This window comes from Lonchura striata, chromosome 1 (assembly GCF_050655825.1).
Source record: "Lonchura striata isolate lonStrDom1 chromosome 1, ASM5065582v1, whole genome shotgun sequence".
Classification (NCBI taxonomy): domain Eukaryota; kingdom Metazoa; phylum Chordata; class Aves; order Passeriformes; family Estrildidae; genus Lonchura; species Lonchura striata.
The window spans coordinates 49,041,441-49,185,619 of record NC_140703.1 but is presented as its reverse complement, the minus strand read 5'-3'; the positions used below and the strand labels follow the sequence as shown (position 1 = coordinate 49,185,619).

The 144,179-nt window shown below is 38.3% G+C and overlaps 2 protein-coding genes and 1 long non-coding RNA gene across 7 annotated transcripts; all 3 read right to left on the bottom strand.

Moving 5' to 3' along the window:
* Positions 1-73,109: 73,109 nt before the first annotated feature.
* SPRY2 (sprouty RTK signaling antagonist 2) lies at positions 73,110-80,626 on the bottom strand. Of its 5 annotated transcripts, none has more exons than XM_021529411.3 (2): positions 79,890-80,626; positions 73,110-75,907 (listed from the first exon to the last, which is right to left on the bottom strand). In XM_021529411.3, the coding sequence occupies exon 2, from the start codon at positions 75,854-75,856 to the stop codon at positions 74,921-74,923; it is 936 nt and encodes a 311-aa protein (XP_021385086.3). In that variant the 5' UTR covers positions 75,857-75,907; positions 79,890-80,626; the 3' UTR covers positions 73,110-74,920. The 5 variants fall into 5 exon arrangements, with proteins under 5 accessions (XP_021385086.3, XP_085432496.1, XP_085432503.1 ...); XM_085576370.1 differs by lacking the exon at positions 79,890-80,626 and adding an exon at positions 79,699-79,836; XM_085576377.1 differs by lacking the exon at positions 79,890-80,626 and adding an exon at positions 79,276-79,643.
* Positions 79,939-81,352, bottom strand: LOC110470063 (uncharacterized). Its single transcript, XM_085576388.1, has 2 exons — positions 81,020-81,352; positions 79,939-80,714 (listed from the first exon to the last, which is right to left on the bottom strand). Exons 1-2 carry the CDS (start codon positions 81,335-81,337, stop codon positions 80,325-80,327), a joined length of 708 nt encoding a protein of 235 aa, XP_085432514.1. The 5' UTR covers positions 81,338-81,352; the 3' UTR covers positions 79,939-80,324.
* A 13,492-nt stretch (positions 81,353-94,844) lies between these two features.
* On the bottom strand, positions 94,845-117,004 carry LOC146768661 (uncharacterized). Its single transcript, XR_014954201.1, has 3 exons — positions 110,654-117,004; positions 96,413-96,527; positions 94,845-95,382 (listed from the first exon to the last, which is right to left on the bottom strand). It is a non-coding gene; the product is annotated as an uncharacterized LOC146768661 (long non-coding RNA).
* Between the last annotated feature and the right edge of the window lie 27,175 nt (positions 117,005-144,179).

Below are 144,179 nucleotides of genomic sequence, written 5' to 3'. Positions count from 1 at the left end.
TATGCAAAAACATCATCTGGGGTTCAACCACAGCACACTGACTCTGTGTACCCCCTACTCTTTTAGATTAACATTTACACCAAGAACACACTTTTTTTTTTTCCTTAAGGTCTACAAGAACTGACTGTTACTGTGGTCTGAGGCTGTTTTCAACTTTTTGTCTAGTACAAATTTTTTTTTCCACATCGATGTTGCTCTTGAGTTCAAGTTAAATCATACTTTCCTTTTTGTAAATAACAAGAACTATATGTTAATGAAGTGGAAAATGGGAAAAAAACATTGCTCATCGTGTCATTTTCCATGCTGAAGAAGCACATTTTACTCAATACATTAAATGGAAGTGTTCTACATCCTGGCCCCCATGGTGCTCCAGCACTTTAGTCAGAGAGTTTAAAAGTCCAGCATTCTCAAGGTGTCGCAGAGGACACCCTCACCTACTCAAAACCATGATTATGGCATTCCTGTAGCACATACATCATGACAGAGGGTAAGAGCAGGCAACCTGAATTTCTCAGTATAAATCTCTGACTTCCAGCAGGTTGGTGATATGAAAACCTAGAGCTACAACTTCAACCCTTAAGCTTTTGCTGGTTTCCTGAATCATCATCTTGATGCATGAATATACAACTTTTTCTCCCTCTGTATGAGAAAATATCAGCTGTGTGTCAGGGGTTCACCAAATACACTCTTCTTCCTGGGCTTTTTCTCAGGAAGAGGTGCACGTGGAACCATGGCTCTGCAAGAGGGTATAGCAGCTTCTGACAGGGAGATTCATGTGTGGAGGAGTGAAGCGTGGGAGGGAAGGCTTGAGAACTTCAATCACTATGGTATCATTGGATTGTCCATAACCTGCAGGGGCATGCCATAATTAGGCTGGAAAGAGTTTAAATTTCCTCATCCAGACTTCCTTTAATATCTATTTTCTTTGCCTCCTTCTGCCTTTTTCTGGGATTTGTTTTTCTTGTTTCTTATGGTTAAATTTCCCACTCTGTGTTGGACTTCAGCCAAAACATGCTTTTACAAGCTAGGAAGAACTTTTCCCACATTACAGACTGGCATCTAGTGGGTGCATATTAACTGTCTTCCTAGGAGCACATAGGAAGCCTGTCTAAAGGGTGCATCTTACTTTATTGAACTGCAATCATAGAGTTGATGATCCTAAGAAGCTAACTGGGGTAATTATAATTAATGATGCTTCCCATTCCTCATAAATATTTTGCCTCTCTTTATGCATAATGTCTGTGGTTTTAATTTTTTTTAATTGCTTTCTGACAGTTCCTGGCTATCAACTTTTATTTTATTTAAGTGTTTCAACATTACAGCTGTCCATTTCTTTCATTGCCTTATGGCTTTTATTGCTGAAGCCAGAATTATACTGTTCCAGAAATGTCCTGTTATAGTTTATATCACCATCTCTATAAAGTGCTCTTAAAATCTTGGCTTTTGGATGGCTTTTGCACAGCCTTTTCTAAGGCCTCTCTTATTTCCACCAAAACGGAGTTTGTCACCTTGGCTTGTTGGGTTCCTCTTTACTTTTATTAAGCTCAAGATTTTGTGCTATTTGTAAAACACCAAAGTGAAATGAAAGTGGACTTCGCATTCAGACACCATCTTTTCACCCTTTTGGCTTAAGCAATCCTACATGAAGTTAAAATTTCGTAGCAGCAAAACTCCTGAGAACAGTAGCACACAAAAAACCTGTGTATGACATCCAAGTGTCTTTCTCATACAGGAGTATCAGTAAAAGCTCTTGTGCTGTTCCTCTACTGTGGAAGGCTACCCACTGAGAGTATATTTCAGAGATTTTTAGAAATAATTAGAGATCTTTAGATATTCATTGATGTCTTTTGCTGTTGCCACTGTTTTTATGTCCCAGGTTGAAAGGAAATATGAAGAAAAGCAGCAAAATCAGATGCATGTGTTGGACACAAGAAAGCAATTGGATTAACTTTATTTTACCAAAGTTGATGGCAGGAAAATTATTAAAAATTCTGTTGTCTACACAGTAGATTTTTTTATATTGGTGACTTAACTGGAAATATTTTTAATGCTGCAATAAAAGATATGGGCATATATTTCTTCCACTGACAGCTTTTTAGTGAGGAACTATGTTGTGTGAGCAATAACCTACAATATTTACAACTCCAGCTTGCACAACTTGATGCATATTCATAACTTGAAGGTTCTTTAAGAATTTTGCTTTTGTTTTCTATAACCCTTAGTTTTATGTCACCAAGATCATTAAATTTATAACATTAATTCCATATGTTGAAAATGTTGGCAGAAAAAACACAACTTTAAATCTCACAGAAAAAATGGATACAGTTAATCCATAAAATTCTTTAACTTTCATCTTCTAAACCAAGGAAAAGTCCAATAGTACTCAAGTGATTTTAACAGACCCTCTTTTTATTGCTATTCACACTGCAGTTCCAGGGAAATAGTACATATTTCTAGGAAGTACTTATTACCAGTTTCAAAGAATTTTTCTTTTTTAAACCTTGAAGAATTTGAATATTGATTCTATAAAGACAAAAAAAAACCCACACCAGGATACCAAATGCAATCAATGAACTGTTTCTGACAGCTGATAATTTGTTTGCTAGTGAAAATGTCTAACTCACTACAGCATCTTTCCATAGGTAAATGACTTTGTGCTCTTAAGTACCACTTTCTTTAAAGAACATTTTTTAACAGTTTCCCAGGTACACAACTTAATGATGGAAACTGTTGGCACTTCTTGGATCTAACATTTATGTGGAAGAGCTGGTAAAAATTTGGCCTTGTCTGTATCTTGGATATTGCTTATAACTTGGTCTGCATGTGTGTTGATTCACACACTGCTAGTACTATTGGCATGTCGCATCACAGGAAAGGGATGCAGCTGAAGTGAGCATCTAGAAGGTTTTACTGAAGAAAATATGGGCTGCAATGTCCAGAAAATGTAGTCTGACTCACTGGTGAATGGGTTGTTTTGTTTTTCAGATCCTTGGGGTGGGAATTGGAGGACAAACTTCCACAGAACTTTTGCCGGAGAAAGGCTTCCGAACCCTGTCCAGAGATAATGTCTGGTCTGAGCTAGGAAGATGTTCCCACATTCACTAGAGCTCCTTATCTTCTTTTCTCCTTTGCCTACATATAAAATAGAGCTTTCCCCAAACATAAGGGAAAGACCTGTACATAAGACTGTATATTATTTTTGTTTTTATTCTGGGCTAAGAGGTCTGATATCTAAATCTTTCCTTGGCCTTTTAAAACACACATTTTTTATCTGTATTGCTTCTAGATAGGTCAAATTTGTACAACAATAACAATTCAAACAGCACAGGTTTCTAAAAAATATAAAGGTTTTGCATTATATTAGGTCCATGTGTAAGTGGAAAATACATTGGTTTGTACTTTTTCAATGAATCAATTTTCTGAAGTAAAAAAATAAAGTGCAGATTTAGAGGTTTTTGAAACTTGTTGTAAAAATTCTGAACAGCCCTGTGTAACAGTAACTTCAACTTGACACAGGCCAGTTGTTCTGGTTCTTTATTTCAGACTTCTTTATTACATGCACCTGTTTCAACTAACTTGTAGCTGTTTCTGAAACTCCTGACTGGCCTGCAGCCAGGATGCTCTGCATGTTTCCCACAGTTAATATGATCTAGGTGTTTAGAGGGTTCTTGGGGATGTGGGTAATATGAAAGTCCAGATAGATAAAAGCTTTCCCCTTACCTCTGTTCAAGAGTAGGTTTGCCTGTTTACTTCTGGTCTCTCTACCAAAAATTTTGGGAGGTTATTGTTTGAAACTGTCTTCTGCACAGGTTGCACTTAAAGTTCACGAGTCCAGGGGAGTTTTGATCAGTTTTGGATTTCATTACAACCAGTTCATGCAATTTTGGACTAATCCTGTCTGTCCAGTTCCACAGTAAAAACTGTGGGTATCTAATGACATCAACAAATAAAAATAACCAACTTATTTAACAAGTGCCTTATGCAATTGAATATTAATGTAAAGATACATTTTCCATTTGCAGTTTCTATTTGGTTCTGGGTGTGGTTAGGTCAAGTGAAGCTTTAATAAGAAAATATTATATGGTCACCTTATTTCTGGGAAGAATTAGGCTTTTGTGAGAGTGCTTTGTGGCTGTGAAGTGATGAATAGCATAACAAGCTCTCTGTAGAAGGGTTTGCCCACTGAGTTGCATTCTCCACAACTGGTTACCATACTCTTGTTTGCAATAGCCTCCAGCAAAAGCATGCTGCCCTCTCTAGTACCAACCTATATTTTCATCATCTCCTCAAAAATTAAAATTGGGACAAACCTAAATTAAATTAATTATTAAGCTTTCTTCACAGAAATTAATTTTAACAGAAAAACATTATTAATTGGTTAAACCATTTCCTGGAACTTTTATTTTTTTCCAAAAGGCACAAAGGACATACATTTTCATGTGTCTCAGAAATTTTTTTCAGAAAACTCAGCACATTAGAAAGTAGCTGCAAACATTTTATATGATTTTTTAATAGGATTTGCTCTTTGATAGCAATGGAGATATAAATCAAAAGGAACAGACAGACTTTAACTGCAGGCATGAAGGGAAGCACTTAGCAGGGTATTTTTCCATTCTGTGGCTCTGTGGTTGCATGAAAGCAAAATGTGATACTTGGTGAGATCAGAAAATCAGAAACTGAATCAATAATACTGCAGTTGTTTCAGGGAGGGTCAGTAAAGAAACAGCACTAAATTGAGATTTAATGGAGTTAAAGGAGAAAAATTGCATTGTAGTTATAAGAAAAGGTTAATTTATTGTTAGTAAGCATCCTTTACTAATCATTTGGGAGAAAACAGATAGATTATATCTAAGTGTAAATGCAGCAACATTTTTAAATGCTATAAAATAGTTACTTAAGAAAAAATAGATTTCTCTAAAACCTTTCTAAAACAGATTTCTCTAAAGATTACTCTAAAGTAAAGTAAATTTCCTTATTGAACTCTACAAGTAATAAGGAATGAACATAGCTGAAAAACAGAGGAAGAGAGTAAAAAATTCTAGAATTGAAATTAAAAAAGCCTTTTTATCTAATCCTTTGACTACCTCTGTGCAGAATCAATCAGGCTGGGGGGGAAAAGAGCTGTATTTTAACTTCACAAGCAGCCAACCTGAGATATGTCTGCCTTGGCTAGTGGGAATACCTCATTCACTCAAGGTTCAAATTGTCCTTGACAGAAAAAGACCCACTCCTTACTGTTGGTTACCCTCTGTCAGACAAGCTGGTGGAACAGGTTTTGCTTTGCTTCCTGTTCTGATCACCAGTTAAAAGGTTTTATATGGGAAGATATTATCTTTGATATTAAGATGATGAGAAGTGGAACAAGAGTGGTGTCCCCTGTTACCAGCTCTGGCTGTGGGAGACCAATAACCAAGAGCTTCAGGCCAGAGCAGCTTCTCAGTGAGTCACTGCTGGAGAGCGTCGGTAAGACCAGACAAACCAGCAGAGAGTTGTTCCTTGTGGTCAGTGGTTTCTGCCAAAGATTCACTGACATCCTGGGACATTAACCTCTGTTTCAGTCTGCAGACAACGGTGTGTGCAGAGGGTGGAACTGTCTGCCCCATCTCTCCCAGCTATCTTCCTAGCCGTGTGATCTTTTTGCGTTTTGTTACCTTCTCCTTCTCCTTCACCTAAACAACTGATCCCTCCTCCCACAGTCTCCACATCCACTTTGTTGCAATATTTCTCCACTGGTCCCCGCCCCTGCCCCTCCCTCTTCAGTTTTTCTTTTTTTTTCCTCCCCAAGCAATTTCCATTTTTTTCTAATGAGACCTTCTTTTCTCAACCTATCATGATTCTCATGATAATGGAAGGTAAAGCATTAAAGGTCTATTTATCACTTACAGACCTTTAGCATTTCACTTGCAGACCTTTAGCGTTTGTCATCCCATATTCAAAATCATCCTTAAATTTTTTTTGTGCTTTTTTCTCTATATTTTAGGAGCAGGTACTCAGTGTGGGATGCTGAAGAAATGCAAGAGCTGTAGGCTCTTTACTTCTTTGTTTGTGGACTACTTCTATTTATCTACAAAGGATAACATTAGCTGACTAGATTGAAATCTATACAAAATAGTATTTATGTAAAAGGAAAAATGTTTCTGTCTATAATAGGATATCATAATTAGAGAAATACATTTGAATGATAATATTATCTTTTTCCTGCACTTTCTGGTGAGTGTTTTGTTTTGTTACGTTTTGATAATTATGAGACACTATTAGGTTTTAAAGTGTGAAGAAAAGGAGTAATCTGAACACAGTGATCAATAATAAAGCACTAAACAGTATTCCAAATAAGCTAAAATATTAAATAACCGGTGGACTATCATAAGTAGCAATTTGCATTTAGAAAGTGCTGTTTCAGAAAATGAGGCAAAAGTTTAGATACCAAATCTCTAGTGAACTATCTCCATAGGCTTTCGTTCAACCATTAGGGTTTCAGCTTTCCCATATACTCTTAGCATCTTTGTCCTCTCCAGTTTTTTATGGCCATTTCTCTTGCTCCCCCTCACATTTTCAGTGAAACCAAGAAAACAGCAAAATTTGCTAGTAACTCAGTGTTATTTAAGTTACCCAGGACAGGTAGAATTCTGTGCAGAAATATGGGGAGTTTTAATCACGCCAGGAGAAGCAACACAGCTGCAAATTATGTTTCATGGTTAAAAAAAAAAAATCTATCAATGAACTTTCTGGAGAAGTAATTCATTGCTAAGACCTTCAAGCCTTCAAGTTTGCACATTTCCAGAAGAGTTGGTGGTGTCCTAGTAGGCAGCACATGAGCACAGTGCACAATGTCTGTTTGATTCTTTTAAACAAAGACAGGGATAAAATTCCATTTAGGGTCTGAAAAATTTAAATGGAAAGACCAAAGCAAATATAATATGACATACTGCTGAATGGAGTACTAGTCTATAAATTCAAATAATTCTAGGTAACCAAAAGGAGTTCTGTCTATAGAAAACTATTTCTGTGGTCCAGTCACTGCTTCACAATGTGGGGCAGTGAGACGATCATTGAGGGTAGTGTTTTTGAATGGGTTTTCTTATATATAGGTGGTTTTATGTTTTATATCCAGTAGAAAATTAAGGTAAAATAAAACAGAAACATTTTTATTAAGAGGAACTTGACAACACAGGTCTTCCTTAAAATTTTGTTTCCCCAAAAAAAGGGATATTCCAGAGCCAAGCTCTTCCTTACCTGCTGCTCTTCTGGCCCCATGATTACATTCCTGGGAGTATACATTATACATTCCTAGGAGTACAGACCAGATTTAGGAGAGAATGATGCTCTCACACAAAATCTTCCTAGTTCAGTTTCTCAGGGTACCTGAGAAACAGCTCTGTGCAACCATGCCTCACTGCAGATCTTTCCTCTTAAACAGCTATTTGAACAACTAGGATATTATATATATTCATATATACATACATACATACATATATATATATACACATACACATTCTTTCCTTCACCTTGAGAATACCTTTTCCACCCATGGGTGGTAGTTAGGAGATGTTAGGGTGTCTAATTCACTGGTTTGATTCCACATAAGATTTTTGATTTTTTCATCTATAATCTGCTAGTTTTGTTAAAAACAGCAAGGTGCATTGACCTTCTGTTTGTGCAAACTGAGGATGTTATTTAGTAGAGAAAATCAGAAACAATACACCTCCTTCTGTCTCCAGCCCTCTGATATGCTCAGATCTCAGTGACATGAAGTATGCATAATTAATCAACTCTCAGATTGCACTTTCAGCGTGTTTGCCAATGTGAGTCTGCAACCTACTACTACACAATTCCTTATGACAAGGTCAAGGATCAAATAACAGGTGGATAAATGGTACAGCAATCAGATCAGAAGACTTGCTCCAAAAGGACATTACCTTTTCTCCCTGTATCTCTATCTGTGTCGATAAAACAGCTTCTTTGATGAAGAAAAGCTCATAAAGGCGGTCTGATGAAAACTTTGTTGAGACAATCATCTTTAGGGCAAGAGTTTTATCTGAAAATATTATCCTATTTTATTTATAGATAATAAATTTGATATATATCTCTATATATATCTGTTTATATAGATATCAATATAGATATAGATGACATAGATATGATGATTTGGTGATGTTTTTCTTTCTTTTCAAACATATATATAATCTGTTTTTTAACAAAACATAGTCTTAGAAAATGAGAGTTTGGTAACTAAATCATATGCATATTAGTAAGGTTATTTACTGAGATTTAAAGTATATTTAGTCTAACATCATGTCTTTAACAGTAGCTGGTAGAAGGGACTGTCTAGTGACCTCCCAAAAGTTCCTTCATGAGACAACCCAGTTATGCCTTTCTCTGAGCTCCAAGATGACAGAAGGATATGCCTCATTCACCCTAGCCCATGGAGAGCCCACACTGGTGCAGGAAAATATGTGAGTGACCAGGAGCAGAAGAAAGAAACTGCTGTGTGCTGACCATACCCACCTCTACCCTGGGACAGTGGGACTTGGAGAGGATAGAGGAGAATTAAGTGGAAGATTGATGCTGAGTCTGGGAGCAGGATAAAGAAGAGAGTTTTAATCTTTGTCTTTGTTTCTCACTACCCAAATTCATCTTTGTTATATCTTGCCGCTGAGTGGCTGAGCCTGTGGACAGCTGGAATAGCACTCTTAGTAAAGGAAAATAAAGAAGGCCCTCAACTCCCTGCCAGAGCTGGTGTCCAGGATCAGCTTGGAAGAAGAGTATTAGAAAGGCAGTCTTGTGATAATGGAGTATGTGTTGGAGACAGTCTATGCAATCCTAAGCCAAATATTTCAACAATTTCTATAAGGTCGACATTTCCCTCACTTGGCTCAAATATACAGTCAGGCACTGGCTTGGAGCAGTGAAACTCTTACACACAGATTGGGAATCAATGGGAACAGTGCCTGGTAAAGGTTGCTTGAGTGAGGAAGTATAAGGAAAGAGAAATTATACAGATATAGAGTAGCAATATTCCCTTTCTGCAGTTAAGGGATTTCTTGAGTCAGAGGACAAGCATCTGTCCTCCACAACTTTTAACAGTTGCATCCAACTGCACATTTGCCTCCTTTTTCTTCCTGGAAAAAGGGAAGGGAAGGGAAGGGAAGGGAAGGGAAGGGAAGGGAAGGGAAGGGAAGGGAAGGGAAGGGAAGGGAAGGGAAGGGAAGGGAAGGGAAGGGAAGGGAAGGGAAGGGAAGGGAAGGGAAGGGAAGGGAAGGGAAGGGAAGGGAAGGGAAGGGAAGGGAAGGGAAGGGAAGGGAAGGGAAGGGAAGGGAAGGGAAGGGAAGGGAAGGGAAGGGAAGGGAAGGGAAGGGATCAAAAATAGTTTTATTCTTTGATTTTATTGATTTTAATTTTCTGACTGCTGTTTTTTGCCGTGGTGTTTATGAGGCAGATGACCAGATTCAGAAAAAAAAAGTCCCAATGGAACGATGATGTTGATTCATTACATAGCATAAGGATATAATAAAAAAAAATCTTGTATTTTATAACATTAAAATTACATTTCTATAGCTGCTAATACTTAATGATTTGTTAAATTTATCTGCAATGATTCCAGTGTTTTCCTGAGTGAAAATATGTCGTTGAAAGCGTATATTTAGTTAGGTTTATTTTTCTCCTTCTGTGTTTCTTTCTGCTTACTCAGATTGAATTTCACCTGATGTTTTGTTCCTCAGAAACCCTATTACCCTGTAATCTTGCTACATTTCTACTCAGTCAGCTTTGACTGTCCTCAATAATTTTGTGTCATTGGCAGCAGACTCTGTTATCTGACTGTTCATCCACTCTTTCTGTCAGTCCTGAATACACAGAACACAATACACCACTGCGTTGGTCATGTATTTACACCAAGTGTTTCTAAGTTCCTGAGTGGTTAGGGGTCTATCTGGTAGAGGTCTGAGTCGTATGAAAGGTCTTTCAACTTTGCCATTGTCAGACTCCTAAAAACTTTAGAGGATTCTCATCTTTTGTCTGGAATTAAAGACAATCTTGGAAGCATTTTCTATGCCCTTGATCATGTGAATACTAATTTTATAGCAAACACTGCCTTCACTTACAGATCTTGAGAAGGTATTCTGGTTGACATGAGAAGCTGTTCTCTTGTGTAGTTTGCCAAAAGTTTAAAGAAGAGAAGAAATCTAAGAAGTTTAATGCACATTTATGCACATGCACCTTTATTTTTAGCTATTTGGCTTTTTCTTTCAAAGCATATGATTTATCTTTTTAAGGCACTAAGTGATGGTGTCCCAATATCCCAGAAGGATAGAACTTGCATTCTTTTCTCTTTAGATGTCTGAAAACAATGGAAAAGCAATGTACCTTAAGATCTTTACTGGGAGCAGCTTTATTCTCTAGTACAGGCAGTATAATAGAAACAGGAGAAAAGGGCTTTAGTGGTGGCTGAACAACATCTAAGAAAATTATAGTCACTTTTTTTCCAAGATACTGACTGCAGCTTAGTGTATTGCTAAAGTAAGAGTCTTTAATTTGTGGAAGCTGGCATATGTAAGAATCTATCCCAGGAATTGTGGCATTCACCCACACATAATTGGTCCTGTAAGCATTAGTGAAATATTTATTTTTGAACATTTAAAATTAAAGGTCCTGTCTTCCCAGAATATTATCAGAGTAAACTATATTCTTCCCAGAACATGCACATTGTAGATACAGACCTTCCTGAAAGGAAATGTTTTATAATAATTATTACCAAAATTGTAATTTTACTCTTTCATGGAACAAGAGAGTGCTGGAAAGGAGCCATTTTATGTATTTAGATATTTTACACACTCAGCAAGGCTGAATATTTTATTTTAAATGCTTATATTTTTATTAATTGTGAGCATTAAGTTGTGAGAAGGTAACTACCTTCACTGACTTTTATAAATTAAGCAAATTTGGAGCTGCTCAACAATTTGCAGATTTGGATTCCAGTTATGTGGAGTATTACATAGCCAGATACTGAGCTGAAAAGGCTTGTTTAGATGAAGGATCAAGCTGAAAGAAAAGACTAGTTTAGAGGATACCAAAGAGGTAAAATGAGGAGAGGTTTTGAAGAAGAGATTATGGATGGGTATAATTAGGTGAAGTATTGGGAAAACACTTTCTAATAGTGAGGATTATTAACCTACAGAACAGTGTCTCAAGGGAACCAATTCAGAGGCAAAGGAATATATTAGCTGAAATATAAGCCTTAGTCATTACTTTCCCTATGATTTTTGTTCCTTACCCTTTAAAAATGTGGGATTTGCATAAACTGTTTCTATTTATAATAGATAGATTAGATAGATAGATAGATAGATAGATAGATAGATAGATAGATAGACAGATAGATAGATAGATAGATGTAGAGATATTTGTATACATACCTTTACTTTTGTACTCCCTGGGTCCCCCCTGCTCTTTCCACAGAAATAGAAGGTACAGCATTTAATTTCTGCTTACTGTGCCTGGGACAAGCTCAGTGCTGCATGGTCTTCACCGTGCAAACATATTCACAAATTTAGCTTACTCTTACACTCACAAATTTAGCTTACTCTTACACCCAGCCCAGTCACTCTTTGTAGAAACCATTGGGGTGTGTGGAAGTAACAACTTGTGTCGTAGTGATGGTTAAGAGCACCGAGCTCTAATACTGCATTTTGTACTGATTAATTAAAGTACCTGTGAGCTTGGAAGTGCTGTTAGCCATGATGTGGCATTGCTAGACTATGCTCCTGTCATATTTTTTCCCGTGACAGAATCCTCCAACAGCTTCTGGGCCTGGTTGCAGAATTAGCAACTCCCAACAGGTGAGGGACTGAGTCTTAAAGAATAAGAGAGTTAGATAATATAGCTGTGGGCTCTTACATTAAGGTGGCCTCAGAGTATAAGAATGATCCTGATGCTTCCAATTTACAGTCAGTCTTTAGTTTTGAAATGCATATAATCAGTTAGATTATAGAGCTTCTTAGTTTACAGAAATGTTTATTTGCTATCAATTATCTCAAAGATATTTTGTGTTCTTTGCTGCTGAATGTAATACTTCAAAAAATATTATTCACTAATATTCAGTCCTCTATTTAGAACTAAGTAAATTTTCAGGGTGAATGTTTTCATAGTGCTCATCTGTTTTCTCAGAATTCACTTGATGAGTTTCTAAACTAAACTAAGTTTTTGTGTAAGCCCAGTCAATGAGATTTCTAATAAACCTCAAATAAAGTGTATGACAAATGGAATGAATCTGAAAGTTTCAAGAGAAAAGCATCAATTTTCTGTTTACCTCTCCCTCCTCATTTTGCCAATTACATGGTTTTATTTTCAGCACCATTTTTTAACATTTTTGCCTAGTTTACCTTCTTCATGTAATTCAGGGCTCAATGGCAATTATTTTCCTCTGTAAGTATCCAGACATATTATACACTGCATTCCAGAATTGCACTCTTCACATTCCCCTTGAATGGATATTATATTTCTGTAACTATTCTGAGACAAATTTATATTTTTCAAAATTTTTTTATTCAATTCCCAGTTTGATCTAGATATCTTTTATGAATCATCAGAAAAATGGAATGACATCCACTAAAAATAGAATTCTCCAAGAATGCAAACAAAACAACACAGAAAACAAGTCCCATAAACAGAACATTAAAAAATATTCCTTCTTTCTGGAAACTCAAATGAATGATTCACTTGGATTCTTAGGGATTTTCATAGTATAAATGGCATGGGTTTAGTCTAAACCTTTTTAAAGTAAGAAATCCCATTGATGCCAAATGTGACAACAAAAGCTCTATTCTTTATTGAGAAATAATTATTCACATTTACTATCTCCCTTCTCAAAAGAGGAAGAAAATAAAGAAAAAAATACCACAAAAAAAGCCTTGTGAGAAGTCCAAGGCAGAATGCCAAAGACAGCATTCAAAATTAGAGTTAGTTAAAATGAGAGGGACTGAAGTTGCATAAGTAGACACTTAGCAGCATGACAGGTCACCCTACAGGCACATGTGTCACTATTTTTTTTTCCCTCCTAAATATAGAAAAGAAATAAGGAGAGTAATTATGGTTTTGTGGCTTGAGTATTGACCTGGGTTTGGTTCCTGTTCTGCTTCCAGTCTTACTTTGAAGAAATCACAGAGGGTCAAACCACATTTGATGTTAATGCAGCACAGTCAATAAAGTCATGCTGCTTTAATCCTTCTGAAAATTCTGTTGGTAATTTTTCTGTGCCTCAGCTCCTTACTTGTGGCATTATAGCCAATACTATTTCCTTTCTCCATCCATTTGTGAATCTTGCTTATTTACACACACAAAAAAAAAAAAAAAAAAAAAAAAGGAAAAAAAAACCCTATACAGGAATACACCACACTTTCATTAGCAGCTGAGCAGCCTAAACCCTGAAAAGCATGGAAGCTTTGCAGGTATTTTCTTTCTTTCATGTATCCCATGGTGCAGGCTGAGCATCCAGCTGATCACAGCAGTCATGATTTGCAGTCTTTAGGAGGTTTGTGGTACCTTGCACTCTCCTTGACCTCTACAGAGCCAGATTCAGGTTTATAGACAACCACTGTGCAGTTCTGAACATCTGTTTCTCAAGTTCCATTGTGATTCAGAATCCAGTTTCTTGAATTCTGAGTGAATACACCAAGGAAAGTGGTTTGGTTGGTGACTTTGTTTTATGGGGATGTTGTTAGATTTTTGGTTTTAATTTGGTCTTGGGTTGGTTTGAATTCTGGGTTGGGGGGTTGCTTGTTTATTTATTTGAGTTTTTTTAGGGTGTTTTTTATTGTCCAGTGTCTAGGAAGTAGATATACAAAGGCAATGGAAATGAGATGGAGTTTTGTTCAGTTTCATTGATGTATCTCACTTCTAAGAGAAGGAATACCACTCTCACTAGGCAGAACGGATGACAACAAAAGGTATAGATATGTACTCAGAGCACTTATATAGAACCTGCATATTCTTCCCCAGCTAAAATTCTTTGAATTGTTTGCAGTTTTAGTAAAATGCAAAGAAACTGATAGACTGCTTTCTTTAGAGCTAATTGTATTGGCTAACAGAAGATTATCTCTTATGAAAGTAAAGAAATCACAGTAACTGATCTGTTTTTAAAGTTTTATTTATTTTGTTTGCTTGTTTGTTTTAATATAATGACAGAAATTCATTGTCTAGAGAATGCAAAATTAATTTTCTAATAAGTGACAGTTAAATACATGGAGAAAAGCAGATCTCCATTCATTAGAAAGACTATAGACTGTACTGCACCACAGTAGTCAGCTGTGCCAGTAATTTTGACATTCCTTTGCAAATTAGCCAGGCTTTGTGAGTACAGGTCTACTTTACTGCACAGGGGGGCTTTCAGCTCTTGGAATCTGGCAGGGGTTCAAGATCAAAGTGTTGCTTTGAACCCAATTGTTAGCCATGCAAAATAAACACAATTTACCTTGCAATAAAAAGCATCACTGAGCGAAAAAAGAAAAAAAAAGAAAATAATATTTTTAAAAAACTTTCAAATGCAAATTCAATACTTACACTATTACTAATAAATTAGATTAAGGAGGAAAATTACTAAAATATTGGGAAAAAAAAAAAGATCTATAGCTAAAAGTCTTCTACAAGGAAGAAGCGAGTTTGTTTTTTTTCCTGATCACAACTGCAGACAATGCTTTAAAGCACAGAGAGCATCCTGATGTTGCCATAAAAAGTTCCATGGCTAATTATTCACGAGTACAACTGTTCACTTCCTGTGGTGGATTTATGCTAAATCCTGTTATTAGTCTTGCTCTGCAATTGCCATTGTCTGTGACTGGAAGCAAGGCTCAAAGGCTACAGTCAGCCTTTTATTGCAAAACATGTGAATGGAGATTTGACCCAATGTTCAACTACTTCCCCTTTTGGTTTTATGTAAGCTGCTGAGCTTTTCCCTATAAATCAAAATGTTGAAATGAACTTTTACTCTTGTTCTTCTCTTGCAACCCTGTTGAGTTTGGGGTTTTGGTTTGGGTGTGGGTTTTTTGGTTTTTGGATTCTTTTGTTTGGTTGTTTATTTTTTCACAAGTCATCTTCTTTCTTTAATTTTTATATTTTTTTGTTTTCTTTTATCTTTTAAAAATTAAGTTAGAATTGTTTAATTGTTATCAATCACCAAGGTTTCCTATATCACGGGAAACAAAATAAATGCTTCAAATCTTAAGAACAATGCAATTCTTGAATCCTTTTGCATTTAAAAAATAAGCAAAGGCCTTCCCTTAAAAGTATACATTCCTAAAAGCATAATTTAAAAAATAGTTTACTGTACAAATGAAAAACTACCTATCATAATACTGGCTATATATCTCTCTGCCGTATTTTATGCTTTCTGTGTTCAGGCAAAATTTGGCATACTTTTTCTATTGGGCAATAAAAGCTTGCTAATGTGAATATATAGGGATGCAGGGATGAAAACTAGCTGTAAGACTGAAACATATCTGAGACATTCAGTCATTAGAAATGGAGGACCTAGTCCTGCCGTCATCACTCAGAATAAAATTCACATTAAACTGATAGAACCAAGCACTCAGTAAAGGCAAAAGTAGATTTACTTGAGTAATTATGTCCAAGGTACCTGTTTTTGTTGGCACTAGAGTCACATACCTGTTGTTCTTTTTCATTTAAATTAAAATTAAATTATTTAAATTAAATAATCCCTTGAAAATAAAACTTTTATAGAAGGATTATTTGCAATCTTTTTTCTCCTCATAGTGATATAATTTGGAAAACCTGCACTTTAATTAGTGTGTTTGGAATCCTTTTTTCTCTAGATATATTCATGGAGATTTTCCACTTACTTAGAGAAAAGTAAACCCAAACTTGCAAACAACTGAAATAGAGGTGGATTCAGAGAATTGTCAGACTAATTCACATTTCTAAAGAAGTAAAGGACATATTTCAGTGATATCAAAAACACTTTTTACTGATTTGATAGCCAGTTGTTAACAAATAATAGGGTAATCATTTGTGAGGCTTTAAAAACAATCTAGGAAAAGAGGAAAAAAATTAATAGCTAGTGGCTATTATGCCAACATGGATAAAGTGGCAGGCTGTGAGCACTTCCCTCCAGCTCATTTCCTTTACCAAAATAGCTTCTTTCTTTCTGATCCAAATTCTAAAGTGCCTTGTCCATCTTGTCCATGTTCTTACAGAATGCAGCACCTTTATGAAGGCTGTGTGATGGATTTATCTCTGTTTGTTCACCCAGATGACCACTATGTGTGCCTCTGACAGGAGACTAGTTCGCATTCACCCCCCAAACTCAAAACACCCCAGGAGCTGAGAGTTCAAATCACTAAGGTAGTGTTCATGAGGAGTTTATTAATAGTTGGCTACTACTCGGATTAACAGTTAATTTGTCATGTTAATCCACTCATGCATCCTGTTGAGCCAAATCCTGTCTTCCCTGACCCAAGCCTAAGGAGCTGTGTTTTGCTCAGGAGCATGCCTCGGGCAGCAGGAGGGTTTGATTGCTTTCCCCCCCACACTTCTTTGCCACAAAGAAGTATTGAAAATGCTGTGTCTATTGCCACCACTATAATATCCTCACTAACTTTTCTCCCAGCAGAAAGAGGAGCAAGGCTTTGCCATTTCTTTTTTTATGATTTTAAGTTGTTTCAGTTCTTATTATTTTCTTTTTTTTTTCCATTGCTTTGACTTCTGTTTTCTTACTAAAGCATCTTTTATAGATTTTTTCAGTTATTTGTTAAGATGCAATGCCTAAAATAAATTATATTGTGTAAACTGCTGATCTAATTTGAGGAGAATGTATTTAAGGAGAATGTTTTACATATGACCTTTCTGAGAAAGTCACAATTTCTTCGTGTAATCTGAAACGCCCATCATAATTTCTATAGACTTTGTTGACATCTCCTGCTGAGTGTAGAGCTGATCAGCTCCTGACTTCCTGGGAAAGAGCCCCGCTAACAAGGCTGCCCCTACTCCTTCACATTAGCCAATGTTTCTGCCTTCTGGGCTGAAACCTCCTCGCGCTGAAGACAGCAGCAACTGGCTCTGATGCTGTCAGTGAGTTGAGGATCAGTGTGCTTTTGTCTGTGGGAAGCTCACAGAGTCTGCACCTCCTCAGTCCAAAAGCAATCTGGCCATTTGGTAAATCTGGCAAATTTGACAAATTTGTTTTGCTACTGTGTCCACAAAACTCCACATTTATTTACACAAAATATTAGTTTGCGTATTTTATGTAAAAGGAGGACGTCAATCCTTTGTGTAAAGTGACGCTTAGTCCCTAATTAACAATCTATGTCCTGTAATTGCAATCAACTTATTAAATGCACAGCGAGCTGAATTTTAGTGTGTGCAGAGAGTGAGGAAAAGAAACCATTCCTAAGTCAATTAATTCTACATGGTTTATTCCTTCCTGGATTTAGAGTTTTGTTTTGAAAGTTTAATGTAACTATTTACAATGCTGTTAAAAATAAAATGAGTTCTGATTTAGCATGAAATTATTCTTAAAGTTCATCATGTTTTCACCAGTAACAAGACCACATATAATAAAAGCTATTAAGAATCAACATTTGCCCATAGTTAGTGCACAGTAGGTATCTCCAAATATTTTTAAAGAAGTGCTATGTTGCACCAAGTGGTAATTGTTGACAAATGTTTGTTTTTATAGAAAACTTGGAAGATGGAATTTACAATAGATGTATAGAAAATATACATTTAAATTAACATTGATTATGGTTTCTATGAAATGAAACATTATTATTTAGATTTCTTTTCCCCCTCTACTTACTTTTAAATTTTGTGGAGCAAAAAAGCCTATATATTGCAGCTTGTTTTGTATGGGGCTGTTTCAGGAAAAATTCACCTGTTTTTGTAAAACAAAACAAAACAAAAAAACCTCTATAAAATCCACAAAACTAACAAAATATGTAACATGCCTAATTTTATTCTGGAAATTGCAAATGGTAAAAATTATACAGATCTTCCTGTTGCATCTTGTTGGGCAGAAAAGAATCTATCAATAACACCTAAGCAGGAAAAGATGATGGAATCAGTTCTCATTTAGTGGAGGGCAATATTCAGAATGAGATTTTCACTTCTAAAGATCAATATTTGTCATGCTGCTATGTAGCCTGATGTGAAACAGAAAGCTAAAAATAAATGGGCTGCCCCACACTGTGCAGCTCTACATTTTGCAAGGGACTATTTGTTTCTGCCAGAGGAGAAAGCTATCAAGTCTCAGCTACCAATATGGAAAGGTGGCCGTATTAAGAAAACAAGAGTCAATCAGAGCAGATAGCTGCTCTGGGCACTGTTGAGACAAGATTTCATACACTTCTCCAAACAGAGACTGGTCTGTGGGGAACATGCTTGAAAAAGAAGCAAAAATTGCTCAAATTAGTACTGAAGGTGGGACAGATTCGCTGCTGAAGTGAATCATCCTTACAGCGTTTTCTACCTCAAAAAAAAAAAAAAAAATCAAGTGCTAGAGATGGCAAAACAAACTATTCCCTAAATATTATATTTTTCCTTTCTGAAAGAGTAAGGAGCATAAGAAAACATTTTGCAACAAAATTGAAGTTGAATCAGTATCCAGCTGACATTAGAGACTTCATAATGGTCAGAGTGATTTCATGTACTTGATGAAATTAGTACTGCAGTAAGAGATCACAGTAGAGTTTTACTACAGAAAGACCAACAACAGCAGTTGAAATACTTACATTTTGTGGGGATCTTGTCAAAGCAAAAGCAACTGTAAAAGAAACAGAAAATATTAACAGAAATTATCATTTGGAAGGACCATATTTTCCACAAATTTAGTCATTATTGTATGAGACTATTTCCATCTATAGAACAGTTTGCACTACATTTGCAAGGTAACTCCTGTATTACTTTGGTAGACTATGTCCCAAAACCCTTAAAATCTAGTCCTTGATATAGCTTCACAACTTCTATGCTGCAGGTGTAAAAAATTGAAGGCGTGCATCTCTTCAATGTTCCCTTTGAGCTTTCAAGTTCATGTTGCCTGTATTGTCTTATACACTAGGCTGATGGATCTTAGGCTGAAATTTAAATCACTGAAGTGCAGACATCCTTATCCTGACACCTAAAACTCTTGGTCTCCCTTTTGGAAAAAGAATAGGTACTTCTAAGGTATGATTCATCTTATCCCAAAGCAGGTATCTAAAATAAGTCAGATGCTTGTTTCTGCTTGCTTACTATAAGGGGAGCCTGGTGCAGATGAATTAAGATGTACACAAGTCAATATTTGCTTCAGTGAATGCCACTCTTGAGAAAACAAGTTAAACATAGATACCATGTTTTCAAAAACATAAAGGTTTCAATAGCTGCCATTGTTTTCCATATTTCATTGGGAAGTATTAAAAACTCCTTTACATCATAAGACATGTTTACAGTTTATAGTATAAACACATATGAGTAGTTCTGCTTATGTTCCAAGCTGTAAAGAGCCACATGACAAAGGCAGCATATTGCCAAACCCCAACTAATACACCCTGGAAACGTTTCCTAATTTAATTCCCAAGCTGTATGAATTCTGGTAAAATGTAAAAGAATACACTGTATGTACTTGAAAATCAGGATGGCATTTGGTAGTATCTTTCCATTTCTATTTTGCAACAATTTTCTCATTCTTAGTAGCTCAATTAGTATACTTACATTGTTTCATAATTGATTTAATGAGGAGGATAATTTAAATGCAATATGTTGAGACAAATAATTAACTACTGTGGGTTTTTTTTTTTTGGAACAATGATTAATGATGCTGTCCTAGATCCAAACGCATGTTCACAATGATGCATTCATAGGGATGTGACAGGTGATAATAAATGTGTTAACATTCAACTATTGTACTCCAGAATGATCCAAACAGGATTTCCTCTTATTATGTCATTTACAGTATACTTCAGTACAAAGCTGAAATAAGAAAGACTGCTCCAGTGACTTGTAGACTGTTGTAATTTTTGCTGTCTTGAAACCCATAATTTTATAAATTCCATCTCCCACCAAAATAAGCTTTGAGCTAATGTAGTTTAAGGGAACTAAAGGGAGATTTGCCCTGAAGGTCTTTAGCCTCACTAATGGCACAATATGCATTTTTTTTTGGCTAACTTTAGGTGCATTTAGTGCACCTTGTCACACAACATGCATAATAACCAATACTGTACTCAGTGGAGCCTCTTCCTGACTTCTGCATAAAGCCTAAAGTGTTTTGCATGGGAGATTTGGAATTACAAGAGAGCTATCTTGGTTGGATCAGGGGCTCTCACTTGTCTTAAGTATAAACTGAAATTAATTTGAGAATGACACAGTGATCCAACAGTAATTAAATCCTCCTAGAAGCCATTGGGAGTTTTCTTGTTTCAGAGATGAAGCAGCAGATCCTGGACAAAGCTTCCAGGCTAAGTGTTGATTTGCATAGAAGGACATGGGACATGAGGGTGGTTGTGTTGGCTAGAGAAAACAAAAAGTATGAAGAATAAAATACAGATATGGAAGCATCTATTTAATATCCAGTTGCCATAAACAGGTGGATAAGTTTGTTGTTTGGTAAGTAATTACACTGATTAATAAAATGGGAGGTTTGTGAACCTGCAAACTGTTGATAAATTTCCTTAGAATACAAAAGAAGTCATCTTAAAAATGTTTTGGTTAAATTAGTGTGTGATGATTTTTCTGTCTCTGTGGAGTCTTGGTTGTCACAATGAAATTAATTTACCCTTTCCATTTATTAACATATCTACACACTATTTAATTATACATACTCACAAAAATTTGGTGCACACCTCTGAGCAAGCTCAAGGCCCAGCTTTTGAAAGAATGCTTGATACCAATATGAATGCAGTTGAATTGTATAATAATGCCTATATACTTTAAAGACATGCACTGTAGCCAAAACATGTCTGCTTGCATTCCTCATTTCACTTAAGTGGCTTTTCTCATGAAAAGGTTTTGTTTGTATTCCTGCAGTGGGTTAGAAAGGAACTGCATGCCAAAAAATGCCCCTAAAACACAGTGGAAAAGGTCCTGAAAAGACCTCTGACACCTGTTTTAGTTCAGATATTAAACTAATGTTTACAATACTTAACAAGCCTCTAGAATTTAACATCACCAGTTTACAGCTCAGGATCTTGTGATTCTGAGGTGTGAAGCCTCTTTGCACAAGCAAAGGAGGTAATGCACAGAGTGACCATTTAAAAAGAACAAATGTACAAAAGTGACATTTTATCTCTTCGGGAATTCTGTAGAGTCAAACTGAAGCAATATGGTCCACCACAATTTACTTGGTTTATTTACTCACTACTGTAAAATTCCTGGTGCAGTTCTCATTGGATTTCCTCAGGAATGTAGAGTTCAAATATACTAGAGAAGAGCAAGAGTAGTCTTAAGGAACTTCAGTCAGTTGCTCAAGATTTTTTTAAAGCAACTTTAGTCAGTTAATTTTTTTTTTTTCTGCAACTCTAAAACCTGTTGATTTCAGCTTAATTCTGTTAAATTTTTGCATTCTTCTACAATCTCACAAACATATCACAATCACTGTAAATGTTTTCACATTGAAATTAAAGATGTAAATGAAGTGCGTCGGTTTCTGTCTGGTTTTAGTTACAATGTCTGTTTGTTGACATCTCACATGAAGGCCTGCTGTGTCTCTGGCTCTGTCTACTTCATTTCCCCTCTAATTAGGCTTTGCCCTCAATTAAGTTAATGATGCAACTTTTCCTATAGATCATTTGCCCCTTCAATCAATTAGTGGAATATGAAGGGTGCATCCCTCTTTGGCTTTGGATTTGCTTGCCTCAGGGCAGAGTGCTCAGTTCACAGAAGTACTTAGGCAAAGCAAGCTGTTTGCTCTGAAATATATAACCTGACTAAATTAGGGCCCACAGAAGTATGATCTTGATTAAAACAGAGGAACCAACTAACTGAAAAAACCCCAAAACTAGACAAACCTCAATTATTTATGGCAGTATTTACATAGTTACAGAAATTTGGACCACCAGAGAAATTATAGAAATTCTTCAGATACTAAATGGCAAACATTTTTGAGTGCATGCTTTCATGGCTAAAAGAAGAGCAAGACTAAGCAGTGGCTCCCCACGTGCTCTTTCTTCTAAATTCCTGCCTTCCTTAGGTTCCATTGCTGAGTCTTTTGATGAGATCCTCCCTTTCTTGAGTATTTTTTGGCCTCCTTTTCAGTGAAACAACTCAGTTGGCAAAACTTACCAGGAGAAAGTAGTTCTCAATATCCTGTGCTACCATCTGCTGCTCCCCTCTGAGCTTGGTTCATGATCACATTCCACTGGATTTCCCATGGTCAAAATCAGTCCACCCCTGCTGTGGTGTAGTCCCATCTTGCTATCCTGACACAGTCATGGGCTCGTTGCTCATTCTTGCTCTTTTAGTTTCACCATCCAGGGCACTTCCAAATACAGCCCATCTTATGTTTTTCCTTATAGATTATTATTTTTTAAGTCCCACCAAAGAATATTTGTCTCTGCATTGGTTAGCTCCACATCATTACGCTTCTTTTCCTTGTTTTCCTACCTAATTTCTCCTCTTTGCTCTTGTGTTTTTTGGGGTTTTTTTTTTGGGGGGGGGTTTGCTTTGCTTTGTTTTTTTGTCTAAAACACTACTATGAAGTAGTTGAACATATTATTCAATCATACTTACCATTTCTGCAATATGTTCTGTCTGTTATGGTATTTCCAAATTTCCTTTTTCCTCCTGAGGAAACAAAATAAGCTCTGCATCCCCTCCTTTGATGTCTATATGCCATATATCAGCTCTCATTTCTTCTTATTTCCAGTCTGTTTGCTTCACAGACTTAGCTTTGGTGATAAAAGAAGGTGTGATTTTTACCTTCAGGTAACTAACAAGCAGGAGCTGTCCTGAGGTGAAAACAAAGTAAAGATCAAAGCCTGTTAGTTTTACCACAAGGTAAACTTGCTGAGGTCAGCCATACACTTTGGCCAGGAGCTGACCTCAGCAAGTTTACCCGATAGTAAAATGACTGAGATTGCTTTTCATTGTGTTTTCATAAAAAATCTACTCCGCTTTTTAATTATTAAATTTGGGGTAAAAAAATATTCCCTCTTTTAATTAAGCAAAGGAAACCCTTCTTCTCTTTTTCACTTTTTCTTAGTCATATCTCTTAAACTGCATATGACATAGTTCTCTTTGCTCATAAAGAATGTTCATTTATAAATAACCCTCTTTCTAAAACCAGATAATTCCTAACTAGCCTTGGCTTTTTTTTTTTTTTTTTTCCTCAGTTGCTGACCTCCAGTTTATTTAGATTCATTGTCAGGTTTAGAAGACAATCTTTGGAGGAAGTTATCTGCCTTGGTCTGTGCCTGTTCACAACAATGCACATGATCCCCCTTATACGCAAATGATCCTTAGGACAACAGAGAAAAGAAGTCCTTGCTTAATGGCCTCTCTTTTAGCACTAGCTACAAATAGGATGTTAACGTTGTCTAATACCTGTTATAAATTATTTTTCTTTAAAAAAAGAACCCAGTAACTCATAGTTACAGTGGGAACATGCACTGAAGAATCTTGACATGAAAATTGTAGAGGCCACAAAGGCAGGTCTAGCAAGGCAAAGCCAGCAGCAAAGAGGGAAAATTCTTACCTTGCAAATGCTGGGATGAATTCTAACCAGAACTTTATAACCCTGAGGAAAAACTTCCTGAGTCTTAATTTAGCTATAGTGAATTCAACCTAGGTATCAGAATATGCTAGCATCAAGCCTAGCAGTGCAGCACACCAGAGTAGGAAGTTTTCTTCACCTACCCAATAGCCCTTGGCAAGATGCTTCATCAGCTAGAAAGCATCAGGATTTCCACTGGACAAAAATACTTTATGCTGACAGATGGCAGAGTCATGTTTTATGTCTGATTGTATAGCCTGAAGAAGAAAAGAAGGAAAAAAAAAAAAAAGAAAAAGCCTTGGTCTGTATTTCAGAATAGAAAATCTAAAGAAGCAGTTTTACAGTATCCTTATTGCCCAGCCTCCCTCACACCTTTATACCTGCCCTAGACATAAACATGTCCATCTTCAAAACAGAGCATTGTGTAAGTGGCTCACTTTGCCTTTCAGTGCTCAAACAACATTCTGACCCCGCAGAATTACCCTATGAAAATAGGCAAATCTAAATTATAACCATTTTACTAAGCGGGGAGAATAAAAATAGGTCACAGAAGATAGCTTGTCTGAGACCACAGAGCATGTTGTTTTCACCACTGGCATGAGCTGAGAACTACTTGCTGCCTGTCTGTATCCAATCCCCTGCACAACATATACCTTAGGATCCTTTATGTTTTCAGTCAAAAGGGACCTTAAAGACCATCTAGTTCCAAGCCTTCCACCAGGATACCATGGGAAGGACACCATGTGAGTGCTTCAACTGACTTCAATTTAGAAATGCAATGGAACTGAGGTTTGGGTTTTTTGGTTTTTGGGGTTTTTTTTGGGTGTTTTGTTTGTTGGTTTTTTTTTGGGGGGGGGGGTTGTGGATTCTTTGTTTTGTTTTGTTGTTGTTTTTGTTATTTTTTGTTTTGTTTTGGGTTTGTTTTCTTTTTTGTGAAATATATTGTAAGCATTCTTGAGTGTTTGTATTTACCATTTCAAGCTGTACATAGCATGATGTCTGACTCCTCTAAATTGCTTGGTTGTATTCATTGCCACCTTTGCAGCACACATTTCAGTACACTCCTAAGCATACAATGTATATGCAAAGTTCACTTTGATATAGCACATCATTCTTCCAGTGGTAAGAGTGTTATCTCTCTGTTGGTTTAAATCTAATTTGCATGTCAAGAGACAAGTAAAAGAGGACAATGTTTTACCATATTTTGAATAAGCAGATAGCCAAAGGCTCTTTTTGTCAGATAAATAGGCAAAAAGTCATGTATTTATTTATTATACATAGTTAAATAAGGTCATTTTTATAAATCAAGTATGTCTTTAAATTATACTAAACATACAGTATTTGTTCATGATATAGCCTTACAAAGAATGACAAGGGCATTTTCTTAACACTTATATACTGCCCACAAATTTCTTAAGAGAAATTGAATAAAATGTAGGGCAGCATATAACACTGGATGCCTTGAATCAGCAATTCAAGAGGAACCAGTACCATGCAACAAGTATTTGAACATGTATTTGACATACTATGGCCATGGAAACACAGCATTTTGATGAACAGGTGTTTACCATCTCAGCCATCAGCTGTCTTAATGAGCTGGGTAAGCAATAAAGATAATACAATCACAGTAAATGTTAAGCATTTAAAACAACAGGGTCAGAATGGCAAAGGATAGGATTCATGTCTACCAAAATAAGGAGTCATATCTTAGTTGGATTTTTTTATGCTCTTTATGTCTGCAAATGGAAGGGATAGACATCTCCAAAGGGCAGATCATGCCTTTGTAAGACCAACGACAAAGAGTAGTGGAAAGAATTGCACAGTGAAGATGGCTTTTTTGACTTTATTTATTACTGAGGACCCCTGAGTGACTAGACCAAGATCCTTCTTTCCACATGCCTTTCAGCAGCTGAAATTCATCTCTGATCCTACAAGTACTAAACACATACACAAATTTAAGCACTTGGCTAATCCTAGCAAAGTGGAGGATCCTCTTGGAGCATTTACTATCAAACATGTATGTGTGATTGTATATTTGGAGACTAAAATAAGCCTTCATCAACATGTTCTGAAGTCTGTCTTGCTATACCTATCTAGAAACTCAAATATGTCTGTGATTTTCTAATTTTATGATGTAAAGTGTAACTGGAAAAAAAATTACAATCAGTTGCATAGACACAATGTTTTTAATTTCTAGTACCATAGAAACCTTTGGTGTGAGCAAGAATTAGTTTGAAATAACTTGACAACTGGATTTATTTTTTATCTAATCTACTCTGGAAAAGCAACGAATTTGAGTTCCCTCAAGCATACACTTGAATGTAAATTTTGCTTATAATATGATATAGCTCTCTTCAGAAAACAACTATGTGGACACAATGGGAAGGGCCAAAAGTAGTCCTTTGCATTAGTTAGTTATATTGCATCAAAAGAAGAAAACAATCTGTAACATGGCGAATGTTCAACCAGGTACACAGTGGTCAACTCAGCTTCTCAACTCAGCTTCTGACAGTGCTGTGATGTGGGGAATTATGTGTCAATACAGAGCATATGCTTCTTGGAGGTGTAAATTTTATAAATTATTCTTGATAATTTTCATGTCATTGAATTTCACTGGTTTTAACCTACATCGAGAAATCAAAAACTTGTTGAGTTACAGCTATCAGATGTAAATGGCAGAAAATTCCACTAACGAAATTAAATGAGAAGTAATATTGAAAGGTTTAAAAAAAAAACTATTTCAGCAATTTTCATATTTCTTTATATTTGAATGTTTCTTTCCTCTTACATAAAGGAAACAGAAAGAAGAAGAGTGAAAGGGGATGTATAAAGAAAATAAGGTGTATAAAATGTGAGGAAAACCTCCACCATATGACTGTCTGTATGAAACCTTTTATAAGTGAGAGGAAAAAAAGAACATTTCCTCCTCAAAACAACCAAATGATCTGACATGGAAAATTAATAAAGAAATAAACAACAAGAATCTGTTTTGATCAAGCAAAATTTGAAAGTTTTAATGATTCAAATGAATTCAAATCATTTGCTGAGTAAGGAATGTGATAGCTGATCTCTTGTCCCAGGACAAAGGCCCTAACATTGAAATGCTTTCCTCCTCCTGAGCTATTCTCTCATCTGTGTAAGGAGTACTTAATTTCAACTACACTGCTTTGTTTCAGTCTCCCAATAATCATAAGATCCTCTCTGTTTTTCCATTTGCCTTCCTATTCAAGAGGAGAGATGTGCTTTCTCTCTTAGCTAGACAAGTCAGAGTTCTCTACCTGTTCTTCTTTCCTAACATCTCAAAGAGTGCTCATAAAAAAAAAAAAATGAATAATCACTTTTCTGTGGAACAGGGAGTTGGAAGAAAGAATAGAAGTTTTTGAAAATTGAACTGTAATATATTTGAGATTATTTCTTCATCTTCTGTTGCTTTATCTATGGAGAACTAACTCTTTGTCTATCATTTAGGTCAATGAAACATTCTTTCCAGAGTCTGAGATGTGTTCTGTGCTGTCTAGACATGGGACCCTGACCACTGAACAAGTGCATCACTGGTGAAGAAGGCTATCACTGTGCTTTGTGCTGCCATGTGCTAAACCACACATCAGGAAGCCTAAAATTTGTCAGTGTCACTTCATCTTCCCAGGTAGATTCCACTGAGTAAAATATGCAGAGGTGTCAGAGTGAACAAATCACAATAGTTAGGAAAGACCCTTTGTAGAAGAACAGATACTAATAATGGGTGTCTGGAAACCATAATGAATGTAAAAAGGAACAAAATTTGAGACAGTGACTTTTTGATGTTACAAACAGGTAATGTTTTTTATTTGGGTTTTTTCCTTTTTTTTTTTTTTTTTAACATTTTCTTCTTCCCACCATATCCACATGTATCTTTTCTGGATTTTTTTTCAGTAAGCTATTTGGCACATTTCAGCAACATATAGTACTGTATTCCCTTCTGCATCCTTGCTCTGTGGGACTGATGCCCAAGTTCTGAACTGTCTAAGGACTCCTGTATCAGGAATTCTGGACTAATGCCTAGGATGCAGACAGCAGGCTACACTTTTCATTATAGCCCCCAAAACCCAGAATGGCATTATTTAAATGGAAAATCATAACTATTTTCCAACAGCTGCAAGTAGACAGTAAAAAACTATTTTCTGCCATATGCTTGAACTTTAAGAAAAGATTGGTTGCAATGCAGCAAAAGTGAGGAAGAACTGGAACAGCCTCAGTACCCAAAGCCTCAGTGGGGCACTTGTCCCTAAACACTGAAAATGGGGCTTTCTAAAAGTTTACGTTCCAACCAATGTAACCCTTAGCCACCACACTTCCTTTTAAAAATATTTAAAAGTTTGTATGCCTGCACAGGAATTATTCACTTTTTTTCAGGCTGTCTGACTGAGAAGAAAGGACAGTTCCCTTGAACAGTGGTCATTATATTTATGAATTATCTGTGGGCAGATTCAAAACAAAAATTTTTTTATATAGTTGTTTAAGAGAGCAAAGACCACTTTCAAAGGAAAAAATAGTATTAATTTAGAAGTTTTTATTGTCAAGCTTATTTAAAGTACTTTTTTTAATATTGGCCAGGTACATTCATTCTGAAACATTCATAAAGTTTTTTCTCATGAACCAGAAAAAAAATGGAGAGGGTTTCTTTTTATTGTTGTTGGCTTCTTATGATTCCAATTCTACTTACACAAACTTTGTTGCCTATCGGAAAAGCATATGATGCTTTAATGTAAAAACAAGGTAAAAGAATTTTTGAACAATTTTGTTTCACCTCCAGACCTTTCTGCTCTTACCAAAATGTCACCAGGAAAGACTAAACACACAGCTTTGAAGAAAATACATGCCAACTTGATAGCTGGATTGAAAGAAGGAATCAGCCACAAACTATATGGAGAATATTGAAATTTTTTAGGCACTTGTCGCTGTCGAGGCAGGACGGGAATGAAGAGGCTCTGATTCAGAAGGCTGTTGAGAGTAAACTCCCATTTATTCAAAATGCACTGCTCTTTTATACAGAGCTCTGCAAGGATCAAATCCATTGATTCTTAAGTGAAAACAACCCACCACCATTGGTGCAGAGTGCTTGACGCACAGTGATAGAACTATAAACAATGTGAAAAACAAGAGAGATAAAGAATTATTTACATTCTTTCCCAGCACTTTCCCAGGCTTTTGCCTGGATAGAAACTCTCAGTTTCTTTCTTTGACTGAATCTGAGACCCACAGCCACTTGTTGAAGAAAACTATTTTACTTAAGTTTGTACAGAACTACGAAAGAGAAAACAATCTCAATATAAATATAATCATAAGTATTGTTCGTTTTCAGGACAGTTGAGGTATCTCTGTGAGGCGAAGCATGCATTTAGTTCAGGAAGAGTCATGATGGTAACCTTTGATCTTTATTTCCTACAGTTAATACCGTAATAATTCCTTTTATCTCATCATGTACATACACATTCCTAGGACTTAAAGCCAGTGGTTGTGCAAGAAGTTATTTGTAGTTGAAATGAAGTACTTGGATGATAAATCAAGAGGTTTTATACAATACTAACTTGTGATAAATCATTTTAATGCTGTTTTACTCTCTCTAGTACTACACCAATTCCAGTTCACACCAGCATATAAAAGACAAAGTATGAACTATTGTCTGCTCATTTATTTAAATAAATTGCAATACTTTGGGTAAAGAAGGCCATTTCTTGTGTGTCTGTGTGGCACTAATCACAATTTGAATATTGTGATAGTAAGTAAATGGAAATAAACAAAAGTGAAATGAAAGAAAGACTGACCAGTTTTAGTTGAAAAAAAAACCCAACACTTCTCTAAACTGGAAAACTACAAGTGGGATCAACTTCATCTAACTTTCATCTTACCTTAAAAGAGTTATATCTAAAAAAGGTCAGCAGAATAATTGTCTGGGAATGTTTCCTTGTTGACAGTAAATGGAGGCTAAAATGGAGAGGTTGGATGTAGACATCAATATTGTAGATAAGGAAATGTTTCCTAACCTAAATTATTCTCTACAGACCACATAGGAGTTTTGTGGGAACTCAAAATGTCTCTCAGACATTTTTAGAGGTTCCAGGCCTTGGTCAGAAGCATTTTAGACCCTGGCAGACAGCTGAAAAACAGCTGTGATTTTGAGTTTGAGCCATGGAATGAATTGCCAACTTTGGAGGTGGAACAAACAGTCACAAAAGGTTAGATAGTATAGTATAAGTAATTACAAAATAGAGGGGAAATTTTTTAGTATTGTACAGGGGGGTTTTAACACATGTACAGGGGGGTTTTCACTTTGTACATGGGGGTCAGAAGTTCTAAGATGGAGGAAAGTGGGCTGATCCTGTTCTTCCTCCTTCTTCTTCCTTACCTCCATGTTCTTGGTGATGTTGGCACTCACAGATTGGTTTAGAGTAGAAAAACACTTGGCAACGTAGGTAGTAGATATTGGGGAATAATTGTAAACATGTTATACGTAATATATCTTATAAAAGATAGCAGCAGCCCTGGGCGGAGGGAGAGACGAAGAAGACAGCAGATAGAGAGGATGTCAGGGGGTGTGTGTGCCTCTACCCAGGCCACTGATCAAATAGCTGCAGTCCAAGAACATAATCTGTTAGATAACTAGCAATAAACTGCCTTGAGACCGAACAGCTAAGCCTGCGGAGTTTTTCTTTGGAAGCACGGGTTGGAGGAGGAATTTCACCACCACATGAGACCCCAGAGCAAGGCCGGGGTTCTCACAGAGTTTTAATGTTATGATGCTGAATTTAAATAGTTTCTGTAGGGTACTTGTGGTCCATAAGGCTTAATTATGCAGAAATGCCAAATGTTCACAATTCCTGCATATTTCAGAATTTAGCTGTGTGAAGTCAGTGTAACAATCAGTCTAACTGGGGCCCTTTTTAAATGAGATGTACACACCTGCTCAAGGGCAGCCTGAAGCCTAAGACTGTAACCAGGAGTGATTTGGCTCCAATGACAGCTGTTTGTGATCACACTGATCAGGAAGAGGAAAGAGAGCTGGAAAGGGACTGTGTAACCACCTGGCCACCTTTCCATCATGAGACATGGACAATTCTTGAACGTTATAGTGGCACAGTGCAATTACAATGGGGATCTTTCCTCTCCTACTCTTCCCACTTTCCTCCCAGCTGGCGAATTTTCCCCCTGCACAGGTCAGTATGAGTAATCCTGTTTACAACAGTGGGTTTTGGATGGTTTCCATCATTACTCATTTAAATAAGTTCAAAACTACAGAGTAAAGTAAAATTAAATGTATTTATAGACAGGGTTGTCTCTAGAATGTGTTCACTCTTATGAAAAAGGGTAAGCACATAGAATATGAGAAACATAATCACAGTTCAGGCACATAGTTGTGCCTCTGTTGCATTTTGTTAACTTATTATAGTCAATAAAGCCATTTTTCCTTTCTGTGAATACAAGTCTGATGTTTATCTGTGAATTATCCTTTCAGAATATCCTTCCAGAATAAGAATGCAATTGAAATCAATGTAATGCCTCATTAATAACACAGAATGTTGTCCAGCAGTCAAAATAGTCTCAGTGGGTCCATATACTGCATGTATATATACAGAGAGACATATGTAGATATACATTCTTGCCTATTACTTTTATCATATTTGTTCCTGCTAAAAAATTTATGAGTCAGCACAGGAACAAATAGACAAGTGGAAGAGGTAAATCAAATAAAAACATGAAATGTGTTTCTTGTACAGTTAACCATGCACAGTTAAAAATTACACATTTCTCAGAAAGGGCCATACACAATTCATGTCATACATAGCATTGACATCTATGCAAGTTTTGAACAAAAAATAGAAGTAGATGACAGCTACTGTGAAGCACATTTGTTCTTGATTATATTTGCAGTGCCATTTTGATTCAATCCTGAAAATAAACTAAATGTAAAGAATTGTTTTAACTAAATATGGACCAAAGGTTGAATCTTGAAAACTTTCACAGCAGAATAGTGCTACTGATAGGCATCTGATCCTGCTTAGCTTGAAGTGCAAAGCAAGCTCCGTGTCCACAGGAGTTTCCTTAGGAATAGGTTTAGGCATCCTAAATTTAAATTAAATGTGAAAAGGTACTTTGGAAAAATTCTTCCCCTGATGTATTTCTCTCTCATGTCAAAGTAATGTTAAATCCAGGACTAATTTGTTGTGATATTATGCTGTAATATTTTCCTTGGCTTGTGTCCCTTCTTATTTAATTAAATGTCATCAAAGATTTCACTGTCAGACTAAAACATTTGTATTCTATTTTTTTTATATCTTAATGGAGTCAGTGAAGAAATAAAAAGTGGAAGTGCAATAAGGAGTGCTTTCTTCTAAACAATTTATGACTGTGGACTGTCTGTAGGTAATTTAATATACTCTTTGCCTTTCTTGGTATATTGTGTACTAAAAGATCACCAAGATTAATTTAGATTCAAATGAAGTATTGGATCCAAAACCATTTTGGTTGTTCTATTTCCATGCCTTGCATTATATGATTACCTTGTGCATTACTGATTTGCATGTAGGTCAACCTATTTAAAGTGAACTCCACTGTCTTAATACAGGCTGAAAGGGAGGAGGCTTTCATTTAGGTGCCCTGCTGGTTTTCTTTTATCCTCTCCAGGATTCACAGGAGTTATGTATTTGCAGCTAGAGCAAATTTTGCAGAGATGCAGCATAAAGCAAACAGCATGTGCTTCCTCACATCACCCTGCTGGCATGTTTTTACTCAGGAGTAACATAACAGCATTGAGGAGATCATTGTTTTACTCCTGGGGCTGCCATTTGGGACCATTGGAATGAGTGCCAAGTAACATCCACTGTACCACACACACTCCTTTCCGCTGAGATCAGTGTGTCCCCACCTCCTTCCATCACTCCATAAACCCAGCCTTACAAGATTCATATTTTGGATTTGAACTAGCTACCAAGGACTAAAATGGTTTTTTGTTACCATTACTGATCTCACAGGTAATACTGCATGTTGGAAAAGGGCTTTAAAATGGCTATTTGAATACCATGTCAGGAAGAGTTTTAGCTGTTGCATGCAGCTGTGACAAGACAATAATCTAGGGCATTTAATAGGGTGACTGTGCCCTTGTGATAAAAAGACTTGCAAGTATTGAGGAAAGTAGACAAAATTTGCCTTCACAAATCTAGTACTACTCTTAGTTCATATTCCTGTTGAGATCAGATGCCTTCACATGAGCTGTTCTTAACTGAAGTGACTGCAGCAAAAATGAGGGTTGCTAGGAGTAACAAGAAAAAAAAAAAAACAAACAAAAAAAAACCAAGCAATGTCACAATGTCATTTGTACTTGGGGACAAACAAAGTAAGACCAACTGATTCCCAGGGAATAAATTGTTCATGTTCATGGTCCCCCCTTCCCTGCACTCCTTTCTATTGTCATCTCACAGGCTCCATTGCCTCATTTTCAAGTCAGGTACCTGCAGCTCACTTGCTAAAGAAAACAATTGAGTTGCTTGGCGATGGGTAAGGAAGCAAACCATGATATTGGCAGTCCTGGCAACCTCAGGTAGGGTAAAGGAGTAGATATGGTGGCCGAGAAAGAGAAGTAGAATGAGAAAGAGGCAGTACTGACCACAAAGAAAATTGTAAAATTAGCAAGGAAGAGTGTTGGCATGCTTTATTTTTCAAAATGAAAAGAAAAAGATAAGTAAAAATATTTAAATGTCATCAGACAGATTAGATGTCAGTGGCATAGGTGAATGCTGGCCTAGAATTTATGTTTTGAATGTCTATGGACTCAATATTCCCTTTTTTAACAGATCTTGAAATCGTCTACAGGGAGAAATAAATTCACGTGAATATAGCTTAGAGCCTCAACATTCAGAAAACATGAAAATGAAGTAAGGTACAGACTGTTGTTTTATTTTGCATTAAATGTCCCTTTCAATGACAGAACATGAAGTGACGTTAAATCTAATGTGAGAAACACCAAAATTTATCTACCTCTTAACAACAGATTTCAAGACGTTAAGGTTTTTGTAAACACTAAAGGAGTCAGACAGGCCTATACTTTTTTGTATCTGTCACATTATTCATGGGCATAGTCTCATGGACTGTTTACTTGAGCAAATGAACATATGTGCGTAAGCATTTAGAGAACAGAAGCCATTACCAATCAAAGTTTCCAGCAAGAGGATTTTTATACTTCTGGAGAAACTAACTCGAACACAACAGCACACTTTGATAGTTTGATTCAGACAGATGAGTGATTCAGAGCATCTTTTTTTTATTTATTTTCCTCCTGGTATTCAGTAAATATAGCTGGGCAATTAGCAACAGTTAAATAGCTGCAACATTACCAGCACTGAATAATTTACTAATTGGCAGAGCAATTCCTGTCTCTTCCATTTGACCGGATATTTATTTTATGTCTTTTGATATGCAATATTTACTCCTGATAAACTGGGGGAGGCGAGTGTATTTGCTTTTGCTAAATCAGGAGCAGCAAAACCTGTGGTTGAAGTTATGATTATTATGAATATGACATTGAAAATGGAAATAGAAAAACACTTCCCTCCTTTTTTTTTTTTGTGAATGGTAGCATGTCATTTGTGCTCTGCACTTTTTAATCATGATTATTAGCTATTCAATGAAAAAGGATTAAAGGTTATAGTTTATATATATTATAGTTATAATCTCAAAAAGTTCTTCAAAGACTTTTTTATCATTCTGTTAACTTTTATTGTAGCTTTTCTGCTTAGGTAATTTAAAACATTTTGGAACATTTTCTTCTTACCTTTTTTCTCTTAAAGATAAGAATTTAAAAGTGAAATTCAAAAAAAAATTCTAAAAAAAAAAAAAGGCCTAAAATGATAAGCTCTTTGTAAGAATAAATTGTATTTGTAATACAATTTCTCCTGTTTTTATAATATGGGCAACATATATTCTGCTCATGTGGTTTTCAAAGAGGAACCTTTTATTTTCGTCATTTGGTATGAAAACAGTATCAAAGTGAACACGGTTTGCTCTCAATTTCTTTGCACTATCTGATCTTTGTAAGTAATCTATAAAGACTTAAGCCATAGGACATGCAGGATACTCAAGTTACAAGTGCCCCAGGGTCTTAAGAGATTTTGTCTGTGTTGTAGAGTTGAAACAGGGAACATGTGAAGTTTAGTGATTTAAATCTCTCAGTTCTGGCATTTTAAAGGTAGCAGTGCCATTATGAGTAAGAACAACATTTTATCTGTCTTCTTACATTAAGATTTATTTTCCATCATTATCTATGTCCTCGACTGCTGGCCACACTGATAATATCCCAAATAGAAAGAATTCCAAGTTATTCAATGCCTGATGGATTCCTATCCAAATAAATGGATCGCTCTTCTTTTTTAACATCAAAATGTGATGCCAACAATCATGAGCAATTTAAAAATATTTTTTTTAATTAAATAAAAAATAATTCAGTGGTGATAGAAAGCTGTTTGAAAAAAGCAGCAAGCAAAATTTTATTGTAAAAGAATACTTCAGGAGTATGTTTATTGGTTTCAATGCAAGAAAAGCAGAAGTTTGATTGTTTCTTCAGTTGTAGCTGTGTTTACCTGAGAGGCTTGAAAATGTAAGTCACAGAGAGAAGCTCAGCTGGCACAAATCAGCAAGGTTGTTGAAGCTGGTGGAATGATAGGAGGGTTTCACCTCCTTAGCATCTGGTCCTCCTATAAAGTGAACGCTGATGATTCAAAAGGTACAGAACATTTGTACAAGCAAGGGAGACACCTTCTGTGTGCATCTTGTTAAAAGTTTGTGGCTTTGATTAAAGTGAATTCAATGTGTGCCTGACAGGCATGATTGACAGAACAAGAAACTGATGTCTTCCATTAACCCCAGAGTAGATAAAAGCAAAGGCAGGAAGATGCAGTTCCCCCCACTCAGGAAGCATTTCCTTTAGGACAGAGCAAGCCATTAACTTTCAAAGGTTTCCATTCCTGTGATGAGAATGCCACACATTGGAGCAGTCATACATTAGTGTATGCTTATCCCAGCATGCTTTTTTGGTGTTGATGTTGGTAGGAGATGTTTAAAAAAAGAGGCAAGGAATGCAGGTAGAAAGAAAGCCATTCCCTTGTGCCCTTCCTGGCTTCTGGCAACAAGCACTTTACAGACTTTCTTTGCTAGATGCAGCATCTACCCTGACAATATTGTATGGGACTATCCCACTCACCATCTTGTAAACTAGTGGTTTTAGGATATTTCAGAGTTTAGAGAAACACAACTGAACCAACCATGACTTTATAGCATATAAATGACCCAGCTTTTTTAGTTCTATTTCCTGATGACTGTTACTCAATTCTGAACCCAGTGGAGTCTTCCGCAAAGTCTATTCCTGTCAGCAATCTGGGTATCTAGGAGATTTGGGGACATTGAAGTTCTCAATAAATATAAACTTTATTGGTCTCCACGTGAGAAGATCAAGCTCTGCCTGTTTTCTTATATCCAGCTTTCTAGAGCACCCACAAGATACTAGAGGTAAGCCAAACTGCTCTGAAAATTTTGGTACACTTGCCAAAAGAAAGTGTAAGAAAGAGAAGATTTTCCCTTTTGAAATGCTCTTTACCTTTATACCTGGATTTTTATGCATAACAAAAATTCTACAATCACTTAGGAGAAAAATGAAAAACCCTGTTAACAACAATAAAATCCTGCTACTACTTCTTTAGCATTTAGAACCTAATTTTAATCAGGTGTTTTCTACACAGGGTTTTGGGGTCTTTTTCACGTGCCTAGTAAGTTAAAGGATAAGACGTTCCATTTTAAGAAGGCAATATGAATGTGAAAGCTAATAGATTTTAAAAAGGACATTTAAGCAGTCATTTTATTTGCTATCTTCTTCTGAGTCTTTCAGCCAATCTTTGTGAGTTTACTATTGCTTTCATCTGGAGTGTTCTCCATGGTTTGTTTTCCCTTTCTGTGTTATCATATGCAGCACTAGCACAAACAACCACAGCAAAGCAGCAAGGATTTTTGCCCACAAAATGCAGTCCAAGTTAGACAGAGTATGATAAATAAATAGAGCAAGACCAGTAACTGAGCAACTGAGGAAATCAATGACAGAAAGGGAAAACAGCCATTTTCTTCTTGCATGTACACTGTAAATATTTATTTTGGTCTTTTTTTACCCCTGATACAATCACAGGTGTGAGGAGAAGTGGTTGGTGCCAACCAAGAGCATATTGACAGAAAGGTAGCTGTTGAAAGTAGGGCTTTAAGGAGGTATCTTAAGGAGGCGAGGCAACACAGAGACACATTTGAGTTATAATATTAACCACAGGAGTTAAAATAATGACTGTGCTGAAACCACTGGGCCAGGGAGAGAAGGTTTGTGCCACTGAACTGCCTGATGCCACGGACACACCATTGCAGTGCCCAGCATACAGACACCAGCACCACCAGTGCCTGGCAGGAGGAAACAGCGTAAATACAAGGAGGGAAAAGCCTCCTCTGTGTCTCTTAGAGATGACACCCAGAGGGGCAGGGGAAGAGAGAGACTGAAACAGGCGGGTGGGTGATGGTTCAGAGCCTACCAACAGAGTCCCTCTCACGGCAAGTGAAATTTGACTTCTGCCAGGGTGGTTATAAATGAGCTCGCTTTTCGACACATTTGGATGCTACTTCTCACTGCACAACAGAGGGTATTCCTGAGGGAAGGAAGGAGCTTAACATGTCTGGCCTTGCACTTCTACAATACTTGGATGTCTCAGACATGCATGCATTTTTTAGGAAGTTAATGTTAATAGTAATACAATGTTGCTAATACAGTATTACTCAAAAAAACCTCAAACAAAAACAAACAAACAAAAACCCCACCCGCAAAAACCTCCATAACTGAAAAACCTTTGGAAGTTTTATATTCTCAATATATATATGAGGATTATATAAGATATAAATTTAATATGTAGGTGTAAATGCCAAACCTGGAAGACTGCAAAGTATGGATGTGGGAAATTTTCCAAGGACTTCACATGTTGAAAATGGAGTGGGCAAGAAGAGTAAGTTAACTGTACTTGCTGTCTTCTGAAGAACATTGTATAAAATAAACATAATAAAAATACTGCTCCTACCAAAGCATTAAATAAATAGCATTTACAGCTATATGAATTTTAAACTGATCAACAGCAAAGTGGGACATCACTGTTTATTTTTTACATGGCAGATGGTATGTCCTTTTTTATTTTCAGGGAACATGCACCACCACCACATATGTATGTTCTTAAAATAGAAATGCTGTTTGTGAACAGTATTCACCTGTTTCTCAAAACAGAATTTCTCAAGAAAAGAATGGAAACTGGAACTCTTCATATCTTGTTTGATCTTTCTTGCTTGTTTCATAAACATATTTATGTTATATATTGATACATAGTTCTAAATACAACTCATATACCACACAAATGTCAGGCTTCCTCTGTTTACCGTAATTATTTACTGTAATACCAGTGTAAAAAATAGATTCCCTTACAGTCATCAACTAATTTATGTTTTGACATTGGATTTTATCAATAAGGCTAGAAGTGCTTCTGCTTCTGCATTTTCCCTTTTAACAAATCCCAAATGCCATCCCATGTTATGCTTTTGCTTTTACAAACAATTAAATCATATGTTCATGTATACTTGTAGCTCTCTGTCAGAGGAAAATTTCTCACTGATGGAAGAATTTGCCATCAGACTTGCTTCTAGTATTTCAGGCCCATTACTAATCCAACCAGTTACTCTGCACACAAATTATAACAGGAACCTGATTAGATCTTAGTCTCACTTATTTGTTATTTTTCCCAGTTTCTTTTGCATAGGACGTAAGACACACTCCAAAATAAACCTTGTTATTGTGTTTAATTGAAAACCAACATAGGTGGATATGATTGGAAATAATTTCACAGAATATAGACATCAGTATCTCAATCACCATAAATCCTAGTATAGATATACTTAAGGTCTGAAGTAGTCTCTCTGTGCTCTCATTTATGTTCAGTGAAATAAAATAAGCACTTCTAGAGTATGATTCATCCCATCCTAAAATAGATGGTGAAAATAGGTCAAATGACTCTTATCCTTAATGCACCTTTTTCTCTCTTTCCCCTATAAAGGGAATCTTAGGTGATGGCCTCACACAGATACCTGAATTCTGTGAATCCCACCTTGTCTAGCTTACCACTGTTTATGGGCCAGAATAAGGTTAATTTATTTAAATCCTGAAAATTCCAGAGACTCTTCAGGAGCTCTAGGTACTAATATATGTGGATGTCTCAGAATAATTTATTTATGATCTTCATATCAAACCTTTGTTCCTTTGAGCTCACTGTGAATGCAGCTTTTCTGTTAAAACAGCTGTATAGAAAGTAAGGTAAGAAACAGGCCAGTGGTGAATCTCCTATTACATCTTAAACTGAGTATTTCAGAATGGAATTCAGATAAAATTAAGCTGAGCTACAATCCTTTTCTTTTTTCTTTCACGACAGGTGTACAACATCCCCCCAAATCCTACGACCCATGAACTGTTTTGCACTTTCAGGGGCTAAGAGTCAAGATCTTTAAAAATGTTGTGATGTGTTTTTACAACAATACCAGTGAGTTTATATGAATGTTTTACATGGCTTTAGCAAAGGATTTGGTCTTTTAATAATGTTCAATGCCTGATTACCTCTGCCCTCCTAAACCACATCCTTAATTATATGTAAATGTTAGAACCCTTGTCCAGCCAGGGGCTGTTACTTTTATTTCATACTGTGTTTTGCCCCAGCATGTCACTGGGACAAGTCTAGGGAAAATGCCCTGTGTCTTCTGCAACAGATAAACCTGAATTCCTCTGCAAAATTGTGAGGTTCAGCCCATTCTTGTGTTCAGAAGGGAGGCCATCTGGAAATGCTTTAGAGTTTTAATTAACAGAGAGATTTATTTAATGTAATAATATAAAATGCAAATAAGTGAATCAGAGAAGCATTCTCCATGTTGCATACATTGATTTTAAACTCAAACAACTGTATATTTTCATGCTTTACATCTGACTTTCCATATTTTTGTAGTGACATTAGATCACTCTGTTTTGTGTGATGCATGAAGCTCCATATGATGGCCTGTGTGAAAGGCAAAGATTGGCATCCCTCGCAGGATGCCAAAGGAGGTGGGTATCCCCACTGGAACTCACTGTGGAGGGACAACACCATTGGACAAATCTGTTTTTCAACTCATTCTACATGCAGTGGCTGATGCAATCCTTCTGTGGAATGCTTCTCAGAGAGAAAATGAGTGTGTCTCAGGAGAAAAAGGGAAAACATATCATCCCTAGCATGGAATTGCACACAACTCTGTAGGATACCCAAGTTTTCAAGCCTGGAATTTGACAGGACTGACAATCACAGGATCATAAATGGCTTGGGTTGGAAGGGACCTTAAAGATCATCTACTTCCAACCCCCCTGCCCTGGGAAGGGACACCTTCCACTAGACTAGGTTGCTCAGCTCTCCATCCAACCTGGCCTTGAGTACCTCTAGGGATCGGGCATCCATTACGTCTCTGAGAAACCTGTTCTGGTGCTTCACCACCCTCAGTCTAAAGAATTTCTCCCTATTATCTAATCTAACCCTCCTCTCTTTCAGTTTGAAGCCATTCCCCCTTGTCCTGTAACTACATGCCCTTGTAAAAATCTCTCCATTTTTCCCATAGGCTCCATTCAGGTACTGAGAGACTGCAATTAAGTCACCACAAGGCCTTTCCTTTTCCAGGCTGAAAAATCCCAGTTGTCTCAGCCTTTCTTCACATGAGAGATGTTCCATCCCTCTACTCTTGGTGACGCTTTTCTCAACTTGCTCCAACAGGTCCATGTCCTTCCCACGCTGAGGACCCCAGAGCTGAACTGGGGTAAGGTCTCACAAGAGTAGATGGGATTATTCACCTCCACAGTAACTGCCCTGAAGAGGTTGTTGGAGGAATCTGCTGGGTTTAAGGAGCTAGACAGTTGGCACTTGGAACTTTTACCATCTTTGAAAAGGATTTTGGTTTTTTTCTGTCACCTATGGATGGGAAACACTTCAAACAACTTGAATGTCTATACAGCCCTTTGCATCAAAATCCTTGACAAAATAAGTTTATTTCTAGATCTTTTACCTCATTATATGCTGCTTTATGCAGCATATAATTTTTTTTAATCTTGCCAAACTGATAAGTGATATGAGATCTCATTCACAAAACTGGGTGACCTAGTTTGAACCAAGAATTAACTCTTGTAGGGACAGAACCCCTAACACCCATGTTCCCTCTATCAGAGTCACTGCAATGTAAAAGGGCTTTGAAGATCCTTTAATTGTAAGTACAAATTCAGAGAAAAAATTGTGTGGGTTGAACTGTAGCCTGTAATTGACATTTAGACTGGTGTCTTTATAACTCTGTTAAAATTGTTAGAACCACATCAGCAAGAGACTATATCTGCTTGGCTGTAATTCATACCTCAGATCTGGGAAAGCAAAACCATAGTGGTTTATATACATTTTCATTTGAAAGCTTTTCCCTGCTGTAAGATTACATGTCCAAATGATGCTAATGCTGTTTACAAAGTAACACATGAATATAATTTAATTTCTTTTGATGTACACTGTAATTATCTCACAGATCAATAACTGAGCTAAAAGATATATGTCTCCTATATTAGCACTGTTATATAGTTCATCCTTTTGTCTATTTATCTATAGTAGATATGAACATTTTTTTCTCCTTTTAATTCTCTTGGACATTGTTTTAATATTGCATACTCTGAAACATGTTTTCTAAGACATGACTGCCAGTATCTCTTATCATTACCAAAAGTAATTAGATGAAAATTTTGTAATTATTTTTACTCCATTAATTCTCAATGAAATCCCTCAGTTGCTTATGTGAGACATTTCTCATTCCACTTTCACATACTGCATAAAATCTCTAGTGTCCTTCTTCACCTTATTCTGAATCCCTTGCATTTCAAAAGTGAGTACTATGAAGAAATAAAGCTGTTAAAGAGTCATGAGGATCAGACCAAAACTGACTTTCTTTTTTTTTCCACATTTGCTCATTTCTTCTGGGTAGTCTGTTCTACAGTTAGGTTTCACGGAGTTCAACTCATAATATCAAGCCATCCTGATTTTGAGACTATTTGTGGAAAACTTGAATGATTTAATCTACCTAAAGTTACGAATGTCCAGCTTTTGGTATTTGATATATCCTTGCTGTGTTCACTGCAGCTGCTGTTGAAGCCAGGTTCAACAGAAAAAGGAGAAAGGCAGTATTTGTATTGTCCACTTCTGCCCTATTTTGGATCCCACGTATGGAGAATCATAAACACAATGCCTTTGCAAGGCACATCTAACAGGTCAATTGAATGCGATACACTTAGGTTTGACCCAAATCAGGGCATAATAAGGCACTGCATAGTGTAAGCCAGTTAGCCTGTTCTGTCTGTGACGTAAAGCAAATGCACTGCTCTGGAGGAGAAAAGTCTCTGCCTCTGAATTGGGTTACATTCAATTCCACATTCTTGTAGCATGCTGTCATTCCTAAGAAAAAATGTGTCACTCCAAGTTTGTGCTAAATTAGGGAGTGTCTGTCTGTGAACTCACACCAAGCATAGTTTTAACCAGTGTCACCACTGCCTGAACATCCTTTCTTTGTGATCACGCAGCAGCAAGTGTCCAAATATAATTTTCCTGCAAATGTCTGAGATTTTTATGTTGTGGGCCATGATCAAATTGGATTGATACCATGCATGAGTGTCTGGCCCTGTAAGCTGGACATTGTAGATGTTTTCTTTAGCATTGCTTTTGTATATGGTAACATTCTGCATTTTACTTTCAAGTGTAAGCTAAATTCACAAGTGTAAGCTAAAGAAATGCAGAAAGGATCAATAACAGACACTAAAAGATCTAACTACTGCAATAAAGAAGAAAAGAAACTGACATAGCTATGTTTTTAAATGCAAACCCAGTAGTTTATTTAGAGACACACAAGTACTTGTGTGCACCAAAATGGGTTAGAAAAAGAGAAGAGTGTGTGCCCCTTTCAATCGGATTTCAGTGGTACTGTCTGACCTTGTGATTTGGCCACACATCTCCATAGTGATGCTTTTTGTAGAAATATTTTGTGTATCTTGTCTTGGTAAAGCTTTCTGTATTATAAATGGAGTCAGTTTTGTAGAGTTATAAGCTGAATTTTTATTTAAGCCACCTAGCCACCTTTTGCTTACCCCTTTACAGGAGAAAAAGATATACTCATGACTCCTTTACCAGAATCTAAAAAAATTTCCTTACTATGTCATTGTTAAAACTTGTCTAGCTCAGGAGAGGTTCAGTTCATCTAATGCAAGCACAAACCAGATAATTTCAGCTATCTGCTGGAGCAGACATCATACTCCAAAAGGTATGTGCTAAAATATCTAATATGTTTGAAGATAACAAGACTGAGAACCTATCTGCTCCTACATCAAATTCTAAGCCTTAAAAATTAAAATCTTTCATTAGTGCTCAAAGCCATCCATTCCATTCTGTTGACCACGTCCTTACATAGTACATATTATTTTTGGTGCTACTCCTTCATTAACTACCTAGAGAAGAGAGAAAAAGTAGGTGTCCCATTAGATAGTTAGAGGGTCACCATGAACTTCTAGCCTGGGAATTCTGACATTTTATGACTGAATTTTAATACAGACTTTATATTGCACATAGGCACAAATATATTATTTTTTTTAATAATGCAGACTGATGCTTGCAAATGAGCTGGTGAGTTTGGGCTGCACTTGGTCTTTGATGCACAATTCTGATGGACTATAAAGGAAACAAACTTTCCCAGGGTGGATTTTCACTTCTATACTCAGACTTTTACGGGTTCTCAAGCTTAACACTGTGGTGCTAACACCCTCTGAAAGCAAAGGCCAAATCATTGTCTTCTCTTGTCTGGTCTTGACTTATTTCATATGAACATCTTAATCAATATTAATCATATTTTGTTAAGGAAAATTAAGATTTTGTTTCTGTGTATATTATAGGGAATTGATGACTTCATCATAAGTTACTAAATGTACAGAAACAGGCTTGTTCACTTATGTGTCATAAATACAATATTCTTTGTGAGTCCAAAGTTTTCTCTTTTCTCCAGTCAAGCTCTCCACGTTTTTAAAAGTTTCTGCTGTTAATAATGGTTATTATTCAGAAATGCAGAGCACATTAAGTTGATGAGATGGTAACCTCGTACAGAGTTTTTGACTTAGGATTCTGTAATGTACTTTAACAAAAGATATTTCCTGAAAATACTTACTTTAGCAAAGGATGTTTCCTGAAAGAGTCCCTTAGCATGGAATCTTTTTATAAATTCTCAGTATTTCTTTGTTGATATATAAATATTTTTACTAGCTCATTTTTTTACTCTATCATTAAAAGAGGACTATGCTCTCTATTTATTTCCCCCTTGCACTGATTTTTCCATATTTTTCTTCCTGAGAGAATAAATTTGCAATGTAGTTTTGTGAAGTCATGCTTTGTGTTCAGAAACAAAAATGCATTCTGCAGAAGAAACAGGACATTCCAAAGTGTCCTGTCCCTCGAGTGTTTGCAGAGATGCTGGTTCCTAAATACAAGCAGACAGGAAACAAAAATAGGTAGCTATTCAAGCATTAATTTATAAGATTTGTCTGTACCTCAAATGCAGTTTTTCCTACCATCTAGATTAGATTCCTTAGCAGCCAATCTAAATGTGTAATTGAAGAGTAGCTTTCTGAAGAGTCTGTAACTGTCGCTTGGCTTCATCCTTCTCTGTTTGTTCCTAACATTTCTTTCCTCTCTTGTTTTCCTTCTGAAACAACAATGCACTCTATTTTGGGGTTGCTAGTCATGATTCCAGGAATGGGAATCCAACTCTTGAGTACAACAGGCTTTACATAGTAACTTCTTGGCAGAAATTCAGAAATGCTTTGGCCAAAGGGAATTTAAAAAAGACCCAGAACAAGGGTAACTTGAAATGAAAGACATTCACAAAAAAAAAAAAAAAAAAAAAAAAGTGTGAAAAATCCCACAAAACCTCACATAAAAAATACCTTCAGCACATAAAAGACTGAAGAATTGAGATAAATAGTGATATTTGTTTTTCATGCTTAATGGAAAGCTGTTTGCTACTCTATCACCAAGTATCATGAATACTAAGGCACTTCTCTTCTAAATGTGTATGTGTATATGGGAACGTTCTAGCCCCAAGCTTGCCAAACATGAAGTCCTTCTGTTTGCTCTCTTTTTAAAATTAACTCTTGATGGAAGATTGGTTCCATTCAGCAAAGAAGGAATTTAAGTTTTCCCTGAGTCTGGGAATTAGCATAAGAATGATCCTGGAAATGATGAACTGTCTGTAACACTACTCTACTCACAAAGAAATAGTTCACAGTTCCAGGGTACCTGTCTGGATGCTGCTTCTCTCTCTACCTCCCCACCTGTGCCCCCTGAAACACAGGAAAGATGTCTTTGGGGTCAGAGTCACAAGAGGTGCTTTGAGATTTTGCACCTGAATATGTCTCTTTATATATTTTCTCTCAAAAGTTCCTTTCCCTCTTCATGGTTACTTCTGACTTCTCGTTTGCCCCACTAATCATGTCTTCCTCTTGAAATGACTGTCCCACATCCCAGCCAGGATGTGGACATCTAATACAGACTTTCTCTCATACCTCAGAAGGCTGCAAAAAGTAGGTGCTCTATTCTGTTCTGGCTTTAACAGTTCTTTTAGGATTTTAAAACCCATAAATTCCCATGTTATTTTTACTTTACTTTACATTACTCTTCTGCTTTTATTGTTATCTTGCCTTCCTCTGTCCTCAAATCAGTTAAGAGAAATAAAAAAAGTGCACAGGTGACAACCAAATACACTTTTTCAAAGAAATGACACACCTAGTTATTGCCTAGTTATGACCAAGGGGAACCACTTCTCTTCTTTCAACATTAATTTATCTATTGCTAAACACACCAAAGCATCTATCATATTTTAAACACAGTCTTTTTCAAGCTATTTAATAAACTGTACTGTGTACTTATGACTCCTTAACCAGAAAACCTTACCGCTAATGGATAGATTTCAAGTTCCTGATCCAAAACCCTTAATTAGCTGTAAACCAAACATTCTTATTCTTCTTCAGAGGAATATTATGTTAGCAGATTTGGAAGTTAGTTCTGAAGGGACCTGTTTTTATAGTACCACAGATCCTGAGTGGGGTAAGTAATTTTCTATTCCAAGAAGACATCTACCACTAGTACCACTGAGAAGGAGAGCTCCAGTTGTTTGGTTTTTTTTTTTTTTTTTAACCTCAATGACTAGATTTTATTCCATAATCACAGAGAGCGCCTTTCACCTGATGATTTTTGTTCAGTCTTCAGCACACTTTCTTTCCTGCTTCATCCTTCATCAGCTATGAGGTCATTAATTTTAAAAGGGAGATTCTCAGTAACCAACAGAGAATTTCAATCAAAACTTCTCCAGCTGATAAGTTCATTTGTCAGTAAGGCAGCTCAGCAGCCCTTTTGTTTTGTATGGAATTTTCCAGACAGTCCTTTAGGCTGACCCCAGAGAAATCAGGATCATCATTTACCATGAGCCTTCAGTCTTGATGGAGGTCCTCAAAGAAAATAGAGATGACATAATTTTCCTTGTGTTCCCAAGGTCTCTATACCTACAACTATCTCTGTTCTACTGTCTACTGGGATATGTTTGATCATACTGCCAGTGTATGGATGCATGCCAAAAAATTGTGTACGGCCATTAAGGAACACTTGTTCTCTGGCTGAAAGGGCCCCTTTACACATGTCTGTCCTGAAAAAAAAAAAAAAAATTGCACAAAAGCTTAATCTGCAAGATATGACAGCTTAACAAACTCTTTACAATCCATATGGGGGAAGGGACAAGTGGGAAAAGAAACCAAAGTACCTCAGATGTCCACTATGTTTTCACATCAAAACAGCAATCAGAAAAAAGCTTTGGAGCCAGCAAGAGAACCAGGTTTTTACCAAACAAGGTGTAGATTAGCTGTGCTGAGGAAACTCTGCAGCACAATGCAGGATATAGTATGTGGGGATTCTGTTAAAAATCATGTTCAGCCTGGTGGAGCTCAGCAAATTTAAACATGCTGAATTAGCATTAGCTTCTCTGTCCAAAGAAATTTTACAGGCTAGATCATTGCCTCTCTTATGACCTGGGTCTGCCCTACGCAAATTGTTAGGTCAAGGAAAGGGAGAGGAGCAAGCACGTACTTGCTTCGTCACTGCTGTGACTGCACGTAAGCTGTGCTGGTTAGGGAAGATGAGCTCCAGTATATGTTGGCTAGAGAAATCAAGAATGTTTTCTCATTCCTCCAGGACTATGCAGAGTTTTGGTACAGAGAGATGTTTCACCTGGCATGTGTGCTCCAGAAGCATGATTAAAAAAAAAAAAATAAACTCTAATACCCAGTGTATATGTGGACAGGTGAAATAATGGCAAGTCACTCTTCTAGTTGAGACTGTGTTATGACAGTTGTCCAGTGCTCTCTAGTGCTGCTCTATCATCCTTAGAAACAGCTCTTGCTCTGTTTCATATTGCTTTATATACAGAAGGGACTTGCCAGGAGGAAAAGTGGATGGAGACAGAACTTCGGAAACATTCTGCATGTTTGGGTTTTTCTTCTGAATTTCCAGTGACAAGTAGAAATAACTTCAGAGTATGTTCCTGTGCAGTTATTCCCAGGAAAGGTCACTGGTAATGGCAATATCCTTGGAATACCAGCAGTGGTTATTCTGAAAGTGAGCATTGGTTCCTTTACTGCTGTGCTGTATCTTTAGTTTTGATCATGGCATCTTCACAGCTCTCTGTTTTCATTCTCTTTTTCACCTTTAAAACAATACAGTTCCCTTTTCCACGTGACTTTTGAGGCCACCTCTTTGATTCTGATGAGCTATAAAAGTGACCTCTATTCTGACTGCCCTGTTCCTACTTCCTTTTGGCCTGGACCATTGGGATCACAGCCAAAGCAGCCACAGATTAATTACAGAGCTGTGCAGGAACGAAGACCCTTCGTACTGGGATTATTGATAAAAACCCAAAATATTTTGACTGCTTATAGCACCAGGGCCTGCTCCTGTCAGTGAGTCACATGCAGACCTCCCATTTAGCTCTATGCTTGTTCTACAGGCAGGCAGCTGGGGACAACCAGCACCTCTCAGAAACATCTAACAGATCTGCACAGGATGACATATACTGATATGTGATTTTCCACATGTAACACAAACTCAGTCTTACTGCTGAAGAATTGCAGTAGTTGAAGGAACACATTTCTCAGATCCTTTCCCAGACTTTTATGATTCAGGGTAGTTAACTGGAAATGCAAAAGCCAGCTGAGTCGCTGGGTGGCTGCTCATATGGAGGTCTGATGCATCAGTAAAGTAGAGAGAAGTATTCTTGTAGCACATTGTGTGCTATCAAAGGCGTGCTGGGCAGTAACTCTAATTGCATTACGTTGTGTTCAAATAAAAATGTTTGAAAGCAGTTCTGATGAGATTTGTAAATATGTGTACAGAGCTTGTATATGTGGCTGTTGCAGTAAAGTGAAAATGTCTCTCAACAACAAAAAAAGAGAAAGAAAAAAAAATATTCGTATCTCATGGGAAATTTTCCCTCCAGTTTGTAACCAGTAATATCCTCCACTCACTTCCCCTGTAAGACATTTTCAAAGAGGTAGTTTCTTGATCATAAAACAAATCATGACACCAAAAAAAACCCCAACCAGAACAAGACACTCCATTGCACATGCTGCATCTCAAGGGAAAGGATGAGACAATAAACAGCATGTAACAGATGCTATTCACATTGCTTCATGCACTGTTGGAAGGCTCAGAGACATGTTCTAAGCATGGTGAAAGAGCCCATAGACACAGAGTAGGGTCACTAACAACATCTTTTATCTAGGAAGAGAGAAAAAAAAAATTGATTATTTATACATTCATATACAAGGTCTTAACAAAAGTAATATTCTTGAATCTTTCCACTCCACTGCAGCTTCTTAAAATAAGATCTTTCAAGAATAAAGAAATTAGTAAAGACTTCAGAGCATTTAAAGTTTCTGAACTAAGAAATATATATGCTAAACATAGCATCTTATAAGGACTATCTGGATCTGTGCTAGCTTTGAATCATAGGGTTTCAGGGGAATTTTTTATTATAGTTTTGGCTCCAGTGTACTAACACCATGTGGGTTTTTGAGTTCTGGGTTTGAATGGACCAAGTACTTCAAAGCAAGACTCTAAATCAGGAAAATGCGGTGAGTTTCATATGCTTTCCACTCAAAACCATACCTTGGCCCAGATTCCTGTACAACGGAGCCCAGCCTCACTTGAAACTCAGCCCACATTTGTTGAAAGCGTTTACAAATCCCATCAAAACTGGCCCAAGTTTCAAGTTTGTAATAAAATCCAAATTCAAAAGTCCTGCTTGGCTACAAATTACTCTCTGTTCTAGTAATTCCTACTTTCCATTAAAATGAAAAAAAAATGCTGATTTCTTCCTCTTGCACTGACAAACCTGGAATAATTCCATTAACTCATCAAGGTTGTTTTAGATTTACACTAGGATAGGTGTGAGCAGGTTGAGCAGAGGTCTGATTAAGACAAAAGTGGAAGTTGGGTATACTCCAAGGCCACAATTCCTAAAAGCAGCCCATGCCTTTCTGTTGAAGTTAACAACATGCAACTGTAGCCTGTAGGCTTCCTTGGGTATAAGCAAATATTTCTGGCTATGCCAGAAATGCATGGCACTTGAAGTGTCTCAGCATGGTGCCATGCCAAAAGGCAATATCCATCTTTCTGAACCCAGGCTGTGGCAGCTCCCTATGCTGCCTGCCCCCCGACTCCCTCCTGCCCTTTCTGCCAGCACCAACCTCTGTATGATGACCAGGGACTGTAATTTTTTTTCCACTTGTGTCCACGCCTTGCAACCAAGCAAGACGTGAAGCAAAAACTTTGACTAATAGGATGGTTATGGAACACACAGCTGGGGACACCAGCAAGGGTAGAGTACTGGAATCTGGATTTAGTCACTTAAGCCACCGTGAAACCATCCCTGGGCTTGAAGAACTAGGATTGTGTAAGCACTATGCCTCTGCATTTGCCAGGCTCTACTATCTCACTGTACATCACAGATTTGCAGGGCAATATTATCATCTATGAATGTTATTATCTATCATGCAACATTAAGAATTATATCACTAACACACCTATTACCTGACCCACCACTGGATTTTACTGTCTGAGAAACGGCCACCACAAACAAACAACCAACAACAAACAAACAAACAAAAAACTCTGCAGCTATTGCTGTCCAGCCACCAAACCATAGTAGGGGGCTATCCCATTTCAGTAAGAACAAGACAGGCTTCATAGCAAAATCCACACTGCAACGCTATGGCTGCCACCTGATTTGAGACTGGAAGTGCTGCAAGGGCCGTCCCCCTTGCAGGGATGTAATAGGACAGGTGAAATGCAGCGGCAGACAGATTTTTGCTCTGGCTGCTTAGACCAGTTACCCTTTTTGCTCTTCCTCTGTCAGGAATCCTCAGCAGAGCTCACCCTGCCCCCATGGCGTTGCTACAAGCGGGGGCCACCAGTCCCTTTGGCTTCTCATTCTTTCCTGTTCTCTGGGGAGATACAGACCGGGAAATCAGAAATCTACATTTTTGAAAATGAGCCTCTTTCAAAAGCCAGGTTTGCTCCTTTGCAACCTTTCCCACCTCATCCTTCGCTACCCCGAGCGATCAGTGCGCTGTTGAAAAGCCTTGAGCCCCAAGCAGAGCCTTCTGATCCTGACGCGGATAGTCCCAGCCGCGGCAGGACTCCGCACACGCTCCTGCTCCCACACTTCCTTCTCACCCGTTTGCAGACCAGAGACAGCTTCCAGCAGCTCCACCCCACCTGCGGCTGCTCTCCCCCCTCCCTTCCCTAACCCCCTTCCCCTGGAGAAGCGCGGAGGGCTGGGAAAGGGCTACCTGAGGCCCTGAGCCGTGAAAAGATGTGATGGAGTGTAGGGCAAACAAAGTAAACGCCATGAGGGGCCGTCCCCCGCCTGCCCCCCTGCCCCAGGCGGGCCCACCAGAAGCGGCCGGAGCGGGAGCCGCAGCCGGGCCACAGCGCTGTTTGATTGCCTAAGCCTGCTGGCCAGACAATAGGACCAGAAAGAATGGCTGCTTCCTTCCTTCCTGTCGAGTGTTCTGCCTGAGTGAGCAAATTCAATAGCACTTCGCTTCGCAGCAACACCAGGCTCTCTCGCACAGGCGAAAATCAACAAAGAGCCATTCTCGGGCATTTCCAACTGCACCTAAGCCAAGGCACTGAGCTGTGGAGCCATCCGGCCTGGGCAGGGGAGCCGCGCCGACGCTGCTCTCGGGTGTGCGGCCAGGCACAGTAAACATCCAGGTTATTCTTTATGGTGAAGGACTGCTTTTTTTTATTATTATTATTTTTATTTATTTTTTTTACCCCCCCTAATGTCAGACACCAGGCAGTTTGGTTCGCCATCCTAGCTCAGCTCTGTTTGTTGGCTTGGGGAGTGTTTGGGTGTTTTGGTTTTTTTTTTTTGTTTTTTTTTTTTTTTTTTTTTTTTTTGGGTTTTTTTTTGGGTCTTTTGTTTGGTTTTTATTTTTTGGGGGTATTTTTTGGGCTTTTTTGTTTGTTGTTGTTGTTTGTTTGGTTGGTTGGTTCTTTTTGTACTTTCCCAATGAATTTGCTGCTTTAAACCCCTCCAACACGGGCTGGTTGAAGGGTGCTACGAGGTATTCAGGCATTACTAAACTAGGTGAAGGTGACGCAAGACTCGCCAGTGTAGAAAATTTGAGCCTGGTGCTTTCTGCAGACTCAAGTGGTCACACATTTAAATCACAGTCTGGCTGAAAATAAAATAGGTGTCAGTGAATGAAATTATTTGACAAAAGTGGGCAAGCAGACGACCAAGACTACGCTCAGGTGGGTATAAACTGAAACACCTATAAATTTCATAAATAAGAAAGTCCCTATAAATTTCATAAATAAGAAAGATAATAATTGTGTGTTGCAGTTTTCATTAGTATAAGGCCCTTTTCTGTCTTCCAGATCCCCTTCTTTAGTTCAGTGCTGTGCCAAAATAAGAAGGAACATTGTGTTGCTAAAAAGACAAGGACCCAGGATGTGCACACCTGAAACTGACAGTCAGAAATCATGGTTTTTGTAAGCACTAGATCTTTGATTTTCTAGATCTTTCTTGCTTCTGAAGTGGGTTCAGTCCATGAAGCTTTTCCCATACAGAAATAAAAAAAAACACTCTGTACATCACTTTGCAGTAAAACAATCAGCACTGAGGAATTCCTGAGCATCTGCAGAAAGGCATCTCCCCTTGCACTTGCATGGCATAGGAGCGGATACCGAGGGACGTATTCTTGTGAACATCTGGGTTTGTTGATTTGGTGTGTGTGGGAAGAGGAAGGGGGAAACGCAGAAAAATTCTCAAAAAAATAAAAGTTTACATAGAATTTTTGGAGTGATCTGTCTCTGTTAAAAAGCTAGTTTTTTGCTTTTGAAACAAGCAAAGTAAGATTTTGCACTTGCCTGCTGCATCCGTTTTCTCAAGCAAAGACCTGTTTGTTTTTCCATTGTGTGTGAACCATATTTGAAACAGACCACTGAGCCAAGTTACATCAAGCCTGTTTCTTTTCTTTTCTACTTCTGAACTATGACAGATTATCCTTACCCATCTGCAGGCATGATTAAAAATATGAAAATAATTTTTACTTTTCTTTTGAACTGCCTTTGATATAGTATTTGCTGTCAGATAATCTATAGAGTTTTAACATCTGGTAATGCAAAATGGTATGTTATTGCAGCTGAAGAAAGAACTATTTAGAAATTTTTATAGCAACTTTTTTTGTGGCATCCAAGATTGCAATTGTGGCTTCAGTTTACAATAAACTTGTGGTGGTACAATTACGACTAAATTATTCACTTTTATGCATCAGAAGATAGTCTATTACACAAAGGAAAGAAGACCCAAACCCTGCACAGAGGATTTTTATTAAGATACAGATCCTGCTTACATGATTGGGATAAGTGATGTTCAGATATGTCACCACTCAATCTTAGGAAACTAGCTCAGACAACTTTCTATTAAGCAATAACCTAAAACTGACAAAACAATATCTATTTCAGTCATTGCACAGTGAAGTCTAGATTGGTGTAGTTGAAAGACTTTTCTCTTTTTCCAAGAGCATTCAGAAGCATGCAGAGAAAAAAAACAGCAATAAAGTAGGACAGCTATGTAGACTTTCATCTTCTAGAACTTGAAATCAATGGGAACTCATACAATTTAGAGATACAGCTGATCTAGTTGTAGGCATTAATATTCATGGTCTCTTTCCCCACAGAAAAATAGTCCCTGACTCAGTCACTCCTGGTTTGGTTTCCTTGGGTTTCTTTTGGTTGTTTTTACCCCTGAAAAAGCTCATGACACTGTGCAGTTGGTTTACTCTTAATAAAAGTAGTAACCTAAGAGGATGAGGTATGCAAGGTATATTTTTTAACCTAATTCAGGCAAAATTTCCCTAAGAAAGCAGTCTACTATTGCTTGTCCTGTTGAAAAGAATTTGCAGCTAAGGATGAAGAAACTGATTTAGATCAAAGAACACCACCACCACCACTGGACTGTATTCTGATTGCCCCAAATAAGGTATTTGTACAAATTTTATTTATGCTACCCCTTACTCGATATCCTCTGAAGTAATATGCAGGTAGGTACCTTCCCTACTCCCTTCAACTGGAAGTGTGCATTATCATAAGATTTCAGAGACAAGACTGAAGCTTCCACACGTTCAGATATGTCACATTAATTCTGAGGTCAAAGCCAAATAAGCTATGAGATTCTAGCATTTGTGAAGGTAGTTGCTGGCCATGGGGTGCTTATTATAACACAACCTCTTATAATATCTTCTGTTCTTTTAAAATGGTCTGGTCCTTTTTTTTTTTCATTTCTGTTGTAGTCGAGCTAGAGAGAGGTCAGATGAATCAGATATTAGTTAAATCAACAGTACTGAGATAATTTTTAACAGTAATATAATATAATATAATATAATATAATATAATATAATATCTATTATTTCATAATAATACTTTTATTTATATATATATAATAATCCCACCGTCATTTTAGGAGATTGTTCATACCTCTAGCCAATAAGGCTTCCCAGAGACTCCTAGGGAAAGTTGAGAAGATAACTACTTAGTGTATTTTAGACTACATATAAAATACTCTCATTAACCCTAAGCATCTGCATTCCTCACAGTCTTTTGACATGTTTATGTTCAGATTGTGAGTCTACCTGTAAGGAAGAGTGATCCTTTTACAGGTGAGGAGCTGAGGCCCTGTCTTCAATACCATAGGGAAGTGTGGCAGCAGCAAGGACAAGCGTGGCAGTGTTGGTGGCAGTGACCAGCTCAGGCACTCGTGGAAGCATAGACAAAGCAGCCTGGGATGCTCAAATCTGCCTGGGACAATCAGCATTTAGTCCACATTGAAGCCATGACATTGGAGTGATTCCCATCTGCAATTCCCAATTTATTGTAAGTGGTTTGCTGAGCCATATAAAACAAAGTTGTCACAATGGTGCTTTTGATTAAAATTTTTATAGGGGGCCACAGTGTTCTTTGAAAACAGTGGCAGTTGACAGTGGTCTAGTGGTGCTGCTAAAAAGTTCAGGAATGCTGAACTTTAAGGTTAGGCTGTCTGACTGCAGTGCAAATATATGCTAAGTGACTTGCCCAAGGTCATTTGTATTATGATATCTATAGTAGAGCAGGCACTGAACACTGATTTTCCATAGCTGTGGTTAGTGCCTCTAATCTCTGCTATGAAAAGGAAAAAAAATATTTTCTAATCTGACTAAGTATGTTCAATTGTATCTTAGGCAAACTTTAACTGGCTATACAATATACATAAGTAGACTAAAAAGCCTATCAGGAACCTCCATCTTTACTTCTTCCCTATGTGAACACTTGAATTGAAACAGCAGTTCATTTTAATTTACACCTTCTAATGTTTTTGATGCAGATTCAAACACAGGAATTGAAATGGGACACACTTGTTCCCAAGTGAGAGGAATCACAAACAGGTTTGGACAGAAACAATGAATGACCTGACTTGAAATCACTTTTATTTCTCCCTACTGGAGAAAGTTGAAGTGGTTAACTAAAAGGACAGTTTAAATTAATCTAGTTAAACTATTTTAAAGGGTGGATGGAGGTGTGTTATGTATATTCAGAATAAACAGTTTACAGCATTTTAACTGGGCAATTCTTGAAAAACTGTGCATGTCTTTGTTCTATAGACAAAGTCTGCCATTATTGGTGTGGACATTTCTTTATAACCCAAATTTCAGAACTTGGAGGAAGCTTTTCTCCTTCGGATTTATTTGCTGCTGTACCTCATGCAATTGTCACTGCCCTGCTTTCCAGAGACTAATAAATCATGGGGCAGACTGTCCTTCTCAGAGTTTAGTGGCTCATCCATATTGCTATCCATATGCTAATCAAAATTACAAATTGCAAAATTACTTATTATTACTGTAAACAATGTTCAGTGTCTTTTCCAAACAATTTGACTGTACTGATTCCAAATGATTTAGAGTATCTGAGAAACTGAAAATGCATGTAAATACATATATTAAAGTTTTTCAAATGGAAAAAACCCTTTCTCTAGATGGTTGTATTTTCATTGGGTTTTATTGAATGAGAATTGAACTTTTAGAATAAGTAATAATTTTGGAAATTGTCACTAAAGAAAACAAAAAGTAATAAGTGCAGAAACAGCAGTGATGTGTGAAATTCCACACACACAGGGTATATAAGAGTGTAAAGGAGCAGCCTTTTTCATACTCCAGAACTGTTGTGCAGACACCTGTGGAAGCCTACCCAGGGGGAATAGATGCTATAGAGACTGCACTAGTTCTGTAAAAGTATGTCACAAGCTCAGAGAGACAGGGAGGCATAAGCGGGTAGGCTCCCTTTTATTTTTATGCAGAAAATGAATCATGGGCACAGATCTGAAGATCTAATATGTCTGTGCTTAATTGTAATGCAAGCAACTTACACCTGCAAAAGAAAAATGTCCCTTTTGCAAATCCACCTCTTGGGTGTGGAGTTGGGGTGAGAACTACTGTCATGCAATAGTTCATGAAATGGAAAATGACTGCCTACACGCTTTGTTGCATCAGGTGCTTTGCATAGTTGTCTGGTTTACAGTGTGACAAAGTGCAACAAGCTGATGAACCCAGCAGCATGAAGTGAAAGTGCTTTGCATTAAAAACTGTGAACAACCAAACCATTTTTAAATATAGGCACAATCTATAATAAGCAGCAAAACGCTCATGCCTCTCATGGCTAATGAGAATTCCCATCTGTAATGGTCTGCCACATCCCTGGTTAATTAGAAACTAAATTACTAACATCGCTAATTATTCATAATGACATTCTTTTACGTCTGTTAAATTAGTTATAAAAATGATTAGCATAAGAAATGCTAGGCTTTGAAAAACTAGTCAATAAGTCAAAAAGCCTCTGTTTGCCTATTTAATCTAATGAAAGGTATTTTATCTCACATGGCATCTAAGCACACAGGCAAAATTAATCCTGTGAAAGTAAAGGGTTTTATCAAACAAAGCAGAGCAGGGTTGCACTGCTATCATTTACATGTACAGACTGTTTCCACTGATAAATGTATTTTAGAATAGTATACATAGTTTACGTAAGTTACACAATTTTCAAGGGCATATGTAAAAAAAAAAAAAATCTTTGAGAAAATGTATGTCATGATTTAATGTATTAATAAAAAGATGACCCAACTGTCTCCCAGGCTTTCCAGATACTTGACTAACCTATTTGTTTAAAAGGTGTATATGAACAGGCAAGTTTTCACAGGGTGTCATTTTCCATATAATCAGGAGGGCTTTGTGCGAAATTGTATAAGAAAGCATTCAGGGTTAAAATTCAGCATGACTCTCCCCCAAACAACCCTTCCTGCACCTTCACCCCCACTCCCACTTAAACCCTTTTGGAGGTTCCTGCCCTCCCCTCCCTGTTCTCCTCTTAGAAGCAAACTCAGCACCATTAGCACACAAATGCAAAATAACTAGCCTAGGCCTCTTCCCAGGAATACAAATTAGGGGCAGGTAGTTGAAGAGCTTAGAAAGCTGAAATAGCGAAGTTCACAATGAAAAGGATGAATAGATGAGAGACTGAAAGTGGGGTAAAGTGTTCAGCTTTTGTCATTTAAAGTGACGTCTTTAACTCTTTGCCTTCATAAGGCTGCTCTTCACAAAAATAATAATGAATTGCAATTAAGACCTGAAGGACAAAAGGGAATTATATAGGAGGAAAAAAAGAAAAGGAAAAGAAAAAAAGAAAAAAAATATGACATGAAGATTATTTTTCCCTCTTATGCAGCATATGAATATCTGCCCGGAAAGCAGAGAGAATAGTTTTAGAACTGTCATTGTTTAATCTGACAATGGTGCCACTGTAGGTAGTGAAACCAATGATGTCATCAAAGCAGCTGGAGAAAAGTTTGAGATGGCTCATCAGATCTTCTAAATTTATATCCACACATGAATCCCTGTAGCTACTTCATGTTCAACAGAACATGAAGTTCTGCTTTTGGGGACATAGTACTGCTTCATACTGAAATAGGAGATAGTTTAGTTGTAGAGTGCTGCTATGTTTAAAGTTATTTGTCATTCAGTTAATGCAAAGCCTTTAATTCAGCTGCACCTCTGGACTTGACTGCCACCTGTTTGTCCCCTGCTAGAACAAAGTTCCGTTTTATGGCACAGTTTAAAGTCACGGTGAGAGTTACAGCTTTAAGAGACTTCTTTAAAATGTGTTATTTGTGAATATAGTATCCGTCTGCCAGTGCAAAATTGAATGGCTCTTTGATCACACTTGAGGACAAGCAGTTCTTTAAACCAGTTGTCTGATCTGTCTGAATTTGGGGAATGTATAGGGACCCAAGTCAGGTACAAAAGCTTTAGTGCCTATTTTCTCTTACCTTTAAGTTATTAGAGCATCTCAGAAAACCTGGGAAAGGTGTCTGGAAGAGTTTCATAAACCCCTCTCCTATTTATTACTGCTACAATACTTCCAAACAAAATGTGGTCATCGGTCCCTCATATTCACCCACAAAAGCACAAACCCAAAAATAAGCCATCACTGTGGCAGCTTGTAGCAGGCCATGTAGGATGAATTCCCAGATTGCAATATTTGGCAGAAGGCTGCATCAGTACTTAAACAGCAAAGTAACCAGTAGAATCTCAAAAAGACAGCTTTTGAAGATGGAAAAGGAAAAAACTGAACTGGCAAAGTAAAAGTAAATAATAAACCTGTAAATATTTATGAAAACAAGTTAAGCAAATAGTATTAGACAACATTGCTCTTAACGACCAGTGAAGATTATAGATCCATCTTCTGTTTTTACCAGGGATGTTCTCTCTAATTATTGAATGTTTTTTCAGACCTATAATGGCCATTTTACATTGTCACATTACTGAATTTAATTGGAGTGTACTTTGGGAAAATTTTGACAACAGACCCATTCATGCAACACTTAAAACTTCAACATATGGAATCTTATTCAACATTTACCAGGACCTTTAATTTTATGAAAGAAAACAGGTTCTCCCATAATTCCTGTACCAATAGCTAGTATTTCTGGATCAGATTTTAGAAGTACCAAAATTCTTCTGAAAATAAGAAGAAACATTAAAATAAGAGAATAATGAATAAATTAAAGGTGACTGCACACTACTAAATTAGCTTTTCAAAAAGGGTTTACGTCAATTCCAGCTATTGCACTTACATGACAGTTTATGGGTGTGGGAGAAAAGAAAATCTCATTTTATTTGCATTGTTTTACCTGTTTTCTTTGTTGAGGATATTTCAGCTCTGTGATGATTACTTGACATTCCATGTTCATTGTTTACTGTGACATTAAAAAAAAAAAAAATCAGCTATTGAGCAGCTTTAGGGTATGTCTGCAGGGACAGGTACAGACAGATGCAAGCTTGTCTGTCTGCTCTTCAAATGGCCAGACATGAGCCAGCTCTGATCCAAAGTCATATAGACATTCACATGGCACTTGTGTTTTGAAGTAACCAGCAGGGTTGAGCAACCTGAGTGCAATTACTTGATTTTGGGCAGGATCTGGCTCTGTCTGACCAGGTCAGGGCACAGCCAGAGGACCTTAGGCTTGTGCTTGTCCAGGTAGTCAGGCTTCAAAAACCTTCCAGAACAAAATTATGGACAACAGTGACAACTGAAAAAAGCCTTTTGAATGTCATTATAATATAAAAGGAAAAATTGGTCTTAGGACCAATTTTCTTTACAGTAACATGAATTTGGATTCTTTTCAACAGTCTCAGCACAGTAAAAAATGAGTTATAGCTTTATGTTTAATTACATCTTAGAGATCATACATTTATTGTGAGATGTTGTGATTAACTAGTTCTTAAAAAGACCCTCCAGACAACAAGTTTTTGTGGCTTTCTTCATTTCACAATTCCTTTGACTTCTTAAGCATATTTTAATGATTTGTCTCTTTCTTATATTAAAAAAAATAAATTAATGTGCTTAAATTCTGTTGTAGTTGATGGAAATATTAAAAATTATTCAGAACTACTCATTTTCCTTAGCATGCCTAAGTAAATATTTCCAACACTGTGGTTTATTCCGGCTTGAAATTCCCCAGTGAAATCAATAGGAACTGAACACATGTATCAGAAGTCAAACTTTTCCTCTTTATGATTTCTAGAGCATTTTTAAAAGTCTCTGAAGGAACAACTATATAAAATACTTTCTGAGGTAAGCCCCATAGGAAGACAAAAACAGGTATTATTTAACAGCTTCACCAAAATGCAGAGTATCTGGAATAAATCAGGAAGAGTTAGGAATAGATTCATTGGAAGGGTGATGCTTCTATTTAGCTTTCCATTTTTTACGGGAAGAATTAGAAATGTCATTTGGCAGATGTCTATAATGTTTTTGGAACTGGAAGGAAATTTGGCTGTTCCATTTGGTGTGGGTGGATGTTCCTCTAGGCCACATTTAACATGTAAAATGAGAGAGGTGGGTTTGAAACCCTTCCTAAATGGAGACCTGTAGCTGCATGTTTTACAGACTTACCTTAGAAAATCCTCTGCCAGCAACCTGCATACCTGATCCATATATTACCCCCAGGGAGATCGCCCTAAGCATCAGTTTCACCCTTTTTGCAGCATAAAGATTCGAGCCAAAAAAATCAAAGTATCAGGATTCAGAGCAACAAAAAATCAATAGACCAGATAAACTGGTTTATCCTCCTTGCTGCTGTGCAAAGGCGTTATAAACATGACCTAACCAGCCAGATTCCACCAGTGCATCTAACCTTATCTGTATTTCATGCCACTAAGTACATTTTGGGTTTATGCTTGACATTATATATAATGCGTGTCCTCTCTGTCCCTCCCAGACCAGGATGTAATTCTAATCTTTCTGGATTTAGAGGGGGTGGGAAGGAAGGCTACTGCTGATAATAATATTCCTGATAATAATAACTTACACAGAAACTGTGAAAGCCCTTATACATTGCTAGAGACTACAGGAAGCTTCAAAGAGTACCATACGCTTAGCGCTAGATAAAAAAAAAAAAAAAGATACAAATGTGAAGAAGATACAGAAGGACTTGAAAATTTTACCAAACACTGATAGAAAAATCTAAAGTTACTATGCCCCAATACTGAGGTATGTTTCCCTCCTCATGAGAAGAAACTCCCAAGGTATAACTCAGCTGCTATTCATACATTTGCCTTAAAATAAAAAAAAAAAGACATTGTCATGATTTTTGTACTCTGCATCTTTCTTGATAATTGTGGCAGGAATTTGAGCTGCGAAGACAAGGGAAGCCATCTGGTAATATTTCTTTTCCATGACTTAACAAAAATATTAGCAACCTAATAAATGTCTACAGAAAACAGTCAAGCTTGTTGCAGAGGCCCTAGAAACATATGCACACAATTAGATGAATTAGCTTTGTGCTGCACCTGAAGGTTCATACTACAGATAAAATGCTGCAATACAATCGAGAAATTATAGATCAAAGTACAGATCAGTCAGTGTACCTTCAATCCTTATAAAGGTACTGAAGTACATTTATAAAAATCAGTTTGCAAGTCTTTGGAGTGAAATAAATCTTACCTTCTTTGGTCAGCTAAAAGCTAGATTTAGAGTACAATAGTGGAACTCCTTGCTCAAGGATATTGCAGACAAGCATGTTAGAATGGCTTGAAGCCATTAAAACACTAGATTGGATGTGGGAAGTTTCTTGGTTGAAGAAGTATTTTGTTATTCCTTAAATACTGATGTATCAGTGGCTATATCTTTTTCTGGATGTTCCAGTGCTGACCTCCTGGGCATGAATCTTTGCTAGCATCATGCAGCCAACTTACTAACTTTGCAGAACCATCTATAAGGTTGGTGTTCTCATCCGTGTTGGGCTTCCTGCGGAATACCAGATGCAATGTCTTGTTGACATAAATGTTTGAAAAGCAGAATTTTAGTAAAAAATCTTCCCTAAGGTCACTGTAGAAAATCACTTTATTAACATATTTAGCAGAAGAATTTTCGTCTTTGCCCAGTGTCAGCTACATCCATTCACACTGGAAAAAAATTCTTAGATCTAACACCACTCTATGCATTTTGGCTTTTTTTTTTTTTTTTTTTTTTCATTATTCTACACATTTTCTAGGGGAATCCAGATGGAGATACTGGCAGCCACCTAAGCCTTGATAGGCTGTAGGGGATAGCAGCTGACACACAGGCAATCACTATAATTCCCCTATACCTACTTCAGGAAAACCCAAGATAGTTCTGACTTGGTATGGATTTCTGTTTCTCAAAAATGTTTCAAGAACACAGGGACTTTCTATAGCCTCAGAAGAGTGGTTCATATAGCCCAGGATGTACTTTCTGATGGTGACAAGAAAGATCTTTAGAGATAATGTGCAGACATGGCCACTGTCTGCAGTCCATTTTCTTTCTATCCTGCTCATGTCCACCACTGTTGCACTGGAATAGCAGACAGTACATCCAAGCTCCCCATTCATTTTACTTTGTGTTCAAGGAGCTATGGTTCATAAAGCAAACAGTTCACAGATAAACTCAAAGTGCATGTCTTACTTTTAACACTGAACATAGAGAAGTGAAAGATGTTAAGGCTGCCCTGAAGCAGATTGCAGTTGTGCTGTGGAAGCTGGTTATCATTACAGGTGTTCATAAGTATGTGTCTAATTGTGAAGGCTGTTTGTCCCTGAAGATTGCCTTACACATCTTCTCAACCAGCTCCTGATTATGGATGCATCTCATCCTGGCTGCTACTTCTCAAAAGTCTCTTATAAGGTACCTAAATTAACCTTATACTCTTCCTTTACTGCATGTTCTGCTCTTTCTGGTGTTTATCTAGGAAGGGAATACAAAATATTAATTTATTACTGTAGCCCTTACAAATATATAACTCCTGAAAAATCTGTTGCTATAGTTCCTGTAAATTGGCAGGAGTTGAATCCAGGTTTTAACCCTGGTCAAGATTCCATTCTGTGCAGGGCAAACAGGAATCTGAAAGCAAAGATGACTCTTTCACAATCACACTAAAAAGTAAGCTAAAAAAATGTAATTACCAAGAATTTACAGTCCTGAGGTAAGACTGCTTGCTTACCAGTCGGATGTTTACTCGTCACATCATTTATGTGTGATATAATTATATATGCTCCCACTATTTCTTCCTCTCTGCAACCAGGAGGGGGGAGCTCCTGAAATGCTCAGCCTGTCCCTTCTGCTTCTAGACCAAAAATCAAACAGATCCTGCTTGGGCAATGAAGGGGTGAGTACCTGTAAAAACTCCTTGCAGCTGGTCAGGAGGAGAAGAAATATTTAGATTTATAAAAGCAAGATCTCTTGCATTTTGAGACACAGATGTGAAATGCAAGGTGGTTAGTAACATCTTTGAAGGTGTTAACCAGAAGCTCAGGTCTTCTCTAGAGAAAACTGGTTGGGCAATGATATTTAGTTGCTCATGTTTTTTAAACAAATATTTTCTACATTATCCAATGTTAAAATCACAGTGCTAAGAGCATGACTGTAGCTTTTGACATATATTGGAAGAGATGGTAAACATTTTCTTGGTAGCATGAATGACCAAACCACATGCACTGAAATTCCAGCAGCTGTAGCCACATGAACATTTTATCTTGTGGTAATGATCATGTATAAGCAAGCAGTTGGTGAGAAACATACATATTTTTTCCCTTAAAAGTGTGGACACAAAGACAACAGCTGTCTTCACCTAAGATAAATTAATTGAGTTAACAGAACTAAACCATGGACTACTTCTTTCTTTTGGCCTCTTAAGAAAGTGAAGAAAATGAGAACTTCTGAAGCATCACAAATATGAAGGAAGAACTAATTTCCCTCCACCAAATAAGTCCACAAATTATTTTGAAATCTTTTTAAAGCTGTAGAAATATGCTGACAGTCTAAGCAGGGAAGGTCAGTAGCCTCTCTGACTGAAACAGCAAAAACTTGGTGAGCCCATCACTTAACTAAAAGCCCTATATTCTGTGGAAGCCAGGCTCTCAGTAAAGGCTCAGGAGCTATTTCTTGTCCTTTAGCTTTGGGTATGAGCTACGAGCTCTTCTGGTTTTTAAACTGTGTTACATCCTTGTTTCCCATTTTATTTTCTTGCTTTTAACTGCACTCTAGATTAGGCTTGTTTGCAAAATTATAAATGAAGTATAAAAGAACTAGGATATTGATTGTCATTTCTTCATCTAATCTCTAATGTAATTCAAATATTTTACATTAAAAATGGGAAGTTTGTGTATAGGCCAATGGCTTTACATAGGTCTCAGATTCTCATTCTTTTGCAATGTGGGTTTAGCTTTCATAACTCCACATATAACTACAGTCTTCACATGCTCAAGAGCTGTAGGTAACTTTCTAGCACAATTAATTAATTGACTCTTGCCAATCAGAGCTGATTTTGCCCGAAATTACAGACCATTTCTGATTCTGAATCTTGCAGAAATGGCAGAATCAGCCCCAAATACTCCAGCCCAACAAACAAAGGAAGACCACATCATGCCAAAATGAAAGTTTCTGTAGCAGCAGCACAGTCGCAGTGGTTGTGCAGTTGTAAAGTCACAGCCCCCAGAGACAGATCAGAGCTATGTGAGCCTGCCCACCAACCTCCTTCCAAGGGCTCAGGTTTTTCTGCCTCCTTATTTTGTATTTTGCATTTGTCAACATCCCACTATCCCTATCTACGAGGTACAGGAGCTCCCTTTTGTTTGATGTGATCTGAACGCCTGGGGGCACTGAAGGGGTTAAGTGGAGGAAATTCTTGTCAACTTCAATAGAGAATAAGGCATTTTAGAGGATTTTCTGTAAGAAGAACCCAGTATGTCTGACATCAGAGCCACAGCACATAACAGTGAAGGAGTAAAATTTCTACTTAAAGGGTTTTTTATACTTTCAGAGTGGAAAATATTCATATTGTGGTTTCACACTAAAAATAAGTTCTTCCATTCACAGCCAGCAACAGGTAGCTGAGGTTAGATCAAACCACTAGCTTAGTAATGACTATGAATTGCAGTATCTATAGAAATGACCAAAACTCAAGGCAGTCTTTAAAATAACCCAGATGAATCATTCTTGAAAAATATTATTCACTCCATAATAAATAGACCCAGCATAAATGCCCACCACACAAAGCATGCTTTAAGTATTTTTTTAAAACTTAAAACACTGTTGCATGCAAATTAAAATAATCGGTTTTCTGCCTTTTGCAGGATTTCTGTTTCTTTCACAACAAGTTTGGGAACACTGAAGTGATCCCAGGATCCTAAAGATAAGTGACTGAACTGAAGGAATTCCTTTTGCATAAGCAACTTGAATGTAATAAAAAAATAGCTCTTAAAGTATTATAAATAAGGAATCTTAACTGTGTTGAGTTATAGTGAAAAGTATTGTTCACCAATGATGCACAAAGAAACAAGCTGATAAAATCTTAAACTTAATTCTGTACTGTGCACCACGGGGTTTTTTGCTAGTAAGTTACTGGCCAAACACTCTGCTCACGGAAATCAGCAGGACATCGCTGTCAGTAGTGGTGCCAGGTTGATTTACCCAACTTGTGAATATGGGCCCCAGTTAAACTATTAAAAACCAAAACCTAAAAATCACAAACTCCCCACAATGCCAGCAACCACTGTCCTGCAATTCTGTTACATAGTTTTAGACAGGGTTATATTTTCATATTTCATATCCAGTGTTTTCTCATTAAGGCAAATGCATGATCTGTGACCATAGAACTGGCAGACCCTAAGAGGCCTGAAGAAGACAAGGACTGTTAGGGAAGAAAGACTAAAACAAACAGTGGGTAAAAATCAGTAACACTACAACAACATGCCCACCATGGCAAGGAAGTAAATACCAAAACATCACAAAACATTAACTTCAACATTTTTTTGGTCTCTGGCATTTCCTTGTCCCTGTAAACGTTATTGTACATCTCTGTAATTGTTATCAAGGATGACAAGTTTGGTTTTTTGTTCTTTTTTTTTTTTTCTCGTTGCCATGAATGCTGTATCCTATATCTCATATCCATATATTCACTAGGGAAAAAAAAAGAAAAAAAAAGAAAAAGGACCAAACCAAAACCAACAAAAAGACATTGAATGAAACAATACCTTTTATGCCCTCAACATGAGATGTCTAAATCACATGTGGACAACAGGGACAATTAGGATTTAAGTCCCTAAATTTAGAAATTTAGAAATGAATTTTCTTTGTATCTACTTAGTGTCTATACTACTGTGGGACTGAATCTCTCAGTAAAGTCCCACCAACAGTAAACCCATAATTCATTATTTCATGGCCACTGCTGCTCACAATTGGTTTCTACAGCACATCACATCTGTGCATTCATCCTTCTCTTTACCACTCATCCTGTGATGATATCTCCTCTCAAAGTAGTAGTTCTGCATATCTGTGCATCTGCACAAGAGCTGCATATCAGCTATTTTGGGAATTGACAAAGGCTTTGAAGGTTGCCATATTTGTATGATTAGCAATAAGAAAACTCATATTTTCATTGCTCATTTGTCATTGAAAGTACAAAGTGGAAAAAAGCTGTTCTGTTTACTGGACCATCATGCCAGAGTACAGGGTTGGTGCAATCCAATCTGCAGATGCTCTCTCTCAGGAGTGGGAGAAAGGAGCATCTTTCATGGTATTGTTTAAAAATCACGGGAAAATATTACAATAAAAGCTGATCCTCTGCAAGAGGAACATTGGTAACAGTGAAATATGGTAATTCAATTCCTCATTCACCCTAAGAAAGATGTAATTGTGATATGCATATATCTATTTATGTATCTCTCTATATATCTATATCTACAGGTGATATAAATTACAATGTAGATATGTAACTGTAACAATATTTTGCCCATCTTAATGGGCATCTCAGATGAAAGCAATGCTAGTACACACAGACACTTCTGTCTGACAGCAGCTCACTGTGCTTTCTCTGAATCATATTTTCACCCCTGTAACTTCAGGTAGTGCTTAGAGCTGATTTAGTAACAGTCACAAAACACTGTGCAGATACTATTCGTATGAATGAGCCTATTCCAATTAGCAGACTGTCTGCTAAACCAAATAAATACTCTCCCTAGACTTTTTTGCAAGAGCTGAGCTAAACTGAATTCAAACTGTTGCAGCTTCAGTATACAAGAATGGTTTGATAACAGTAAGGTGGAATAAAGGGAGAAAGTCTACACACAAGATTTTATCAGCAGAAGTCTGTCAGCAAAAAGCCTAACAATCTACAGCACCCTTAATGGAATTAACCCCTCCAAATAGAATCTCCCAGCAAAATATAAAAGATTGATGCCTAAAGGAAGAAACTACATACATCCTACAGCAGTGGTAGGAATAAATTATCTTAGTAGTAGAGTAAGTTAAGTAGGATAGGAATGAAGGTTAAAAATCCTAAACTAAGATAGCTACTCCTTCATTCAAAAGTGTGTGTCATGCAATTATAAACTTTTTTTTATTCCCCCTAGGCAGCTGGGATTTTCCCAGGATATCCATTCAAGTGTATGTTCAATCAGTACATATTCAGGAATTCACCTCTTGTCTATACAAAGTTTCAAGGAGGTCAAGGAGAATTTTGTCATTGCTTCCAGTGAGGCCAGGCATTTCACCCACCAATCTTGCAGCTGAAGTGAGGTCTTTGGATAAAAACTATGTGAAATGTAAACAGCACAAATCTTGGACACATTTAATAAACTGAACAAGATATCTTTCCTTTTAATCTTTCACTTAATTTATCAACTTAAAAAAAAGAAAAGTTGACATTGATTCATTTTTCTAAACCAGAGACCTTAAGGGGTGAATTGTGACAGTTCTTTTCTCTCCAACCATATCCCTCAGACTGCAGAAATATATTTTGCACACACTTGAAATATTTTAATAAGATTTGTCCTCTCAGAGTCTAAGCTCAAGTGCAATACTTTACACACCAGTTTTTCTCAATGAAGGTTTGCAAAATCACTTAGCAATTGCAACGTTCCATAAGCCACCCACTCTATAACCTGGGGGCTAAGAGAGCACAGGGCTGAAAGCAATAAAGAAAGAACACTTTCCATATCTCAGGAAAAGACCAAGTTGTAATGATTACCATGAAAGGAAATATCTTTTATGGCTCTTTTCTTCAGAGATATATGTAGTTTCCAAAAGAAAGAAACACCATCTCAGTTTGTTCCTAAAAATCAAGTGCTGTGACTTACTAAATCATACTTTTAGTGAAAGAAAATATAAGAAAGTCTGTTTTTATGACTTGTCAGGATATACTTAAGAAACAATTTTGCAAAAAAAAAAAAAAAAAAAAAAAAGGCATTCCCCTAAAGAAACTAAATAAAAATACTGGTTCAGGTTACATACAAAATATCAATTCATAATTTTATGTAACTACACTGGAGCAAACTTTGCAAAATTCTAAAATTCTACCTTGCCAATTACCTTACTTCTTTGAGATAAAAAACTTAAATAGGTTGCTTCTGTGCAATTAAGTTTCTACTTGAGAATGAGATTGTGTCATCTGAACTCATGAGAATGTCTGTCTTTGTGAGTGAATTTCCCTTGAGATGACATTTCTGGGAGGGATCTCTCCTCCTGGACTGCAAATAAATCTGTGCAAGAATGCTCCTGGGCACTGTGTCCCAGCTGGCCCCAAAAGAACAGTGTCCATGCTGGGCAACTTCTTTAACCTCTAAAAGAAGGACCTGCTGGAAAACTGACTTTTGGGAATGGCTCCTGAAATGTGGTAGGTAATAGCTTGGGAGAGTATTTTTGGCACATGCTTAACTCACACCAGGCAAAGTCTTAATGCTTCAGTAGTGTGGGCAATTGCAATCCATTGTTCAGGAACATTTCCACCTACTGTCTGATTTAGAGTAGAGAGGTGGCCAGAAACACTGTTGCACACTTTCAGACTTTGTACTGCAGTTGTGTTTGTGCTGGAGAGAACAGGTCAGGCACGGCCCTGATGGAAGGTTCACGTTTTATACCATAACCCATGCCTCCCCTCAACCACACATTTCAGAATAACTCACAAAGTCTTTTTCTTCCACTTGGGGTGAAGGGATCTGAGGAAAGCCTTCATTCCCAAGAACAGTATTGAGAGTAGTAGGCAGTAGGCAGTTAAGATAACCTTCACATGTGGCTAGTTTGTTTTCTTTTATTTTTTTTAATAACAGTATTATGGTATCCTCATGCACTAGTTTTAAAGAATGAATACAATGTTTCTCCAAAAAAGAGAAAACACTGAGGCATAAAAACATATACATGATAAACAACTGCATAATCTCCATCTGCAGAGCAGCAGAGGTACGAGAGTAAACCTGCTGGTGAAAGGTATAATGCATACAATAGGTTCTGCAAGAAGGCACTGATGCTCCTGCTTCACCTTACTATTTAATGCAGCTGCACTTAGGTTAAGTTCACAAAGTGAATTCTTGGTCCCTTAACTGTGCTACTTACATATTTCATACTGCCATATACTATGGGGGAGTGACTGAAGGGGGTGGGGAGAGAGGGGAGGGAATCACAAAACAGCAATCCATCAAATTAGCACTCTGTCTACAATAATTAAACAAAATTCATAAATAAAATGACCCAAAGCAAATAAAAGTATTTCACAATTTCCTCCTCTTTGCAATGCTTTATGAAAGAGAAATGAGAGGGAAGAAAAACTGTTCACTGCATGCATTTGACAGTTTGTGATATACCAGCTTATATATGTTGTCTTACAAGAAACAACACCTTAAGTAAATCAGTAATTAATAAAACTGCACTACAAAGGAAGCTGGCAAAAGTCTGAGTTGATTTTGAGACCTAAAACGGAACCATGTCTAATTATAGTAACAGATTTAGCATAACCAATTAGTGCAATTTACTTACAGTGCAACTAATTTTGAAACACAGCTTGCTATAGCCCTGATGTTTTTATTCATTTCGGAAGACGACAGCGGTAAAATTGGTCATTTAAAGATTTTCCATCCTGGTGTGTTTTTTTGAGGCACACTATGAGAGCATCAATACATTCTTTCATCAGTAACCAGAGGAACAACAACACGATTTATGACTCATTCATATACACTGCTTCTAGATCAATATAAAGTGACGGTAAAAAAGTAAAGAAATCCCTTTGTTCAAGGGGCTCTCTATGTCTGTAAGTTGGTGATTCTTCCTAATACACCCTTGTGTACTGGCTCAGACTCTCCAAATTAAACTTGTGCCTGCAACTCCTAAATGGCACCAAGTGCTATCTCTTGTAGCATATCTCAGGTGCACTAAGTGGTTTGGTAATTATACAGCAGTCTTTCAGGAAAGCAGAGCTCCTTTGATTATACAGTTCTTTACCTTTTAGAAACAGATTATCTCCCTTGGCAAGATCATTTTAAAATGTAATTTAAACCCCCAAGTATTACAATATCCATAAATAATCTTACATAATAGCAGACTACATTGTCAAAGCTTCTGATTATTGGTAACTTCTACCGAAATGGAAACCAACCCATTTTAGTCTAGCAGTTTGAACATTTTAGCCCTAAGCCTCTGTAATCAGCATGCACAGTTAAGTCAGAGAAAAAGGTTTCTTACACCACATGTAAAGATATGTACCACAGCCTCTGTTGCCTTCTCCCAAGGCTGAGAACACTGAACTCCTACTCTGTTTCAAACAAAATCATTGCTACTCATGTCCAAAAGCAACTATATTGGCACTGTACTGAACAATCCCAGTGGCAGAACAGCAGCAGTTCATGCTTTTATGGTAGTAAAGCCTCAACCTCTTTAATCTGAAACACAGTGCCAATGGGTTAAAACAAAAACACATAAAACCTTGAGTAATAAAATTCAATCAAAACAATGAAAATAAGATCTTTCTGAAATAGTGGATTCAATGTCACATGAATATAAAAAACCTTTTATATTTCTCAAAATGCAGGAAAAATTACATGCAGCAAGGTAATGAATTTTTTGACCTTGTCCTAAACTTTCAGGCCCAGAATACTAATGAAAAAAGCATGTTTCATCCTCCTCTTTCCCCTTTCGTCCTATAAGTGGAAATAATGTATTACATATTATGGCAAGGAAAGGTCAAGGAAAGGAATAAGGACCAGAAAGAATAAATACAAAGAGAAATAACACATAGTAATCTCCACAGATTGAAAAGTGAAATATTTTTAAAATCAAAAGTACTATACATAGCTGCACTTTATATGCAAATGTTTTTTTGAGTCAAACTGTCCTCACTTTAACAAGACATTATTTTTTATTTCTAAGATTCCAGTTTAAAATCAGATTAATAAAGAGGAAAATACCCAAGTACTTTCATTGGTAAGGATTTGGTGTGCTTTGTCACCTACAATCCCATGTCTGGTGTGCTGTCTACCTGCAATTCCAATCTGTAACTGATTTATTTAAGATGACCCAACAAGACAAATGCTGACATTTTCAGCAAGACATCTATTCAATACTATTCTTACAGACACTACTCAATCGAGCGTGCTCTCGCATTCAGCCAATTTCTTTTTGGCACTCTGCTCCAGTGACTGATTGAGAAATTAGTCTCAGCAGATGAAATCATTATTACTTGCTGTACCTGCACCCATCTAGGAACATCTGAGACAAGACAGACTGTTCAAATCCATCTTTCCCAACCATTAATTCCTAAAAATATTTAAATGTTCCACTGTAGAACAGAAATGCATTCTGCTGTCTTCCTGCCACCTGCGAAAAAGACCTAAGATTTCACTCGTTACAAAAATTAATCATTTTGTGTTTTACCAAAAGTGAAAAGGGCAATACAGGTAATACTGTATATTTAAATGCTAGGAGTTTAGTAAGGAAGTGTAAAAAATCTATTGTGTTAATTATCACAACAATTTACTGCACTTCTGCACTTGGAGAATTTTTGGCTTTTGAAGACTGATTTGGTAAATCTGTTGAATGCAAATACTTACCTGAACATGATCTCAGATCCTTTAGGAATACATTTTACTTTTATCCAGTAAAATATTATTTTTATTTATTCTCTACTTGAATCCAAGTCTCTTTTCCTTTTGTTCCTTTTTTGTTACTACTATGATCCTGATCTCAAAAAAGAAATTTTAGTCAAGTTTCAAACCATTAAAGAGCAAAGTAAGAAAAAAAGTCCTGAGGTTATTAATAGAGGAATTTCTAAATTTCTTTAAATTTGATGTATTTATTTGTAGCTTACATCATAAAGAAAAATAGTTTGGAAAAATTCTATTTGTTTCCATTGTTACTAGGATTAGCTGTCAGTCCAATCCTGCAAGTCTCTATACCTTAAACAAACCTTACAGAATCTGTAAGTTAACAGATCAAAACTCTGAAGCAACAACACAACAAATGGAACAATAATAAGGGTTTTGCTCTCTCTCATGACTTCATAGCAGTCTAAAATTAAAGTCCTATATTATGTATATCAAGCATAACTTTCATGGTTATCCTCAAAACCCGTGTATGGAAAATTTTCCTTACTTGGACCTCCACTTTCCTTTCTCAAAGGATAAAGTAGGCATGCTTTAATAACATTATCTCAATCCATTTGAAAAGCCCTCTTAATTCTTATTAAAACAATCTAATCTGCCTGAGGCAAGATTTTGGTTTTATTTAGAATACTAAACCTTATCTAATTAAGTGCAATATTAGGATGTTAACTAACATACAGAAGCCAGCTTTTAAGAGTCCAGTGGGCGCAAACATCAATCCATACTAGCTGAAGCCTAGATCCCAGTGCTATAGTTAGCCTAACAGGCCACACTTCCCTACATCCCTGCTCCCAAGAGTCATGCATCCTACCCAGTTTCCGGTAATGGGCTTACCTGGGGTGGGATGGACCCACTATTTTATCCTTTATTAAGAACCAAGTGGAAGGTCACAACCATTGCTCAGTGTTTAAACTAGCTTCAAATTTCACTGCCAAGAAGAAGATGGTTTTCCTTTTCCCTTAGAACCTAACTAGGCAGACAGAGAATTTACTATACTGCAAAAAGAAAACACATCCATAATTTTAGTGTTGGACTTAAGCTAGTTGGACTTTTGAGTTGCACCCACTTTGACTGCTGTGCTGCTCACCCATCCCAGTTTTCCAGTTTCACCTTGAGCTTTCTGTAGAGTTATCTTCAACTGAAACATATATCACTAAAAAGACAGGGCTTGCCTTCAGTTTTGTCAAGTTAATCAATCCAGTAAAAATGCTGGATTTACTGTCTACTGAAATCAGTGGGACTTGGCGTTTCCAAGCTAGAGCCTAAAGGTCAAAGATTCCTCTAATGTTTGTTTTCATCAGGACAGTTTAAGCATAAGCACTTAACCTAGTTCAAAAACTACATTCTGTGAATGGAAACACATGATGGTTATTAACCCCTTCAAGAACAAAATTGCTAAAAAACCCATAATTAAATAATAAAAATCTTGTTTATCAGCAGCCAAGAACAATCTCACATATACACTCCACTACTCAGTTACAGTACACTGATGCCCTTTAAATATGGACAAATTACTCATGTAACATAAGCTACCTTCTTTCTGGCAAATTCCACTCAGAAAGCTAAATATATAGTGTTCGTCTTTGTATACCAATGTATCCAGCCAGCTGGTGCAGAAAGTAAACCAGCTTACATTTTTCACCAGAGAGGTAAGGAAAAAAAAAAAAAAAAAAAGAGAAAGAGAACAAGAACTTTTTAATTTCACTTGATGATTGATAACCAATATGCACAAACACACAGTGTACGATTTCTGAGTACTACAGACCTATGTAAAATCATCCAAATACCAGATCTGAGATGAAAATTAAGGGGCAAAAAGACAGAACATTTACTCAATGCTCTGGTTTTCAACTTTTAGTGAGTTCTTAATTTATTAATAATAACTTGTTTATCTTGGAGGGGCTTCAGAAAAGTCTGGGAGACTTTTTTAAGCATCAGCTTAAAAATACTTACAACTATTCTTAAATGCCAGCTTAAGAAATGTATAAATAAAATTGAACATTAAGACCTCTAAACTTGGACTGACATGCTCAGAACAGGAAATGATAGTTTGTTAATAAAGAAAGGTAAATCATTCTCTAGGCTTCCGGTGGGAAACTTGGCAGGGAAAGGATTTTGACCTCAGTAGAAGGTAACTGCCACAAATGACAAATCAAGCAACTTTCTTCTTACAAGTGAGGCAAATGTTTGACATAAGGCTGGACTGCATTCAGATCTATCATTCCCTGTGGCATATTCTTCTAACTTTAGCAAATAATCCTGCAAACTTTTTGCACTGACAGTATTAATTACGTGTTTTTCCTCCTCTCTCTCACTGAGTAAATCCATGCAAGCCTAACATTTCTTGTGAATGATTACTTATTTCCTATTTGAATCATAAAAGCTCATCACTTATAGAATAGGTCAAGCTTTCAGTGCTTATTAGTCCTAGTCTGGAATGAATTAATGCATTTTCCTATGTTCATTTTCCTTTTCTCTTGTAGGAACAGTATATGGGACATTTGTGCAAAGAAAGGGAGCAAAAATCCTGCACTGTTTTCAGGTAAAGAAGTAAACATGAACAAAAGAATACACTTAAAAATCTCTTTTCAGTTTCACATTAGGCTCACTGTGATTATAGCACTGTCAAGTTTGCAATTAGAACTATCGATTCTCCCAACTCAGAACAATAAATGGGAAAAAATGACAAGTAGCCCAGTTTAATTTCAAACGTTAATATATTTTCTATTTTATAGTGAACATATGCATCATTCACCCCTTATCTGCAGCAACTATGACGTCCTCATAAAAAGGGGCGACATTTGTAAGATGCCTCTTAAAATAAATATTTCTTTTTATAAAATAATAAAACTTCAAATAAATATTCTTTACACTAAACAATATGTTGAAAAATTAGAAAATAAAGGCTGAATTTTACTGTAGCTGTACAATATACATGAAGTCCAAAGGGAAATCAAAGTCTTGTAATAGAAGGTTTCCGTAAGACAAAATACAATCTAAAAACATACTGATTGATTCACATTCTTCCGAATGTACAACATATTAGTATAATATTTTGTGACTGTGCCATGTCTTATGACAGCACTTACTTTTCACAGTTGAAAATATTATTGTATATACAAAAATATAGCACATTATCTCTGGCAGAAAACAATGAAAAAAAAGGAGTCATTTGCTAATTTACAAATTTTGCAAGTACTATTCACAAACAATAGAGTTGCCTAGGAGTGTCTGTGTTGCTTTAGCTTATGCAATATGTGGGTCAGAATGTACTGCATCCCTTTTTTTTCCCCTGTATTCCACTAGCTGGATTCTAACAAGCGTATCAGCTAAGATGGCACACACACAGAAAAGCATTTCACTGCAAACAGCAAAGTACATCCCCAACCCTTCTACTACAGTGCCAAGACCATAGCTGCTTAGTTGGTTGCATATGTACGTTAAAATAATAATCCTTGTTACTTTAGTATTTCTGGCTAGTGATGCTATGTTGGCTTTTCAAAGTTCCTGGGGGGTACGCTGGGAACTTTGCAGCAAACGGTGTTGGTGTGTTTGCAGCGGCACCCAGGCCGATTTACACGGTCATAACAGCCCTGGCACAACTTAAGGCAACCCTTGGCTGGTAGGTAACACCACAAGCAAGGCAGAAAGATGGACACTACACCCATGGCGGACCACCTAGTGCAGCAATGTGACTGACTGCAGGAGCAGGGGTTGTCAGCACAGTTGTCCTCGTCATCATTAGAGCAGTGATAGAAGAGCCCCTTCACACAGCAAACACAAGTCCCATAATCAACCACATTCTGGGCTGAGCAAAGACACTGTTTGTCACAGATCCAACATGAGGGGAGGGTCCTTGGATAAGTGCACTCCTTACACTTACACTTTCCACAGTCCTCACACCTGTAGCTGTGTGCTCCCAAATCTTCTTTGCTCAGTGGCTTCAGCTCACTCGACTTGAGCTCAGACTTAGGCTGCATTCGGACTATCCCATCAGCAACTGGCCCCGAAGACGATCCCAGAAGTCTTTGTTCTGACGAATTACTGCTTGTACTCGTCCTCGTACTGCTCCGTGAGCCTGTGCTGACTGTGCTGATGGACCGGGACAGAGGCACTCGAGGAGATGAGTGCGTCTGTGTGTGCTGGATCCGGCTGAAATGACGATGCTCAGGCAACCCATGAGGCCTTTCACTTTTGGGTTGGGTTGTCACCCGAGGAGACGATTTGACCCCTGGCCGCGGAGCCACCGTAGGTCCCTCTGTGTATTCATTTGTGTTTCGGATGGCTCTGATCTGGTCCAACGACAAGACGTGAACCTGCTGCATCAGGACATCCCGCAGGTCGGGCTCCCCGTGCGGTCTCCCACTGTCACGCCGAGCCTGTAGTAAGGGCTGCGACCCACTGCCGTGCTGAGTCTCCATCACTGCCCAGAAGCTTGCTCACCCCGCCAGGCTTAGAACACATCTGAAATCCTGGAGCAAAAAAGAGAGGATTCAGTATTGCAACATGTCTCACGCTCTCTCCAGCAGCTTTTCAAGCCTGGAGGACCCCACAGCACCGCAGACAATCAAATAATGCATCAGCCATTAAAAAAAGGAGTCACGTCTGGAACAAGCACTGGCACCAGACAGCTGAGTGACCAAATTCCCTTGGCCTGTTTTGCCTACTGCTGTGGAGATCTTAAAGACTTTTAAGAATCCCTAGGATTCTTTCCTAGGACCATGCAACTTAACTTGTGGCTCTGGAAAGTCTAGGTATTAGTCCTGCTAACTGAGGCTTCTCAGGTCATCTTCTGGTTAGACCATGGCCTTTAAAGTGATTACATTTCAACCACTTGAAGTGACACTTCTTTTCACATCAGGCTACTGAAAACCTTATACTCAAAAAAAAAAAAAAAAAAAAAAACCCAACAAACTATCCTGCAAGTATTTAGCAAGTGTAATGTGACCTGCTGATGACAGACATATAATTCTCCAATTTTGTTTAAAACTGGATAATATTTTGGTAGGCTAGTCTCTTTACACATTAAACTTTACATGATGTAAATAGGAAATTTTAGTTTAATACCAATGGTCCCAAGAAAAACACTAAATAGCAATAAAATGTTTGAGGTTAGACATTAAATGAGTTAGTGCTACCAAAAACTTCAACAGCACAAGTAAAAATATCTCTCTCCAGTATTTTAGTGTGTGTCATACTGTTGCACACCACTGTGATTGTTATTTTAAGGCTCAAAACTACAAAAGCAATGTTACCACAGTTGTTTGGTTGTTATTTTTTTAATGTGTAAAAAATTCCATAGACTACATTTCAAATTGTAAATATTATCCAGAGTGGATTGTGGGATAGAGGCATGCATAACATAATCAAATAATGTCAGCATCCAAGAAGTCTACTTGATTATGAATATTAATTGAAATTATTGTTAACTACAAAGTAGAAATGCAGACTTTAGAATTTAAATGAAAAGCCAGTAAAAGACAAAGATGAGAACTCATAAATAGCTTCCACACTCAAATATGCTCAAATTTCAAGTACTGCCTTCTAAATTAGTTAATATTTGTTTTGCCTTTATCATATCTTAAAGTGGCTCTAAAATCCAATTACCTATACAAAAATCCAGAACAATATTCTACAATTAAAACCCAAGCAGGAACCAAACTTCTTAAAAGGACCACACAATGTCTTCAATTATACCTAGAAAGAGCACCATAGTGTTACTCTGTACACATCAGTTACCAACAATAATACTGTACTGCAGTATAGTAAAATATAGCCAAACAGTTTAACAAAGAGTATCTCAAGACACTCGTTATTCTAACATCAATGCAAAACATTTAACCTTTTAACTCCTGGCTCCCCTGCTTCAAGTGTTTTTTTTCTTAAAAAAAAAACCAAACCCAAACAAAAACATATAGACAAATCTCTAACTTTTAAGAGTAACCACTTATTTTAAATATTGTCAAATCCTGGTTTAGGACACAGGATGTATGTTACGGTGCTCATTTCACCACCCCCCCCCACCCTACACCCCCAGAAAAAAGTCTTGCAAACTTGGCTTGAAGCACTGCTTATGGTTTTTTTTTTTTTTTCAAATTAAAACCTCTGCCATACCAAAAGTTTCAACCAACAGCCCAAGTAGATGTTCAACTCCTCTGAAACTATCTGGAGATAAAAAAATAATAAAAACTAAAATGCTTTCCCCATTCTTGAGAGGAATTGGCAGCCCTATCTCTCCTCCACGTCCAGGTTTCCACCAGCCCCAGCCAGCCTGGAGGGTACGCCGGGCTGATTCTCCAGAAATGACAACCCACTGCAAAAGCAAAGCTGACCCTGACCTGAAGGCGCTTCAGACGACCCCGGGATCGGTGGCGGAGCCCCCGTCAGACGCCAAGGTGGGAGCTGGAAAAGCAGCCTCCGCTCTCCGCTTCCCTCCCCGCCTCCAGCTCCGTCTCGGGCGGGGGGCGCGCAGCAGGTGGGAGGCGACAGCCCCTCGCCCGCCGGAGAGTGCAGACAACCTGGAGATAACCAGGAGACATCCTCTAGGCTGGGAGGTGGGAGGGGGCTGCTTCAGTCGCCTTATCAGAAAGTCAAACCCATGTTTCCTTTAAACTCTTCCCCCCTGCCCTCCCTCAGGAGATGCTAAAGGAGCTTCCCCTCCCGGGAAGTGCCAGGCGCCCTGCAGACGGTTCAGACAACACCTCCGGGACAGCTGGGCAAAAGGCAGATTACCCCCTCTCGCCTTGCGCTAAACACCCATTCAACTTCACAAAGCCAGCCGCTGGAAAAGCTCCTCTTATTTTACGCATATTCTGCAAATTGCCTGACCTTCAGCCCGCCCCGCTCCGCCCCAGCCCGGAGGGACCCAGGAGGCATTTCCAGTGGGGGCATCAGACCGAGCAGGGTGCTCCCCCTTTTTTATCCCCGTCATAGATCCGCTAACAGGACAGGATGCAAAGAACCAGCACATTTATTTGCAAACCTCAAAAATCTCTTTTTCACCTACATTTGCTTGAAAATCCTGACAGGAGGGCACACCTCTCCCTCCTCTGACCTAATACTTCTCTCCTTTGCATCCGCCAAGAGCAAGAGAAGCAGATTTGCCTTTTTGTGTGTGCATGTGCGTGATAACACGATTCCCCACTTCTAAGAGCCAAAGTCCACTCTCACCGAACTCAAGTGCCAGGATTGCTAACTTTTCTTTCAAGCTGGGCTTGGCAAAAGGGTGAGCGAGGGAGACGAGTTTCGCGTTCGGCACATTTGGGGAGGTTTAAAACTCGAGGGGTTTCTTGCGCGCTGTGGAAAAATCCCGTGTACCGCTGGCCGGGGAAGGGCGAAGCCTAAGGGAGAGAAGTCCCCTGCCCGTGAATTTCTGTTTTGTGGCCGGAGCCTGTGCAAGACACCCCCACCCCCATTCCCACCGCACACACACCAACCACCTCCTCTTCTTTCAAAGTGCTTTGAAACCCCCATTAAGGACCGAGTGTGTGATCAGACTATGGATTAGGGCAAAAGGGACTTTACCATCGGGGTGGGGCAAAGTGACACACAAACAGCTTGCTGAAAACACCAGCAGCTTTTTTTTTTTTCTTTTTTCCTTTATTTTATTTTTTTTTTCAGTTTTAAATAGGGGAAGGGGGCTGTCACTAAGTAAGCCCACAGAAAAAAAAAAAAAAAATTATGGCTTTTCCTTCCCGTCCACACACGCCCTCTGCATAGAAGAACCTAGAGAAGGACTTTCCTCGTCTTACAGATCGAATTAATTTCATCACAGGAGAAGTATCTAAACTTACACACACGCACACACACACGTATATATTTGTACCAGACGTGCACTCACTTCCGAATCGCACGGATCTCCTGACGCCACTACAGACAGGCGTAAATCAAGCACTGAAAGGCGGGTTGCTCCTTCTCCCCAAAACCGGGGGACAAACAGCCCCGACGCTCGCCAGCCCCGCTGCGCTCTCCCTTCACCTCCCCCGGGGCATGTCGGAAACCCACGCGTGCCCAGCGAGGCAGGAGCGCGCAGGATCTCCCGTGCCCGGCCCCCCGCAGCAGCCAGAACACGCCGGAGCTGTGGTTCCTTGCAGCGCACCCCCCGCCCCACTCGCAGCCCCGCAGGCATTCCGAGGCGCCCGCGCAGCCCTCCGCCCCCTGCGCAGCCTTCCGCACCCCCAGGGCACCCCGGCGGGGCGCAGTCCGCAAACCCCACGGAGCTCCCCCCACCCCTCCCCGGAGAAAAACCGCTCCGAAATCCCACCTCCAGCTCCTCTCTGAGAAAGGAAGGAGAAGGGAAGGGGGGGAGAGGGAGAACCTGTACGAATGGAAAAGGGATCGGCCTCAAACATTTCCACGAGTTTTCTTGGAGCAACCAAAGCGGGGGTGGGGGGGGGGGGGGAGAGAAGGAGGTTACTGAAAAGCTTGTTTTGCAAAGAAGGAAAAGGCTCTCACCGTGATCGCAGCGATGCACCAAACCCCTCTCTCTTGTATTTTCTTCTTCCTGCGGTTTGCAAATAAATCCAGCCCTAAAGCAAAAAAAAATTCTTTTCCAAACTCTGCTTTAGTCCGACTTGCAAATTAGAGTAAGAATGATCACCATGTTAAAAAAAAAAAAAAAGTCCAGATCAAAGTTAGGTGCCTTTCCCCAGATCGATTATAAATACGTGTGTGTGTGTGTATACTATAATAATAATCAAAACACCTCTCCGGATCGGGGTGGGTTTTCTTTGCTCCTAAAAATCACTCAGTCTCACACACACACACTTTCCTTTCTTTTCCTCAATGAACAGGAGGCCGAATCGCCAATACCAAGTCACTTTTTTTTTTTGTTGCTGTTGCAAATTCAAGAGGAAAGGGAAAAGCCAAAGAAAACAAAACAAAGTGGATCTAAAATAAAATCCCAGAGCTTTCTTCCACTGAGCTCCTCCAAAAAAGCAGCTTGTGCAATGTAGCCGTTCTCCTGAGAAGCTGCTTGCTGCAGGCTCCTCTCCCCTCTCTCCCTCTTAGCTTTCTCGCTCCCTCTGCGAGCGTGTGTGTTGCAGGCAGTTCTGTGGTTTGCAATCGGGGGGGTGTTTTGGGAGCGCAGCGGATTTGTGGTGGTAGTTGTTGTTGTGTGTTTGGAGGAGGTGGAGGAGGAGGAGGAGGAAGATTTGAGATCTGAGCTGTAGGGACTCGACGTTTTTCTGCTCGCTCGCTCTCTCCCTCTCTCTCTTTTTCTTTCCGGAGGAGGTAGGGTGATCTCTCTGCAAAAGCAGCAGTAAATGGCGTCATGTGGATCTGAGGAGGAACAGAGCAGTTGTTGTCCCAGAGGATATATCGCATCCGGTCCCAGCTCATTGGCTCTGCGGGGCTACATTCACTGGCGCTCTCAGCGCCCTGCCAGCACTCAGAGCTGCGGGAGGCATTCAAAAGGGTAGCGCTGCCGCCGCCGAGCCAGCCCTGCTGCCCCGGCCCCGGCCCCGGCCCGGCCCCGGCCCCGGCCCCGGCCCCGGCCCCGGCCCCGGCCCGTCCGCGGCGCTCCCCGCGCTGCGCGGGGCGAGCTGCAGCCGCGCTCCTGGGGCCTCGCCGCAGCCTGTGCTCACGGGAGGCTGCTCCGTGCGCGGTCTCACGCCGCTCGGGGTTGCTTTTGTGCTCGTGTATTTACTCAGAGGCAGGCGGCGATAGGTTTGCAGGGAAACCGAGGGGAACTCGCTTCTCGCGGGGAGGAAGGCGCGCTCTCCCCGCCGCTGCGAGCGTTCGGGAGACCTGTATCCAAGTGCTCCCCGTTGCTTCCCACCCGTTTTTCTTAACCGAGTGGAATAAAAGTTTACACTTTCTGCCCCTCCCCTCCCCCGCTTCGCCCTTTCCAGCCGCCGGTCGCCGGCCGCGCAGGGAGCAGGAAGGGTGATTACTTGGGGCATTGTCCCGCGGATTAATGCGATTAGGCGGCGCGGAGGGCGCCCCCGTGCCCGGGCGGGAGCGCGGAGCGGGGCCCGCGGGGCGCGGAGCGGGGCCCGCGGGGCGCGGAGCGGGCGGCAGTCCCCGCGCCCGGGCGCCTGCCCGCGGGGTGCGCCGCGTCCCTGGCACCGGCGGGGTCCCTTCGCCTGTGCGTGGGGGGGCTGGATGCGTGGAGTTCTTTTCGAATAAGTTAAAAAACCCTTCAAATTCCTCCCTCCCTCCCTCCCTCCCCCCAGCTTTATTTTAGTCAGTTGCCATTCGTGCGGAGGACACGGTCTGCGAGCAGCTCGCGAACGTGACTATTTGTCTTCTGGGCGTTTCCTGACACGACCACAGCTCGGTCCCTTTGGTACGAGCTGGAAGTACTGACGGGGCCACTGTGGCTGGCTGGACGCGGGCATCTTGCGCCGGCACGTAACTGTGCGCGCACCCCTGTCCCCGGCAGGCACGCACCGAGCACGAATGTTCCCGTGTCACATCCGGCACTGCTTAAAATACACACCGGGTGTAAGGCAGCAATCGCTGGACAACCCTCGGTGCAAGCCCGAGCCAGCCCTCTACTACTCGAGGCGATTTTGCAGGCACTTGCTCTCCTACACCTGCTGGTCACTGCTCTGTGGAGGGGGTGGACATTCCCCACGAAAACGTGTAAATGAGGGTCGTGTCTCACATGGACGGCCTTCGAGTTTTCGTGGTTTTATGCTCAAGTATCCGTTCTTCCACAGTAATATTCTGAACCTGCAAACTATTTTCCATACTTGGGTGACAGTAAGGTCAGACGGAATTAAACGGGGCTCGCTTTTTTCCTTTCAAGCTCCATCGCTCCCTAGCCTGCACAGAGCTGCTGCAGCCCGACCACCCATCCCCTCTCCACCCTGTTCGACCCCCGGTCCCGCAGACGGAGCGCTCTCCCGCCGGGGCGGGGGCTGCCCCTCGCTGGAGCCGCAGCCCGGTGCGGCTGGGTTACCCTCGGGCTCGGGGAGCGGCGGCGGCGCGGCCGCTCTCCCCGCCAGAGGGAGCGCGGCGCCGGGGCGGGGGGCAGCGGGTCAGGGCGGCTCCGCGGGGGCACCAGCCCCGGCGCCGGGCAGCGCCGGAGGGAGCCGCGGGCCTGCCCGGAGCTCCCCCGCGGAAGGGGGCACCCAGCGGCCTGGCGTCATGCGACATGAGCATCCTCGGAGATGTGCCCTGTGTGTAGGCTGTACGCTCCGTGTCAGCAAGGCAATCCACGGTGTTCAGCTGAGAGAGACAAGGATGGGTTAAAATATCTGGGAAACAGAAAACACAATATTCCCCTCACTGTAGGAAGACAAAAATACTTCCTCCCACATAGCAAAGTCAAAAATAAGAAATTTTTGTGCAAACCTATACACACGGGAAAGGTCTGTTAAAGTATTTTTTATCGTTTATATTGAGTACATAAATAATGTTTTAAACTGGAAAGTTCATAACACCATTTTTAAATCTGTCGGTCAGTAGTGGAATCATCAATTCCCACTCCAGTTCTCACATACAGGTGCATACACTTAATACAGAGAGTAGTCTCAAAGACAGATCTCAAAACAGGGATTTTTATTCACAGAGGCAGTCATGTGTGCAAAATGGTGAAGCATCAATGTGTTACAGCTTAAAAAAAAAAAAAGCAAAAAAAACCTGCCAAAAATAAAACCAGCAAAACCCCCAAGAATACAGCATCCTGGTACTGATGAGTTTGAAAGAGAAGCCTTAAACTTGCAAAGATTTGTGCGCTAACTGGCACAAAGGTAAATAACAGTGCACAAATCTGCAGAAAATTAAATGTGCTCATTTTTGTGCGTGTGCTTGGGTTCATGTTGGAACCTCGACGCTGATTTCTCAGTTTTAATCTGATGGCACCTTGGAAGAAGCTTTTGGAGGATTACATGTTTCACTCACGTTTCTTGTCGCAGAGAGTGGCTTAATGCATGTGATTATGTTTCCCCTAGTGGTTTGCTCTAATTACTGCATGATTTTTTTTGTGTTTTTTAGGTTTTTTGTGTGTTTTGTGTGTTTTTTGATTTTTTTTTTCTTTTAACCCAAGCAGACCTTGTTTTTGAGATGAAGTTCTTGAGTTTATTCTCAGCAGGGAAATGTAACTGTTGTATAGATACATATTTGTATCTATACAACAGTATAGATTCGATTTTCAGACCAGAACCAGAAACAAGTGGTTTCCCCCTTTACTTTGAAAAGGGAGGACAGCTCATTCATAAGGAATTCTTCCTGCAAGGGAATGAAAGTGCAGTACTTTGCTGACTTTGAGAACATTTCATGCATTATCTCAGGAGTTAATGCAATGATATGAGAATATTGATTCTACACATCCTAAAAGGACTAAGATTGGCTGCACATTACTTCTAATGTCCAGAAGTTCCATCAAAACTTAAACCTTTAATTGATTATCTTCCGTTTTTGTGACTCTGAATAAGCTAAAGTACATAAAGGAATTACTGAGCTTTTTAAAAGTGTAAAGCTTTCTTTGCCTACCGATATTTCATTGAGGTTCTTCAGGGCAGATAAGGCCATTTAGATAAATCATAGAGAGAAACAGAGAAGTCAAACACATTGCACTGAAAACTTATAAAGAAAATTAGGTCCTCGACTCAGTACTGTTAGTTTTCCTTTTGCAATTTTTGTTGTAGTTTACCTGAAGGAAATCCTGGAATTCTCTTCCCTGAGAAAAAGGGGGGAAATGAACACGGTCTGGTAGGACAAGGATCAGCACTGTTACATGTGAAAGAACTGGTACCTGCCACTCTGCTTGGGAATGCACAAGCTCCTCAGCTGCTCAGAGATTTAGTCTCCTGCTTTTAGTGATGCCCAGATCTTCTCTGATTAAACTATTATTTTCCGATCTAGCTCATGATAGACATCTTTCTTACAGATGATATAGGCCAGATCTTGTGTAACTTTATTCCATCTGGTGATTGCCTCAGTATATAGAGGGACAGTTGCCAGAGGATATTTTCTTGAATAACAAATATACTTATGTAAACTTAAAGAATAAACAAATCCCTTTCCTGTACCTTCTGAAATTATACTGAAGTATACATACATTTAGTACTAGTAATATAACGTGGAGCTTTTGCATGTAAATTGTTCTAATAAAGCTAGTATGCTCTTTGATGTGTCATTCAATGTTATTTGGTTATATTTGTGTCTTGATTAAATCAGCACTGTTTTTTTTTAAATTCAACTTTATAAACCTTTCTAGCTTATACAATGCATTTTATAATTTCTCTTCTCAAATACCCTGACACCCAATGTTCATAAGTGGGACAATTTAGCATGGATTGGGACTAAGTGAAGTTTATTTGCTAAACTGGTATTATATCAGGCTTTTTATGGTGTATAGGCTCCTTCTGTTAGTGTTTGAAACACTGCACTTTCTAGATTCATGCAGTTAGAGGCTAGATAATACTGGGCTTGACTCTACTAGAATTTTATGCAAAATCAACCAATAGTCTATTAAAATGTTAATAAGCACTAGTTTGGGAATTCCCAAAATATTTTGTAGCAGGATGCAGACATTTATGTGTTGACCGGGGATTAAAGTGACTCAGAAGAAATGGAAGAGGTCAATGTTAGACATTATGGGAAATTTGAAAGAAAGTTTTATTAAGAGACTTATCACATCTCTGCTGTGGTTTGCAGCAGCAGTTTTCAAATTTCTTCAATCTGTAGACTTTTTCTATGCTTTAGGATAGAAAAAAAAATAAGGGAAGCACAAACTTTTTTAGAAAATTGTAAATTATGAGACCTCCCATTTAGAAGTGTTTGATAGGAATTCACAGATCACAGTTAGAAAAAAAACACTGATGTAGAGATACCTGAACTAGCTCTAAATTGCGATGTAGTAGAAAGGTAAATTAATATCTTTGGTACTGTGAGCAGTGGAATTGGAAGAAGCCTGCTCTTCTCAGAAGTACAAGGTAGCCTGAATGGACCTCCATGCTGTGATGGCCATTTTGCTCCCAGAACATAAGGTGTTTTTTTGCATTGGAAGCTGGAGTTCAAAAAATACTCCTAAAGATTAACAATTTGTAACATAAATCTTGAAAGTCAGTCAAGGAATATGTACAAGTCAGACTTAAAGATTTTGCTGGAAACAAAAGGAAGCAGATTGAGCAAATGTTTTTTAAAAAAGTATAATGTTTATCCTATTTACTGAGATTATTTTTATTTTCCTCAGATGTGAAAGACTTGTGTTCATCTGAATATAAGCAGACAAGACAAGTACATCCTGAAAGTGGAGGTGATATATGCAGGACAGAATATTTTACTGGAGATTAATGAATTTTGCACAAAAAGGAAAATAAAAACTGGTGTTTCCCTATCACTTGTCTGAAAATCAGAACACAATCAAACTGAAATGCTGTTTATGTGCTTACATCAATTAAAAAAATAAAAATTGCAGATACCCTGACCCAGATCTGTACTGTCTTTTTCTCCCCTGATTATAATAGCAATATCAATGACCGTAATTAAACTGCTAGATATTGTATCACAGTTTTTTTCCACAGATCTCAGACTAGTTTTCAGGATATGTCACTGCCCATTTTAGAGGTGAGAAAAAACAGGAAAGAAAGAAAGAGGTAACTTATCTCAAAAGCAAGGACTAGGACTCTCAGGTCCCGGTTCAGTCTCTGTGCTATGTACATGCTGCCCAAGGTGTTCATTTCCTTCTGACCTCCAGAGTCTTTCTTCACAAGCAAAATTTCAGAAGCTGTGTCTGATAGAATCAGAACACTTTAAAAAAGTATGAACTGTTAGACAATTTTCTTACTTTGAGAGAGAAGAGGACAAAATGTTTGGTTATCTAAACAAGGTTATCTCTTCAGGAGCATGCACTCCCACCCCTTGATTAAAGAGTTCCTCTAAACTTCCATCTCTGCATCTGGTGTAGTTACTCCTATCTCATTTGTGGTTTTGTAATCATCTTTCTTTTAAGCAGGTCTATTACTTACAAAAGTCCCATAGATAAAAAGGCAGAAATTAACAGAGAAGCTGAATCTTGGAGCTGTTCCTCCTAAATAAGCCCCTGACTCCTTCTGGAGCCTGAGTGAAAGTCTTACGTGTTCCAGGCCAAGAAGGGAATCCAGCTGTCCAGAGCAGCTCCAAGGATGGTCTTCTAATTAATGAAAGTTAAAGGAAGCATTGGAAATTGCATTACAAACAGACAATAAATCCACTGCATCTGACAGAACAAGCTTGCAAAATAAGCCCACTGGAAAACTTCCTTCATTCTTGAGGTTAAGTGTTTAAACCGTTTAACATATTTTAAGTTTTCTTATTGTTGCTTACTCACAAAGCAATTCAAATTGGCATAAATTATACCCATTTCTGACGGTTTACGTTGTGTCAAAGCAGTTGTGTTTTCGAAAATATGTGCGGTTCAATTTCCATTTTCTTTCTTAGCTCCGTAGATTTGTTTTCTCCACAGGGACACAAATTATGGCTCTATAAAATTCATTTTAGCTAAGGAAATTTCTGTTAACACCTTATCTATAATCCCAATGTAGACAATAGATATAAAGGCAACAACATTTATTTAGCTGAATAGCTTTTGCATCAGGTAAAGTTTGACTTCCGTGAGGACAAATTATTTGCAGAGTTAGACAATATATGTAAATATGTAAAATTATATGTACAGATGGTAGATGCTGGGCCACAGCCCAGGCTAGTAGTTGTACTTTCAAGTTTGGTCGAAGCTGGAGCTTAAGCTGCAAAGGCAAAATCTTCATTCAGCCCAACTTCAAACCCAAGGATTTTTTCTGCAGTAAAAAGGTCTAGGAGAGGGAAAGCATTTCTCTGTGGTGAGAGGGAGGCAGGAGGGAAGAGGGCTGCCTTTTGCTGAGACCCTCTCGGATTTAGCATTGCAGAGGCTGGTTCTGAAGGCAAGTCAATGAAATAGAAACTGGAATTTCCTCCGCTCTCCTTCCTGCTTCTGTCTTTGCCTGCCTTACCTTTTGAGAACCTGATTTGTATTTGTATACATGCGTGTGATCCCGATTTCATTGTTTGCCTTTTCACACAAGCACTTTCACCTACATCCCCCTTCCCTCCCTTCCCTTCCTCTCATTTGGCAGCCAGTTGGGCTTCTTCCTGCCTTCAATACCGCATTCCCTGGTTATTCAAGCTCAGTCATTAGCACCCTGTCCCCCCACTGAAATTATGAATGAAAAGCCTTGTTGTTCTTTACAAATAACTCGGGCTTCCTCAGTCAGTCAAATTCAAATGGCAGTGACTGCCAGACAAAGCGCCTGTATGATGGACAGTCCTCTCAGCAAGCCACCGCGGCACACAGGAAGTTTTAAAGGCGCGATGCGGGCAGCGCAGCGCGGCGCTGCCCCGCGGGCCGGCAGCGGGCTGGGGACGCGCAGCGGCCGCGCCCCGCGCCGGGCAGCGGCCGTGCGGCCGGCCGGCTCCGCGCCCCGCGCCGGGCAGCGGCCGTGCGGCCGGCCGGCTCCGCGCCCCGCGCCGGGCAGCGGCCGTGCGGCCGGCCGGCTCCGCGCCCCGCGCCCCGCAGCGGCCGTGCGGCCGGCCGGCCCCGCGCCCCGCGCCGGGCAGCGGCCGTGCGGCCGGCCGGCCCCGCGCCGGGCAGCGGCCGTGCGGCCGGCCGGCCCCGCGCCCCGCGCCCCGCAGCGGCCGTGCGGCCGGCCGGCCCCGCGCCCCGCGCCGGGCAGCGGCCGTGCGGCCGGCCGGCCCCGCGCCCCGCGCCCCGCAGCGGCCGTGCGGCCGGCCGGCCCCGCGCCCCGCGCCGGGCAGCGGCCGTGCGGCCGGCCGGCCCCGCGCCCCGCGCCGGGCAGCGGCCGTGCGGCCGGCCGGCTCCGCGCCCGGCCCGCGGGGCGGCGGGCTGGCCGCGCCGGCACAGCCCCCCGCCGCCCGCGCATTGTTCGCCGGCCCCTTTCACAGCGGGGGAAAAGGTAATTGACAGCGCCATTGTCCGGCCCGGCCCCCCGCGGCTTTAAAACACTCCGGGGCCCCAGTCACACGTTGTCAATGGGAGCTGTCGGAGGTGACGAGTGAAGAAGGGCTGTTCAGGAAACAGTTTGAGCCCTTCAAGTGGACAGGCCTCAGTGACTTCTCCGGCACTCCGGCTGCCACAGGCAGCCCCTTCAAAAATAACCTTAAAGCAATAAATCATACATGTTTCCTGCGCTATACAAGGAACAGCTGGGTATTTTTCGGCACTTCCCCTCCCTTCCCCCCTCCCCCTCCCCTTGTTTTTTTTTTAAGCCTAAAAATTATTTAAGCACAGGAAATCAAGCATGTCAAAGTTTGGCAAAGCAGTTTGGGTGATTTAGCAATTACAACACTTCTTTCTCTATTAGCCAATCCTTGGGCTTTGACTTTTTATCTCCTCATTTCCACTGGTTTCTGCATCTGCTCCAATGTCTGGGGTAACTCATCCCTTGTCTTCCATACAGCATGGGAAGCGATCTACGTGGTTTGCAAGGAAAAGCTATTCACTCTGATTCTTCTCTTTCACAGGAACTCTGTATCCTGGAGTTCAAAAAGATGTCATGGACTTAGCACATCAATTTATTTAGGGAACGAAAACCCTGAACCAGGGAATTAATGACGTGTCTCATTGTAGGCAAGTCTCTACTTCTGTACTTAGTGCCCTTAACTATCTGCTGCAGGCAGTATTGATGCATCACCACGTGTAATGCTTCGTATATTTTGTGTGTGCACAATAATGTGTTGGATGCATTAAGTTTTAAACGCAAGTACAGGTTTTTCTCCTAAGGCCTCTGCAACCTAGGGTTCTGTTGCTGCAGCTGGATCCACACGGGCCAACACTTGTGTTTGCACCAACCTCCTTTAGGAGCCCACCTGCCTGGATCTGATTTCAGCCTTGGAGCTGTCATTTCCTGCCATCACGAGGTAGTTAGTGCACGCTAACTAACTACAATCCAGATCTGTTAGACTTAGCAATTGCCATTTAGCAATACCCAATTCTGCCAATATATTCAGTGCTTGGAACTGAAGATACACTTAGGAAATAAAAAGCAGGGGTCAAATATTCTTTGCAATGTTCTGCAATGTCCGTGCATTGTGACTAAAACATTGTATACTAGCCAGAAATGCAACTCTTAAAAAAAAAAAAGCCAGAGGATGAAGTAAGGAGAAATCAAACTTTTGTGAAGGTTTGGGGTCTGTGAAAATCAAGGTAAAAAAGGAAGAACTAATTAATGTGCAGCAGCATTAAATTCTCCTTACTCACAAAACATAGGATATGTGTTCTTATTCCTTTATCACGACACCTATTAACAAGCTATAAAGAACATCATTGTTGGCTTCAGGGTGGTCAGAGTGTATTAAATTGGAAAAAATGGTCATGACAAGGGAGGTATGTGGCAGCAGGTTTAAGTCTGTGATCTGTACAGTTCAATCCATGACATTAACCCATCCATTTTGCAGCATTGCACTATTAGGTCAGGCCGTTGGAAGGAGGATTTGCATTTTTTTTTTTTTTTTGAGCATTGTTAATGCCTTTCACTTGCAATATGATATGTTTGTATGCCTGTTAATATTATTTCGTCTCCTTGTGGGTGTAGTTTCAGTTCATCTATCCACAGCCCATTTCTCCTGTAGTTTAAAGGCTAAGGTAACATAGACTTGCTAAGTGCCTGAGACTAGTTTACAGGCAATTTTAGCCAAACCTTACAGCATGGCCCTCCTAACTAGCTTTTGAAATCTTATGGGAGTAAAAGCTGTTCAAAACCTCAGACCAGATGCTTTGGTAGGATACAGCCTTTAGCTTGCAAATTACTCCAGGCAAGGATCTCCTTCCTGTTTGGCAACTTCCTAGAACACTTTTGCAGCCGGATACATAAACTGCTTATTATGTTGAGGAGAAGATACTCATCTGGGGTGATTTACCATTGCTCACTTTCATCCTCTGAGAATCCAGCACCATATGGAAGTCAGAGGTTATCCATGTCCTGCAGAGGGAACCCATGATGGAAAAGTTTTTGCAGTAAAAGCCTGTTTTTGTGCTTTACTTTACTGTGACCAAGACTTACACATTCTTATATGTTACGTTATACCAACTAACCTAAAGTCTGCTCACGCAGTGAATATGGCAATATCTTGCTGCTAAAATGAATGGCATTTTAGATCCTGCCACCCTGGATCTAAATTTTGACCTCACATTAGAGGTGTGTCTCTTATGCTGGGGAGCAGTATAAAAATGCCCAGTAAATAAGTTTGCGATTGCCTTTGCCCAGAAGTGCAAAATGATTACTTAGCCACCATTAGATCAGTGGAGGAAAAGAATCCCACAACCAAACAATAACTAAGACCAAAACCTCTGCTGTTCACTGACCTACATGTAAAAGAGCACTTGAAAAGCCATTATAGCATATGTGTGCTTATTCCCTAGCAGAGCTGAATCCTTCACTTCTCAACTCTTCTCATCTCTTTGGCTAGGTAGAAGAAAAAATCCAGTGTTTTGGAACACTTTGTCCGAGTAACTCAGTGTCAGTACTTTCCTGACAGGCTTTTCCTACTTAGCTCAGCTCTTTTTCAATGGGGGATGGGAAACAAGTATGACAAATATTTTTCTTCCGATGTACAAACAGGTCCGTGAGCTGTGAATCCTGCTGTATGAAAAAGTGACATCAAGATAGCAGAAAAGCTGACATCATGTGCTGAAAGAGGAGTGACAGCAAGGCTGACAGAGAAGCTTAACTGGGCAGTCAAGTGTGAACGAAGTGCAGCTGGACAGGTGTCTGTACATGACAAGATGAGAGAAAAAAGTGCCAAGAACTAGTAACTGTCAGAAGAGGTGATCCATTTAATTAATTTATGTATTTATTTATATTTTTATTGCTTGCCTTATTGCCCTGGAGAACCATGTGCATTTTCTCTGGATTGCAGTGAAGAAACTGTTCTTGCTTTTACTTTGCCTTTGCCTCAGTCTTGCAGTCACACTCCCTTAATACTTGTTGTGAAATCTAGACTCTAATAATGTCAAAGGGAGTTTTGCCATCAAGTTTAGTGTGGCCAGGATTGTACTCAGTTCATAAGTCTGGCAGTGTCAGCAATGTTGGAGTTGCATAGACCAAGGTTAAATTTTACAACAGGAAGGGAACTTTTCCCACATTTCCCCCATTCCTCTTCCCACAAGAAAGGTGTAAACCACTGTTGAGAAAGACAGTTAATGGTCCCCAGTCAGATCGGTGTAAATTGTGTGAACTTGGAGGAAAAACACCCATCCTACAAGGTATAGGCTAAATTCAAATGCAAACTCAGTTTGTCCAGTTTGTAACCTACTCCCTGGAGTAGCTGCAGGAGCAGTTTGGGAATAAATTACATAGCAAATTCACAGTTTCTTGGAAACATGGTGCTAGTTTGCATGCCAGCTTAATGGAGAACTTCATGAACACTCTAGCTTGGGCTATGTGAGTCGTAAGTGCTGGGGTAGAAGGCTCTCACTGGCTCTTAAAAGGAGGTATTTGCCCAGACAGCCAGAAAAAATTGGGAACTACTGATTTAGATCACAGTAAAATTTTCTTTTGAGATTCTTGTCTGTGCTTCCACCATTCAACCAGGAAGAAGTTGGGCTGCCAAATGAATTGAGGTTGAAACCTGTTTCTGAGCATATCTTGGGGTTCAGTAGGACATAAATGTAACAGATGAAGTTTTGACTCTTTTGAAGTCTATAGGAAAACTACCCTTGACTTTGATGAGGTCTGAATTTCATCTTTTTCCCATCACCTTCTTCTTCCCCCTTCATTTAATTCAGCTCATAAAACAAAAAACTGAGACCCATGTGTGTTTTTATATAGCTGTCTATATTCCTTTGAGCCATGCACTAGTGTACAGGCTCCATTTGTATGTACAAAAGCCAGATATACATATGCAACTGTAACTGTGCATGAGAAGATCCTCTACAACCTTAGGCTTCAACTTATGAAAATCTGATTCTTTAAGCTTTATGGTTCCAGACTCTTTTAGGGAGAGACAGGGAGCCAAAGGATGTGTCTGTCTGCTACATTTTGCAATGAGCTTTTGGAAATAAAGCCTGCAAGATGCTGTGTGCTGTTGTTTGGTTTAAGAAGAGTCCCTTTGAAGGCATGGTAAAATTTTGTGAGAATCCAATCGTGAGAATCATGAGGATAAGAAAAGTCCTTAATTGACTCTGTCTTTAAGTTTTCTAGAGTCCTTTGAATGGATCTTCTAATACATAGAAGGGCTTAACACACATTTTTCCTCTGTCTGGAGTCAGGGGGTGAATAGGCCCTGCTGCTGGCAGCAGTGCAAGTAGTACAGACATCCTGAGAAGTTCTGCAGTTACTTGGCTTTAGACAAGTGGAAGTTTTACTTGAGTAAAGACAGGGAGATAAGGCTCATTAGCTAATTATTTCTCACAACACCCAGGTCACACCCTTTCTGTAGCCGGTTGGGCACAGGTGTGTTGGACATGCAGATGTGCACAAACATGCCCTTTGTAGAGCATCATCTCCCCTCTGTGCAGTGGCTGCTGTGTCTGAGCACGTGTTGTGCTGCTATGCTGACTGGGGATGATTTGAAGATGCATTTTTGTTACACAATATAGCCACGATGCCCTGGAATATTTTATGTTTCATCTTGGTGAAATTCCCTACTTGTGTATACCTTGGTGTTCCAGATGCCAGAAGTTTATTATGCTACAGCAAACCTGTGTTACCTCACAACTGTATTTGTGATGCATAAAAAGGTGCTTTTAGCACGGAATTTACAATTATTAAGTTTTAAAAACATTTAACTGTGGGGGAAAAATTGGAACAAGGAGGGATAAAGCTCCCCTTGCAGGTTTGAAGCCCACAAAACTCAATGCTCTATGCTCCCTCTGCTGGCATCGGGGTAGCCAGTCCTCTCTCCTAGACAGACACTATTTCAGCATGAAAAAAACATACATTTAGAGGCACTGCTTTTGTTAAGTGTAATAAATAATAAGCCATTTAGGATTTTTTCCCCTCATTCTGTTTTTCAGAAACAAAGGTTTTAGAAAGAATCAGAAAGCGTAGCTAAGTTGCATGATTCTGCATTTATACTTATATCTAGCCTGAATACACTGCTTCTTGTTATATGAGCTACAGACAAATAGGGAAAAAGACATACCTAAGGTATCATTTATAGAGAACAGAGCAATAGCACTATATTATTCCTACTTTCAGGCTTTTTTTTATTGCTTGTTTGTTTTTTCCCATGAGAATCATACCTAGACTGAGTATTACTCTTCTATGACTTCTGTTTTTCATTCTAACTGTTTTGGAGGTTCTTATGTTATTAATATAAGTAACTTATTTAATTATTCAGTGAATATTTAGTAAGGCTTTGCTTTTCCTTTAACAAATGGCAACACATGATAATATTTGCCTTTAGTAAATGACCATTTGCAATGGTTTAGTGAACTGGAATTTATCACAGATAATTTATTTTTTTTTAACTGTTTTGACTTTTAAAATCTCTCAGTTTTGAAATTATATATATCTATTTTAATTGTCAAATTGAAGAAAAGAATTATTTTCCAACTACTTTTTTATGCAATACTTTTTGATGATTCTGACAAAAAATAATGCCAACACACTATTATTTTACTTTTTACTTCTCTTATCTGGATATGCTTTTGCTTGCAGTGGAAGCATTGGTGTGAACAAGAACTATGTTGTTTTCTAACTTTAGCTAAGAAGCAGTGCAAAACCTTTGGTTGAACGACTTTACCATCACTGGTCAGGTACCTCTTGAGAAAGAAGTGCTAAGCTCCCCTTGAGGAGTGGAGCAGAAGTGAGAGAGATGTGCAGACATTGGCTCTATAATGCTGCTTCTGTGCTGTCCTTGCTGGAAAGAAGTGATGAAGATGCTGCCCATCTACCCAACTGCAGTCCATTGTTCCTATTTTCTGCCTCTTTTTTATCTACTTTGCTTCCTGCAAAGGAAGGATGTAGCTGGAAGAAGAGCATATTTTCAGAGGGGAGATCTTTAACAGCTTTGCTTCAGAAGAAAAAAATGCAGTAGGGGTTGCTTCAGTATAATATAGAGGCTTTGGTGTAGTGCAGGTGGGGATAGCACATCTTATGCAGACAGGCATGGCTGAAGCCAACCTCAAGTTTGGCCAAGGTCAAATTATCAGTGTATACATACAGTACAGATCAAATAACTCTTGGAAAAAATTGGGACACTCAGCTTCAAACAATGTTCTCAGCTGCAGTCCCAGAATACTATGACTAATTTTGAAGGTTTGTCTTACTCTTCTCTCTCCAAAATCAATGACAGTGGTTGACGCTATGACCAAACAAATTTCTTGAAACAGAATCTTTATTTAGCACAGAGACACTTCAAAGAAAACACATTTGAAACCAATTAAAGAAATATATGCATATCTACCTTTTCCCTGAGGCTTATCTTTTCTTGGATCTGAAGGGTCTAACAAATTTCAGCATTCTCCACAAACATAATCTCTCTTTCTCTTTTCTCTTTCTCTTTCTCTTTCTCTTTCTCTTTCTCTTTCTCTTTCTCTTTCTCTTTCTCTTTCTCTTTCTCTTTCTCTTTCTCTTTCTCTTTCTCTTTCTCTTTCTCTTTCTCTTTCTCTTTCTCTTTCTCTTTCTCTTTCTCTTTCTCTTTCTCTTTCTCTTTCTCTCTCTCTTTCTCTTTCTCTTTCATTTCCTTAACCGCTTCTGATAAGTAACTACAACACAATAAGAAATGTTTTTCCTGTTCCACAGTGGGACAAGACATTTAAACTTATATTCACAATTCACACAAAAATACCCCTCCCCTTCCCAAAGATTATTGCTGAATAAATAAAAATAAATAAGATTTTGCACTTAAATGAAGATGTAGTCATTCATACTAAGCAAAATATTTTCAATAGGCAAGCGTGTAGTGCTGGGATTCTTCAAAATGCTGCTCCAGTAGCTCATGTTGAATCAGCCCTGGTATTGCTCTGGCAGCTTCCCCATTGCTATCTGCTCAGGGAATTGGCTAGGACCTAGAAGGACTGAAGGGAAGAACTGTACATCAGTTAAGGAGAGGAAGACAAGGGAAGAGAACATGTGTGGAAGACATTTTTGAAATTCAGCAGTTAAACAAAGAATAGTAAAATGAAGAAAAGTGCAGTCTGAACTCAGATTGAGGCTGGTGGGTTATATATATAACATAAAGCAAAACCTCACGGTATGAGCTTCTATTTAATTTGGAGGATGCAGGCTGATGAAGAAATTGGAACAGAGGTGGTAAAAAGTTTGTCTGAATTTAAGCCAAGTAATGGACCAAAATACACAATTTCCTTTAGTAACCACAGGTTTAACGGAATGTGATTGAGGGTCCTGTTCTGAATGCAAAATGCAAAGGGAAAAACTATGTGAGAGTTGATAAAGCCTACTTCACAGTCTCAGAGAAGACTGTAGTTCAGCTTCTGATATATTGAGTTGGGAGGTGACAACTGTTCACAGTAATGGTTTGAGTTAAGTGATGTGAGTAGATGTTTGTACTTTCTCATCTACTGGGAGACTGTTGGTCTCTCTGGGAAAGACGCAGCTAATGTATATTTCTTTCACTTAAATGCAAGTAGTTTTTGTTTAAAGCGGAGAGAATTCCTTGTGAATAATTTGATCAGAAATGTGATAATCCCACAAAAGATTTTTTGATAGGAAAAAGCTCTTTCCCCTTTTCTGTCTAGCTTTAACAATATGACCCATGATTATATTTTCTCTGCCCTGTCCAGTTGTGGAGGGGAGTGATACAGCTGCTTTGGTGGGTGCCTGGCATCCAGCCAGGGTCAGCCAATTGCATATGGTAATTTTATTTCAACAACTAAATTGCAAACATAACTCCCCAAATTATTATTCCCATAATTTTATTTAGCAGCCTGATCAGTTGTACAATTTCCACAGGTACCATTCTGCTGGATCAAATATCAGTCTGTCGCAAAGGTTTCTGCCAAATTTTGGAGGAAACATGACCATACACTGGTTTCAAAGTCAGATAGTATTACATCTCACAAAATTAGACCAAAACCAAAAAGTTACCTTTATACATGCACATTCAGAAGGCAAATCTTCCTCTACTGGTAACTGGATTCTTGAGTCACTCTGCAGTTTGCTGTAGCATAATCTCAAATAAAATGTTTTGCATTCATTCAGCCTAGAGGGTCATGAAAATGGATTTTATAGACAATACATTATTTTGTTATGATACTTAATTTAGCATTATTTTTGAGTGCTCATTAGTAGCACGCACTTCCCAGAACAAAGCCATCCAACTGATTGCCTAAGGGATGTTGTGGCGCATGCGCCAGTTGTAGTCCTCAGGACAACTGCAGCATCAGATAAGAATTATTTTCCTTGAGAAAACATCTGTGATATACCCATCCTACAGTAGTCAGGAAGCTGCATAGTATGAAGGTGAATCAGTGTTGGGAGTCTGAATAGCTCAAATTATATGCATTGGATATGAACACTGAAAAAAATAATGAGTTTATCATGGGTAGAATGGATGAAGGATGATTCCAGTCTTGCTGAAAATTGCCCCCCTAGCTACACCTATGAGAACCCTTGTACAAACATTTACCCAAGTACTAGATTTACACAGTGGTATGCCCAAAAATGAGATTTAAATGCTTGCACACATAAGAAGGGAGTCGCTGCTGTACTAAGGCAGATGGACTATGACAGCAGTTTTTCCTCTCCAAGAGCAAGCCTAAGGTTAGTAATGATGAATCAGAGAAATCAGAATCACTAAGGAATCAGAAAAAGGCTAATGGGTTAAATTAATGTTTAACATTCCACATACTGCAAAGAACTTTTCTATCTTCCTGTCTTTTTTCCATTTTTTCTCCAATTTCAATAGCATAAATAATCTCCCAGACACTTAACCATATCTGTAGCTACACTGGAAAGGTGGAATTTATCTTCAGAAACTTATGGTTATTGTTAATGGAATACAGTTAATGGACAGAAGCATGCATTTTTAGAGTATTTCAAATGGCTGCTACAGGTTAAGATGAGAGGCATTATGCAAGTGTTCTCCAGAAGCTATAGCAGAAACCAGGATGACTAATTTGGAGGTAGATGTTTTTAAGTACTGTGATAGCTTCATTGCAGAGCTCTCTTTATTAATTCAGATGTAAATAATTGTAATTCAACTCCTATCTCTAAGTTTCTGTGTAGCCTTGGATTGGGAGAGCACTGATGATAAACTGACATTTCATATAAAGACACTGGATTGCTGTATGTATGCCATATGTGTGCGTAAGACAGAAAAGACAAAAGGTTATTTCTTTAAGTTAGTTTTGTCCCAGAGATACATACTGGAGGAATTAATATAATCTAGGATAATATTAAAGGGAATAATAACACAACTGGGGTCATTAACCTCTTCTTTACACCTGCAGATGGGGAAACTGATTATTCCTTTGGACACTTTTGCTAGATTTAGCCTCTGTTCTGCAGGGAGGTTTATCCTTTCTGTATGAGAAACAATATTGACTTGTGTTGCAGCGTGCTGGCTGCTGGATCAGCTGTCACCAGACAACAATGTATAATTGCATACTGCCTACATGAGAACATCCTGTCGCCTGGTCTCCAAGAATAACTTTACTGCAGAGTTCATTGTTCTGCAGGGTCACTGCCAGTGAAGTCATGTGCTGCAGACCTCCAAGAAGAGGAACAGTTACACTGGTCCAAAAAATCCACATTTAAAATAAAAAAACCCCAAACAACTAAACAAGCAAAAGGAAAAAATAGTCTCCCCTAACTTCTCCTTTCCCCCCAAACTCAACCAAAAATACCCAAGCCAACAAAGCCCAGCAAAATAGCCCCAGTGGTGAAAATTGAATGGAGCAAAAATCAAGCCTGCTAAAGTAAAGGAACTTTCTTTTCTTGACAACCTTAACACTCCCTTTATACTACAACTTGTAATCACATGATTACATGCATCTTTTTTTACTCTGGGGCCTCTGACATATTTAATATGCAGCATAGATTATGTTCTTTGATTTTCTTCTTGCTTGACATTTCCTAGGTGTTATTTCACACTGCTGATTATGAACTGTTTGCAAATGGTGGCAATTGTAGGTGTCACAGCTGTAGGGGTTAAGGTCCTGCCTGACTGTAAAGAAATTCAGTATATATTTATGAGGGGTAGACACTATCATTTATTTTTCTTTCCTGTCTTTTAGGAGGTCTTTCCTCTCACCCACAGTGCTGTAACACTGAGATAGTTACTGCTTTAAATACTGTTTTAGAGTTGCTGTAATAAGGAACAAAGAAATAAAATGGCATTTTCTGTGTATTAGGAAAGAAGTGAGTGTTCTATTTGTAATGGAAAACACAGATATAAAAATATAAAAGCACAGCTATCTATTTTCTCATAATGGTAATTTATTTTAATTTTTTTGCTATGTTTTTCATGGGCTTACGTTGCTAATGAAATATATAATTGCCGCAGTAGTATTTTATAAAAATAGGCACATAGAAATGGACTTTCATTCTTTTTCTGAGTCCATCATGAAATGGTTAATTTTAGATTACTGGTTACTAGTGACTAGTGCTCATCATGTAAGTGTTACCTGAGTTGCAAGGTGAATACTATATGGTTTATATTCTAAATTATCTAATAAAATAGTATTTTCCTTAAGAAACAGAGTTTATGAAGCTTAGATTTTCTTAACAGTTACAGTGCTGAGTAATGCAGTGTTCTAATAAGTTCATTTCAAATTGAGCAAAATGCGTGAACTTAAAATTTGCAAATTTAGACTGGGTTTCTAAAAGTTTGATGTTACCAATTTTTCTGTCAGTTGTACTGGTAAGTAGATTGTGTTATCCTTTTCATTAGAAGAGAACGGATGCTGGGAAGATAAAACAGTTTGGTGTGGCATCAGAAAAAAGCATGGTACACACACATACAACACAGCCTTAGTCAACCTGAGACACAGGTCTCCTGCACATTTCTTCCTGCAGCTTCTAGCCAATAGGTTTGCTCCATTTTGGAGATGACAGGACCCACCATGGTGACAATGCATTGGCAGCAGTTACATCTTCCAGTAATTGCACCATGTTTTCATTTATATTGATGGCTCCCTCGTGTTTCTATGGTGGTGCCATTAAAGATGTTAAGTCATTTATTTTCTTCCTGCTATACAATGCTTCTCAAAATGCACTCTTTTGATAGCTCACATCACTGTGATACAATCCAAAACATCTGAGAGCAATTAGGATTACGTTTTCCTATTTCATCCCCTCTGATTGAAGAGAATAGACAATACTTCCTAAGGCTTTTATTTATTACTTTGCCAATATAAACTTTTTATATGAATATTGCTATTTTTTCTGTTGTCATAACCAGTCAGCACCAGGCATTTCTAGTAATATATTTATTTCACTTATATTTCAGAGGGTATTAAAACTCAGTATTTTATGTTTTCCTAATGGTGGACCTAACACTCATCTTTGTTATATTGTCCTTAAAGAGGATATGCTATTTTTACCATTCACAAAAAACGGACCTAAAATATTGTCATCTGAATTTTTGAATTTTCTTTTATTTTTGAATCAATTTCATGAATCACATGCATGCATTAATTCATCCTTCTAGATTTTGTAATATTTAGAAAACAAGGGTGACATTTGTCTCATATGACTTGAAGCATGGCAAGGTTAGATCTCTAAATCTAAATAAGGCTGCTTTTTATCCCCCCAGGAGAAAAGTAGGTATCTCTGGATGTGATGTGTCTGATGTTATTCCAGAAGCAAACATTATTATGCAGAGTTTATGTCATGGTTTAACCCCAGCTGGAATTGAAGCCTCACAGAGCCTCTCACTCACACAGCACTCCAGTGGGATGGGGCGCAGAGTTGGGAGGGTAAAAGGGAAAACTCATGTGCTAAGATAAAGATAGTTAGGAAAAGTGAAAATTGCACACATAAGGAAAGCAAAACAAATAATTCATTCATCACTTCCCATGGGCAGGCAGGTGTTCAGCCATCTCCAGGAAAACAGGACTCTGTCATGTTTAACAGTGACTTGGTGTTGTGGTTTAACCCCAGCCAGAAACCAATTACCAGGCAGCTGCTCTGTCATTCACCCATCATTGGGTAAGCAAGAGAATCAGAAGGGTAAAAGATAGAAAACTTGTTGATTGGGATAAGGTCAGTTTAGCAGATAAAGCAAAAGCTATGCATGCAAACAGAGCAAAACAAGGAATTAATTCACTGTTTCCCATGGACAGGTGTTCAGTCTTCTCCAGGAGAGCAGTGTTCTATCACACATAACAGTGACTTGGGAAGGCAAACACCATCACACCCAACATCCCCCTTTCCTTCTTTTTACCCCCACACTTTATCTACCTAGCATGATGCCATATGGTCTGGAATATCCCTTTAGTCATTTGGGGTTGCTTGACTCAGCTGTGTTTCCTCCAACCTGCCATGCACCCCCAACTCCCTCACCAGTGTGTCATTATGAAAAGCAGAAAAAGCCTTGGCTCTGTGTAAGCTCTGCTCAGCAATGACAAAAAAAAAAACATCTCTGTATTATCAACCCTATGTTCAGCACATATTCAAAGCATAGCCCCATACAGCCATTGTGGAGAGAATGAACTCTACTCCAGCCAAAACTAGCACACTTGGGAAGACAAAAGCCATCACTCTGAGCATCCTCCTTTTCTTTCTCCTTACCCTAGCTTTTTATGCTGAGCATGGCAGCATATGCTATGGGATACCCCTGTGATCATTTGGGGTCAGCTGTCTTAAGTGTGCCCCCTGAAAACTGCTTGTGCACCCCCAGACTATGTGCTGGTGGGGCAGTGTTTGTAGCAGAACAGGTCTTGAGTCCGTGTAAGCGCTGCTCAGCAATGATGAAAACATTTATATATTATTAACATTATTTACACAAATCCAAATCACAGCTACTGGGAAAAAAATGCCAGCTAAAATCAGGACAGGTAATTTCCTGTTTGTCTATTGTGAAAAACATAGAGGGACAGAGATATTGGTGCCTTTATTGCCCAAGATAGAACCTGTGACCACACCCTAAATTTCCTACATTCTGTGCCAAAGATAGGTCTCTTGATTACTCTTGATTCTTGAATACTTCAAATGTACATAATGGGTCTCAACATGGTCCTTTTCTGGACCCATTCCAAGCAGTTGAGGATGAGTTTGGAGGGGTTGGCTCTAAATTGCTTGCAATATTTCTTTTCATGCTAAAAAAGATACACAGTTCAGGTTGGTATCTTCTTTTATTTTTCCACTTTAAATTTCATTTTCTTTCATTCTCCTTTCATTTGTGAGTCTCTTTTGATCTTTTCTACTTCTTTTCCCCCTTTGGTAGCTATATAAGTCCTTTTATTCTCCTTTTTCCTCTTTGGCCTATTCCGATTTAAGAGTCCTTGGATTCCTTTCCTACCACTCCTTCCTGTATATGTACTTTGAACTCTGAATAGCCCTTTTGAAGGCACTCTGACCATCACTTTGCCTTGTATCTCCTTTTTTTTTTTCCTCCTACAGATGAGTTTAATTTCTTTTGCAGTTTCCCCAAAAGTCCCCAATGTTTTTCTCATTTTTTGATTTTCTTTTTAAAGATAATAATTTATTAATATCCCATATTCAATATTTTATGTTCCCTAAAATGTTTCTGAAAGTGGAGTTCATTCCCTTACACCATTTTTCTCACTGAATTATTTTCTTCCTGTATTGGATTCAAGTGCTATGATTTCATAGTTTCAGCTGAAACTTTGAGCCATCTTTAGTTTTTGGAATTCACTATATGTGTTTGACAATTTTGCATCTGTATGCACTATCTAGAGACTTGATCAACTAAAATGCAATCAGAGGTTTGTGCCTTCCTTGGCTCTGTTCCAGATCACTGGCCTAAGGGATATGCATGAAATTATTGCTGTAGGAGTTTTGTGTTTTGTTTTGTTTTGTTTTGTTTTATTTTGTTGTTGTTGTTGTTGTTGTTGTTTTATTTCTTTTATGCTTGCCTGAGATTTTTACCATTTATTGTTGTCACTGTCAAAATTACAAAATATGTGCTTTGAAAGCATTATATAACATTTTACACCTGGTGATTTTCTCTTCTCTGCCTTTCCCATACGTACTGCATCCTGTCTTTTCAACACAAGGGAATTATCCCACTAAGTTTCAGTTAGTCTTTCCAGATCGTAATCTCCTTTATTTAGTACAGCACTTTCCAGTTGTTGCTTGCTTCCCCACACATTTGAGTCAAACACTATGTTCATGTTATCCTTCATCTTTTGCTTCAGAACAATTTTAGTTTCTTGCCTAATTTGTATGTTGGAAGTACAAGCCGGATTATCCAAATTAAGTGAAAGCTTTCCCTTCCCTCCTTCTCCCAAAGGTTTGCAGCCTGCCTAACAGGCTCTGCCAGTTCTGAGCCCAAGAGGCTGGCAACCTGTCTGCATAAGGGGAGACTGTAATCCAAACAGTTGGCTGCGGCATCAGGAGGCATTCCAGTGATCTGTGTACTCAAACCCTCCAACCCCATTAGATCTTTCCTCAGTTGGCTTCCAGCATTTACTTTCTTCAGTTCCTCACTGTGCAGATAAGATTTTCTTTTCCTTACTATCTGGAGAAACAATTTCTTGTGTTTTACATAAATATACTTTATTTGTGTCAGTTGTTTCCTTAAGGAATATGATGATTAGAACTTCTGGAGCATTACTCAATAAATCTAGCAACACCTTTGTTATGACAGTCCTTTTCATCCTGGCTCTCTATCATGTTTTGCTTATGTAATATTTTGAACTACTTTCCTTCTATGCAAATTAATCAGTTGAGACTGCTTATCCTTTCTGTCTTTCTGACAGGTCCCTTCCAGTACTTATGCTGCAGTCATATGTGGTTGGAACTCTTTTCTTCATATCGAAAAAATAACACACCTGTTGCAGGTGTTAGTACTGTTTCCACACATATTTCCCATCTGCTTTTCCTATGGGCTTTCTTAGGATTTTTGGCACAAGGCTTTGCTTTTCTCCATTTCTATATGTGGGGTCTTAATTGACTCTTCCTTTTTTTTTAAATTTTTTTTCCTGGTAATTTCTTCTCTTGGTCTTTGTCCAGTCCCTGTTTCAGTCTGGTTTTCCCATTTGCACTTCATTTGGCTGTTCCCTTATCATTCATAGAATACATCTATTCCCCACTGGGATTGTCCATGAAAAGGTCATGGACATAGTTTTGAGCAGCTGTTTCTTCCTGTTCTTCAGGCTGGTTTGCAATGTCACAGCCTTTTGCAACCCTTTCTACATTAGCTCCATCCATCCTATAAATGATTCCTGACACTGCCCAGTTTTCTGCCTTGATTTGCCATGCCACCCTTTGCCTGAGGTGATCCTAGCTGCATACACACATATGGCTGAAAATGTGAGAGGGGGAAAAGTGTTGGGGGGAAATCTAAAGCTGTATTTTCCTGAGGATGAAGCACGGTGGGAGACTTATCTTCCTGCTGCAGCTATCTGGGAGGCTGGTCACAGCTTTCTCTTAGCATGGGCAGATTTTGCTGCCAGATGCTGGGAGTTTGTCATAGCCATGGGTAATCAAAGCAAGGGAAAAGAAAAAGATCCTTTACCTATGTGTGTGTAATCTATACAGCAGTCATCATAATACTTTGCTTTCAAATATTTTTTCTGGACAGAAAAAGTGTTCTTGTGGTAGAGGCACAGCCATTTGATTTGAGGACAGAGCATCCCATGCAATGTCATAGTTACAGAATCATAGGATGGCTTGAGTTTAAATGTCATTTAGTCCAACCTTTCTGTAATGAGCATGGTTGTCCCATGCACCTGTGAAGAAACAGTAGATTTTCTTGGGTCAGTAAATGAAAAAGTAAGGAAAACACCCCCAGGCACTATTATTACAGAGCCAGAAGGTTCCTTCTCTATATCATGTCCTGAGACATACCTCAACTGCTTTGTACCCCTGAAGATGTTCAGGTAAGACGGGAGAGCTGCTGCCTGCATCCCTCTGGAATGGGTCCAGTTCTTTCTGCATTGACTGTCATCCTTCTTGTATCCATGTATAAATTACCTTGCTTAGGTAATATTCTCCGTATGGACATACTACTGCCACATGTAGCAAAGAATGGTAGAAATATAAGGAATTTCTCCCTGGCTCAAGGCAAATTAGGCTTGAGCAAGCTTTATAGGAAGTCAGTTTGGGGTCCCTGGGGTAGCTCTTTACATAGGTGGGTTATGGGTCCTTCCATAGAAAACGCATATAGGTCACAGAGGCTCTGAATTCTGCTATTTGCCCTCCAGATTCTTTGATGTGAATTGCTGGAATTGACTCCCTTCAGGCATGAATTCCTCACCAGAAGTCATGTCATGGGTTAAAAGCACTTTGTTTAAGGGAGATCTGAGCCCATTTCCATGCAAAGCAGGTTCCCTAAGGAGACAAAGGTATTCACCCTTGATCTCTGTATAGGGTGTTAATCAGAATATAATTTTCTAAAAACGCTATCTAATTTTGCTATCTTTTATTGTTGACTTCTGTTGATACTCTGCTTTGTGGGTGATATGCATTTTTATATATCATATTTTTTCCCATCTTATGGAATGGCTATGTGTATTTTACAGGCCTCTCTAAGATCAGGTTGCTGAGTAAGAGTTACAAAAAAGAATATAGCAAACATTTTAGAAGAGATTTTTGTAATTTTGTCAAAATAAGCCACAATCAAACATATTTATATTAGGTCAAAAATAGCATTAAAATTGGGGAGAGGGTAATTTTGCATTCTGCTAGTAATTTTCCATTCTCAAGAAACAGACTAAGTTTTGTTCAAAACAACTCAATCTCTACTCTCCTCACTAATGTACATAGAGTGTTTGATATTGCATTTCATTATGTAAACTTTGCTTTAATGCTTCTCATTACTTCTGCTCAAGTAACCCTGAATAAATGTAGTGTCTGGCACAAGATGCTATTCCTATGGCATTGTTTCAAAACTAGGGCCTTTGTGTTGCACAAGATGGATTTCTCAGTGACATGGCAGAGCCTCCACTTTAAATCATCAATTTAGGAAAGCTGTTCCATCTAACAAAAGCCCGACATCCTACATGAACTTCTAGAGCCTTACCCCAGGGCATCAAGCCAGCAATGAAGGATTAAGATCTAGTTATGAAAAAGTCTTGAATTGAACAGGAATAAGAAAGTTTTGTTTTAGGGACTATATATGGAAAGCATTAGGGAAAGGTCTTTAGTCCTGTCTGTTTGCAATGTAAAATCATTGTGAAAATGCTTTCTTTACTTTGCTGGCATGGGCAACCAGAGAAGCCGGAGAGAAGGAAGGAAATGAGAGACTATCTAATTATGTTTCTATAATGTCCTCCAATACCTTACTAATGTGGCTGGTGGAACTTTTTCAAAACTGAAGTAGACAAATGTGGTGCTTGTCCAGCTGAAATGGGAAGCTAACATGCACAAGGTTTGGCTGGAAGGCTCCAGGAAAACTTCATTTTAAGTGCATAGCTATACTGCATCATTTGCTGTGTCAACAGCAACCAACAGAAATGACAGCAGAAGCTTTCTATAATATAGCACTGTCACTTCTAAGTTCTAAAATCTCAAAGAAATCCTTTGTTCAACTCCATTGTATCTATCCTAGGGATGGATATAATATTATAACCACTTCCCACCATTAGCAATATTTAGGTAGATGGTACAAATTGTCATTGTATACTAAATAAAATAAGGGAGGAAGGAGAAGTAGAGTTTGGATACTTTATTGTAGGCACTGCTTAACTGTTGGCTCAGTCCCAGGCTCTGGGAGGATCTCTCCAAACTGTTTCAGAGTCAATATGTGGCAGAGTTCTGGATTTAATTTGTTCCAGGGACCATCTCCAAAAACAGTCACATTTTGTTTTGGTCTCTGGCACTGGTTTATTCATCAGTATAGACATAGCCATTGGGTTTGGGTTGACATGTGATATTATGAGTCTTTTCATGACAATTCTGTTTCTCAGTGACTTCACCTCATCAAACCTCAGCTTCAAAGTCTAGCCTGTCCCAATGTCCATCTGCCCTGTTATATTTCCTCCATCTGGCACATGCAAACGTCTGTGATCTTCTGTTTTGTAGAAATTATCATCTTGTGGTTTGTGTTTTCTGTTCTTGTTTTGTTTTGTTTGGTTTGTGGGAATTTTATTATTACCTATGCTTTGATTTTGTTTGTTTTTGTCATTGTTTGAAATTTTGATCTGAACTCAACACAAAAAAAGCCCAACACAGTTAAGTTCCTTTTCATACATGATTTTCACGTCTGTATGATTTTTCCACCAGCATGGATTAGCCAGCACAAAAAAGCAGCAGAAAAAAGAAGTTTAAAATATATTTCAATACCTGGCCTTATACTAATTTCTACTAGAAACATAAAATGCAATAATAAAGGTTTTAAAGTTAAGATTTTACAGCATCCAGTTATTTTTAATAAAGCAAATTTGATTTAGAGGGAGATCATACATCTCAAAGTTTAAGAGTATTTTATTTCCTTTTAAAGAAAGTTAAGAAACACATCTTTGATGAATGTAATTGTGCTTTGTGAAGGCCTGGAAAGTGGCCTAGTAAGCTCTTGTAATCAGTGACCTTAAAATTACGTATTGGCATAAGAAAACTATGTATTAATGTAAGAAACATAAATATTGATATGGATTCCATGTAATGGACAGGATGGTTTCCATAGTTCTTTTGGGAAGGGAAAAGTGCACATGGTAGCACTACCTGTCCTCATCAATTTCCTGTTTGTGTAGTCATTCATGGCACTGGGATATACAGTGGAAAGTATTCACAGGTATTACCACACTTACAATGTTTTAGGAAAATACCTTTCTTCAGAATTTCACAATTTCTTTGTTTGAAATGACACACATTTTCCTTCAGAAAGGAAGGAATATTTGTCCATTACAGAGAGGATAAGGCTACTCAGTCCATTCAAACTGGTCTTTGAACTGCATCTGTTTATTTTTAGTATCCTATGCCTGTAGGACTTAACCTGTCTCTTAAAGTCCTACTTAGTCTAAGGTTCAGCTGCTTTCTTTTGCAGTTTACCATTCTTTGTATTTTCTCCTGACCTTTTAAAATGTTATGTTATCTAATGTGCATAGTTCCTTTTAATTTTTCTACTTAGATGGTAATCAGGAATTAATTTGTACCTGTGATAGCAGAAAAAAGGTTTTTTTACTGACACTTATGAGCACATGCTGGACAGTAAATATTATGAGGAACATTTTGGAGCTGCAAATGCTCTTCACTAGCAAGCACACAGCAATCACAAATATATTCACCAACAATCCACCAAAGCTCTTTTGAGCCTCATGGCAAATCTCTAGCTTTAGTGTAAGTGGGAGGAGGGATCTATTCTTATGTGCAAAAGAGTTACACTTAGGTTATCTATTATTTTGGTTTTTGAGATTTTGGTTTCAGAAAATATTTAGGGTGTGTAAAGAAATAAACCCTTTGTTTGGCAAAGGTGCTACACAGCATATCCTTCAGGATTTCACACTTGAGAAATTTTTTTTCTATCTGCATTTTACTATATTAATCAACTCTGTCAAACAATTACCTACCTAATGAGAAGAATGTGGAGGGATGTGATAGTTCAAGAGTATTTATTTAAAATATATAGGAAAATCTCAAAATTATAGCTCTGGGATTAATAGTTGATAGAAATTAATGTATTTCACACATTTGTATTCATGGTACCTCCAACCCTGGAATCAGTGTTTCTGCAAGCCATCAAATCTAATGCAAAGGATCCAATTCAATTGATATCACTAGGTATCAATTGCTCTGAAAGTCTGAACTTTTTCTACATAAAGTTTATATTTTAAAAAGGGCTGGCATTGTGCAGTGTTGACAGCACAACATGAAAAGTCCTGCTGAGCTTGTCTATACACGTTTTGGTATGGCTGAGCATAAAATTCTTTGCTATGCAACTAAATGAATATCAAAAGACAAGATGAATACATGTAGCAGAGAAATGAAGTGCTTTTGAAAGGACTTTCCGCTGAATGAAAAAAAAAACAAAGCAAGATTGACTAAGAATCGGCAGGCTGGTTGTATTTTTTCCTACCTTGGGTGGCTCTGAGGTTTGACTAGGTGCCAGTTAACAAATTAGGTCATTGATATGTTACTTCTGCATATAGAATAATTCTTGATAACTGTATGGTCTGTCCACACATGTGAGACTAATCTTAATTTCCACCATCCTTCTTTCTCATTTGGGGAAAGAGTTTGTACTGTCAAAACAAAATCTACTGATGCAGATTTCACCCCCCCCCCCCACCTCCCTCACCCTCACCAAATAAGAACAAATGAAAAGGAAAGAGCTTGTCAGAAGTTATTTCATTTCAAACCACCTCTTGTCAAAAAGAATAATAAATAAACCTGAAAACTGACTCTCAATCCTCTTAGGCCTGTTATGTTTCAATTAGAGGAAAAGGACACAGTGTAATTTTCAGTGACAGGTAGGTAAAAACCTTTTTAGAAATTTAAAGAGCTAACCACAATGTATTAAAGTAAACATATATATATTATTATAAGAAAATGCTTATTTCATAGGCCTGGGTTCTCTTGGAGTATGGAGAACTAAATGCAAAGCTCCAAAATGCCACTGTTAGGATCAGGTAGTGATTTAGGATCAGGCGGTGATTGACATATATTTTGCACAAGATGATTTAGCAGGAACTCAGCTTCCTCCCCCTGCTTTTCAATTTTTAGCATCTATGAGTTTGCCAAATGGTGTGCACTGATGATGTCTACACTTGGTCCCCTTCTGGATCTCCTCCTTTCTCAAGTGTTCCCAGCTTCTCATGTGTTCAGCAGATTTTCAGCCCCCACCACCAGCACTGCACAGCCTATGCCTCCACACGGCCACCTGGTAGGGAGACAGGCTGTCTCCCATTTTCATCTCCCTCTCCTCCTCTCCCACCCGGAGTGACCAGTAAAAGAGGCAGAGGAGGAGAGGGAAGGGGAAGTGGTGGCTGGCAACTGTTTCTATAGGGAGGTCAATTAAAGGCTGAGAGTTGGGAAAGAAGGGATTAAAGAGCTGACTGGGCTGTGATGGTGTGTAGGGAGGAGGGATCTGGGCATGGCTTGGAGAAATGTAAGAGAGGAAGGGGCAGAGCATTTGGCCACAGGAAGATTGAGTGTGCAGTAGGGAGGATGAACCACAGGAATGGGGACTTTGGAAGCATAGTGAAGGCAAGATGACTGATGATAATAACTGATAATTTAAGAAGTATACACAGGAATAGGAGAGCAGAAAAAGACAAAATATTAGGATTTTTTATATCCTGTCATATGAGACAGACCCTGCCACACTAATCAATAATTTCAATACAGTTATTTTTGTCTGAATGTCATAGAAGATGTTAATAACTATGTTTTCTGTAAATTATAAGTTAGGTATATCAAATGGGGAGAAAAGGTACTTTGCAATGGAAAAACTCAAATAAGATGTACACTGCAATACACATTATAGTGTGTGCAAACAACATATTTCCATATACTCTTTTTTTAAATTGTCCCTTCAAATCTTTTTCTCATGTAGGTCTTGTCAGTTTTTGTACCATATCTTATCTTTTGCATGCAGTCTCAGAAGAATGAACATTATTTTTATACAGCCAAAGAAAGGATTGCCAAGGAGAAAGTTGAAGAATTAAATCCTTTGGTGCAAGTCAATACATGTATCTATGTATTTATGTATAAATGTTTATATTTCAGTGTTATGGGCTGCTGTGAGAAGGTTGTATAGAAGACTGGATGATAAATCAGGCTTTTTTTAGCCTTTGAAACATGACTTTATCGGATTGGTATTTATAGACAAAGCACATGAGACAAATGATTAATTCCTGTTTTGTTTGTAATCATTATTATTACATTTTTGGAGCAGTTATTCCTTAACAATACTATCTTAATTTAACCCTTGACAGTCTGCACTAGTTCTTTGGCTCTGTTCCTTACTATGCCAACCTTTCCAAAGTGCTATAGAAAGGATCACACTCTAGCAATCTGGGTGCAAGTTAATGCCAATAAAACCAGAGATGTCTCCTTGTTTTGACACAGTAGACAGAGAATGGGTGAGCTTGGAGAAACCACAGCGAATTTTTTCTGGATTGGCTGTTCTGTGTTGGATTAAGAAACTGCCACCCCTAAGAGTTCATTCCTGGCCTCCCTATTGTATTTATTTGTCTAGAGAATTTGAGATTTATTGATCTAGAGCAAGAAAAAAATTGCATGATGATTTAGTGTACTCACCAGAGGATGGGTGTTCTCACATCCTGTCCCTCTTTAAAGCTTGTTTATACGAAGAGTAAAAAAATGTATACTCACAGCAATAGCAATTTCCGCTTCTACATATTGGGGCTGGACTGCAGTTTATTCTCAGAAATAGTAATGGTTTTTGTCATCCGGTTTAGTTTCACTAAATCTTCCCCTTTTTGGAAAATCAGGAAGAGATACTCATCAGCCTTGCTATTTTTGGTTTATTTATTGTTGTTTTGTCCTATAAGAACATTATTTAATGCAGTTGTAGATGTTTTCTGAAGGGACTGCAAGTTACTCAGAATTTATTGTCCAGTATGTCTGCATGAAAGAGCATTTTTACCTTCATGAATTAAGTCACAATGCAAGCTTGTGGTGTTAATGTACAAAGAAAAGAAGCATTTCTTCTGACACTGAATAAATACATTTAGGCCAAAAGATCTGTTCTGGGAATCCATACAAAATTACAGACATGCTGTGCAAGGTTTTTGTAAATGAATAGCGAAGGTATTTTTTGCCATGACATTTGTGCAAATGAAACTGAACAAACCATGGAGACGCTTCATCCTCCACGTACACTGTCTCAGAAGGGTGTGTTACTCTTCTCACTACAGCTCTGCATTGTCTCGTCCCTCCAGGGACACAGCTGATACTAATCTCTCACCTTGTGCTGCAGTCAGACAGAAGCTTTATTAATAATGACAATGGCACATCCTTTGCAGCGTCTTCCTGCTTCACTTGGAGCATTCTCTGATGTTATCTTCATTGTTTCATAGTAGCTATAAATACAAAACTATTTGTAATGAATTGTTTCCAAACAATTAATTACTGAACTATGAACTAAGTTTATATTGACTTTGTTACTCCCAAACTCAAAACTGAGAGCTGAATCAGTTAGATAAATGCAATTCTTCTTATTTAGGACAGGAAAGATAGCTGATCTATCATCATGGAGTCATTTTCATGTGCAAAATATGAGGTAGCATCTTGGACAAATGTGCCCCTGGATAATTTCAGATTGGAATACAAGCATTAACTAGAAAAACCAAAAGACTTGAATTTTTCATTTGGTGATTTTATTTAAATTAGATTAATAATAGTTAACATACATGCTACACCTTTTCTTGCTTGCAAGTCTCAAAGGAGTCTAGAAGTGGATAACACTAAACATGTCAAAAAATGGAGATACCAGAGATTAGTTTACATGCCCAAGTCACATTGCTCTTCAGAAATGGACTGTCAAAATTAGATTTTTAACTACTGAGACAGGAAATTTCCATGTCTTTGGTTATTTTTAAGTGATGTTGGGCTTTTTTGGTCATAAGCCTCAACAAAACGACTAAGTATCTTAATAACAGATATGAATGGATGCAATTAGGTAAAAGATATGATTAACTTAATAAGGTCTTCTCTTTAATTTGTAAAGGATCAAGTTTAATGTATTGATTTTTAATTCTGTATCCCAGAGTTCATAAATTTGAGTGGCATTTAATTAACTACTAAAATTGTCAGTGGTATATTCCTTTCTGTAGCTCAGATAGAAATTAGAAACCTTGTTCTGTGAAAATTGTATATAATTCTGGACCGTACATACTCTGTAATTGTTCTTTTTTACCCAAAAAATTGTGAGAAATATGGTATTCTACAAAATATGGTATATTGCAAAACATGGTATATTCTAAAGTAATAACTCAAGATTTTCAGATGAATTTGAACAGTAAAAGGATTTACTGGAAAGGATATTTGTGTGTAAAATCATGTGCAAGGGGTGATATTCCTAGTACTCTACCAAAGTGAATTTTCATGTGATGCTCAGTCCATGTAAAAAATTGATGTTTTCATTGTGTGACATAATAGAGACTGAAGTGATGTTTCCTCTGTCATAGTTGTGCTACTGATCTACTTTGGTTACTCTGAGAAGCATCTTATTCACCATTAAAATGGGAATGCAAACATAGGGAGGAAAAACCTGAAGTTGAGCACTGCATCAGAGTCAGACTGGCACAGAAAATGAAGTGCTGACCAATGGTGATCCCACCACTATGTGCAAACCTAGAAGTCTTTCATTGCTAGTCATAATAGGATTTATTTTTCCCCTCCTTAATTCCTGTGTAGCACATTCATATAAACAGGAGGTTGAGGAGGAAGGAGATTTAGGAGATGAAGCCATCCCAGAGGAGCTATCAGTAAGACAAAAGAGATTATGGAATTCCCCAGAACTCCACCTCTCACTCCTTCCACAGACATGCAGTTTTCTGTCTCTTTTTTCTTTTGGGAGGCAGGTTGCCAGGGATAAGGCAATAGTAATCCTACTGTCACTGTGGATTCAAAGTGTTGCGTTTCTTACTTTCACAATGGGAAGGTAAAACTAACCTTCAGTCAAACACTGTGGTTAAAGATTTGGTATTTTAAGCAAAAGGGTTTTAGTAGGGTACAGTGATTTTGCAACTGAGAAATATCATATCCCAAAGTACTAAGCAGCCTTTCATGAAGACACTGCAAAATGTCACTGAGAGCTTCTGTAAAAGCCACAGAAAACCCTTCAGAAAACATCCTTTCTTTCAGCCCCAAACCTTTGGGATCATGAGCCAGGGCATCTTAAAGAAGCTGCTACCCTCAAACTGCTGAGGGATGAAGTCAGGCAACTGTTAGAGTATACACATGAGGAAATTATGTCATGCAGCACAGGAGATGTATCCTAACCATGATTGTCTGCATCAGACCCTTCTCTTGAAAACATCAGCATCACCAGCAGTTCTTTTAGTTCCCCAAGAAATATTAACTCCACAGTGTCAGCCAGAGAGAAACAGAAATCCAATTTCCTGTTCCAAGATGGGGAGCAGGGGTTCAAATGCATTAAGCTCTTGCCTAGATTGTATCTTGCCAAAAACTTAAGATTAATTATTAATTCTTCCTTGTTAAGTGCAGAATATGCGCTTGGTGGTCTGGAAAGCCAGAACCTACAATTGCTTTCAATTTCCATACCTATCCTTCACAGCCATGCTTTCCTATCCCATTGAAACTATGTTTGAATGAACAAGGTAATTTCAAAGACAAACAATTTACATAGAAAGATTCTGGTGGATATAAATATTTTAATTAGAGTTGTCTCAATTGGATATCAAATGGAGAACAGACATGAATATACCTGCAAAAACCAGCAAATGGAAACATAGGAAAGTAAAATTGTGTAGTTGTATATTCATTGTGTTCATAAAGTCAGTTCCTGGTTATAATCATTATACTTTGATTGTTATTTCTGGTTTGTGGGAATAAAGAGAAACTAAATTTTAACAATAGCATTTGGAAAGAAAATGAGACATCTGTGGTCTCGTTGGGATCTGAGTAAAGCCAGTGCATTTTCCATTAACTTGAATTTAATAGGATCTAAATTTGATTTAATTTAATTCTCAGTTTTCTTTAATGCATTTTATAATGTAGTTTATAGAGGCTCCAAATTTGAGATGATAAAACATTTCCAAATATGATGCAGCTAATATTCAAATAATACCTATCCCTAGAGGTATGTTACAGTAGTTAATAGATATGTCAATGGAAACAGCTCTCAAAGCTTGCTGACATTTAGGATAGCTTGTTGGTGTGGCTGATGTGGCTATTCTGGAGCTGCAGCTAAACAGGTCTTTCATTGGCAAAGCTTATACTCATTTTCCAGACACAGGAAGTCATGCCAGAAGAAGATTTTTTTGGCATTATAGGTCACTAACCATTAAGCATTTCCGTTACTTGTTTTGTGTGACTCATTCAGTGAAGTCCCTGTCTCACCTGCCACTCTGCAGTGTCTGTAATACAGGTATCACTGTTTTGGACAATGTGTAGGAGAGTAGGGCTCTGTACAAGCTGTGCCAGGCATAGGGTGTTCCCAGAACAGGGAAATGTGTGACCTGGGAGCAGAGTGTTAATACTTTCTACAAACATCAGAGAATCCCAGAAGTCCATCTAGAAAAGTGCTGTGTCTAACTGCAGCCTCCTACCACGTTCCTATATTTATTTTGTAATCATTCAGTGCAGAAAAAGAAAAAAAAAAAAAGAGAAAAAAAAGTAACTGTTTATTTTCATGGGTATAATATGGTTTCACAGAGATTTAGCGATTTAATTAATAAGGAAGGAATTAATAGCTATAGAAAATTCACCTCAGTAACACAATTGCAAGACAATTTGAAAGAAATAGTCAGAGAGTGTGAGATGAGCCTGAGTGCTGGTGTTGTATGGAAAGAGAGTCTGATGGAGTTTTGCAGTAGGTTGCAAGAGAAGTGCAGCTGCTGTGAGCTGCAATGTCTTTTCTGACTGAAATAGAGTGTTCAGAAAAGTGTGCTGAATATATTCATGTTACTGCTCATAAGTGTTGCAATTACTTATTGGTTGTGATGTCGTAAAAATAGAAGGGAAGTGTGATCCATATCCCTGTCATTCTGCATACATACATTTTGCAATATGGTAAGAAGGATAATGCAAGCACACTGGAACCTGGCATATTAAGCTTGTTTCAATTTTTGCTATTTCTGTATAGAGGGTGTAAATCTGGGGGAAAAAAGTGCCTGAAAAGCCTGTTTTTAAGCTGTAATAACGTGGTAGTGGCAAAACTATTTTGCCTGCTCCTTTTAAAGGAATGCTTTGTTTCAGAACATTGTTAACTGAGGACATGTTTCCAATGCACTTTTTTATCCACTTATTTTTTGGGGGACTGCAACATATGTTTTTCCTCTTCCACTTTTTAATATTTTGGTCTCTGGTGAATACACATACAAAAACTCCCTTCCTTTAGTTAGAGTCCACAAATGAAGAGCTTTTCTTTCTCTGATTGCAGATTAGCCTGCCAAGAAACAAACTCTAACTGGAGAACATCACTTTAATTTATTTATGGGATACAGATGACAAGGAAGTCTGTCCTCTTCTCAGGCTTTTTGGAAAGCTTTGGGCTGACCCAGCCCAACAGAGTTCATATGGCAAAGACAAACTATGCCAGGAACCAAAGCCAATAGTCACTGCAAACCTCTGAACCAAAACATTCCTTTAGTGCTTGAATTTCCCTATAATTTGTGTAGATTCCCTTTTTGTCAATGAGGCTTGCAGTGGATAACTAGCTTAGTGCAATCAGACTAAACAACTGTGCTATTCATTCAGCAATTAGATGATAGCAGTAATGCATGCTTTATGGTTTCCGTTCTTCATTCTTTCCTTTCTTTTAAAGTCCTTGGAGACAAACCCTGAGATGTTTGGCAAAGAGGAGGCGCTTGTTGAAAGATATCTTTTTTTTTTTTCCCTTAATGTTGTTAATAAGTTATATTCTCAGAAGCAGAACATCAGATCTACATGGGAAGAAATGATCAGCTGGAGAAAAAGCAACTCTACAGTCATTTATATGCATGAACATTTACTTTCATATATTTCAATGCTAGAGGAAGAACTTTTTCTTAATCACCATCAGCATATGACTTAATATAGAATAAAATAAGTGTATTTTGAATGCAAATAGTTTCAGCAGAAATATAGTAAGGTATGTTTACTCTAGAAATTACTTGGGAAGGGCATAGTGCTAAAAGAGGAGAATTTTGCTTTTGTTGCAGAAGATAAATCTTTGTGAAAGGGTAGGTTGCAGTGCTTCAGCTTTCAGTTAGAAGTTTAAGCTCTGGCCAAAATCAGCTGGGATTTTTACCCTTTCCTTGCTGCACATAACTTCTCAGTGATTGAACAAAAGGGATATATATATGTGTGGTTAACTCAATGACATTGTTAGTGATCCTATTAACAAAGGAGCAGAGTTTACCTTTGTGTGTATTAAAAAAAAAAAAAAAAAGATTTAACCATGTCAGCAGAAATATACTGCTTAGGAAATGTTTTCTTCATAAAGTAAATTGTAAAGTAAATTTCTTCATAAAGTAAATTGTCGCTTAACTACTGCCTTTGCAATTTCTTAGTCTGGTAATTCTTCCTTTGTTTTGTATCAGCTTCTGTGTGACCTCAGACAGATCAAATAAATTCCCTGTACTGTATCTTCCTTATTTAAGGGCTAATCCAAACCCCATCAAACTCAATATTGACAGAGAGAGATTAAGTACTGGCAGATTTCGCTGTTGTACTTTAAAATGTTACATCACCCAGATGTATTTGCTATCTCTTTTCAAAGGATTACTTCCCCAACAGGAGGCAAGGAAGGATAGGATATGAGCTATGTGTCAGTCACTATGGTTTGCCATACAGAATACTAGATTAAATTGCAAGGAAGGCATGTGCTCCTTAATAAACTGAGCTGTAAATTGTGACAGTTGAGGCACAGATTCATATCCTTTTCTGTTGTTCTGCAATATTGGTGATGACCTACGACAGATGACCAAGTCAAAAACATAGGATTTTTGACTTGGTCATCTCCTCTAGTTATAAACATGAAAGATATCTGCTAGAGTTCTGAAAATCCTACCTGCATACCTCAAGAATGTTAGAAAATGCTGATTTCTTTAAATTGCTTGAAGATCCTGATAAAAGGCTATGAATAAAAATAAAGAATCGTACATCTCAAGGGGAAAATGGTTACATTTAATTTTGAAATGCTGAAAATACATGGAAAAAAAACATCTCCAACTGACTCCAAGTACATTGGATTTCTATTCAGACCACTTAAATTGGTTTCCAAATATGCTTTTGTGAAACACCTTTCAGCATAAGGATAGTCAGTGTTCTCACAAAGACAGTCATGACAGTATGAATGTTTTTGAGGACTTGAAATGGAAATAGAGAAAGATATAGAGTAATGAAAAGCTAATGGGGCAGCTGGCATTCAACCGCAGAGCTGAAATACCTTCTTAATGTTGGGACACTCCTCAGAAGCTGCTCTAGTGCCTCTCTAATCACCCACTTGAGTTCAGTGAGCTCAAGGTCACTCCACCTTTTTTAGATATTTAGCTAAAGTGCTCATGATTAGAATCTTGCTGCCCTGGGTTTCCTGTCTTGTCAGTAGCAAAGGACAGATGTTCAGAATTAACTGGCTTTCTCTCAATGGTAAATGTTTGAAGAATAAGGAAGAGATGACAAGAAAAGAGGAAATGGTCTCAAACTGTGTCAGGGGAAGTTTAGACTGGATATTAGAAAAAGTTTCTTCAGTGAAAAGTGGTTAGGCATTTGAACAGCATACTCAGGAAAGTGGTGGAAGTGTTAAAAAAATGTGTGGCTGTGGCATTTGGTAACATAGCTTAGAGGTGAACATGGTGGTGCTGGTTTATGGTGGGATTTGATGGTCTTAGAGAGCTTTTCCAACTGTAATACTTCTATGCAGTATGGGGAACTGGGCTGTGGTCTGCCTTTTCTCTACTGACACCTTAGAGCAGCCTTACTGTTACAACAGACAAATTTAAGCACTCTCTTGCCAAAGGCTGAATAGTTCAGTACTTTTGTTTTCATGTGTGAAGCTGAAATCTTTATGCAAATTCTTCATATTACTTTTACTTTATTTGCACCAAATATATTATGATACTGGTAAGAGTAACAGGGCATAATGTGAATGGTACCAAATCATAGATGGCTAACAGTATGGGATCAACACAATATTGGTTTAGATTTTACCAAAAAAAGAGAAAAATTTAACCCCCACTGCACAGGAAATCAATAGAACTAGTGGCATCTGCATGTTAATTATTAAGGTCTGGCTTGTAGTAGTGGATGTAAATTAAAAATTTCAGAAAACTGTAACTAGTGACTAGATCATGTACCCTACTTAACCTGAGAGAAAAGAGCAGTTCCAGAAGAGAAACAAGTATACAAATTCTCCCACATGATGAATGTATTTGTTCCGTAAGTACAGTCCTTTAAACACAGGAAAACACAAATGGAACAGCTATTTCTGCAGGTTAAGGCTAAGAGAAAAAAAGAATAAATTTATATAAAATTATCTTGTTGGAGAAAAATTAAATGCAAGATGCACATACAAAAAAACCCCCAGTGTTTGATATGAAAAATATACTGCTTATTTTACAATAGAAACATTCTCACTGGTAAGAGTATGGCATTGGTTGAGTTTCGGCTGTAGTGAAGTTTTGGAAATAAATGTGTGGTTTTAGAGGATATATAGGCTATCATGCTGCCTTTGAGCTTGGTGTTTTTCACTTTTGGGATATAAACAGTTACCAGTAATACAACATGAATAAATTTACTTTATTTGTGCTGCTTTGAGAACAAATTTTTAGTGCATCATTATTTGAAGTGTGGTGTAAGTCTCAATTGAAACATTAAACTTCTTATGAACTAGAAATCTTGGAAATCCTTCAGAGGAAGGCTTTAATTTATGATATTGTAGTCAGCGTTTCCATTATTTTCCCCTGTTTTCAAAGATTTATAACTTAGTTGTAAAAAAATCATTCTGGACTGAAATTTGGCATATGGGATTGAACTCAAAGAATGATGTTTTTGCCCAGTTTGAAAATAAGTCTGATCACACATAAACCAAAGGATATAGAAATGATTAAATGTATTCTTCAGGGGTTGTTTTGCTTTATTATTAAGTTGCATTGCATTGTACTATTTTCCACAATTAATCCTGTATTAATAACTTTATATTTCATTCCACATTCCTGTTTCTTAGATAAAGAAAATAGTAATTACAGCTGTGTTTCCCACTGAAATGTAGTATGGTTGTACAGAGTGTTTCTGTAGCTGCTAGGAAAAATGGTGGTTACATCTCCTGAGTAGCACAGCTCATTGGTTTGTTGCGTAGATGAAATCTAAGCAGATGAAATGCCAATAGAATGGCATCTTTTGCCAGCTAGAGATTGCCAACAGCCAAACAGCCAACAATAAATAAATATGTAAATAAATAAATCCCCAAATTAGAAAAAAAAGAATAAAAAACCCCAAACCCAAAACAAAGCTCTAGATGCTACTGAATAGCTTGGAGGCAGCATAGCTAAAGCATTCTAATTTCTGCAGTCAAATATGGGATAAGCTGATAACATACATTTTTCATTATTTTCACGATCTCCTGTTCTGTTCCTAGCTCAGAAAATGACAACCTTTTCACATTCCGGTTACTCTCGCATTGTAACATCACAGTAATGATGAGCAAGGAAAAAAAAGGCTAGTTTTTGAGATTAGATGGTGTTCACATCTGTGCAGAGAAAATTCATGTGGCCAGAGCTCAATTAAAGTTGAAGCTGCCCAGTACTGTGGGGGACAATAAAAATAACTTTTAAAAAATATGTTAATAGCAAAAGACAGTCCAGAGATAACATTGCCCATCTTCTCGATGAGGATGGTCACCTCACAGACAGTAACATAGACAAAGATATTAGCCTATTAGAGATCACTGAAAGAAGATCCATTAAGATGGTGAAGGAGAAGCTGTATGAAGAGCAGCTGAGATCACTTGGTTTGTTCAGCCTGGAGGGGGCAGTGGGAGGAATATTATGGTGGTCAGGGAGGCATCTATCCCTTCTTCCTGGTGACCAGTGATAGAACCCATGGGAATAGCACAAAGCTGTGCCAGGGTTGGTTTAGGTTGGATATCAGGATAAAGTTCTTCACCCAAAGAGAGGCTGAGCTCTGGAACAGGCTCCCCAGGGAAGCAGTCACAGCATCAAACCTGACAGCATGCAAGAAGTGTTTGAACAATACTGTCGAAAACACGGTGTCGTTCTTGGGGCTGTCTGATGTCTAGGAGATGGACTTTGATGATCTTTGTAGATCTGTTGTGGTTTGACACGGAAAAAGAATTTTCTCGGAAGGAAGAGGTCAATTTGGATATTGAACAATTGAAGGTGGACACGCCTCTGAGAACACAGAGGGGTTGAAAGCAGAATTCCCAGGGGAACTTGCTCTCTTTGGTTCCGGTCAGTGCGCAGTGCAAACCTCCCCTGCCCAGCCACGAGCTGGGTGGGGGAGGGAAAGGCCCATGGCCTGACTAAGGTAGGGCCAAGGGTGGTGGAAGGACTGGAACCGGGCTGGCCCCTGCAGATGGAAGGGTGGAGAAATCTGGGATGTCACCGTTCCACCCCACTTTGAGAGAAAGAGACAGCAGCAGTTTTGTCAGCAGTTCACTGTGGGGAAGGAGAAGAGCGGGGGGGCTGCAAGGTGCCCAGCTGCCTGTGGGAGCCCGAGAATCTGGGCATTGAGCCATCCCTGGGAGTCAGGACTTTTAACCCTTCCTGAGAAATGAAAGCTTTGTGAAATTTTTTCCCTCCTCAGTTTGAAAGAGAGGAAGAGAGACAGCTTGGACCCTGGGATGTTAGAAGGAAAATTCTAGGTGGGAGGAGATGTCGGAGTGGTTTTTTTGGCAGGACTTTTCCTTGTTGGCCATAGACTGAACCGATATTTCTCCTCCAAGAGAGACTGTATTTTAGGAGAATGCCAGTGAGCCAAGAGACCTGTTTCAGCTGGGAAAAGGCAGAAGTGGAGTGAACAGAGAAAAGTTAGGGGGTTTGTGTTGGTGCCTCCTATCCTCAAAGAAGGTGAAGAGAAGAACCCTAACCCTAACCCTAACCCTAACCCTGTTCTCGGACCCTCGGCCCCAGAGAAAAATGGGGCGGACTGCGGTCCCAAAAAATGAAAAACTGAACTGTTGTTTTTTTCCCCCTCTTGGCAGGGCATCCTTGAAAGAAAAAATCCTAAAAGCAGTCTGTCCATCCATGCATTGGTGGTGAGAGCACTGTGCATGGAAAGGAGAAGGGTTACCATGGCAAACTTTTTCTCCGGGCAATGCCATGTGTGACATGGAAACACAGGATGTGGAGCTGTGTTTCTTGGGGGGTCTGTGGCACAGGAGAGACTCTGTTCCCTTGAAGGGCTGAGTATCGGTTGTCTGGGGGGTGGAAACCTGATTGGGGTCCAGATTGTGTCTCACTGTGGTTTGTTGGAGTTGGGTGGTGGGAGGAGGAATGCTTTGCAAGGTTTTCATTTTGATCTTTGTGTGTGTTTTTTTTTCCTTTTTTTTTTCTTTTATAGTAGTAGCTAAATAAATTATTTTTCCTGTTATTAACCTTGGGCCTGCTTTACTCTGTTCTCGATTGCATTTCACAGCATTCAATTGAGAGATTGCATTTTCATGGGGGCATTGGCATTGTGCCAGTGTCATACCATGACAGGATCCTTTCCAATTCAGGGTGTTCTGTGACTCTGTGACTGTTCAGTATTAATAACTTGGGGTAAAATATCTGAATCAATAACTAGATATTGCAAAATGATAAGAAAAGTCTGAAATAGAATTGCAGAAAATCAACACCTAATTTTGGTATATATCTATGGGTAAAGGAATACAAGATAACAGAAATGTGCACAGAAAGAAACAGGGAAGAGGAATGAGAATAGTAGTATGTGGACTAAGTTACGGAGGACGTGGTTAAACTGTCAGAGATTAAGAAGTGAAGTTAAGAATCTGGGGAAGGATCAGTTAAGGAAATTAAATCTGTAGTGTTGAAAAGGCAAAAAATGTATTTACAAAGATACCTCAAGAAGTATAAGAAATATCATTCTTGAGAGCATTTTATTTAATCTTTTAATTTATGCTTTGTTGATAAAGTGTTCACGATACAAAATGAGCCATTGGCAACACAGTGAAATTATACAGGCAGAGCTAACACACTGACAAACCTGAAGGAAAAGGATTCTAATAATTCCTGTTATCATCAGCAGGATGTCTTCCTGACACAGAAGGCAGGATGTGCTAATTAAGGAAAAGTACTGGAAAAGGCATATGACACAGAATATAATGGAGATACAGATTCAGGTGGGGTTTTGGTGGGCCCTCCTTCACATTACTCACAATTTTGACCATCTGTATGTTTAGAAATGTGTTAAGGTGAAAGAAGGAGGCAGGAAAGACAAGATAGCTGGGGAAATGCAGTTTCTGAGAGGAAACTGAATAGACATGGTATTCAGCTTACTGAAATGAAGACTGGGATTAGGATTTCATTACCGTCTCTAAATGTGTTAAGGGCTTAATGCCAGAAAGGCAAAAAGCTATGCTGAAGGCCTATGTTCATATGAAAACTATATGCATGTAAAATAACCAGAAATATGTGCAAATCAGAATAAAGTTTTTAACTTCTAGAATAATGAAGCTCCAGAACTGAATAAAAAAAAAAAAACAGCCCAAAATTCTCTAAACGCAACTTCATAAATTCATGAAGGATATCCTATGATATGAATGTCTGCAAAAGCAGGAAAACAAACCTGATGAACCACAAGGTCCTTCTTCTCTTTGGTAAATGGTCTGATTTTTTAAAGTTCTTATTTCTTGCAGCTTTCATTGTTTTGCTTTTCTTGAGAATATTAATAATTTTCCTCTGAAAGTCTTCACAGCCAGGACCTGGTGACTGGAAATATTTAGTAAGTTATAGAGTTAGTCTATTATGAAGACTCTATTTTAGGGCTATGGCAAAATAAACTTTCAAACACTTATATTATTACGGTGCTATATGTGTTTAATTTAGTGCTGTGGTTGTTAGCCTGCTTATCTTCCTAGTTCAAGCCATGCAAGTGCGCAACCAGCTGACTCTTTTGCATATAATCTAAACAACTCTTATGTATTTATTTTCTCAACCTCCATGACTTTTCTTTTACTCCTGCCACCTGCCAGTATATATTCTCCTCCTGAGATGATCAGTGGGGAGCTTTAGCTTGCACCAAACCTATGTTTCATAGGTTATTATAGGTTTTGTGTGGCTTTCATGAATCACAATGTGTATAGCTTTGTACTTACGTATTTGAATGGCTGATCTTGGCTGTATTAAATACAGCATTAATTTTTTTTAGCATTGCTGAAATCTTCAAAAGGTTGTGCATTTTGTCTATTAACGCTATGGTATTAGGTGAGGCTTCATGATGACAACTCAGAATGATGATAAAGTTATATAGGTTAACTATGGCTTAAAGGAATAGTGGAAACAAAGAAGAAGAGAAGCTCAGCAGAGGGTGACTGAATTCTCTGTTTTATTGCTTATTACCTTTCTGTTGGTGGGATTTGCAATCTGGCAAGATACCACCAAATTAATTAAATTCATGGACTGGAATTTCAGCCAGAGTGATAGTTATTTGTATTGACATGTATCATTTCCTCTATACCCTCTGGCATTTTTTTCTGTACCTGTGCTTTCAGGAACGCAGTATATATTTTTTCGCCAGGTCTGTGAGATCCAATCTACCAAAAAAACCCTTGGTATTCTTCCCCTAATATTAGCTTTGATCTGCCAAACATACTTCATATCAGTGGGCAAAAAGAGGAGTGTGGGCTGAACATTTTCCACACTGATTTAATATGCCATAAAAGCTTGCACAGGCCACTCCTCAGTTCCTGCATAGGCCTGCCTACACTGCAATGAAGTTCTGACAGCTTCTACCTGGATTTAACACAAGATCAGCTAAGCAGGTGTTGATATCCTTAGCTATAATTTAAGGTCACAGTTTACAAAACCTAGGACAGTATATCACCTGCAGTTTGCTGTCAAGGGCTGAAAGGATACTTTGTCACTGCACAATACCTGTTGATAAGTGCCTTGATTTCCACTTTGTTTCTAGCAAAAATATTGCCTGGGTTTTGTCTGTCAAAATGTACGCTTAGGATTGCCTTTGTTTTTCTTCTTATTTTCATAAGACTTTCCCTTATTAATCCAACTTTTTAAGTCAAAACAGACCATTATATTGAATCTGTAAAACAGTAATTATTTTTTGGTACATTCTGACAGTCTTGTTAACTTCAGTTGTATTCATCTCTCTTTTTCTTTTTTTTTTTTTTTAATTTATTTTGTTTTTTGACAGAGCCTGCTGATTTGTGCTCTAAACAAAGTGACACAAAGTTGCTCACATTCATGCCACCAAAGACCACTCTGAAGTAGATATTTCCTAGGCTTAGTGGTCCAAAATCGAGACTGTGAGTGAGCTGTTAATCTGCATGAGCAATCAGCAGTTCAGTATTTGAGTCATTCCCTGGCCCTTTTTCATTCAGTAGTACAGTTATAGCTCTAGGCAATGTCTGTATTAGTAAATAATGTGAACCAAAGCCCATCCTCTGGTTCTGGGTGTGTGCATGGCACAATTTGTGCCCATGTAACCAAATATTCTTTTACCTCTGTGGAGGTTGCTTTCATATATAGAAACAACGGAAAGCAATCTGTGGCTTGTGCTAGCCCAAAACTGGGAATGGTCTGGAAGACTGGCATTGAGACCAAAACTCTCAGGGAATGTAATAACGATTAAGTAGATTGGTTGTGAGGTAGTATTTTAGTGAATGTCCTGTCTTTTTGAATTTTACTGTCACATGCAGTAGCCACCTGTAGGCTGGACCTGGATTTCCTTCAGAAGAAAACACTGCTGAGCACCTACAGCTCTTTTTATCCCATCTTTCTGAGTTTGGTGCCCTTTGCAATGCCTGTGTGCCACTCTCTTTCCTGATTTTGGCTCCTAGTCCAAGATCACCCATCTCTTCTGTTCTCCATGTTCAGGATGAGTTTTCCAGCTGTCTCTCTAACTCCTTTCCTTCAGCAAGCTTCTTTCCCTGCTCTTAACCTATTCTGTTTCCTTTTACTTTTTTTTCCCCCCCTCATCCTAATCCTCCCAATTTTGCTGCATTGCTCCTGTAGTTCTCCTTACCTTGCTTTTTGCATGGCTTCCAGTACCCATATCCCCATGCTTTCCACACCTCCACATCCCCTCCCAGGTTTCATGGAAGGTCTGCTTTTCTCACCCTGCCAGTGCATACCTGGGCATCCACAGACAGCCCCAACTGCTCCTGCTTTCCATGTCCAAGTTACCAGCACCAAAATTTTTTCAATGCCCCTTCCTGTGTCCACATATTGCATGGATGGAAGAAACAGTCACCAGGGAGACTCAAGTTATCCCCTCTAGTTCTAATTTTCTTCCCTCAGTTTTAGTTTTCTTCCCCTCAGGAAAGTACATGTACATTTGGGTAAGCAGAAAGTGTAATGAGGAACAGTGTCATACCCAGTGAGGATCCCCCTTTCATGGAACCATAATGCCTGAATTTAAGATCTGCTTTACATAGCAGATGCTTCATAAGTTACTTTATAAGTGCTTCATAAGTCTCTTTCTCTAATGTTTCCTGTTGGCTGCATTTGGTCACAGAAAGTGTAAATGAGAAACAAGTAAAGGGACTTCAGCAGAGATTAGAGTCCAAGACACTGAGCCTACAACTCCCTGCTGAATATGTTAAAAAGTTTGACTCTTAAAAAGTTTAAATGTGAATGTTTCTATGCTGACATACATCACTGACAGAAAGTCAGCTTCCCCTGCTCCATTTTCCTGTCACTCCAAACTTCAAACTTTTATTTTCTGTATAAAAATACTTGGACTTCTCCAGGAAAAGGTTGCCAGTATTTTTTCACATTACTAAGGAACAAATTTTCTTTAACCTTATTCTCAGAAACAGCTGTACCATTTTGGATAAAACTTCCTGAAATAGTTCTGCCTCAGGCATACACCTGGCATGGAAAATTTCAGCCCAAACATTTAAGATTTGGCAAAGCGATATGCAGCTGAAAACAGGCCTTATAATGAGATGTGTTGGGTAACTTTAATAAGAAGCAAAATTACCAGCCTCACCCCAGTACCAATCATAACTAATGTTCTAAGCTGTATGAAAAAATACTTAGTTTAAATTAATGAAGTCCCTACATATCAAAGGACTAAAAATAACTAGGAACATAGTCTTCTTCCAGGTATAACAAGCATTTGTGACTTATGGCTTAGTGATGTAAAGAGAATGAAGTAGATTAATAACAAAGCATAAAATGTAATCTTGAATTTGTGTCTGTTGGAGAGAAGAAGACTGAAGTGTGTGACGTATATTGACAAAGTATATAATACCTTTGTTGCTTAGAACTTATGTGTTTGAGTCATTCAAAAGTCAGATGGTTTATTTTCTCCAAACATACCCCAAAGTTTTAGCTGGAAAACCACTTAGACATTAAGATGGCAAATGTAAGTTCTGAACACAATAACATAATTTATTAATCTTTCAGCAAGTCACCCAAAATGTTTAACAAGTGCTTTTTCATTTAATTTCTCCTTCCAGTACAAGAAGAACTTAATTTCCTATTTCATTTGTTCTCCTCTCTAAAATAGAGCCCTGTCAGGGTATTCATGTTGTTTTTTAACCAAAATAAGTTGATAAATATGAAGATGTAATAAAATTTGTAGTTCTATACAAAAATACAGTGAAATAGCTCTAAAGTTTTCATATTTTTAAAAACACATTTTATTGTATTTTAATATAAATAAATTTAAACAATTTATATTTATTTACTAAAAGAGAAGTTAAACAAAAAATAAAAAAAAAATGAGGTTAAGGTTATACCAAAATTTTATTTTGGGGACATGTTTGGAATGTCTGAATTCTGTTCAACATACAACTTTTGTGGATTTCAGGCACCTAAATATAATAGAATATCTCCTATTTCTCTCTCACAAACAGTAAATAAGCTTTAGAGACAGAGTCTCTTAGAAATATAATAACTCCTGGTCTTGTGCAGGGCCAGGTGCTAGACTTCAATGAACCTTTTGGATAACTTTCACCTCAGGATAATCTATTCTATTCTATTCTATTCTATTCTATTTCTATTTCTATTTCTATTTCTATTTCTATTTCTATTTCTATTTCTATTTCTATTTCTATTTCTATTTCTATTCTATTCTTTCTTTGTCCTAGAGAAAGAAACACAGTCCCTGAGTATGAGTCTTCACCCGGGAGAGAAAACTGGGTGCCCAGCTGACTAATTCAGACTTCATTTATGCTTCACTGAAGAAGAGGTTTCATCTCTTAGATACACTTAAGCCTTCCCCATTCATCAGCCCTGAGTTCAGTTCAGATAATGGGAGATGAAAACCAAGAAATAGCTTAGTTTGTATCCTGCAAGGATGAAAGAAGAGTTTGCTTCTTCAGTCAGTACTGTCCTATGTACTGGCTTATGTCTTGTCCTACAGGATCAAATGTACAAACTGCATGGAAAACAGGGTCCTGACTTTCCTCTTTCTCTGGGACTACTCTTACCAGCAGCCTCAGGGTGGAAGTGGAAAACCTAATAATTTCCTCTGTCTTTCATTAGAGCTTTGTGTAATAGTTACTTGGTAGTAGAGGGAAAGTTGTCAGACAAATTATTTTGAAGCCAAAGCTACATATCTAAAATAAGTATCCTAAAAGTTCATTTTAGTTTGCTCCATGCTTCATGTTGTAGAAGACTGTAAGAAGCTGGTATGAATTGAACTGCTTCTGTGACACGATGCCTCAGAATCTGGCCCAATCTGCTTCTATCAGTAGAAAGAATATTGTCTAGATCTTTCTGTACAAACAACCCCTTTAGGTAACATGAAAGGACACTGCTTGTATCACCTAGATCCACTTAATACTGACAGTGCTTAATTTAATTTATGTCAAAATCTCATTAAATTTACAGCATGAAAATATAAGTAGTCGTAAGAGATGGTGAATCACACATCTAACATCTGTAAATTATGGGATTTTGCTAATAACACCTTTAGCATAGTGACCAATAGAACTATTTTAAAGTGCATTTATCCTTTAAACATGTACCTTCAGGGGGAAAAAATGTACTTGTATTAACTCTTCTTCACTAAGTCAACTTATAGCACCTGTCTTAGCATACTATATTAAAAAAAAAACAAACAAAAACAAACAATAAAACAACCCTATACAGGATTAACAAGAACACAGAAATCATGTCTGTGTCAGGACAAGATAGGTGTAACTAAAATAATGGTAGAGGTCCTGACGTATTTCATACACCATCACTGGCAAACAGCTTTTAAAAAGTACCAGGAGCATTACACTGTGATGGAGTCAGAGGAATGCAGGGAACAAAGAGACTCCATTTTCTGAGAGACTGGAAGGGGTCACCTGACTGAGAGCCAAGTCACTGCAGAGAAAAAGGATAAGTCAGTGGAATCAGCAAATGGATGTGTCCTGTCCCTTTACAGTGGGAGCAGGAAGGAGAAACTCTCTTTTTTCCTAAGGACTGAGCAAGAAATTTAAACACACGTTGTGTATCACATATAGCTTCACGTATTGCATGGTAGCAACACAGGAATTTGTTTTAGGAATTGCTGTTGGGATAGCTGCTAGTCAGCAGGAGAGACACCTTCCCCACTGCTAATGCAGCAGGGCTCAGCATCATCAGGAGGCACCAGGTCAGAGAACTAGCAACTACCTAGGATGTTTGTGCAGACCTTTTACCTTCCTTTTTTGCTTCCATGGCACATGTGAAATTCAGACAGCATACACTGAGTGCCCTGCAATCCCACAGATGTGGTAAAAGTGTAAAACAGTTGTTTCTAATGGCATGACTGCAACATGCCATTCAGCAAATGTGACTTGGGGCCTCATTACTGTGTCTCCACTTCTGACATTTATAGTTAAATGATGTTGTTGATTCCGGCAAGAGACGTTACAATTTCTCTAATTAAAGGAGGGGGAAAGAAAACAACCCAAAACAATCTTCTTGTTTCTTCCCAGATTGTTTCCATTTACTGCAAATAAGCATGAGTTCCTGCCTGGAAGCACTATCTGCAAACTGCAGTCAGATGTAAAAGAAGCCTAATCAAGCTTGGGAACCAGGCCTTAATTAGACTGCTTGGAAAACAGAGCAGAAGAGTAAATGAAAATTATTAACCATCACTCATGATTCCTGTTTCTAATTTTAAAGAGGAAATCATGCATTAATCAAACCCTAGCCCTAAGCAGAGATGCATTTTAGAAGTATCCTGAAACAACAAGAGGAAATATTTTCAGTGTTTGGAGAAAGAAACTCCTGATCAGCTAGTATGTGTAGCACAATATATTTTGACATGAAATAAGGTATGTTTCAGTATTCCTAGATATTATTGGATCCAAGAAAAACAAAATCAGTACCAACTGAAATGAAGGCACATGCCAAAATTGGGGTTAAGCCTGGGTTTTTTTAAAGGAAAAAAGAAATGAAGCGTATGCTGTTTTCATGGATAAAGAAAAGATATGGAAGGGTAAGAGTAAAAGGAATAGCGTAGTAACATCACTGCTATTATGTGGTTTGGTCATAGTAAAGAAACTATTTCATTCAAATAAACAATATTTACTACAAATTATTTCTTATAAAAAGCCAACAAGCATGAACATAACCTCTACATATTATCCAGAGTTCACTTGAGATCATGTAATAGGATTTATCAGAACTTACTTCATAGTTTCTATTTGGACTATAAAGATAATTTTCTATTTTTTTGGCAAACTCATGTGAGTTTTCTGGCTGTAATTCAGAAACTAGCCTTTTCTGGTGGAGTCAGATTGAAGTCTTCAACTTTTGTGGAAATCTCCAGAATGAGGAGAGAAAATGGACTTTTAAACTATATTAAACATTGCACCCATTCTTGTTGGAAACATCACATTACAAAGAATGCTCACTTTTTTCAAATGCAAATATCCAAGCTTCTTTCTTTGAATTACAAATAATGCCTTCTAGAACACACCAATTTTCCCCTTAGCTGTCCAAGCATTTGCCAAGTATTGCCAATTCAGATTTCTAAAGCTAGTGGTTTCATGAAATGGCATATCTAGAGGTGTTGATGGCATGGATGTTTGTGTTGCTATTGTGACTCACAGACCACAGTTTCTGTTGTGTGAACAGATTAAAATATGAATGACAAATTAGAAAAATACTGGGATTTTTTTGTCTATCATGCTATATATGTCATGCTTTGATAGGACTAAGCAATGAAGTTCAGTGATCAAATCTGGTGATTTGATAGAGCATTGTGATCTGGAGGAATGGGCACAGATGAGGGTTACTAAGTAGTGAACTTTAGTAATAGTTTTGGCATGATTTCTTCTAAAATCTTGATGGCTAACCTCCACTGTTCAGCCCTAGGAAGAAAACATTTTGAACAAACTGAAGGTGTCATACTCCAGTTTGCATGATATAATATCGATCAGAGCATTTTAGTTTTAATTGAAAAATTAAACTATCTTTGTTTAGGTGCTTTGGCCAAAGCTTCTGTTTTTTTTTTTTTTTTTTTTTTTTACTTTCAAGGTGCAGCCAATCTGGGTGATGCCCTGGCTGCTAGAACTCAGTTGAAACGCTTTTACTAAATTAAATATGACAGGATTTCAACTCCTTATTTCAGTGAATGACTAAGAACAAGATAGAGCGTGTCTAGTCAAAAAATTGGTTCAGGTGCCTTGGAGGTGAAAGATAAAGGTTTAAATCCTCTTAGTCTGAACAAGGAGCTAGACACACATTTCCCATCTGTGATGTGTGTGCTGTAAATGCCACACTGTTGTGCAAAACTGTAAGTGATGGGAATATAATGTTTTTGTAATAAAGTAGGTACTTCTACTTTGTGCTAAAATGAAAGTTGCCTCTACATGTATTATTTACAGCCCTTTAGTTTAGGCTGTGGTCAGAAGCAGTGCTCAGGTGGTATGTAGGAAGGACATTTGTAATTTGGAACAACACTTTTCTCACTTTTAGATTCCTGGAGGGTTTTCATTGCTGTGCCTGTGAAGAATTAATCATTTTATGCACAATGGAGAAAATAGTTTAACACAACTTTGAATAATTATATTATCTTGTTAATACCTGTAGCTCTTTCATTTGTCATCTTTGTCCCTCTGGTTTTGAATTTAATCATTATAGTGTAGTTTTTTTTTTCTAAGCAGTACCACAAAAGCAGAGTCTGCTAATATCTCCCTTGTTTTCATAGTTATGGGAATGTATCCTGCCAAGTTTTCCTTTCAGGTTAATATACTATTCTGGGGACTACCAAGTGATTTCTTGTAGTAATTATTTTTCCCTGCTTTCTTATTCTATATCTGCAGTTATCCATCAGAACCATACAGCTATCAACACTCACAACCCAGAAGTGGAAATGAGCCTGTCACTGTTTGTTCCATATTTATGTACCAATGTAACAGCCTAGAAAATTTGGTTTTATTTTGAGTATGTTCTAACATTACACACTTATATGCCATGACCAGTGCCTCATATCTAATAACCCCACTTTTTTTTCTCTTTTGTTTTTATCTTGGCATTCATTTTCAGTCTTTACATGTTTGCAGTTATTATTGTAACTACATGTTTTTGGTTAGCAATAGAAAAGTTCTAGGTGCTTTCCAAACATTCAAAAAAAAAAAAAAAGCTCAGTTTCTTGGCTATTGTAATCATGTCCTTGCAGGTCTATCTCAATGCACCCTCTATGTGAAATATACCCACAAGTACGTGGCTTGTTTGATTTATAGCTGCTTGTGTTTTTCCAAGTGACTTGACTGTTGAAGAACTCCAATGACTGCTCTGTTTGTGTACTTTAGCTCAAGCTGGCTCAAGCACTTAGGACACTGCACACTGGAACAACTTATTCATGAGGTTTGGTTTTGCTTTATGTTCATCTGTTCTTAGTTCCCTTTGTTCCACTTTTTTTTTTTTTTTTTTTTTTTTGTCCTTCATTTGGTAATTCTGAACACTGTGCCTGTTCTGTTGTTCTAGCCTTTTGGTAGTTTCACCTTGTAGATTTTCAGTAATCGAATAAATTTCAAAATAAACCAGAAAGATATTTGTATGCTTCACTCACTCTTCTGGATTTTTCTTATTGTTCTCATTTGATGTCATTGTTGTGTTGTGACAGAGGCTTGGCTGCAACTATAATCATTAAAATAATTAACAAAAAAAAAGGCAGTGATGCCAGGCCAGGCACAGTCTCTTTTTTTCTAAAAGGAGCTAATCTGGAGCTCTGAGACATAGACATATATATTCTACAAATAATTTCTAGTTTCTTACACAAAGTAAGAGCTTATTGCTTCTCCATGTGGTTGCTTTACCAGACTTCTCCATATTTTGAGCTTTATAAGGCTGCATTCACTCTTCTGTTGTGTGCTTTGGTGCAGGCTGAATTTCTAACCTACCAATTACCCAGATTGTCCTTTGATTAGAGTTTGCTCTTGCTCCTACCAAGACTGCGAGCACAGCTTTGCTTTGCAAGGGAACTGGGATGTGGGGATTGTTTATCTGTAGGCTGCAGCCTTGCAGGATCTGTAGCATTTCTTCTGCAGAAAGAAAAGCACAAAGAAAAGGGCTCCTTGCTAATCATGCTACAACTGCTTACAGCAGACAAGCAGACAACTTGAACAGCAATCAAGCATGGGCCATGACTACTGAAACCATATAAGAAGAGCTTTGGAATGTCACTGTTAAATTTTTCTTAAAGGAAAAGAACGAAATGTATTTTACAGCAGAGAAATGTATATATTTGTAGGTGAGAAGCATTCAAGGAGACTCTGTTAATACTGAAAGGGCTTATAATAGAATCAAGCATTTTTGTTGTACTTGGGGACTTTAGGACAGGGAGGAGAAAATCCTCAAAATTGTATCCTTATTTTACAGAGTGGAAAGCTATTCATCAAGATGGAAGTGGTCATCAAGGCTTTGTCTAAATGTTAAGTCAAAGACGGCTGTGGATTGGTCTAGTGAGTGTAGATGCTCAGGATTAGCTGTCTTGTAATAAGATATATCATGTAGGAAGCTGCTTTGTATAGTCCAAAACAGATGTAGGAGCAAGGTTGTAATGAATTGATGAGGACAACAATGGGTCCAGTGTTTGAGGCTTATTTCTGGCCCGGCTGTATTTACCAGTAGAGACAAATCCTGGCTGCATTCCCCACATCTCTAGCTGGACTTCGTTTTGTCATATGGAAGACAGTTTCCAAGAAGCTAATCTGTGTTGAGTGCACACAAGGTTCAGCCATTTTTACAAATTCATTAGCAAAATTGCTCAGTTCAGTTTTGCTTTACTGCTCTATTGCAGAATTCCTTTCTGACTTAGGAGAAAGTAGCTTCTGTGAAAATATTTTGCCCACCAGTAAAATGAAAACTACATTACTTCTATATCAGGGTTTTGAGGTGATGCCATGCTTTGGCTACAGGGATTCTACAAATCTTTAGGTATGCGGATGCAGAGACTCCCACAGCAGGGAGATTTCCATAGCTGATTCAGAGTATCTCTGCAGTTTACTGTCAGGTCTACTTCCAAGTTCAGAGCCAGATTTGTTCTTAGAAACAAGATTTAGGCAATAAGGGGATGACCTCACTGAAAGACATGAAGATGTACATCATGTGCAAACCTTTCTCTTTATTTCAGAATGAAGGAAACATTTGTGGTGTTCAAATACACTCCTTTTCCTACTTACCTGCCAGGGATATATTGCCATCTTACTTTGTTTTTAAATTTCACTTATAAATCACTGTAAAACAAGATAGAACCAGCTGATAGCACAAAGTGTAATAAAATTCTTCAGAACTTGATTAAATAATGAAAGGAAGAATTTATGCCAAAGAAAGCTGGAAACTCCATTTCAACATTTACACACTAGGAAAGGAATGATATTTGTTTTTCTCTCTACTCTTACCATAGATTCTGCTTTTTCCTATGTCTATAAAGAGTGCTTAACATTGATGTAACTTGAGATAAGGAAGATCTTAGCAAACCAATAAACAGAAGTGCCTAAAGATTGCCTTGCATATGGCAACCTGCATTCCTGGTGTTGACTGCTCTGCTGCAGGGGCTGCTGCTGCTGTCTTAGTGCTGGTATTGACAGGCCTGTTAGGCAGGCTGGCTTTGATCTACCTTTTATGTTCCTTTACTGTTACAAAAGCCGACTTTATTGGACCAATTAAAATTGCAGTCTTCCCTTCTTATCTCCATAGGGTAGACCAGGGATGGAGCAAACTGAAGTTAAGCATTTTCATTTATATTGGGTTTTTGAATTCTTGTTTGATGTCTTAAACTTGAGTTTATAAGATGCAATTTGCTTTGACCCTGCTTGTCATATATATAGTAAATATTTTAAGATGAAAGATTAAAAAGGTTGGAGATATGTCATTTTACTTAAAGTTCTTTTTCCAACATTGATTACAAATGTATTTTAATTGGTCAAAGGTCAATAAAAATCATATAATTTGTTTAAAATTGCTTATGTTATTTTGCTAAAATGGAGTTTTTAAAATATGATATTTAGAGAAAACTAAAGTGAAAATAAGATCAGAGGAAATTCCATAAGAGTCTTTAAGACATAAAAGTAATTATCGTGACATTCTTCCTCTGCCAGAATTATATAGCTCCTGAATGTGCAATCAGCTGTGTCAGATTAATTATCTAGTGGTAGTTGATATTACTTTTATGTTATTTTTTCAAAATATCATTTCACTGTGGCTGTTGCTCCATCAAGCAAAGGCTAGTGCTCATACAAAAAAGTATCCAAACTGATTTCTATTTTGGCGGGCAGCAAAATTTTAGGTGGATTTTAGCTGCTCATGGCTCAGCACTTCTTCTCTTCTTGAGTATGAGCACCAGCCCTGATGAAATTTTCACTGACCCTGGTGAAAGCAGTCTTGGTTTCTAATTAGCGGCTTAAAGGACAAATATAATAATCTATCTAGGTTAACTGATGTTGTCAAAGCTTTGTACAAATTCAAGCTAGAAGACATATCTTATGAAACTGACATTCATTAGCTGCATGCATCAAGTATGTGGTCAAGCACTAACAGTTTCTTCTATGAAAAGACTTCCTTGATTAGAATTTAGTGTGGGAGCAACAGTCTGAAAACCAGAAAAAGGAATTTTACAAACAAGATGGCTTCTTGTGATCCATGGTGACCAAACATACTGATGACCATTTGGTTTTCTTTTATATGTTTGTACTCTCTTTCTCAGTATTAATAACTTTTCTCTAAAAACAAAACCATAACCAATTTAGATGCCATGCCACAGTTCAAAGAATTCAATTTTTAAAATTGGAGAAAGAAACACATTTTTATTGTAAATGCCAGTGTGATGCAGCATCAGTGTATGCTCCTGTGGGTGACACCACACTAAGGACTAGCCTCACCTGGCTTTAGCCATCTCAGTGTCTTTGATTCTGGAGCAAATGCATCCTGGAGGAGGGACTCCATTCATGGGATTCCACTGAATGAAGGGTTTGAGTCAAAGATACTGTGACCTATTTCCTCCACCACTTTTAAAAAAACCTAAGATTTGATCAATAAATTGTCCCACCATGAGTGATTCCCAGAACTCTGGCTGCATCCAGTTTGATTTATATTCCAATAATAAAGTAAAAGACTAACAGAGACTCAAGGCATAGTTTTCAGTAGTGTAACTAACACCACCATTTATCTCATCTAGTTTTCTGCTACAGTATTAAAATAGCAAAAAAATAATTCGTATGCTGTTTTCGTGTGTATTCTATATTGTATACAGTATTATCTGGAATTAGGAGGAAAAATCACTCTATAGTTTGGTAGAATAGCAAGGATAAGATTAATCATCACTAATAATATGGCTGTTTAGATAACAAGAACTTCTTCTTCCAAGATTGTGAAGTACTTGTAAAGCTCATCAGCTAGAAAATGTCTTCAGATGCTTCCACACTATTTATATTCTGGTCGTAGGAAAAGAATTAATTTTCTTTGTCACTGGAAACTTTCTGGAGAGTTTAAGGTGATGTTGAAATCATTGCCTCTTTGAGAGAGATCAAGATGTTAGAGAATTTGTCTGCAAGTCAAAAATGTTATGACTTTCTTTGCTCAGTTTTTTTAAAATTTATTCAAGAGTTCAATTACATTTTTAAAAAGCACAAAGCAATTGTGCTCATGAAACACAAGAACATACACATTGTGAAAGAAAAAAAATTAGCATATTTTTATATGCCTAGGTATAGTTTTTAATGAGTGCCATACATAGGGAATAAGAAAGCATCAGGATAGCAGTGGTTCATCAATGCACATCACAACCACAGGTTCTATTAGGTTCACAAAACAAAACTTTTTTATTTTTTATTCCTGTACTGAAATCCTGAAGTGAAGCTCCACAATCAGGTCAATGTTGCTAATTCAAAGTTAGTAAATATCTAATAAGCAAACTGTGCTACCCACTAACTTCATTTTTGCTCTTCTACAGATTTTCCTCAGATACAACTAAAAATTTTTTTCTCTTAGTTTTTAATTTGAATATAAAGGTTGAACTTATTCTCAAGCCCAACAAACAAATTTTCACTGACTGCCAGCTGTTCCTGAAGAGTTAGGAGCCAAAGGGAACAATACAGTCAGCCAGTGCCCAGGCCGATGGAGCGGCAAGGTGATCAGGACAGACTTCAGCTCCAACTAAGTCCAGATCATGAAGCAGCCTCACAGTAATGAGAACAAATCTGAGGTCAAGGAGAAAGGCTGGATTTTTTTCCATATGTTCACCAGTCATGGTCACTGTCATCATCACAATTAATGCTGCATTTCTTAATGTCAGTGCTTCATTAGGTAGAAGGACCAGACCCTACGCTCTTTGCTTTAAAATTATGGGATGAATTAAAAACATAGAAAGAATCTGTGGGAAGCAGGGATTATTCTGCCCATTTTCAGAACTGTGAAGTGGAAGTATGATCATGGGAATTTCCTGTTGTTGTCCTTGGAGTCAGAGCTTTGGGAGAGAGACAATGTTCAATTTTTTGCTGTAATTACCTTCCCTAGAGTAGAAACCTTGCCACCATCACAGTAAAGAATTTCTTCCTAATATCTAATTTAACCCTATCCTCTCTCAATTTAAAGCCATTAAGTTCTAATCTATTGCTATGTGCTCCCTCTATAGTCCTTCTCTGGCTTTCTCATAGCATCCTTTCAGGTACTGGAAGGCTGCAATGAGATTTCCATGAAACCTTCTCTTCAGCCTGAAAACTCCAACTCTTTCAGCCTATCTTCAGAGAAGACAGGTGTTTGTGTGCTCTGGACATCTTTGATCTTCCCGTTCTGGACTCACTCCAGCAGGTCCATATTCTTCTTATGCTGGAGGACCCAGAGTTGGATGCAGTACTCCAGGTGACATCTCACAAGACTGGAACAGAGGGGCAAAATCACCTTCCTTGACCTGTTGGCCATGCCACTTCAGATGCAACTCAAGATAAGTTTACTTTCTGGGCCACAAATGCACATTGCCAGTTCATAACAAACTTCTTATTCCTAAGCCCCTGCACTTGGCCTCATTGAACTTCATGAGATTTGCATGAGTCTACCACTCAAGGTCCTTCAGGGTGTTGGGAGGTGTTCCCTCCAGTGTGTTGACTACACTGCACAGCTTGCTGTCATTTGCAGACTTGCTGAGGGTCCACTCAATGCTGCTGTGCCTGTCACCAGCAAAGGTGCCTAAAGCAGTGTGCTGTGCACTTCTCATATAGATGGAAAGGAGAGGGGAGAGAAAAAAAACAACTACTTGGTCAATCCATAAGGCAAAACACATTGAAAATTAAGTGCTAGAAACAGTACATCCATTCTGGAAGAAAATAGTAGCCTATTTAATCCTTGAATAGACTATAAAGTGATAGTTTCTCAAAGCCATATAAAGCCTTTTATAAAGTTTTTATAGCCTATTTCTACATCTACCTGGCCTATTTCTATATCTACTTAAACCTATCTCATATAGTATAACGTTTACATCCATCTTTGGTAATACTTAATCTTTGGATTTGGTAAGAATTGAATCAGATAGAAAAGGGGACACTTTTTAAGATGCAAACACAATTAATTTAGGACACTTGAACATAATTGAATGTTTTATTCTATATATGTTTTGAAACAAATAAATGTATTTATTCTGCAATGATCTCAAAGAATGCTCATATAGCATTACTATTAAGACTTGCAATAATACATTTTAACTGCAGAAAAGAATCTTTCTAGAACTTATTTCACTGATATTTCTCAAATTTCTTAGCTTAGCTTTTAACAATGGCATAATATTGGCTTATTAGAAGGGAAGAGGCTATCAAATAAACATTCTTCACATGCTCTCTTGGTTTAAAAGCACTAAATGTTTTCTTTCCAGTTAAGACAGCAAATATATTAGTCAATTAATTGGGCCCTTAATTCTAATTCTTGGGCAGCTACAAAATGTTTTCTATAAGTCAGTCTATTCTATCTGAAAATTTTTTTTATGCGAGGTAAGTAAGCGTCCTCAGCACAGCTTTATGTAATTACAGGCTGTAAGGCAAGCACTTTGCATGTCAACCAAATTTGCAACAGACTTCAAGGAAGTCAGGAGACAGCATGCAAAGGAATTTCATAAAACTCAACTGACTTCAACTGAAATCAATGGGAGGCTTTCCTTTGACTTCAATGGGAGTTGAAAGAGATGCAGAAGGGGCACTTTATGAGGAGACAAAACTAGTTAATTTAGGATTTTTGTACATAATTAAAGAAGTACTCCATGAATCACATATATGAATGCCAACTTTTTGTACCATGTATTTTAAGATTAACAATGGTTGGATAGTATCCAAATGAAAATTCTGGCTACTTCTGGCTATCTGGATTAAATGCAATGAAACAATGTGCCAGATGCTTACAATACCATGAATATGCCAAGGATGATCTTTCTATATAATATACAGTTATTTTGCATAGGATGAGTTTGGAGAGGTGGGATTCATTAAAGGGCATCTACAATCATTTAGCATGTATAAGTTCATTTAGAGTGTATAGTCATATACACATTTATCTTAAAAGAGTGTCAGTGTAACATGTTCAGCAAAAAAACCTGACACTGATTGTAAGGACCTATGAACATTACTTCATGCATTGCCTAAACTTGCACAATAGCTCATCCATATCCATAATACTTGAAGACACACTCTGAGCAGAGCCATACTTCCCTCTGTCCCACAAATATTCAGAAACAGATGCACAAACCCATGTAATGTTGTGTAGTCCTACACAATTCACTAAAACAGACATATTTTTACTCAGTGTTTTAGTCAAAAGTATTTGCCTCTTCCATGTGTATGGTTATAGAATACTCCAGTGACTCACTGTGGCCGTGATAAAATTTGTAAATTACATGCAGACATATTTCAGTTATTTTATTTTAAGCATCCACCAAAGATATTGTTTCTAGGCTGTGGCTGGCTTAGCCATACTGCCACTGTTTCTACCTCCTGTATCATGTTAAATGCAAAGTCTTACTCTTCAATAAAAGTGTCTCGCAGTCTTGTCTCCCTAATTTTCTTTATCTCTCTTAGTGTCTGGACACAGATTTTTTTTTCTTCCATTGGCTGCATCACTAAAACTTTCCCTGTGTTAGGTACAATTGCAAGGAAGCAATATTTTTGACCTATAGTTTTCACCTGCTGCTCCTGGTATTTGAAAGTGCTCTCAATCACCTGCAAAGCCACAGTCATCTTTCTTCAAATTTATATTCAAAACTTTCTTTTTCTGATTACTTAAAAAAATAGATAAAGAACAGAAACAAGCTTCTGGAAGAATATGGCTGCCTGGATGCAGAGGCTTTGTTCTGGAAATACACACAAAAAAAGAGCTACTTTTTATTTTTTGGGCAGCTTAAAGTCTATTGGGTTAATTTGCATACTGAAGTTTGAGTCCATATTTTTACTTCCTCCCTGGGCATCGCGGACCAACCTTAATGGCAAGAGTCGGTCAGCAAATATTAATGTCAGAAGAAAGGAGACCTCATAAATAGAAAACAAAGAACAGATTTGTTCTGATGGATTTGATGGGATATCTTCAGAAGTTGCATTTTGGTCCCAGCTGGTCATATTCCTTCTATTGCTAATCTCAGTGATCACATTTGCCATGGTACAGCAAGAGACATAATTATTTATAATAGCTGATGAAATAAGAACTATAATTACTTATCTTTTTATAGCGACAAGATGAACCATTTAGTCAGCGCTTAAAAACATCCAGAAAAGAACAAAACCCTTAAGAATTTTATTTTCAAGTTAAATTCAGGATGATATCAGAATTTAATGCCCTCTCTTCAGTCTAACAAGGGATGGTTTTGCAGCTACCTCAACGTTTGCAGGGTTGTGTGACTCATGAGCAAATTGCTTTCATGGTTGGGTTGCATTTACATAAGTCAGTGTGTGAATTTTACATGCAGATCTACAAGATGGGACAGATTTAGGTGTGGGCATATTTATATAAGAGATTTGAATACGGCCATGGAGAGCGGAAAGCAGAATATCTGCACTGGCACATTTGATACTTTGGGCAGAAATTGCTCACAATCATACTGATGAAACTTTAAAGAGACTAAATTCTTACAAGGCATTAAATAGGATTTTGTCAGAGAGTCTGTGGTAGAAGTTGAAAGCCAGTGACATCCCAAATCCTTAACTAAATATGGATTGATGCCATGTGTTAATCCTTCACTTACACCAAATGATGTGGACCTCATCCCAAAGATGGCAAACAGCCATATTAGCCTCTCCAGAGAAGAACAATATGCCACTGAGTGTTAAAATGTAAAGGGAAATTACATAAATACAGTTAAAATGGAAATAAAACTGCACATTTTGCAGTGTCTCCGACTAATGCAACACATGTGCAACACAGCATATTTATGTAACCCACAGAAGGGAGGTGGCTCTAAATTCCACACTGAAAACTCATTGCTTAAGAGGTAAAGGGTGAACATAGAACTTTGGCAATTAAGAAGATATTGCTTAAAGGATAGGAAGATGATGAAGTACCTAAGCTAATAGAATTCAGAAAGAAAGGAGATTGGGAAAGTAAGGAAATTGAGCACGTCAAGCAGAACTTTCCCATGGTGAGCCTGTGCTGGTTGTGAACAATGCCTGCATAGACTTTCAGGTGTTATTCCAGAACTCACAGAATAATATTCTTCATTATTCTGCCAAGCACTGAATGGAGACTGGCAGGCCTGTCACCCCATTTGCCCTTATTGAGGACTGGGACATTTGCCAGCTTTTAATCACCTGGGACCACTTAGATCCCTTACATTCTTGAAAAACCCATTGAGAGAAGTTTCACAGTGACATCTGCCAGATCTTTGAGTACCCTGGGATGAATCTAACCTGGCCCCATAGACTTACAGGGAGCCAGCTGGAGCAGCCAATCCAACCCAAGTTTTGACCTTGGTTGGGAGTTTCTCATTCTTGCAGTCATGGCTGTCCAGCTCAGGGCTTGGGGAGTCCCAAAGCTCATTGTCAGTGCTGAAGACCAAGGCAAGGCAAGCATTAAACATTGCTGCCTCGACTTTGTCCCTATTTGAGATATGACCATGCTCATCATGTAACTGGCCTATGTTATTTCCTGACGGCATTTTGCTATCAATGTACTTTTAATTTGATATTTTAATTGTCCTCTACAGCCCAAACCGATAAGTCTCCCCAAAACTGCAGCAACATGAAACCAAGAAAAATTTCTGGATAAGTCCAGTCCCTTTTTCGCGCTACAACATACAGTATCTTTTAATTGGGTTAATGTATCCCTTATAGTCCAAACGTTCCTGCTGATAAGGATGAAGTACAGTATACTCAGGTTTTCTAAACTTTAATTTAAAATGAATATTTCTCAATCAATATACTAACACATAGGCTTGAAAAATACTTCTTTAGTAGAATAATGATATGCTGATAAACTTCAGTCAGAGGAACTCTGAAATAAATTTCAGTGCCTATTCTATCTGCATATTTTCTCTAAAAATCATTGCTTGAAGGGAGAAATAGTTCTTGCCTGGACTTCTGAAAATGAAAAGGGATAGTAGTGCTCTTAAAAGGAGTGTTAAGGAAGTCTTGTATGAAAATCACCCGGGAGCATGTGCAAGTGTGTTTCTCCATCCATGTGTATGGGAATGTATGTGACAGAAAGAGAGAGGGGGCAGAAAAAGAGAAGGGGTAGAGGATGAGATCTTCAAAAAGGGCATGAGCCAACATCTGAATGCTGAGAGAGGAAGTAATGAATTCTGAAAGCTGTGGTTTTTTTTTTTTTTTTTAGCTTTGCTAGCTCAAAGAATGCTGATGTAGTTTTATCTGGGATTCTGCATGTGAATATCAGAATCTGCAGTGATGTTTTAGACTGGTCTTAATGGATAGCTGAGTTTTACAATATCCATTAATAGTTTATGATATACAGAATTAGACTAGGAGAAGAAAGCCTTGTTAATGTACTAGCTTGGTTTGAAAGGAGAATCTGGACAGCATAGCCCAGCCCTATTGAGGATTGGATTTTTGGTTGGTAATAGTGTTTGCTTCCGACTCTTTAAGTACTAGGATAGTCCTCTTCCTCTTTTTCTGCATTACAGCAATCATATCAGGCATGGATTTGCCATTATTTGTAAACCACAAAGGAAGTTTAGCTTAGGGCAGAAGTCTGGTGCATTGAAATTGTAGACAGACTTAAAGCAAGTGTGTTAGTGTAATAAAACATTTCTCATGAACTTGTGAACCTGTAGCTCTTACAGATTTGTCTCTTATGTTTACTGTATAAATGGTATGTATACTTTCCTTACTAAGTATCTGTCAAAATGATGCATATCTTTCACATAAAATATATCTCCAGATGCATCCAAATATATGTCCAAGAAAGCAAGGAGTATGCCAAAAGGAGAAAATTTATCCACTTGCTTTAAATAGCATTTCTGAGTGCCATCTATCCCTCTTTTTAATGAAAGAAAACAGTGTTGTTTAGTCAAAGGCCTCTGTTGTCAATGAAATTCATATAAGTTCAGAAGCATTTGAGCAGCAAGTTTTTCTGGTCATTCTGATCAAATTGATACAAAGCCACTGTGACATACCATCATGGATTTTTCAGTGTGGCTATGCTCATTTTTGCTAGTAGAAAACTGTTTCAGAAAGCTAAAAATAATTCAAATAAATGATAACTTCTCTTTAATGCAGCTTTCAGGCTTTCATCTTAGGTTCCCAAATGACAGGGACACTACTGTAGAGTAATGAGAGAAAAGAAATTTTTAATGAACACTGAAAAAAAAGTAAAATACCTCAATTTAGCAAAATGCTGAATCAGTTTTTAAGTACCATCTAAGTAGACAGGATCTAAGTATGAACTTCAATGGTTTGCTAAGGAGACAACTTCTGATTTGGGCTATTAACCATGGCATTGTTCTTAAATAGTAATATTGTGACATTATTTAAATTCATTATCCTGAGCAAAGAGCCTAAGTTTTTGATGGTTTTTAACTTCTGTTAAAGGAGTGTTCATTTTTTTAGTTTTTAAAATTTAATTCTGTGGGGTTAATATTATCTTGATAGATTATGACATTCTAACAGATTGAAAAAAAAATCTTTGAAATTCCTTAAAAAAATTTTTAAAAGCAGTAATCTTCATCTTTCTGTTGGTCCAAAACCTCAAAAGTAGCAGTCTTAGTACAAAGATAGCTTGGCTTTATAGGAAGGACATGACAACAGTGACCATATGTTTCTAAAGATATTTTAGAATGTCCTAAAGATATTTTGAAAAGCATCAAACACATTGCATAAAACACATACTTGGTGGAGAAAGATTTCTATTGTCATTTTGTAGAATGCTGTGCCTAACTCATTCTTGAGTAATGTGACCATCTGAATCTTATTCTGTTTTTTTCTTCAATATTTGCTCCTTCCAAATGTAATGCCCTTTGGTCCCTGTTTCTGACCTGTCTCTTTCCTATCTCCTCCATCAGAAGACAAATGTCATTGTCCAAACCAGCAGTTTTGGTGACATATCCT

Coding starts and splice junctions, on each gene's coding strand:
- SPRY2 (XM_021529411.3), bottom strand. CDS start 75,856: ATGGAGACTCAGCACGGCAGTGGGTCGCAGCCCTTACTACAGGCTCGG.
- LOC110470063 (XM_085576388.1), bottom strand. CDS start 81,337: ATGCCCCAAGTAATCACCCTTCCTGCTCCCTGCGCGGCCGGCGACCGG. Junction 80,715..81,019: donor CGCGCACGGAGCAGCCTCCC/GTGAGCACAGGC, acceptor GTTCCTCCTCAG/ATCCACATGACGCCATTTAC.